General features: G+C 35.2%; 14 protein-coding genes, 2 long non-coding RNA genes and 3 other non-coding genes across 28 annotated transcripts; 10 read left to right on the top strand and 9 right to left on the bottom strand.

Moving 5' to 3' along the window:
* The first annotated feature begins 332 nt into the window (after positions 1-332).
* On the top strand, positions 333-1,561 carry LOC147491122 (myb-related protein 308-like). The gene is made up of 3 exons (XM_086565645.1): positions 333-610; positions 702-831; positions 1,030-1,561. The coding sequence occupies exons 1-3, from the start codon at positions 472-474 to the stop codon at positions 1,529-1,531; spliced, it is 771 nt and encodes a 256-aa protein (XP_086421771.1). The 5' UTR covers positions 333-471; the 3' UTR covers positions 1,532-1,561.
* An 814-nt stretch (positions 1,562-2,375) lies between these two features.
* On the bottom strand, positions 2,376-6,113 carry DNK (P-loop containing nucleoside triphosphate hydrolases superfamily protein). The gene is made up of 5 exons (XM_086565644.1): positions 5,386-6,113; positions 4,092-4,559; positions 3,571-3,948; positions 3,420-3,487; positions 2,376-2,801 (listed from the first exon to the last, which is right to left on the bottom strand). Exons 1-5 carry the CDS (start codon positions 5,980-5,982, stop codon positions 2,597-2,599), a joined length of 1,716 nt encoding a protein of 571 aa, XP_086421770.1. The 5' UTR covers positions 5,983-6,113; the 3' UTR covers positions 2,376-2,596.
* Positions 6,114-6,731: 618 nt separating this feature from the next.
* Positions 6,732-12,623, bottom strand: RANBPM (SPla/RYanodine receptor (SPRY) domain-containing protein). 2 transcript variants are annotated; one of them, XM_086565320.1, is made up of 10 exons: positions 12,083-12,623; positions 11,864-12,010; positions 11,664-11,750; positions 10,799-10,844; positions 10,456-10,532; positions 9,525-9,687; positions 9,171-9,239; positions 7,943-8,002; positions 7,554-7,640; positions 6,732-7,329 (listed from the first exon to the last, which is right to left on the bottom strand). In XM_086565320.1, exons 1-10 carry the CDS (start codon positions 12,439-12,441, stop codon positions 7,048-7,050), a joined length of 1,377 nt encoding a protein of 458 aa, XP_086421446.1. In that variant the 5' UTR covers positions 12,442-12,623; the 3' UTR covers positions 6,732-7,047. The 2 variants fall into 2 exon arrangements, with proteins under 2 accessions (XP_086421446.1, XP_086421445.1); XM_086565319.1 differs by having other exon boundaries at positions 11,864-11,995; positions 12,083-12,574.
* A 5,449-nt stretch (positions 12,624-18,072) lies between these two features.
* Positions 18,073-20,246, bottom strand: LOC147491119 (V-type proton ATPase subunit G1-like). The gene is made up of 5 exons (XM_086567183.1): positions 20,035-20,246; positions 19,841-19,942; positions 19,575-19,582; positions 18,648-18,800; positions 18,073-18,295 (listed from the first exon to the last, which is right to left on the bottom strand). Exons 1-4 carry the CDS (start codon positions 20,120-20,122, stop codon positions 18,657-18,659), a joined length of 342 nt encoding a protein of 113 aa, XP_086423309.1. The 5' UTR covers positions 20,123-20,246; the 3' UTR covers positions 18,073-18,295; positions 18,648-18,656.
* Positions 20,215-29,312, top strand: ATSAC1 (Phosphoinositide phosphatase family protein). Of its 2 annotated transcripts, none has more exons than XM_086565456.1 (17): positions 20,215-20,425; positions 20,500-20,704; positions 20,788-20,953; positions 21,038-21,260; positions 21,491-21,567; positions 22,233-22,420; positions 22,553-22,650; positions 23,026-23,159; positions 23,267-23,401; positions 24,089-24,473; positions 24,606-24,727; positions 24,977-25,087; positions 25,856-26,068; positions 26,165-26,356; positions 26,922-27,033; positions 28,356-28,607; positions 29,038-29,312. In XM_086565456.1, exons 1-16 carry the CDS (start codon positions 20,312-20,314, stop codon positions 28,605-28,607), a joined length of 2,727 nt encoding a protein of 908 aa, XP_086421582.1. In that variant the 5' UTR covers positions 20,215-20,311; the 3' UTR covers positions 29,038-29,312. The 2 variants fall into 2 exon arrangements, with proteins under 2 accessions (XP_086421582.1, XP_086421581.1); XM_086565455.1 differs by having other exon boundaries at positions 28,353-28,607.
* A 536-nt stretch (positions 29,313-29,848) lies between these two features.
* On the bottom strand, positions 29,849-29,930 carry TRNAS-GCU (transfer RNA serine (anticodon GCU)). The gene has a single exon. It is a non-coding gene; the product is annotated as a tRNA-Ser (tRNA).
* Positions 29,931-30,011: 81 nt separating this feature from the next.
* TRNAR-UCG (transfer RNA arginine (anticodon UCG)) lies at positions 30,012-30,085 on the bottom strand. The gene has a single exon. It is a non-coding gene; the product is annotated as a tRNA-Arg (tRNA).
* A 556-nt stretch (positions 30,086-30,641) lies between these two features.
* Positions 30,642-37,719, top strand: LOC147491115 (Methylthiotransferase). Of its 3 annotated transcripts, XM_086566288.1 has the most exons (11): positions 30,642-31,050; positions 31,140-31,178; positions 31,260-31,351; positions 31,445-31,694; positions 31,773-31,896; positions 31,974-32,045; positions 33,793-34,001; positions 34,161-34,269; positions 35,434-35,526; positions 36,663-36,823; positions 37,105-37,719. In XM_086566288.1, exons 1-11 carry the CDS (start codon positions 30,856-30,858, stop codon positions 37,645-37,647), a joined length of 1,887 nt encoding a protein of 628 aa, XP_086422414.1. In that variant the 5' UTR covers positions 30,642-30,855; the 3' UTR covers positions 37,648-37,719. The 3 variants fall into 3 exon arrangements, with proteins under 3 accessions (XP_086422414.1, XP_086422415.1, XP_086422416.1); XM_086566289.1 differs by lacking the exon at positions 35,434-35,526; XM_086566290.1 differs by lacking the exon at positions 30,642-31,050 and having other exon boundaries at positions 31,137-31,178; positions 31,435-31,694.
* A 13,120-nt stretch (positions 37,720-50,839) lies between these two features.
* On the top strand, positions 50,840-51,718 carry LOC147491114 (uncharacterized). The gene is made up of 2 exons (XR_015199880.1): positions 50,840-51,082; positions 51,448-51,718. It is a non-coding gene; the product is annotated as an uncharacterized LOC147491114 (long non-coding RNA).
* A 6,438-nt stretch (positions 51,719-58,156) lies between these two features.
* Positions 58,157-61,161, bottom strand: LOC147491113 (protein MITOFERRINLIKE 1, chloroplastic-like). The gene is made up of 5 exons (XM_086567182.1): positions 61,141-61,161; positions 58,832-59,491; positions 58,679-58,757; positions 58,461-58,591; positions 58,157-58,225 (listed from the first exon to the last, which is right to left on the bottom strand). The coding sequence occupies exons 1-5, from the start codon at positions 61,159-61,161 to the stop codon at positions 58,157-58,159; spliced, it is 960 nt and encodes a 319-aa protein (XP_086423308.1).
* A 12,621-nt stretch (positions 61,162-73,782) lies between these two features.
* LOC147491112 (uncharacterized) lies at positions 73,783-76,429 on the bottom strand. The gene is made up of 2 exons (XR_015199154.1): positions 76,264-76,429; positions 73,783-73,924 (listed from the first exon to the last, which is right to left on the bottom strand). It is a non-coding gene; the product is annotated as an uncharacterized LOC147491112 (long non-coding RNA).
* An 8,575-nt stretch (positions 76,430-85,004) lies between these two features.
* MORF1 (multiple organellar RNA editing factor) lies at positions 85,005-88,394 on the bottom strand. Its single transcript, XM_086565174.1, has 5 exons — positions 87,950-88,394; positions 87,395-87,492; positions 87,234-87,299; positions 86,319-87,040; positions 85,005-85,271 (listed from the first exon to the last, which is right to left on the bottom strand). The coding sequence occupies exons 1-5, from the start codon at positions 88,309-88,311 to the stop codon at positions 85,260-85,262; spliced, it is 1,260 nt and encodes a 419-aa protein (XP_086421300.1). The 5' UTR covers positions 88,312-88,394; the 3' UTR covers positions 85,005-85,259.
* Positions 88,395-89,910: 1,516 nt separating this feature from the next.
* ABCD1 (peroxisomal ABC transporter 1) lies at positions 89,911-104,454 on the top strand. 3 transcript variants are annotated; one of them, XM_086565551.1, is made up of 27 exons: positions 89,911-90,115; positions 90,765-90,849; positions 92,763-92,879; positions 93,452-93,737; positions 94,106-94,330; positions 94,990-95,187; positions 95,321-95,775; positions 96,638-96,776; positions 96,867-96,945; positions 97,032-97,270; positions 97,389-97,693; positions 97,785-97,890; positions 97,990-98,148; positions 99,147-99,246; positions 99,328-99,436; positions 99,688-99,778; positions 100,173-100,297; positions 100,436-100,585; positions 100,721-100,793; positions 101,962-102,142; positions 102,222-102,380; positions 102,641-102,790; positions 102,882-103,115; positions 103,265-103,425; positions 103,531-103,583; positions 103,677-103,755; positions 103,842-104,454. In XM_086565551.1, exons 3-27 carry the CDS (start codon positions 92,818-92,820, stop codon positions 103,926-103,928), a joined length of 4,005 nt encoding a protein of 1,334 aa, XP_086421677.1. In that variant the 5' UTR covers positions 89,911-90,115; positions 90,765-90,849; positions 92,763-92,817; the 3' UTR covers positions 103,929-104,454. The 3 variants fall into 3 exon arrangements, with proteins under 3 accessions (XP_086421677.1, XP_086421679.1, XP_086421678.1); XM_086565553.1 differs by having other exon boundaries at positions 89,957-90,115; positions 95,334-95,775; XM_086565552.1 differs by lacking the exon at positions 90,765-90,849 and having other exon boundaries at positions 89,976-90,115.
* Positions 104,455-104,631: 177 nt separating this feature from the next.
* On the top strand, positions 104,632-109,040 carry LOC147491109 (transmembrane 9 superfamily member 1-like). The gene is made up of 12 exons (XM_086565554.1): positions 104,632-104,868; positions 105,000-105,192; positions 105,282-105,386; positions 105,547-105,564; positions 105,655-105,752; positions 105,854-106,006; positions 106,578-106,712; positions 106,826-106,992; positions 107,092-107,186; positions 107,372-107,745; positions 108,123-108,396; positions 108,568-109,040. Exons 1-12 carry the CDS (start codon positions 104,791-104,793, stop codon positions 108,633-108,635), a joined length of 1,758 nt encoding a protein of 585 aa, XP_086421680.1. The 5' UTR covers positions 104,632-104,790; the 3' UTR covers positions 108,636-109,040.
* Positions 109,041-111,331: 2,291 nt separating this feature from the next.
* Positions 111,332-114,124, bottom strand: LOC147491108 (transcription factor bHLH81-like). 2 transcript variants are annotated; one of them, XR_015198396.1, is made up of 6 exons: positions 113,292-114,095; positions 112,816-112,938; positions 112,200-112,265; positions 111,954-112,022; positions 111,725-111,845; positions 111,332-111,602 (listed from the first exon to the last, which is right to left on the bottom strand). XR_015198396.1 is itself a non-coding variant. In XM_086565555.1 (5 exons), exons 1-5 carry the CDS (start codon positions 113,706-113,708, stop codon positions 111,798-111,800), a joined length of 723 nt encoding a protein of 240 aa, XP_086421681.1. In that variant the 5' UTR covers positions 113,709-114,124; the 3' UTR covers positions 111,332-111,797. The 2 variants fall into 2 exon arrangements, 1 of the variants encoding a protein (XP_086421681.1); XM_086565555.1 differs by having other exon boundaries at positions 111,332-111,845; positions 113,292-114,124.
* Positions 114,125-118,095: 3,971 nt separating this feature from the next.
* LOC147491107 (U6 spliceosomal RNA) lies at positions 118,096-118,197 on the top strand. Its single transcript, XR_015200561.1, has one exon. It is a non-coding gene; the product is annotated as a U6 spliceosomal RNA (small nuclear RNA).
* A 1,390-nt stretch (positions 118,198-119,587) lies between these two features.
* TH1 (thiamine biosynthesis protein) lies at positions 119,588-125,369 on the top strand. Of its 3 annotated transcripts, none has more exons than XR_015198901.1 (11): positions 119,588-119,740; positions 119,821-120,021; positions 120,099-120,173; positions 120,255-120,330; positions 120,404-120,479; positions 120,594-120,728; positions 121,307-121,371; positions 121,491-121,618; positions 123,017-123,273; positions 123,498-124,258; positions 124,923-125,369. XR_015198901.1 is itself a non-coding variant. In XM_086566324.1 (10 exons), exons 1-10 carry the CDS (start codon positions 119,699-119,701, stop codon positions 124,027-124,029), a joined length of 1,587 nt encoding a protein of 528 aa, XP_086422450.1. In that variant the 5' UTR covers positions 119,588-119,698; the 3' UTR covers positions 124,030-124,425. The 3 variants fall into 3 exon arrangements, 1 of the variants encoding a protein (XP_086422450.1); XR_015198902.1 differs by lacking the exon at positions 124,923-125,369 and adding an exon at positions 124,435-124,477; XM_086566324.1 differs by lacking the exon at positions 124,923-125,369 and having other exon boundaries at positions 123,498-124,425.
* Positions 125,370-128,979: 3,610 nt separating this feature from the next.
* Positions 128,980-133,844, top strand: LOC147491105 (serine/threonine-protein kinase SAPK7-like). Its single transcript, XM_086569072.1, has 9 exons — positions 128,980-129,626; positions 129,697-129,771; positions 129,858-129,959; positions 130,052-130,105; positions 130,196-130,288; positions 130,375-130,467; positions 132,001-132,105; positions 132,192-132,290; positions 133,308-133,844. Exons 1-9 carry the CDS (start codon positions 129,507-129,509, stop codon positions 133,629-133,631), a joined length of 1,065 nt encoding a protein of 354 aa, XP_086425198.1. The 5' UTR covers positions 128,980-129,506; the 3' UTR covers positions 133,632-133,844.
* Positions 133,845-134,072: 228 nt separating this feature from the next.
* XK-2 (xylulose kinase-2) lies at positions 134,073-138,797 on the top strand. Its single transcript, XM_086569071.1, has 11 exons — positions 134,073-134,428; positions 134,968-135,622; positions 135,714-135,802; positions 135,951-136,015; positions 136,130-136,185; positions 136,406-136,526; positions 136,611-136,685; positions 136,784-136,837; positions 137,280-137,374; positions 137,486-137,660; positions 138,503-138,797. The coding sequence occupies exons 1-11, from the start codon at positions 134,370-134,372 to the stop codon at positions 138,736-138,738; spliced, it is 1,680 nt and encodes a 559-aa protein (XP_086425197.1). The 5' UTR covers positions 134,073-134,369; the 3' UTR covers positions 138,739-138,797.
* Positions 138,798-140,955: the final 2,158 nt, after the last annotated feature.

Here is a 140,955-nt window from a genome sequence, read left to right as displayed (position 1 = left end):
ATGAATAATCTTCCAAAGTGTATTCTGGAACATAATCTGGTACCTATGGTTTTATAAATTAAGTAATATATGGGAGGTGATTATCGGAGAAAAAAAAACACCCCCTGCCTTGGGCATAAATATTTTTGTGCCCTGAGCTACGTGCCTAATTGTCTATGATATTCTACGGAACAACTGATCCCAAGTCCAATTTTTTAGAATATTTGCAATAGTTAGTGAAAAAAGTGGACCAACCTAAGCTTACCTACCAAACCAAATTCAATTCTCTCCCTTTTTTTTTCTAATTCTAACCACTCATTTTTTTCTTCTCCAACTGGTCAAAATCCTCCAAAGTAGGATACTCACTCACTTGGCCTTAACAATTTCCTCCTTTCTCTCTGTCTCATTTAAAAGACACTCTCTCCACTCTTTCTCATCACCTATACACATTCTTTCTCTATCACCCCTTATTTCACAACAAAAAACTAACACATGGGTCGTTCTCCTTCTTCTTTTGATCATAAACCCCACCTCAACAAAGGTGCATGGACAGAAGAAGAAGATCAGATCCTCATTAACTACATCAAAGTCCATGGTGAAGGAAGTTGGAGACAACTTCCAAAAGCTGCTGGTACTTAACGACCATATCTTTTATTTCATCAACTTCATTTGTTCTTGTTTTTTTTCATTCATTTGAACATCATTTCTGAGTTTTTTTGTAGGCTTGCTCCGCTGTGGAAAGAGTTGTAGACTTAGATGGACAAATTATCTTCGGCCTGATCTTAGAAGAGGAAATTTCACTGAAGAAGAAGATGAAATCATTGTTAAGCTACATAGTTTACATGGAAATAAGTATGGTTCTCATTCAACTTTGATTTATTTATTATTTTGCAGAAGATGAAATCATTATTAAATTCTATAGTGTACATGGAAAAAAGCATATGATTCTCATTCAACTTTGATTTTTTTTTTTTTTTTTTTTTTTTTTGAGCTTGTGATACATTATCTTATTTGGTTTCTTTTTGTTTTTCACGATTGATCTCAATTCAGATGGTCTCTTATTGCGGAACGCTTACCTGGAAGAACAGATAATGAAATCAAGAATTATTGGAACACTCACATTCGGCGAAAGCTTTTAAGCCAAGGAATAGACCCGAAGACTCATCGCCGGATCAATGCCATTGCCAGCGACAATGGTGGTGGAAATAACAGCATTTCTTGCATTCCAACAGTGGATTCATTTCAAATGGCTAAAGTTGGAAAATCTCGTGATGATTCTGCTCATAATGCAAGTGGAAACAGAGGCATTGGCGAGGAAGAGCAGCAACATCAGTTACTTGATCTAAACTTGGACCTGTCTTTAAGTGTTCAATCTCCAACTTCGACCAACTCAGAAGAATTCAAGCAAAAAGATTCATCATTCCAAACATTAGTTAAGCCACAACCGGTTTTGAGTCACAACATTTGCTTGTGTTGTAATTTAGGATTGTATGGTAAAGAAGGCTGTAAATGCCAAGATGCAAACAGTGACAATCTCCATAGATATTTGTGAAATACAAGTAAGTTAATTTTTTCGTTTAAATATGAAGTGATGTCTTTAATTGTATTAACAAATATTATACATTAATTATAGGTAGGCACCCTTTTTTTCCAAATAAAACAATCTAGAGTGTCGTAGATTGATAGATAGGTCATTCTAGACTTCTAGTTTAACCTGTCCACATGGGCAATCCAGAGTGAATTCCCATTGATGAAAGCAAACCGTACTTTAAAAGGAGAGAGAGTCTCTTCTTGATCCATTTTGTTTCTTAAATGCATTTTACAGTCATGGAAAACTTGTTAGATTGTCTCTAGGGCTAAGAACTTGGAGAGAAATGAGATACAAGGTTGTTGAATAAGTGATATGATGTTTCTTGATTGAAGATTAACAAGGGTGGTAGTTGGGGTTGTTGGTTGGTACTTGGTAGGTAGGTGGGCAAGGCAGAAGGACTACTTTTCAAATGGTTTTCTCTCATGAATACCCGGTTGGCTTTCTCTTTCCATGTCTCCCTTTACTTAACTGGTTGGCTTTCTTTTTCCACCCTTTACTTTAAAATGGATTCGGATTAAATTACATGATCACATTTATATTAAAATGCCGAACACCTAATTTTGTTCTAGAAGCTCATGCTACTCTACCTAATTCAATAAGTTCTAGAAGCTCATGCTACTCTACAGTTTACTCTACCTAATCCAACCCTCTGGCTTTCCGCTTTTGTAAACACATCTCCAGAAAGTTATCCAAGAAGTCTTGCACTACTTTCATAATTCAGGAGCTTACAACCTTGCATGACCAAAAGAAACAGAAGCAAGGCAAAATTACAAAAGGCATACAAACTGAATCTAAAAGCAAACTATTTTGTGAATGACTGAACATCAACATCAATAGATTAGTACTAGTTGAACAACATAAAAGTCAGAATAACTGATCTTGTTTCTCCTCTACAAACCAAACCATGCCCTGCTGTATAAAGAAAACAAATTTACATGAGCAAGCATCCGATTGCAGACACAAAGTCAGAAATTATCCCAGTGAGACTAGGGATCAATAAAATGGACTTCATGGGAAACACATAAGCTAGCCAGAGAGGTGCGACATTGCCCGTCTAAATTCCAATGGCATTGAAGCATCTGGAAATGGACTCCGACCAGGTACCCACAAACCTTTGTTAGGAAGTACCACGTGTTTGTTTGACTTGTTCATATCAGCCCCAACTTTCATCAATGGAACTTCCTGTTTTTTCTTCACGAACTCGAAGAACTTTGCAACTTGGCGAGCATACCTTCACAAAGACGGCAAAAGATATGAGTTAATGCTCCAGACAGCACGCACTACAAAGGTACAAAGGCAACTACATCCACCTTCCATTAGGCTTAGATTAGGATCAATAAGATTAAATGGACAAAACAAATAGCTATAATAGCAAAGGTGAAATTTCAATTACTTTCTTTCTATTGAAAAGAAAAATCAAATCAAATGAACCACTGCACGCAAATATAGAACTTTCAACACGCTATCCAATTTTCTGCAATCATATGTACTGAATCTTGGATCCAATAGCACAATGCAATTCTGTATATCAAATGAACCACTAGATGTGGACATTACTATTTCAGTCCTTCCAATGGATGATACAGAGAAATCAGAGAAACATAACCAATTGAGAGAGCACTGGACAACCACTATCACAATTGATGAGAAAGAATTTGACGGAAACATACAATTTTAAAACACCAACATCCAGGTACAATATGAAAAATCAATCTGCATAGGTGTTTGACTTCTATATCTGTATCCACTTCAGCAAAGGATGGAGAGAGAGAGAGAGAGAGATTCTTACAAGATACAAACACAACTATAAGATTCACTAAAATAATTTCAGAGAGTATTGTTATCTTACTGTTCCTTTGCTTCAATGTCTTTGCTAAAATCAATGTTCGGTTCGCAGTCCAGAACCAAAGCAGGAACCTGATCACAAGCAAAGAGAACTAAGATATAATATCATAGGAGAGTTTGATGGGGAAATTATTTGACAGGTAAAGAAAGATGACCTTCTGAATACTTGAATGCATATGATCACCCTCCAAATAGAACACACGATCCCGTATATCAGGATGCAAGGAATTATCCACTTGAAGAGGTAGCTGACTGATAGACAAAACACCATGATTACCACTTTCGAAAGGAAACAGCCAATTCTCATGCTTTTCATGCAAGTCTTGCAGATAATTCAGTGTTACACCACCCTCTTCTTCTCTCTTCCGTAACATCATCCGCTTATGGCATGTATCAGGGCTTGCTCTCAGATAGATGAATCCATCAGGAATCAGCCCAGGCAAAGTTGAAACAACTGGATCAAACCATGAATCGTATATGCTGATCTCCATCTCATTCATCCACTTTGCTTCATGAACAGCTCGTACAAAGACCTAAAGAACAATGAAGGGGGAAAGCAAAAGATCAGAACCCCAAATTAATTCTGACTGACCAAGTGGAGGAAATCTGGCAAAGTCTGTCAATAGGCAGAATGCTTCCAGCTTAATAAATTCAACTCAATCAAAAGAGTGCTTACCATTCTATCACTGAAAACACTCCTCTCCATCAGCCGTAGTGGTTTGATTCCACCAGCAGATTCTCGCTCCTGCATGACCCTCGTGACAAACACATAATTCTGGAAGGTATATGCATACCTCTGAGGTTCTGCATAGAAAGCATCTAATATATTGAAGTGATCGGGTCCAATATCCTGCCATTTCGCAATAGGTTCTGGAACCACTTCAACAAGGTCACGTAACTCAATAGTTTCATTAGCTATTCTTTGAAGAAAAGTGGTCTTTCCAACACTTATATTTCCCTCGACACAGAAAGTGAGTCGCTTCTTCTGGGAGGCCTTTGCATCTGAATTTGGACTTTCGTCCTTCAACTCTCCATCCACACTCTCTTTGATATATGAGGTTATACTCTCAGCATGGTTCTTGTGAATGATTCCTACAGAACTCTGTAAGAACTCAACCATTTTCTGACTGGACTTCCCAAAAAACTGCAGGAAACAAATACAATATCTTATTATTAAACTTGAGAAAGTAAAAGAGGTTGCGCTACAGCTTTAGCATGACAGCCAGCTTCCGGTACGGCATTAGATAAGATGAGTCCTAGGCAAACAATTCGTATACAATTGAAAATCCCAACAGAACGTGAAAGTGATAAAACTAAGATTTTTCTTTATTCATATTACGGCAAGTCCATCAGAAAACAGAGATATATATGAAATAAAGATAAGCACTCACTTAACTGATAGAAACTTTATGTTAATATCAATAGTAGGATGGTCTTATCTTTATCTGAAAAACAAGCTCTCTAAAGAAGAAAAAATACATAGGAAGAATCTCCCTATGATACTTCAGACATGGCAGTGCTGCTGCAGACTTCATGGCTTTGCAGAAAGGAACAGAGTCATACGCACCCAGGCCAGTTCCGCAGCCAGGAAATTTTCTATTCTAGCCTGGTCTCCCAAAAAATATACCTACTATCCAATTAAATTTTTGCTAAACCATTTTTTGTAAACATAAATGATAAACCACACAACTTTTCCCACAAACTGTTCAAAGAAATAAACAGTCACAATCATTCATCCACATCACTAAAAGAAAACTACCGAATGCAACACTCTTCTAATTTTTTCATATATTGCACAAAACATATCTCTCAACCCCAAAGATCTTATGACTACCATAACATAATCATTCCAAAAATGAGCTTATAAACCACATAAAAGACTACAAAGCTCATATCAAGTCAAATATACCCCCTCTAACTCTAATGCAATTTTACAGCCAACTCAAAAAAAAACTGTCAATAAATTATACCTTATCTTTATAAAGTTGCTTAAGCTCTGCAACTTCTTTATACCCCTTATCAACTAACTTCCTCAAATTCCTCGGCCCAACACCCGGTATCGCTAAAAGGTCAGGATTCCCAGGCAAACCAGCCCCACCACCAGCACTAGTAGTAGTAGTAGTAGTTCTACTTCTCCTGTGCAACCTCAATGGTTTCTCATTCTCATCATTCTCAACTCCTTCAGTCTCTAAATTCCTGGAACCTCCTTCACTAGAAACAGCGTTAAACCCAGTATCAGATTTTGTATGAAACCAAGCTGACCTTGAGGATAATGACCAATTTTCTTTAAAAACGACCCATGCTCTAACTGGGTTACTCACAGCTGAGTCTAGTGAGGAACAACGACAGCTTCTGCAATTAAACGAGGCAAAACGAGGGGAAGGATATTTTTTAGTGTGGAAATGGATTTTTGGGGTTATGCCTGAAATTAAGTTTTTGGTTTTGATGGCGGTGGGCATAGTTGGAAATAGTAAAAAATGGAACTTGTTAGTGTGAAGTTTGTGAGTGGGGCCAGAAGTACAGAGGAGTGGGCCAGGTGGAGGGCTTCTTCTTAACAGCTTTTGCATCCCTTAGCATTTCACAACTCGAGTGTGGGAGTATAATAAGAGTGTTTACTATTTAGGGTTTGAAATAGTGAAGTAGGAGAGTGAAGACATTTTTAGGGTTTTTGTTGTTTTTGAGGAGAAAGAGGGTTTTTGGGGTTTTGGAATTGGGTCAGCCAAGCAAATAAACTTTTGGACAAACGTACGTGCGTGCGTGCGTGACGGAAGGGTTTTATGTTAGACGCGCTGCTTTGCAGGCAAATAAATAGGCGGACATAAATTCCACAATTTTTAGGAAACAAATAATACACTTGGCAAACTTTATTTTGGGTTGGTAAGCATTTGGTAGTTTGGTACTCAACAAATGTGGGTATTGGGTTCGGGGCTTTCACAGTTTTATGCCCATTTAGCAACTAGCATTGCCGCCTCTTGGATTTGCAGTTGATCACTGCGTGTTTCGGGACACCAAGAGAGTAAAATTGATGACCAACGGTGATCGGAAGAAGCAAATTCAAGCTTTGCAATTTACATGCCTCAACTGTATGACTTTCAACTTTTTAAGTAATGGGGACCTGGAGACTGTTAGATTTGGTAGCCTAACTGAAGATCTCTTTAAAAATAAACAGCACAAGTGCACAACACCAATCTGCCAGTACAAAGCCTCATTAAGAAGAGACCTATATCTTAAAATTGCCTGGTATCAAAGGACGTTCATTATGTTGTTTATTATGTCCTGCGTTAACTAACACCCATGACACCCAACAAATCAAGTATGTAAGTACGGGAAAACATCCTCCTAAATCGAACATTGGTGGAGTCGGGCATTTTACAGACCCAAATCAACCTGGTTGTGATCAAATTCGCTAAGAATCATCAACATGGCTTTGCAAAAGCTTACAAATTCATAGAATAACACAGTCGTAAAAATTACTGTGAACATAAATCAGGTATTATTGTAAGAAAGAAAGCTAGAAATTACAACGGCCTGTACTTCTTTCCACCAGCTAAAAGTGATCTATACATATGTGCCTTGAGGAAGAGAATAAGCTGCCCCAAAGGATTTATCAGGATCCAAACATCAATTGCCAATTACCATTTCCTCCCCTTACTACTCTGTAACACTCTCTGCAGATTGAATGCTTCTCCTTGATCCCCACTTATGGCCCTCCTCTCCAAGCAACAAGCAGTGAGCTGCCTCAGCAACTTCTCCAGATGCGACTGCGTACAACTTTGTGGATCCTTTATGTCAGGATTCATTAACAAGATCATGATGTTAACTGCATCTGCTGCAACCTCCCTCTGTGCCATGTCAAGAAGATATCCAACAGGGGACTCTGAAGGTTCTTCATACGCCAGCAGAGCAATGCACTCCTAGGGATCAACAGTTAGAACATTTCAATTAGTAGCTGTCGTATTCCAAATCAAGCACCAAAGCATCCACCCGAATATTTATTATATATACCTTTGTTTGTTTGCGTGTGTGCCTAAATGTGTGAATATGAATTTAACCTTTTGTACTGGATTTATCTCATTCTTGTGGCGAGACCCTCTAGCACCTAGGTGTTATCTAATGATGCAAATAGTTGCAGCAATACCTGAACTAGACCTGCTAATGATGCAACCTCAAAAAATTTAGCCAGTTCAGCCCTTGCGTATTTCACGGCCTCCTCGAGTTCTCTAACCTGTATATACAAAGAAAATGCAAAGCGGCATTACAGAGTGCGAGCTGCACCATACTTTCTAATCAGTATCGGACACCACTAACGCTCAGTAAGCAAACGTTCAACAAGCAAATGCCACAAATAATTGCTGAACGGCATATCAGCCTTTTACATTTGATAAAGTGAAATATATATATATATATATATATATATATCTAAGATTCTTATCAGTCAATTCAAAACTGATATCATTTGCAATAAGTGAAAAGTGTCCTGCAGTAAATAAAGCTAGAGTACCCTAAAGAAAATAAAGGGTCAAGTACCTGAACAAGTTCAATAAACTTTTGGCAATGAAGCAGAAAGCAAATAGTTGACGTGTCATTCTGCAGAAAAAATGTTTCAGTCACTTGACACACAAAAAGGAGACTATTTAACAACAAGGAGATCTCATAATGAAACAGGGTACATAATAAATAGCCAAACAGGTAGTACAATACTTATATGATACATTTACTACAAAGAAAAGGTAGAAACACATAGTCAACTGTGAAACTGGGTTTTTAGTTTTACACCTTTATGTAGTTAAAGTGTTACGCATCGGAAACTAAAATCAAACAATTTAAAGACGAGAGAGTACCATCAATCTATGATGCACGGATATGGGTATAGGTACCGATACGGCGACACCAGTACGGGGTACGATACGGCTTTTTGAAATATTAGGATACGGGTACGGCCTATGGGTACGGCTAATTAATATGAATATTTTAAAATATGTGTATTCTGAAAATTATGTTAGTAGTTCTTTGAGTGAAGTTAGTCAAGAACATGTGAAAAACTATTATAACACATGTCAAAGTCAATACAACTTGAAGCCTCAAGAACAATTTACATTTTAATGGAGTAGAACTTTCGGATCAGGCCTATTTCAGGGATTCCAGTACCCTAGAAGTATCTAGTACCCGTATCGGTATCATACCCGACCGGTATGGGTGCAATGGCATTTTAGCGGTATCCGTGCATCATAGTCATCAATCAAATGAACTTTACACTTAAAAATAATAACAAAACCAGTATTTTATAAAGCAGACTTCAAGATCAGGAACGTTATAATAAACGAGTATTGTCGTTCAATATACTTGATAATTTAATTCCTCTCAATTTATTTTAGGGGAAAAACCAAAAACCCAGAAATCAAAAACTCATAACAAAAATTTAAAGAGTTACACATGTTGGTGTCATGCGGGTATTCTCACTAATGGAAATGCACAAATTCCAAATTTCCAATCAGCCTGTTTAGATGAGTTTCCCAAGAGTCTGCATTGCTTTTCAAGGTCTTTTTAAAGTTTTTATCAAGTTACCAACTACTTTCCAATGACATACCCTTGAATAAAGAAACAATAACTGAGGAATGTTCATTCAAGAAGCAAAAGAAGATTATATATAGCAAGGTCTTAACGTATATAAAAGAGGGTGACATTACCAAACCCATGAGGAAAGACGAGAAACTAAAAACGCACCATGTATATAAAAATATCAAAAGCAACTGACCTGTACAATCTGAGGATACCACTCCCGAAGTTTACTAAATGCTGAATCAATATCTCCCCTCCTTATGAGCTTCTCTAGCAGAGAAAAGAGGTCAGTAGAAGGAAAAGGAGAAGGAGAAAAGAAAAAGGATGCTCAACACAGAAAATAAAAAGTATTCATGAAATAGGATATCATAACTTCAAGACTTCTTCTATTTTAACCAATACAGGCCATCTTTACCAATTACAATAAATTAATTCACGTAACAGATTCTACTGATTCAAGATACATCTTAAATATTTCAAAACATCACTAATTGACCAACAAGAACAATCTTTTTAAAATTAAGCCCACACAATCCAGGGATCTTCCTACCTGACGCAGAACTTTTCTGTGGTTTAGCGCATACATATTTCCTTGCTCACTGAAACCATTTTCTTGAATGACAGCAACAGGAGGGAGAGTACTTTTACTTGCCATATCAAATGAATTGAGTGTGTCATGATACCCATAGTGTAGCAAGTAGGAACGAACTATCCTGGTGACCAAATAGTCGAGATTTCAGAGCAAGATAAAAAGAAAATTGTAATAAAAATAATTATGACCAGTGTAAGTAAATTTGGAGATGGTTCTTGGAGAAGCTTGAAGACATAGGTCAGATGGTCTCTGCAAAAATCTTTTTGACTAAAACTTCAACCTAATACAGTTAGAATGGCCTAGTAGTTGAGACTTAATGAGACTAATTTATGAGCACCCTTAACTATATTTAGATATTCTCTTTGAAAACAAAACACTTGCTGCAATGAAGATATGCTGATTTGCTTCTCTGGCTATCACAGAGAGTGTTGACATAAAACAAGAGACCATTTGAGTTTCTCTCACCTTGCTACAGTTTGATACAAATGGCATTACATATTTATCAGCTGAACCACAATTCCTCAAGTAATCTAATGTTACCTTCTTTAGGTTAAAACAACAGTTTTAATCTTTCTTAACATCATTCTCTTAAATTTCTACAGTAGTTTCAATTTTCAAACAAATATTGTATTTTAAGTGTATAGACAAGTGTGTGCATGTGTGAAATAAAACAAAAAATCCGATGTATCCAAAATACAGATACTGTTTATGGTTGTATTTTTTCAAACCTACATACAAGACATTGAGACGGGATCGAAGCATCATGTCACAAATCTGAGATGGTGAACCTAGTTCAATAACCTAACATCATGTCACAAATCTGAGATGGTGAACCTAACATCATGTCACAAATCACATCCTAAGAAGTTTCAATCCAAAAGGAACATACCCGTGACTAACATTAAGTGGCAGCAATACTTTTTCAATTGTCATCTGTTGCCTCAGTCTTTCCTCCAGTGCAAGCGCCTAGACAAAAGAATAACAATTGATATAGCTCAGGAAAATGCTATAAATTTAGAATCCGTATGCACACCAATACTTCATGATAAAAAAGGTATGTGCTCCTATGATTTTACCCTTGTTGAAGAAGAAATACTAAAGAGATATGGCATGAAGAAAAACTAGTATAGTTACTACAATAAAAAATGTGAAATCTGTAGCATGTCCTTATTCGACAATATATCCAACCATCCAATATCGCGATTATAAGTGTTTTGACAAGAATATCATACCTCAACATCAAAAACAAAGGGATGCTGCCCAAAGTTGATATTCACCCTAAAGATTTGACACAGAAGATCACATCAGAATATATTAATGTCTAAAACATGAAAATACAATACAAGGTTATTTCTAAGCCGAGAAAAGCAATTCAAGAATCTATCAATTTCAGTGAGCTGAGAGTTTGGGAAATGCAAAAGAACCTCTTTATTGATTCTTCCATGTTTAAGATATAACAAAATCATGTACCAACAAGACCAAATCCCTAAACAATTGCACCACAATCTGAGAATTTTCTAATGATCTAGTAAAAATAGAGCCCAAGACTATAACCAAGATATAGAGCAAACCTAAATTAGTCTTTAATTAGTTTGAATGGTGATGCCAAGTTCCAAGCAGGAAGACATCCCTAGTAGGTGTTTCAGATACTAAGTAATGCAAACACCATCTATTGCATTTAATCTTCAAAGTTGCGAACATCTAAAAAGAAAAAAGATTGGCATTATAATATCTAAATCTGAAAAATGATGGGTTACGCTTAGGAAGACCTTAACCTGTATTAATATTTCAAAATATCATGTCCTGCTTTATCGTCCTCAACATAAGAGTTCAATTGACTGTCTAAAGGAGCTATAAAGTACTTACAAGAATCATAAATGATAAAGCATTGTTAGTCTTCTTTTGATCATTTTTGTTGTTTGTTTTCTAACTTGGTTAGTCTGGTAGACCGTGGGTCCCCAAAATCCACTGTCGCAGGTTTGCATGAGTTTTTAGAACCATTTGAATCGAGTAAGGGCTTTTTAGCAATATCGGTAACCGGGACATGTGTTTAATACAGTAGTAGTGAGTGTGATTGCGAAAGGAAGCAGAACATACTCCTCGTTTTGGCTGTGAACAGCAATTGTTGGAAACAAAGGGCCCTTCACATCCTTGCACACGGGTCCAACCAGCTTTCCGTTTTTACTACACAAAACATCAACAGCACAACAGTAGACAACATCATCAACGCAATCATCTATAACATATGGAACATGAATTACATGATGCCATCAAGAATAGTACATAGATGCACTTACGTGAAAAAGAACTCTTGTGAGCCATAATTGATACCGCCCCCAACTGTATCACCAGACGTAAAGGTTGGACCAAAACTTTCACCCTTTCCCTGTCCACGGTATAGTAGTCCATCATCCCCATGGTACCCATAGCTATTTGGATCCCAACTGCAAACCAAAATATTATTATCATACTAACAATGATTACAAATCTACTAAACAAGAATCTTAAATGCTCACCCAGGTTGTCGGCGCATCTTGAAATGCTCATTAGTAAAACCAATAGCAATCTGTCCTTTAGTCCCAGCATCCTTAACAAAAATCTCGAAATAATAAACCAATCTCTTGGAAGGAGCCGGACAATTAGCTTGTACAACACCAACATCATGTCCATGTAAATGAACATTTGTATATTTAACAGACAATTTATCAGGTGACACAACAAGAAAACCACCAGAACTGTTTATTGTATTCAAATGTGTTGGCACTTCTTCTTTTTCTTCTTCTTCCATATCGTTAACTCCTCCGCTGCCACGTCTTCTGTTTAATCCTAGTGTTTCCATACTGAAATTTAACCTACTTTCTTGATTGTCAACCATTTAGAAAAATTTTGTTATCGGTGTTGGATTCATTTCTGATTGGAGATTTTGGGAGATCTAATTTTATTTTGTTTTGAAATTTGGTTGGAAAAAAAATATAAACCTAATAATTTGATTTCGTGTTGATGAGGAAATGAATACTACTGTGGTGGTACTTGAGATGTTGCAGTGGAATAAAATTCGAGTGGAACGTCTCTTACCGAATCCATATAAACGCTCAAGTGAAACGTCGACACGTGGTAACGGTAATGTTGTTGGATGATAATATTGAGAAAAAGGGAAGTGGGAAACTTGATTTCGATGGTAAATTTGAATTACATATTGCAAATTCCAAATATACAATTCAAAAGATTGCGCACTGAACACACACAAAAAATTGATATAAACCAAAAATTTACTAATGAAACTATTTTTTTTTGTCTACAGCTGATTTAAGTAGTTTTTTTTTGGCATAATCCTTCTTTCCGCTCCATTAGATCCCAACACAAATTTTACATTTTTTCTCTTCAACTCTTTTATATGCAAACATAGGGCTCACATGAATTTTGTCATTCCTCTTTAGTCGTTCTTACTGAAAAACTTTTGCTCTTTGTTCTCTTTAATGAGTTGGTAGAGGATAGATCATTATGACAACATTTTTCACTATCAACACTGCTTGCATACCACATTAGACAGTGGATCATTATAAATTTTGTAAAAAGTGAGAAGAAATTGGATGAGTTGTGAGATAGAAAAAGGTTTTCGAGAACCATTTTTAAGTCTCACTATTAAATGGTTGAAATTTCTTAGATTGTTGGGAGGAGTGCATTTATAAGTGAAGGACAAATAGTAAAGGTAGATACAAATAATTTTGTTTAGTTTTAACTCTAATAATATATAAAAAAAATTAACATAAAGTGAACATAAAATGGAAAAGATAACGAAGTGAGGTATGAACCAAATGTTTGAATAGTAGTATGATGGAGAATATGCTTGTAACTTATTTGTAAGTTTTAAGATGTTTTTATTTACAAAAAGAATAATTTTAAATAATAAAAATTACAAATTAAGATGTTTTTGCATTGTCATAGTGTCTCGTCATATATCTCAATTAGTATAGAGTACACCATAATTAATATGGACATTTAAATTGGACCAGCCTTTTTTCTACCACTAAATACCCTTGATAAAATATTCAAACAAATTATTCAATGCCTTTAAGAAGGACTACTTTGTAATTTTAAATTTTACTACCATTTATACCCTTAAGATGATATAGTATTCTTAAAGACGTATGTGTAAACTCAAGTAGGAAATCAACTACACACTACTATATCAATTGTTCGCGAGTTACTGAGGGCCATTAATACCGACTTTATTGTCAGGAAACCAGTCGTCTTCTATTCTTTGGGGCCATTAATCTTCGACGACTTTTATTGTCGTGAAACCTCTCTCATCTTCTCTCATTTTTCTTTTTCTCCTAAAAGGTAACAGCCAAACAAAATTTAAAAAAAAATATATATATATATAAATAAATAAAAAATGCGGCCCTAATAATATCTCTATTTCAAAATGTAAGATATTTCATTTAACCTATTCAAAAATTTCATAGATTGGAAATTACTCATTCGAGGATCTGCAACTATTTCGCTACTTTGGCAGGAAGGTTAGTTTCGTTCTACTGGCCTTTAATCATTATTTGAAGATTTATGATTTTTTTTTAAGAAGCATGAAATATCTTGATGACTTTTTGTTAGTTTCTAAAATTGGGTTTTGGGATAAAATTTTGCCCTAATATGATGAGTCTTGCCCTTTTAGAAAAAGTTGTATGGAGTTATCAGCTCGGCCTTTTCTGTGTTGACGGAAGATGAATTGTCTTGTTGACAACAACGTTTTCCACCCTTTGGTATGTCTGGAGAGGGGAAACATTTAGAGTAGATATTGGAGATCAAAGTAAATTATCTCGAAATGCCTGGTGGAGTATATACACAACTATTCTCACATCCAAACACATATAGCAAATTCTGGAAATCACTCAACTCGGGCCTTGCGCTGTGTAGATGGTTGAAATTTAATTGTGAGGGTTGTAGGGAGATGGGAAAGAAGATTCAGATAGTTCTTTTATGATGAATTGTGGTTATCATTACAGCTACAGTAGGTTCAATTGGCTAGGACTCTTACAAATGCAAAACAAAGATTCGAAATGGTTAGAGAGGCCATTAACTGGGAAAAGGTTCGAGAGGTACAAGTGTACAACCTATCGGATTAAATGCAATGCACCACATTAACCGACTTTTGAACCTCGGTCAAGTTCATTACACTTCCATGGCCATTGTTAAAGCTAGTTACGAGTTTTAGATAGGTTTATTGGTCTTAGAGTTATCTCCCCGTTAAAACCCTTAATGACATGCTCACATAGTGCATTGTGGTGAATAATGATAAGTCTTTTGTTTGGGTTAATAGCTGTTGTTGCTTTCTTTGCTTGGTGAGGTCTTTAGCAGACTCAAGGTTTGTGTTGGTTGTATTTTGAACTATGTAATGATGTTTTCCTTTTCCTACAACTGAAAAAGCAGTCTAGATGTATGCTTCACTTGCAGAAGAAATCATATGCTTATCACTTGCACAAATCCCATAAATTTTGTTATATAGTAAACTTGCAACTGAAGTGCTTGAAGTCAAATTGGATGCCTTTGTACTTGAACAATATATTGAAGGACCCAAAATGTTTCGATGCATTCTTTAGAAAAAAAAATCATAGTTAACGGATGTGCTTATCACACATAATTTCATTACTTTAGTGCTTTGTTGGTTTTGTTTGATTTTTGCTCAGCTGCATATTGCAACGTGTTCTTTTGTCCCGGAACACTCTACTCAACCAGTTGATTACAACCTGTTTGACGCCATCCAACTGTTTGTGGCCAAGAAGCCCAAGATGCCTGATTAGAGAAGCCTCAGATGTGCAGTATCATTGAGCCTCTTTACCTGCCAACCCGTTCTTAACGAATGTTGTAGTAATCGCCATGGAAGAATCATCTATACGATCTTATCGACATTATTGGATGAATCCTAGGAGCCCCGTAACAAGACACTTGATTGGCACCGCGTGAGTGAAGATACCAATGGAAGATGAGCATATCGAGGAAGATCTTTCAACATTTACTTCATGAAGATGGTCATGAGTACTGGCTTCACGACAAGAGATTTCAGTTTCGTGATCCCCAGTTGTGGTGACAAACTATAACCTGCTTTTACCAAAAAAATTCCTCGTCAAGCCTTGCCTGGTCTTGGAAAGCAGATCTCCATGTGGTAAAGGATTTGGCCCATCTCGGTCATTAGCCGAGTTAGGTAGAACGTGTGACTCGTGTCGCGAAAACCCATTGCTCTCACTTGGTGGGAGTGATGATAGGTTCTCTATTCTCATCTTTGCAGCCAACCAAGGACAAGGAATTAAGAAACTGGATCATCCAAAACTCCACCTGCCTCGGACTCCTCACGATGGAGGAGAGAAATTAGCTGCAATCATCAATAAGACTCACCATGTCGGTGGTGTATATCTCGAGATGCAAGGCAACCTTCCCATCGCCCCGACTCACTTCAACAAGCTCATCCGAAGATTGTATCCGTTCCTCTACAAAGTTCGGTTCCTAAAGAATTTGCATGTACCAATCGGTTCATTTATCCGAGATTGAAATGACGATCTACGATTACTAGCGGTTGTCAATACTGGGATTCTTATCAAGCAACAAAGAAACATAGTTATCTTTACATATAGAATAACCAATACAAATTGAACTCGAGAAAAGGCAATATAGTCTTATAGAAGGTTATGCTTATTGCTCCAACAACAAGGCCTTATACCTCATTACCAAACAAGTCAAATTGCCTCTCGGCCTATGTTACATAAATGCTCAACCGTAGGTAACATAGGTATAGTTGGTGGCTTCAATCTTTGAAAGGATGTAAGGGCTCTTTGGCGAAGTCATAGTCATGGTGGGCTCAATATGGGTAATCGGCCCTTATTTTTCTATTATATCTTTGGCTTTTGAAGTTAGAACGAGGTCCCTTTGAATATATAAGCCTCCGATTAAGTTCACAAGTACATCAAGAGAATTACATTTGCTATTGAGAATTGTCATGCATTTGGAAGCTCATTGTTGGATGTACTCAATTTTGGGAAGGCATACACACTTTTAGTCGTGTTTTATTTGATTCTTAATTTCTTATCTATCCAGACCTTCAAATATTTCTCATCTCATTCAATTATTGTTAAGGATATATTGTAAATCACTTGATTTTCACTGATCGATCGAACAATAATGACTTTTTCAGTGATGCAAGCGCAACAGGTGTGCCCAATTTACTTGAAAAAAACGTGTACAGAGTTATCAGAAATTGGCTTAAACATCCATATGCATGCTTTGGAAACGAACTCTTAACATTGTAAGGACTTTTCTCTATCTCAAATTGATGTGAGTAGGTACTCTTTTTATTTGCTCAATGTGTTTTTTGCTGATAAAACATATGTATGCAGGAATGCTCATAAGAACATATCTCAACGCTTTATCATATCTCAAACATTGAGAGTCTGTATTCCGTGCTTTTTGCTAGCATGATGTCCCTGAATAAAAACGATGCGGTATTTAATAGTTCTTCTTTTGTTGTATGGGATGTCTTATTAGTAGTATATTTTATTTATTTAATTATTTTTACCTGTCTTTTGCATTCTTTTTTGCTACCAGATATTGAGTTGGTAAATTTACATATATCAAAGACCATGGTGTTGTTTTAAAAATGGAATTTGATTCTACAGACAAATTTTGTTTAATATACATGTTAACATTGCACACAGAAGAAAAGTTATTCATCCAGACCACTTTTCTATCAGCAACATCACTTAAACGCCAAGCACCCTCAATTGAAGACTATACAAGAATGAGCTATTGATCAATGTTGAGTCTAAATTCAAAAGAATTACTTTTACATGCAACCATGCTAAGGAATGCACCAAGATAGAACGTGCTTGATTTGAATACTATACATGTCACCAAACATTTAAGTGTACAATGCAAATGGACAACATATATGAAGTGTTCAGGCTCAAGATGAAGATAGCCCGCATGCAGGTCCTCATTGTGACTCATGCTGATTTTTTATGCTTCAATTTACAATATGTTTGAGCGTTCACTTTTTTGCAAATTCAATGTTCCTGCAACTGATGTAAGAACTAAGAATTAGGCATTCTCGCTATCAATTTTGCTTATGTAATAACATTTGTTTGGTTTACATTTCGTTCCTTAGAGTTTTTAAGAACGTATTCTTCTTGCAATTGTTTCTAGACCTAACCTGTTACATTTTTGCTTTTATTAAAAAAAAAAAAAATTCTATAAATTTTAATTTCTGTATTCAGTTGGTTTTGTTCGGATATAATATTCCTTTTTCTCCCTAATTTGTGCGCGCTTTTAAAATTTCTATAATCATGTTAAAGTATATTGAAATATTTATTTTTGTTGTTGTACTTTGTTAGCTTCGCAAGCACAACGCGCGTGCCAATTTGCTAGTAGATATAGTGTACGGACTATTACAAAATGAAAGTTCTAACTATATCATTTACCGATAACAATCATAACATGATAGCTCCAATAAAAGGCCATAGGTCCAGCAATCATGCAAATAATTTTACCTTAACTACATGTAAGGATATAAAATCATATACTGTATTTATTTCGAGCCAACACTGCTCTTATAAGCAATACTAAAGTTTATTACTAAATATAATTTGACATCCCAAAGCCAAATAGAAAAATTGGATAAACGAAAGCAGTAGATTGTCATTCGAGAAGGTGTCTTGTTCTCTCCAATGTTTTTGCCATTATATCTGTAAATCAAGGACAAGTGAAAAACAAAATAAGTTTTGGTAAAATAAATAGGAATATTAACTCGCATATATAGTAATAATATTATTTTGTATCAAGCAGTGAGAAGGCGATATATGCATGTGCAACTCGAGTAATAAGATGGTACGGCTCATTAAAACCCCACGACTTTATCAAGCAATGGACTTTGGAATATGCAGTTAGTCGGTAGTTTAATCTGAGTTGAAATTTGACCTATATGTTGATTGTATGAGAGAGTAGAGAAGAGACTCACTTACATATGTGATGTGTACAAATGTGGGTACATATAATAGGAGAACGTTCATAACAAAATTAAATAATAATATTACTAACCACTATGCCTCAATTTTTCACAGTCGTCACTTGCTTCATGAGCATGGCAACGACACCATAAGAGATCTTTGAGCTGACATCCTTCAAGCTCTGTACTTTCCTTGCAGTTTCCTCATCCAGCCGTCGCACATTTGACCCTGAATTATCACTAGTCTATACAAATAAAAAACATTAAGAACTTACCTGAACCTAATAAGGATATCAAAATGAAATATACTACTTCATTAAAGCTCCCACAGCGAAGGCAGAGTGTCCATTACTATGTAATTTCAACCAGAGAGTTCAAGTGGTTCACCACAGCAATGTCCTAAACCAAGTCTAAAGACTAGGAAGACCTATAAATTTTATGCCACCCTAGTAGGTTCCGGTAACCTATATCTAGTCGTCATAAGAAAATTGGGTGAAGAACGGGTTAATTTTCTTATAGAAAAGTAACTGTTATCAGACAACCTAAACCTGTCACATGATCATAATGCATTATTCCGTGTGTTTGAATGTATTTGCTTATATCCAGTATTTATCGACACACGTTTGGAGCTACACATATAAGCACTATTCTGGAGCATGATAATAATGTCTTGGCGATTTATCTTGAATTCCATTATATTTTATTTGTGAGATCGATATCACTATAACTATGTTTAAGTCGTCTATAAAATTGTTGAAACTCAACCGGTTGAGTGGAGGCGATTACTTAGGATGTTTGAAATCACTTGGATGCTAGCCTGCTTGGTACTACCTATCGTTTTGTATTGCTCCAATTTATATCATAATACCAGTCCAGCACAATGGAAAAGAAAAGCATAGTAAAGATACACAACATTTTATTTTTTTGATCATTTAAAAACCTCCAGTTCTCAAATAAGAATACCTCGATATATTTTCTTTGGAATTTTTCCGCATCCCTCGCAGCTTCTAGTCTTTAACCTTGTCATCTAACAATTGAACAAAAATCACAAGGATATATTACCGATTTTAAGAAAAACCCACACCCACGGCCATCTACTAATCACCACAGTTATCCCACGAAAAAAAAATATACAATTGAACTAAGTAATGGTTGCAAGACAAAAATTACGATCTCATTTAAAATCATTGCCGGGAGGCCAATAAAAAAAAATGTGCGTTACTGTGAATGTTGTAAATAAGAATACCTCTCGAACTTCGATATTTTTTCTTTGGTATTCAGTTACTCCAATTGTCATCATGGGTTGATAAAGCGGGAAGATCACCGTTTTTAGAAAAACCATCCCTCGCAGCTTCATCTTTAGATTGCTTTAACCTTGTCATTTTCACTGCATAGGATAATTACATTACAAGTTCTTTCAAATTTTCAATAATGAAATTTACACAGCATTAAAATGTAAAACTCAAAATAAAGGCTTACAGTTTCTGGCACTCGCAACAATTTGTTGAGCCTCCTGCTCTGCAGTTATTAGCATTTGCACTCCACCCTGTCCTTTCAAAGATTCCATGTTTTAAACTAAATTTGATTACGGACAAAAAAAATGGTAAAACAATTTGGCTTTCTTTCTTAATTAAGAGCTGACTTGATTAACGGATCACGTTACACGTCAGCAAAAAAGAAAAAGAAAAAGAAAAGTAACCTCAAATCATGCCACGTGTACTCGAAAACAAAAAAGCTGGAGCAAGCGCAAACGAAGATGGGCATGGCGAAACCCGATATTCCGAAAAGCAAAATACCACCACCAACAGAAAAAGAGCTTGATCCTAGTTCATCATCTCTCGAGAAATTCAAACTATACGAAACAAGAGCAGTAAGTAACAAAAAAAAATAATAATATAATGTTATAATTTCAATAATTTCTCATATGAATTTTACGGTGTGCAGAGATTTTATTTAATTGGAAGTGATAGAAACAAGAGATTTTTCCGTGTATTAAAAATAGACCGTTCAGAAGCAAGTGATTTAAATATAAGTGAAGACCCAGTTGTTTATTCACAACAAGAAGTTAAAAACTTACTTCAAAGAATTAGTGAAGGCAATCGTTCCACTGGTGGTCTTGCTTTTGTTGCTAAAGTATACGGCATTGCTGGTTAGTATACACCATTTCTTGATTGAATACGTCTGTTTTATTGTTTGTGTAAAGTTTTTGATATATATAATTTTGTATTGTAGGATGTATAAAGTTTTTGGAATCTTATTATTTGATTCTGGTTACGAAGCGTCGACAAATTGGATGTATATGTGGTCATGCAATTTATTGTATAGATGATACTCAGTTTATTACTGTTCCACATGTATCTATTCAGACTGATGTGGCACACTCCAAAACCGAGCTAAGGTGTTTACTTATTTTTCTTTTTAGTTTTGAGTATTATATTTTTATGTATTTGTTTTCTCATTGGTTATTATGGGATAAATGCAGATATAAGAAGCTGTTATCGAGTGTTGATTTGACTAAGGATTTTTTCTATAGTTATACGTACCCTGTAATGCGGAGTTTACAGAGTAATGTATTGAAAATGGGTATGGAAGGGATGCCATATGCTAATTTATTTGTATGGAATGCATTTCTTACTGAAGCTATTCGATCCAGATGTAATAATACACTTTGGACGATTCCGTTGGTTCATGGAAATTTTAAGCAGGTAATATGAGTTTCAAATGTATTGGTTTTTCTTTCTTATTGTTAGTGTATACTCGTTAAGTGGTCTATCATCGCCGAATATTCCGGTACCCTGTTGTCAGTGTTTACTGGCTGGAAAATTTGCTATGAGATAATAGATAAGAATGAGTCTGCTTTTTATCAATCTTATGTCCTTACAAGATATTGCAACCTTTTGACTGCTTAAGGCTCTTGGTGTCTGGATGATGACAGGTCATGCTATCAATCTTTGGGCGCGAGTTCAGTGTATGTCTTATTTCTAGACGCTCTCGACATTTTGCAGGGACACGGTACAGTTTCTTCCCTAGTCGATGTTGTGCTCATATGATTGATTTTCAAGAATAAACTTTGATCTGCAATGACTAATAGACTCATGAATTTGGATTTATTTACCCATAATTTGGAACCCCTTAGTTTGTAATTAGTGGAAGAGGTTAATGTTTGTACTTTGCAGGCAGTAAATACACATATTTCCTTCCCGAGAAAGCATATTTTACTGTTGGGATAGTTGGATATGACCCAACTATTGCATACTTTCAAACTTCAAGCCTGATAGAAACTTGGCCTGCCTGCTCCTAATGCTATCAATAGAAAATCAGAAACCCAGATGGGAACGAAATTGAAGTTAGTAAAGTTGGTTGGATCCCCCTTCTCTTGAATAATGGTTCTTATTGTCAAGTCTTTGCACTATCAACCTATAATTACATTATTCTGGCCATTTGAAAGCATTTTCACCTAAATTTGTCAAGTTGTTTAGAGAACTACTTGATTATGATGTTTTATTGCTAATTTAAAACCTAACACAATTATCTCTTCACATTTCTATGTTGGATGTTTTTCTAAATCGATGTTGGTAATCAAGAGATAGAAGATATTTTGGGCTTTTTTCTCTTTATATATGCTAGTATAATATTTTCAAAATCTCGTTTCGTGTATTAATTTAGTCGTTCAACAGTTATCTGAAAAGAGGACTAAATGACCGGGGAAGAGTAGCAAACGATGTTGAAACAGAACAGATAGTTCTAGATGAAGAAGCTGGATCATGCAAGGGAAAAATGAGTTCTGTGGTGCAGATGCGAGGTTCAATTCCACTTTTCTGGTCTCAAGAAGCTTCTAGGTTTAGTCCTAAACCTGATATAATCTGTAAGATATCCATGTTGTGCTTTTCCCACAGGTTTTTGGTTGCTAAGTACCATTGACCCTGAATGTTGTCATTGTTCTTCCACACTATCTTTATCTAAATGATTGATGCTTTTTGCCTTCTGTTGTCTGCAGTACAGAGGTATGATCCTACATACCAGGCAACCAAGTTGCATTTTGAAGACTTGGCAAGTAGATATGGAAATCCAATCATTGTACTTAATCTGATTAAGGTTAATTTCTTTGTCCACCTAAAAGTCCTCTCTTTTACATTATATTAGAATCATATTGTCAACTAGATAATTGGATCTCTGTCAATTTTTGTGTTTTTATTTCGTGTTTAGTGTCTCAAGCTAATAAAATCGCCAATTTCATGTGTTCTAGAACTATTTTGGTCTCCTATCACCGCTTCTTATCTTGGTGCATTGCTCACACAGACACAGTAAAACATTATCATGTATCATATGATTCTAACAACTTGATTGCTCTAATCCCCATAATCTGTATGCACTGTCAATTGCATTTTTCTATTATTATCTGTAGAGAAGTGCATTCCAGTTTTTAATTTCATCCATTTACCTTAACTCATTGTTGGTTGAAAAATGTAGACCGTTGAGAAGAGGCCCAGAGAAATGATGCTGCGGCGTGAGTTCGCGAATGCAGTTGGGTATCTAAATCAGATTCTCTTAGAAGAAAACCATTTAAAATTTATTCATTGGGACTTTCACAAGTTTGCAAAGAGGTAAGGTGCATACTTTCATCTGTTCAGCACGCAGTGATCAACGAATTTTCTTGGATCTAATTATATTTCTTTTTCTCCCCCGCCCCTCTCCTCTTGTTTGATAAAAGCAAGTCTGCCAATGTTTTGGCAGTTTTGGGAGCTGTTGCTAGTGAAGCTCTTGATTTGACTGGTTTTTACTATAGCGGAAAGCCTATTGTTATAAAAAGGAGAGCCAGCCAGCTCAGTCGAACAAGCACCGGGAGGTATTTACATCTGCATCTAACTTTCCTTCATGTGTATCATAGATTTGTATGCACAGTTTCTTTGATGTTTTTCTTTTTAGAAGTTATTTAGTTAGCTCTATTGTGCTTCACTGATTTGAAGTCTTGGGTTATGGAAAGTAAAAGCATTTATGACAACTTTAGAGAATCTTTTTCATATATAAAGAGCTATGGAATTTTGTTCTGACTTCCAAATCTGCTTCATTTTTTGTTTTTATTATATGTAATCACACATCTATCAGTGATTACCACGTACTGTTTTGATGCACATAAGAATGTCAAGTTACAGACAGTGACATGAAAGTATCAGTTTTTTAATAATTTTTTTTCTTACCTTAACAAAATGAGATTGGGAGATAGGACCCTATTGGCCTATTCACCACTCCTCTAGCTTATGCCTTTTTGTGAAAATTGCTGTTCTGCACTGGCAGTTTCTATTATATGTAGCCATCATTCTAAAATGACATTCTATTTGAGAAACTTATATTATCTATACAAGAATTAAACTATTGTCGTCGTTAGTACTTGTCTCTCATTCATATATTTAATATTTGATTCTTCCCAACTGAAAGTGTGTAGTTAGTTGTTGTTCCCTGGTACAAATTATGTTCTTGTTAATCAGTTAATGTATGGGCTGAATATTCTACATATTGCTTTCAATCCATGCAGGGATACATCAATTGGAGATCTCAGAGCTAATTCCTCTGATATTGCAAGGACTGGAAGTCATAGTGACGTTCTAAATGCTTTGGGTAGCCGAGAAAAAGAATCTGAGTTTAATCAACAGTCTGGCAAGGGATATTACAGTGATAATACACCACATTTTCAAAGTGGGGTTCTGCGCACTAACTGCATTGATTGCCTGGACCGCACAAATGTTGCCCAATATGCTTATGGCTTAGCAGCTTTAGGGCGCCAACTCCATGCAATGGGTCTGACCGATATGCCAAAAGTAGATCCTGATAGCAGCATAGCTGCAGCTTTAATGGATATGTATCAGAGTATGGGTGATGCACTTGCTCAGCAATATGGTGGATCTGCAGCTCACAACACTGTAAACTTGGTTTACTCTTACTTCATTTCTTAATACCTATATGATCTATTTAGTGTCAAAGCCAAACTTTGGGTGTATTAGCTATTTTCATTCTTTCAATGCCATGCTAATCCGGTCAAACAACAAACATAGGTTTTCCCTGATAAGCAAGGAAAGTGGAAAGCTACCACCCAATCCAGGGAGTTTCTCAAGTCTATCAAGAGATATTACAGCAATGCTTACACAGATGGTGAAAAGCAAGATGCAATAAATCTGTAATTATCCATCCCTTCTTGTTTAGAGTGTTTCTTATTAGTTAGCAGCATGGCCTTGTTGAACTACCAGAATATACGCTAATACATCCTAATAACATCTTCATCTACAACATACTGCCTGACTTTACATCCCGACCATGCTATGTTGGCATTTAGTAAGCAAGTACTGCTAGACCCCCCCCTCCCCCTCTTTTTTTTTTAAATACTATTATTTGCATCTTAGGATCTTTTATTTTGTGGATGTACCAGATTTTTGGGCTACTTTCAGCCTCAGGAAGGGAAACCGGCACTCTGGGAATTAGATTGTGATTACTATCTCCATGTTTCTGGGATTGGAGATAAACTTGTTCCTGATATAAGGTAGATGATTCTTGGCTAACTTGTAAAACTTATGTGTTTATGGACTTTGAGTTTGTATCTAATTTCAAGTTTCTTCCACGAAAATTGATAGTTTCTTATTTCAATAATTTCAAAAGAAATCCCTGACTATAACATCAAATGTTTTGTAAACAGCAATCACTATATCTTGAACTAAGCCATTTGAAATTTCAAAAGCAAGAATTTTGGTATAAACTATAAAGTAACTAATTTTCAAAATATTTTCTTTTACCCAACACCTAACATAAAATACTTTTTTTATCCGACACCAAGATTATATTTTCTTTTGTGCGGGTGTGCGACGCCAATGTAGATGTCAATATGGCCAGACACAAGCTTCAATAATTTTTCTTCCTTATAAATATAAGGTGGTTCAAACCACAATTTTGTGCCAACCATCCCTATATTTAGGATGCGTAGGACTGAAAGATCTTGAAGTGTCTAAACTCTCTTCTTCTTAAATAGAAGATATGAAATAAACCTGTCTGATGGTAGGGTAGTGACAACTAGAATGGAGCCTAGAGTGCAGCAGAAGGTGGTTCAAAATCTGAAACTGTTTCTGTTGAAATGCCACAACGGCATCACCATTACCACCACCACCACCACCACCTACTGGGGGTTCCCTGCCTCATGCAGGAACATGCTCCATTATGTTCCCAAAATCATTGAATAAATTGTAATTTTCCTCTTTTGATGTTAGCTTATGCTTAGTGGTATGGTTTTAATGTTACTTTCTGTTCTGTTTTGCAGCCTCTTTGATGAACCTAAACCATTGGGAGGAACAGGAGTTAGTCTTGCACCAATTCCGGCCTGTAGGGAAGACTTCTCGCGAATGAAACTTACATCATTTGATAAACTGATTGAGAGAACATGCAGTTCAATAAGGAATGTGAGACTTTCCAGTGATTCCGATTTGAAAGCAGGGAGTACTGCAGGGAATTCTGGGATGGCACCTGATGCAGCGTAAGCTTCTTTAATGCCAAGTTGTAGGGTTCAGAAAGAAACATAGTGTGTTTTCTCCCTTTTCTTTTATCGAAATTATATAAAAATCCAATGCAGTGAAATACAGCTCAAAAGCCCAAATTGGTTATTTGGCCAAAGAAAGTTTGATGAAAGTGGTTCTGCCCCAAAAGTTACTGCACAGAAAAGTCGTAGTGGAGGGTCAAAAGATGTTACAAGTACTGATAGCATCTGCAACCTTAATTGGCTCTCTTCTATTGGTGACACCTATGAGGAGGATATCTTCCAGAGGTACTTAATTAAATTTTTGCAGAGTGGGTATCACAATTCCTTTGTGACTTGACAGATGTTAACTTTTATACTTTCTATAAATACTAGCTTTTTTTGCTTGTCGGGGACATATATCCTTTCCAGGATAAAAAAATTATTTCTAGATCTTTCAGTTGTAACTTAGATCTTTGCGATATGATGAGTCCAAAAGGAGACCCACCTTTTGCTTCATATAATCATATGGGTTATCGCCAGATCTATGTTATAGATGTAGGACAGGAATGATCTTCTGTCTCAAGAGTAGAGAAATATTACCCATTAATACTTGTTTTGGCTGTCTGTCATTTACGACTATACGCTTGGCCTTATTTGATCATACACTAGTTGTACGGTGATCGTCGCAATGTGTAAACTTTGTAAGTAAAAGAATAAATTATCTGAACTTCACAGAAAACTTTTCGTTCTTTGCCTGAATAAAGTGAAAAGTATATACTAAGTTATAGGATGGTCTTGAGTTCATTGTTGGTACTTTTAGTGTAAGAAAATTAAGTGATTTATTGTTAGTGATTTATTCTTTAATCTGCAGGTACCTTGAGATGACCGCAGTAGATGAACCCAATGGCTGGTATGGCGGAAGTCTATTGTCCGATCAAGATGAAAGCAGCGAGGTATACAAACATTATGCTGACTTGTGTCAGGTAAGACATAGACATTCATTTGCTGGTTTCAAATCTTTTGTTTAAGAATTTATCAAATTGCACTATAGTGGTGGAAATTTACTAATTGAAAGAACAAATGGCTCAAGAGGTGCCAAAGGCGTGTCAGAAGTTGTTGCAAGGCATGCTTGTGTAGAACTACAAGGAATGTGAGACGTGCCAAAATTTTGCATGGTTTAAATTAACTAAGAGTTAAGGATGGTCCACTTGTAATAGGCTCTGTTTGGCAGCATGGATTCGCCAACCTGTACAAGGAATAAGACCCTAGATAAGATATTTAGTTGTTTGGTCCAGTCCATTTTCAGTATATGGGCCACAATTTATGATTTGCGAAAACAGAAATGGCCCAATACCGGGTGTATCGTTATCATAGCAAATAGGTGTGATTCACTAACGTGTACAGTGGGAAGGATGAGAGAGAAAAAACAAAATAATAAATTTGATCGATAGAAACTCAAAAAGAACAAAGAAAAGAAAAACCTTCTTCATCTCCTCCATCTAAACTACACTGCCAGACTAGCTTCCATGGTATTAGCATCTCATTTGAAATGGAGAACTTCTTCCATACTATAATCCCAAATTCTCTCCACAACTAATTGAAAAATACCCTTTAATTTTAGTCGGTACGTAAGCAAAATCAATAATATCTTTTGATTTCTCAACGGATTTAAAGATGGAATTCCTCCAAATTCATAGATACAAGATTACACCCAATTTGGAGTTGCTCTAAAAGAAATTGATGTTATTTCTCTTTGTAAGTTTCTTTTAAATAATATAGAAATATGTATGGAGTTGTTACTTGTTAGTTGTGAATAAGTTGTGAAGCTTGATCCAATAATCTGATTTTGGTTGAATTGAAGGTTGGGATTTTAATTTGAAGCATTATGAATTATTTTTTTGTATGCTTTTCTTTTCTCATTAAATTGTGGTGGGATAATTTCTGAGGGAGGCTAAGAGAGAACCAAACACTTTCTACACTGATCATATGTAAGACATCAACTACAAGAATTGGATACTCCAAACATGATCAAATACCACGTTGTACTGCACTAGTTTTTGCTGCCAAACAGAGCCTATATAGCGCAAGTTCCTGATGACACCTTTTTCTTTGGCTAAATCTAGATGACTAAAGTTGTAAAGTATTTCTGGATATCGTCCTCACAAAAAACTCTATGAAATACATCAAACCCAAATTCCTATGTGGTTGGAACTTTCAAAATGGGCTAATATATTGTGAGGAATCATCTTCATGTCACTAATCAGTCATGACTTGTATTTAAACCTTTTCTCCATGATATCAGCAGGGCCTTGCAATAGAGTTTTTCCAAGATGATCCTGAGAAAGAGAAACACTACTCAGATGTTCTGTGCATTGATGGAATAGATGGCATGGATGATTCAGTAATTGCAGCAGAAATGGAAGCTGCCCTTAAAGAGTATGATCAAATTGGAGCAGATCTTGGTATTGTGTCTTCCACATGTAGATACTTGGCAGAGGACCCGAGTAGGTTAACGAGATGGATTATTGGCGAAGAGAAGATGCAAACAAGGGCTTAGGTATGTCTCATCTGTGTTTATTTCCTACTTTATGTGTGCCTTCCAATTTTCAGATTTTATAGATCACGTAAAATTAGATGATGTGAGGATAGGATGTAACATCGAAATTCTATCACTTTAAAAGCCTTTTCTTTGTAATCACGTTTGTCATCAGTTAATTGTTAGGATATCGGATAAGGAAGAAGCAAGACCTTTTGTTTTTGAAAAACTGATTTTTTTTTAGCCAGAAGTCTTATTAATGATTATAAAAGAATTGAGTGCAGTCTAGAGCAAAAGGTTTTTGTTCGACCAAGTGATACTTACAATTTCCATCGAGTTACTTGCTTCAGAAGGATGGATCTGAGCATATGATTATTGCTTGGTATAGTAGAAGTAGGAAGATTGATACTGTATTTGCATTGTTCAATGATAAGTTTAACTCATTGTGCAGGAGGACCAGGTGGCGGTGGAATTGCTGCATGGATTCTGAGAGTAATGAGAAACTGCCAAGGAGCTCAAACGTGAAAAATTATCTGTGTTGTTTTACTGTAACTCTATTGATGTAAGTTATTGTATTGTAATTGTATATACGTAAAAGCTGTAATAGGAATTGGACAAATCGTAAAATGTAAACTTCATCAAACGTTTGGACTTGGACGCATATATCGTGTAAGAGGAAGATGCCTTTTCTGATTGTTATGGAAAGAGATAAAAGATCATTCTTTATTACATGCGTAAAAAGGATTTTGTTCTTGCCAACTCCAATAATTAATTCCGACTTGTTTTTTTCTCAACATATATGAATATAAACACTTGTAGCTGATTCGCGTTCTACAATAGATTAGATTGATGCGTTTATTGAAGGTTAATTCCAGAGGTGAAGTTGTCACATGCAAAAACAAGTGTACTTCAGCATTTTATAAATGACGTATCCTATGATAGTTTTTTTTTTGGGTAACTATATCATATGATTGTCTCAAAGATTTTAATGGATAATGAAAAGATTATTATCCATCAAGGTGACCAGATACTGTAGAGTATATTTTTTTTATTGAGTTAGTACATCTGTACATGCTTGGATACCTCTGAGAGAGAGAGAAACAAGGAAGATGGATGTGGTTTGATATCCAAAATTTTGCTGACTTAATAAAATGAGGTTCGTAAAGACATGTGCAGTGCAGTGCAGTGCCAGCCAAGTCATTTGGGGCGAATTTTCGGAAATGGGGAGAAAAAATGTCAGGTGTGGAAGGAAAAATAAAATTCGTCGCCTGAGAGATTCGAACTCTCGCGGGGAAACCCCATGTACTTAGCAGGCACACGCCTTAACCACTCGGCCAAAGCGACGTTGTTGAAGGGTGAGTTGGATTATAGTTTATAATAAGATCTAAATTCAGCATATATTAGAATTTAGTAAAAAAAATTTATCGACCACAGTGGGAGTCGAACCCACGACCTTTTGATCCGAAGTCAAACGCGCTAATCCACTGCGCTATGCGGTCGTACTTGTTAGTGCGACACCAACTATATAATTGTAGCATGCGCTACCTGATAGTCTGATACAAATATACAACAAAGAAACTTGTTCATCTATTTTTCATTAAGGAAAAGGAGACCTATTTTATAAATCACAACATTGTGTCAAACTGTCAATTAAACAACAGCATGCTTACTTACATCAAAAATCACAATGCAACATCAAAATTGCACTAAACACGTTTCGAGGCAGCCAAAATTGAACAACAATTCTACACCTACACGCAAAAATGATTCTTTTTAAAGTACATAACACAACTTAAAATCTCTTATATCCTACAAACATTATTTTGTAGGAAATGACTATATGAACTCTACTACAATGAACTTCGTTACTAAAAATAGTGAATTAGAAACTGATTTTTGTTGCAGATGTTCTCTATACAATAGAAATTATCTTAACAAAAAAAAAAAAAAAAAAATACAACCTCGTTAAAAATCGAGTACAATGTTATAGAATTTGTTTTTTTGGATTGTTCCAGATTATGAGAAGTACATCCACCAAAAATCAGCCCTCAGTTCATCTTACAAGTGAACCCAGTATATGCATGGGCAATGCATCTCAGATTTTGTCAACAAATCAGTTTTAATAATAACAATTTTGCGACACATCCAAATGAGTTCCACACTTGTACCACAGAGTCACAAACCCGCCTTATGAACTACGGCTAAACCCACTCGGTCACACCACATAAAAAAGTGAAGTCACCCTAATTCGAGCAGTGAAGTGTGAAAAATGGAAGACATAGAAGATTTGTTAGCTGGTAACGACGAAGGAGCTCCACCTGGATTTCGTTTACCTTTAATGACCGTTGGATTAAACCCCAAATACCAAAACAAGAAAAAGAAACAAAAGAAGAATAATCTCACCACCCCTCAAATTCAGCAAAAACCACCCATTCTTCCTTCCCCTCTAATTCCGGGAACCCAGGTAATAATAATTACATTAATATTAATTACCCCTACACGTCATTTTTATTATTTTTAATGCACGTTTTTTTTTTTTTATTTTGGGTGCAGACTATATATATAAAAACCTTTGGTTGTTCACATAATCAGGCAAGTGATATTTTCTTTTAGTTATTTAATTTTACATAGTATTGTTTTAACATGGTGTAATGGTATATGGCATTATGACAGAGTGATAGTGAATATATGGCTGGTCAGCTTTCGGCATTTGGATATGCATTGAGTGATAAGCCAGAGGAGGCAGACCTTTGGTTAATAAATACGTAAGGCTTCTTCTTCTTCTTCTTCTTCGTGGGTTGTTGTGTGTTTAAATGTATTTCATGATCTTTGAGCTAATTGTTAGTAGTTTGAACCAGATGCACGGTAAAATCGCCTAGTCAATCTGCCATGGACACACTAATATTGAAATCTAAAAGTGCAAGGAAGCCACTTGTGGTGGCTGGATGCGTGCCTCAAGGAAGTCGGAATTTGAAGGAGTTAGAAGGGGTTAGTATAGTGGGAGTGCAACAGATTGACCGTGTTGTTGAAGTTGTGGAAGAGACTCTTAAAGGTCATGAAGTGCGTCTTTTGAATCGTAAGACGTTGCCAGCACTGGACCTTCCAAAGGTATGAGTTTTGGATTTCTATACTCATAGGCCCACATGGACCCCCTTATGGTTTTGTTTGACATGATACTTTTCACAGGTGAGAAAGAACAGTTTTATTGAGATTCTTCCAATCAATGTTGGTTGTTTAGGTGCTTGCACTTATTGCAAGACAAAGCATGCTCGTGGGCATCTAGGAAGCTATAGTATCGAAAGCCTGGTAGGTACCAGTTATATTAACATGTCACACCTGGTTTGGATTTTAAGCTTGTTATTTGATGCCTGAACATATTGCAGGTAGAGCGTGTAAGAACGGTGGTAGCTGATGGAGTTAGGGAAATATGGTTGAGTAGTGAAGATACAGGAGCATATGGTACCTCATGATCTCTCCTGACTGTTTAATTTGGTTTGATATATATTACATCATGGTCTCTCTTTCAATAATGCTACAAAAGCTAGATTACTTTTTAATGGCATACTGTTTTTGGCTTTTCTGATGTGTATATTTGTTTGACTCCGTGAGTTTATAAGCAACAACTTAATAACCTCTCTATATTGCTAGAATCTCCGGACACAACCTGTTCCTCGGAACTAATTACTTATATTTGGAATTTTGGTCCCATAGCTGGTTAATAAACTAGGAAAGTTTTAGAATATCTCAGAATAAGAAGCACAAATTCTATCTGTAAACATATTTAACATGATTTGAACTTGAACTTGATTTTCTTTGTAATAGTCTGTGAAACAAGGAGCTTGTTTAAGGCTGAGTAGTGGTGGATGCTGTCTTTATCATCAATATTCACAACTATTGACCTTGTCCTGAATCCTGGTGTAAAGTACCAGCAACAAGCATTTTCAACTATTGACCATGCCTATATGACTGCCACTCCTGATTTTGATTAGTACTCCAAAGTTAAAACTATCCTTTGGAAAGATCTAAAGTCATTCTCTGTGTCAGCAAAGTTTTTATTGATGCTGGTTGATGCCACCATAGTTGTCAAATCGTATGATTTGTATCATATATCGTTTTCCATTTTTTGCATATTGTATCATGTATCATATTGTGTATCATAAGATACTGTATTTTTAAAATTAATTATAAATAATATGTATATATGAGTTATTTGAATATATATACATGCAACTGGAAAGGGTATTAAGGATTGAAGAGTGAAAACTCATGGTTATAGTTTTATATGTGTTTGTGCATGTGTCTGTAAGTTTTGTACAAAAATAGTCTTATCACACACAATACTACTAGTGTATGGTACAAAATGTCATAATTTTCAACCACTAGGCTCAAATTAGTATTAGACATAAAGGGATATGCTAGCTGTTAGATGAGTAAGATAGCTGTTGTTTTTGCATTACAATTGTTAAAAACTCGTTTTCGGATCATTTTTTTTAATATTTTATGTGTTTGAAGCGTATCGCTCAATACAGAATGTATCGTGTATCGTATAATACGATACACTCCCTGTATCATGCGATACATAAAACTTTCGATTCACTAGTGTGATATGTATCGATTTGTTTTCGATATGATACGATACGTATCGTGTATCGTATGATATTGATAACTATGGATGCCACTATCATGTAGCCAATTGTTGAGTTATTGAATATTCCATTAGTTGCATTGGAACCGTTATTCACCTTACCAACTCCTGCTCTGCTAGTTGCCCCTTCAACAACGTTAACTAGAAAAGCTTAGAAAATGTCTCTCCTTTTGCATTTTGCATTGACTTGGTTTGGTATTTGTTGGATACTGTGTTTGGATTACACCTATTTAGGGTTTGGTAGACCACCAAGTTTTCTCTTCCAAGTGCCCCTCCTTTTCATATATTTGGGTTTAAGGAAAAGATTAGACTTTAGAGGTTTTCTTCACGTGGAAAGACACTTTACGAAATTACCATTGAGGTCAAATCATTCACCCCTGTCGGTAGATTTTGGAATAGAGAGGTGAATACGTGACAGATTAACAATTTTACTTTGATAGGTATCAGTTGTTTTGAAATGTTTATTTCGATGTAAATTAGCTTTGTTTGCTTCAAATTCACTTTGTTAGTAGAATTGTTCATTACATAGCGAATAATTTGTGCATTCTGGAAATTTTGCAGGTCGTGATATTAAAGTTAATCTTCCAATGTTACTGAACAGTATTGTCGCAGAACTTCCATCGGATAGAAGAACAATGCTTCGCATTGGAATGACTAATCCCCCTTTTATTCTTGAGCACTTGAATGAGATAGCTGAAGTGTTGTGCCACCCATGTGTGTATTCATTTCTTCATGTACCAGTCCAATCTGGCAGCGATTCTATTCTGACCGTAAGTGCAGAGTTATTAGTATGTTTTTAGCCTATGTTTTTTGTTAAATGTGACTCATTTGCAAATCTCACTTTCAATGTTAATCAATTAAATTACTTGAAGTTCAATATGGCAACTGTTTTATTTGAAATGCTTCCTGACACAGTGATTGCTCTTCAGGCAATGAATCGAGAATATACTGTGAGTGAATTCAGAACTGTGGTGGATACTCTGTATCGACTAGTACCTGGGATGCAGATCGCTACTGATATTATATGTGGATTTCCTGGTATGATATGTGCAGTATGAACTCTTGAGTTTTGATGCCTGATCACAGTATACACTTTTCACCATGTTTTTTGCACAAACCGTGTTTTTATTCATTTACGTCGGCTTTTATGGGGTTGAGATATCAAGTTGAAGGTGATGCATAAGTTTATAGACAAAAATCGAAGAATTAGGCATTCTATCTTTGGTTGAGATATCAAGATTTGTTATGGAATTGGTGTCAGATGGTTTTAACTCCTAGCACCTTGATATGGTAACCATATTGTGTATTTGTAACATTTCTGATGACGATATACATCTTATCGATACAAGAAATATACGTCATACTACATACGTCATTTTATATTTGTTCTTTAATTATTATATGCACCTGAGAAGTGGTGCCGTGGTGGTGGTTGGGAAAACATCGAGGGAGAAGATTTATTGCTAACATGATAAAGGAAGAAGATTTATAGTGTTGTTTGTGTCAAGTGCTTCATAATAGATACTGGTTCGTAGATACTGGACAAGAATCATCCCCCACCCTCACCATCTCCCTACTTAGGAATCGGGTTGTTTGTTCTACAGTTATTCCATTTAGGGAGTATATCAGGTTCTTGAAGGAAGACACTGATTTTCAATGAAGTGGTAAGCTTCCACCAAACAACAATTTGTGATAATAGTACATTCTTTTGTTAAAATTGGCAATCTAATAGGTCCTGCAGCTCTACCGTTTCAAATAAACCTTGATTTGGAGATTATCTAATAAATGTGCGACATTGACATCAGAAAAAAAGAAAGTTAAGAAGTACGAGAGTGCTTTCTCCATCCTGTGCATATGTCGGTGATGAATAGGCAACATTTTAGGGCATAGACAGAACATTTGAATATATTGTCATTTGACTTTAAATGGGCGATGGGACGAATTCAGAAAGAGACAGCAGTAGTGTTTCAAAATCGATATTCTAAATATTTGGTAGAGAATGATCAGAGAAACCTGCCCCAATCTCTGAAATTTTTATTTTTATATATTCAATCTGTTTCTCTTACTCTTTGTTTGTTTTGCAACATGCATGTTGTTTGTTGGTTAGTTTTTCTCTTTATTTAAATGGTTGATTTGGCTTCGGCCTATTGAAAGGAAGTTGTTGGGGTGGGTCTTAGAGTGAAAGTGACATTGCCTTCGCAGGTGAGACTGATGAAGATTTTACCGAAACAGTCACTCTTATTAAAGATTACAAGTTCCCTCAGGTTCATATTTCACAGTTCTATCCTAGGCCTGGTATGTATCTGTTGGACTTCATTAGCCATTCTAGTTTCACTCATTTCTTTCATTAATGATATAACACTTTTTGCCCTTTAAATTGGTAATTGTCTAGTTGCTCAAGGAGAATTATCTCTACTACTTATAAGTGGCGTGGCCTAGCTAGTCATATGAGCTGTCTATCGGTTTTAACAACCCCTTCTTTTACCTACACGTGTTCTCTTTAGCCGAATGAGCCGGTATCGGTACTAACACTTTCTATATTTGCTACACGTGTGCGCTAGCTGTATCTGTTCTAACATTTTGTTTTTTTGTTTGTTCTAAAATTTTGTTTTTATTCGGGGCCACAAGCCATAAAAGCGTGTTTGTTTCAAGAATTAAAAACTCAGAATTTATTTTCTTTTCTTTTCGTAGCTAAGATTCCCACGCATGTATAAATTTGTGCGTACCACGTGAACCATTCTAGTACTATTAAGTTCTTAAAATGAACCTTACTGAACTTGTTGCATGCTTGTCCCTATCAGATTATTGATTGTTATTGCAGTTCAGGCACTGTGAGAATGCATATCAGAAGCTTTACTGTAATATGTCTATGTATCATAATTTCTAGTTAGAAGCATAGAGCATGGTGTATGTAGGACATCCACCTCATTTTGACCAATACAGGGTATTTAGTTTAAATGCAAAACCATATCTTGAAGTAGATGTATAAAGGCTGCTTTATCCATAGAGGAAGGTTTCATTCTCTTGAGTCCTAACTATAGTACGAAATGCCATTTACCATGCCATGATGTTCCAATACAAATCCCGAATAAGCCGTTTTTTGGTCAACCTTAGTGTTGGAATTTCAGAATATGCACTTCTTGAACCATCTGAATTTCATAAGTAGAGGAAGTTTTCTTTTGTATGCTTTTCATAAGAATTTTGATACAAATGAATAATTTAAAATGAGCTTGCTTGTGCTTTTGGTATTAGATGTTGTGATTGTCAGAACTGGAATCAATTATTCTTTCTGGATTGGGTACAGTATGAACTCTGAATTAGATGCAGATTTACTCATTATGCATTGACATGCACCTTATTTCTTAACTAGTAAGTAGTAATTCACTCACTGATTTCAGCTTATACATCGTAACCTGTTTTGGTTAATCCAGGAACACCAGCTGCAAGGATGAAGAAAGTCCCAAGTAATGTTGTGAAGAATAGAAGTCGTGAACTAACTACTGTTTTCGAGTCATTTACACCTTATCAAGGAATGGAAAATCAAGTGGAGAGGATATGGATTACAGAATATGCTACTGATGGAATTCACTTGGTAAGATATGGAGTCATTTTTTTTGTAGTAATACCTATATAACTTCACTACTCTGATATTAAGCTGAGTGTCTTACATATCAGAGGAGTGAAGTTATATAGGCAGCTTACTGCAGACGAGTACTTACATAAATCTACATATCAAATTATGATTGTAACCTAGCAAAGATCTTGACCTAAAATTTCTCTATTAATTACCTCATATGTTCCAAAATTTGGATGCTATATGGCATTATGATTTCTTATTTCTCTACCTTTGCTTCCCCCCTTCTATGGCCAAAGGTGGGTCATACCAAGGGTTATGTGCAGGTTCTTGTAGTTGCACCAGAAACCATGCTGGGCACATCAACTGAAGTAAAGATAACGTCAGTGGGAAGGTGGTCTGTGTTTGGGGAAGTTATTGGAACAGCAAATTTAATAAAAAGACCTAGATCATATGAAAGCAATAATGTTCCTGAAGAACACCACGCCTGCTCCACCCAAAATGAGGCGTGCCCATGCTCGACAGAGCCAGAATCTTGCGCCTGTGCACTGCAAAAGTTTGGAGACCAAAGTGCTTTACTAGAGGTCACTCTTCCAAAAGATAAAGGAAACCAATATTTGCATGGCAGCCTCGTAAGTTGGCTGGGAAAGCGAAAGGGACAAGCGAAAGAGAATAGGAAGTATGAGAATGCAGAATCAAAAGAAAAGCTAGAAACGATAAAAAGAAACATGACCAAATTCAGTGTTATTGATTGGGTCCTTTTAGGTGGAATGCTTGTTAGCTTCATAACAATTGTAGTTCTGCTATTACCAATAGGTCTTAGGGTATTATCATCAGTATGAACGTCTGCAATTTGAGCAGTACTTGGAATTAGTTCTACTTTATACTGACAATAATTTTCTGTTTGTTATGTACATGGTGCGTGTATTTTTGTCAGTCTGCATTTCAATTCGTGCTTACATGCATTGGTGAAATTACTGAGTTTGCATCTTAGTTCTGCCGATTAGAATTACACATTCAAGTCCTTGATTTCAGTTCTGCCTCTAAAAGAAGCTTGTACTTCGAAAATTTAGAACTGACACTCTCCGGAAAATGGTGCATTTGCCGACGAACTTGCATTTTTTTTATCACAACTTAAATCAGTATTGTTGTCAGGACCCAATTTTTTATATATATTTATACCGAATTCCGGTGAATCACACTAATAACCTAATGTTTTCGTCTAGAGTCACATTGGAAAAGTTGATTTTTATGTTAAATGTTGAGATATATATCAAATATTGTTTGTTTTTTTTAAAGAAGAAAATTTTATTAATAATGATAACGAGTTTTACAAATAATTAAGACAACTCCTAAAGACCCGGCATCATAAGTTAGTTGTTGTCACAAATCTTTTTGAATGATAAATCTTATTCTCCTAAAATAACAAAATGTTTTACTAGAGTCACATTGGAAAAGTTGATTTTATATTAAATCCTAATATATATCAAATATTGTTTTTTTTTTAAAAGACTAAAAATTTTATTAATAATGAACGGAAAATAAAAACAATGCTTTGGTTAATAATAGCTTATTCCTAAAAGCATCCTCGTGTTTCTCAATTTTCATACCGCTACCCTATTAGCTATTTCTCCTACATCAAAGACTCCATTCTCAAGCCCTACTAACAAAAATGCTTCAGTTACATCAATACACAAATGCTTCCCTCAGACCAATTGGATTTTTTTTTTTCAGAATATCTTTTACTCATCCAAGGTAGCCCCCTCTCTCCTTATATCAATACACAAATGCTTGTTTTACTTTTATTTCTTTACAATGATGATTGTCCATGTTATTTTATTATTTTTTATGTTAACTTGAGCTCATATTATACTATTCATTGTTAAATGTTGATTTTTTTTTCTCCAAATGCGAGGAGACTCTGTCAAGGTCTCTTAAGTTTCAGATTTGTTAAGTTTCAATACTCTAGAAGAGTTGATAGGTCCACACTATTAACTAAGAGCACAATAGAACTTCTTTTAGATGATTCATCATGCCTTCATTCGGAGTGTATATTCCACGGTCTAGAAAGAGAAGACTAATCAACCTCCAAATTTGTTGAGTTTCTGATCACGTACATGAAGAATCATATTGTCAACCTTCTGATCTTTGAGTATAAAAGATAAATATCTTACACTGCTCATCTCCTCCATTAAAGAACTTGAATCCAATCTCAAGGAGTCAAAACTAGCAATATAATCGAGCAACAGATGAATTAATCAATTTAGTTGGAACTTTTCACAGTTCCAACTCATATCAGAGACCTCATCCATAGGAACAAAAAATAACCTCTCCATAGAATTGTTAAAATAAGTCTCTCCTAATCCCTTCCTTCTACTACAAAAGTTTCAGCTATTCACAACTTAATCAGCATACCCCTGTCAAAAGTGCTACCTCTAGAAATAATGAGTAGTAAGCCACACAACGTTTTACAGAAGTTGGCAACTTCCAAAAGGCAACTACAAGTGAAGAGACAATCTCATCACCCTCTTCAACTACTTCCAATATATTTTTCTTTAGGATAGACATAAGACTATTCCCAGAGTTTTTGAAAGTAATGGAATCCCAAAGGTAGTCCATAACACTTTTGTGAACCTTCTCCACATCGTAAAATGCTCCTCCATCTTGTAAGTTGTTGTCCTTAAACAAATACCAACACTCTTCTTCATTTAATGGGCTAGCATTAAGGTTGGTAGATGATTTAACAATAACAATAGATGAGGCGACCACATTATTTGTGGTCACAATCACTCTCCCATCAAGTCCATCAAAGACCGCTTCAAATGCATCCCAATAGCTAGGCTTAAGTTTAGTTAAACCATCAAGCACAACTAGAAACTTTCCATTATTTGTCGTCTTTGTATGCTCAAAGTTTGCTCAGTTTATTGTATGATAAACTCGGTATTGTTGTTAAAACCAAATTTTGATATACACATGTTAGATATCGAATTCCGATGAATTACATTAATAATCTAATGTATTTATCTCAAAGCATAATAGGAAAGGTTATTATAAATATCTTTTGTTATTTATTTATTTTTTGTTAGAAATGTTGATATATATGTTTTATTTAATATAACAAATATTGGGATATTTGTGGTTGTTGTTCACACGTAAGTTTTGGTTTACTCTCAAGGAAAATATATTGGAATTTAATTAGTTGAAAATTGCGATGAAACTGTATCTTCACATCTAGCTGTTTTTGGAAGTTATTTTCAATAGGGAGCATGTTGATTAAAATGTGGATGACAGCAACTTTTGTCCAATAACAAAGAGATTATGAGCTAATAAAGATGTTGGAAAGATTTATATTAGTAGTTCTATAAAGAAGTTATTTTTCCATTCTTTAGATGATGTCTTTGATAATAGTTATAACTTGGAACCATGAAAAGTTTCAACTAAATGCACTCATTCATCTTTTACTCGAGTATATTGCCACTTTGACTCCTCAATATTGATTTCAACTCCATTAATGGAAGAGATAAGTTATGCCAGATATTTGTCATTCATCCTCAAAGATAAGAACATTGATGATATGGTTTTTCACATATATACTGATAAATTCTAAAACAAACTTTTACCCTATCTTAGCTAATTTAACTAGGGAGAAGTAAAAACTACTTAATCTTTTGTTATCAAATTTCTACTCTCGATTATAATATAATAAAATTTGAGTCAGAATTTGTTCCACTCCTAATTGCTTAGAACATAACTAATTTTACTAGTGATTAACAATTCAACAAACATGAGAGTAATTATTGTGAATATAACTAATATGGTGAAAACTATGAATTAAGATATTCTAATTTAAACTATGACAATTGAATAATAAGATTTAATATAAAAAGGAATTAGGGAGATTTGATATCCACCTTGATTAATGGGGTATTTAGCTTTTGGGCCACTTTTATAATGGATAATTTGCAGTTAGTCACCAATTGATCGTTTATTAGCCTTTTCCAAAATTGACAAGATTCAACTTTTCGTGTGACCGTGTCTTTAATCGTTAGTCTCAAAAAGAGTTTTTTATAATGACTAAAACACCCTTGCACGCTAACTATCACGTGAGTTTTAAAGTGAACAAATAATGATCAAGTCTTAGATCAAATCCAACGGTCTAAATTAAACTTCCATAGATCTATGTAACTAAACAAGGCCGGAGCATCGGATCGTGTTTCCTGGGTCATCTTCTCCGCCAAAGATCTCTGTCTCCACCATCACCACTACTTAATCGACCACCATTCGGTTTTGCTTTCCACTCAAAACCCAACAACATTAATTAATCAAGTAACCCCAATTATCAAACCAAAAATCCCATCTCCAAACTCAATTCAATTCGCCAAAGGTAACTCACACTCTCTCTCTTTCATCGGGCTTGTTTTTTCATGTCGCCACTCAAGAAGAAGTAGTACTAGTTCCTCTCTCTCTCTACAAAACCACTCAATTGAAAGTCCCAAACCACTCTTCTCAACAAAAGAACACCGACTCTTTTTCGCTTCATCAACAAAACAAGAGCAAAAAGCCCATCAACAACCCATCAGGCATCACCAATGTCAAGTTTATTAAGAAGAAATAGAAAACAACATTATAATAATCATTACGCGGCACAACCGTAACCGCTGATAGCAAGATCTAGTAGTTTAAGACCGGTTCGGTGTCATGGGAAAGAAAGCTAGCTATGGTCACGATCTACGACCCTATTTTCACCAAATTTTAGGGCCTCCTCTTTCAAAGATATCTTTCTCGTTGGATGAAAGAGAGAGCTCAAACTTCTTTTCCTCAACAATCTTCCTGAATTGTGAAATTTGCCTTCTTGGTTCCGGGAGACGCACCTTTTTTTTCGTTGGGAAGGTCTTTCATTCAATGAAGAAATTCGCAATAGTTAACCAAATCAAAGCAAAGAGCTAAGAACAAAGAAAAAGCAATTTGCGGCGGAGCTTATCCGGTGATACCGCCAACAGCAAAGCGACCCATTTCAACTTAAACACCGACACCATTAATGGAAGGACCGGAAAATGGAGATAGTGTGGTGGTAATATTAATGGAACGCTAGCATGCTAAATTTTTTCATCAAAAAAGGTAACATATTAGAGTGTTAGGATTTTTATCGAGAGATTACGACACGCAGTTACGAATAAATGTTCGTGATCAATAGTCACGGTGGCCATTGATTTGAAATCGTAACATTGATCTTAGCCGTTTATTTCAATCACGTGTAATACACGTGCAAGGGTAAATGTGTCAATTTAGAAAATATGGACGGATCACAGTTAATTTTGGCCCAAAGGCTAATAAACGATTAATTGGTGACCAACTGCAAATTATCCATTATAAAAGTGGCCCAAAAGCTAAATAACCCTTGATTAATCCCTAACATGCTAGTATGGAGTTTGTTGCAACCCTAATATTTATGTTTTCATACAATATTCAACATAAATGTTAGGTCTTTTTATCCCTAATTATTTATGGCATCTCTAACCAACTAATAATTAGCATGAGAGGAAGTTGAAACCCATTCTCATGGTGAATAAATTGACCTTTAGAATTGAAGCTCTTTAATACAACTATTCTATACTAACACATCAAGTCTTCATCAAAGCTTCAATCAAATCCCTCTAATGGATGTATAGCTATGGTTCATTAGACTATCATGGAATACATAAGAAGAATAAGAATACATAATTAAAAGACTACTTGAATTGAAATTAACTTGAATTGTATTAATAGTGGCTAGGCTAATAAAACATAAAACTAGGTTTAGATTAAATCTACTATCTATATACTAAAGCAGAGACCTTTAAAAGAGGATTTTCTCTCTCCTATGTGGGCATGTGGCATTCTAATATGAGAGTTAGCCTTTTATTTATCCTATGTGACACTCTAATATGAAAGATAGTCTTTTCTAATAGTCTACAATCCCACGTACATAGAACCTCTTTAGAGAGTTTGAGCGTATTTCTAATTCTTATATTTAGAGAGTTTGAGTGTATTTCCAATTCTTATATATTTGATCAAATAAAAAAAAATTGCTAAAAAATAGGTGATTTGTAGAAGGTTAATTTCCTATTACGAATCAAACATTTTTAGTGTTCCAATTCTTATATATTTTATCAAATAAAAAAATTACTAAAAAATAGGTGATTTGTAGAAACTAATTCTCTATACAAATCATACAATTTTAGTGTATAGGATAAAACACCGACTTATTTCGAATATATCCTTAACACGGCCTCAAAACATAGTTAAAAACAATCATCACAAAATATATAATAGAAAATGAAAAAAAAAAAAATAACGGCAAATCAATAATGACAAATATTTTAAAATATATATAATACTAAATGAAACTAACGTCAAAAAAACAATTAATGGGGAATCGAAAACTGGATACAAATGCATCGAACTAACTTCAAATAATATTTAATGAAAAATCGAAAACTGGATGCAAATGCAAGCATTAAACTAATCTTAAAAAGTAATTAATAGAAAATCGGAATATAGATACAACTGCATTAAACTAACCTCAAATAATAATTAACAAGAAATCAAAACTTGGATGCAAATACATCAACTAACATAAAAAATAATTGTCTGAAAATTGGAAACTGGATGCAAATGCATTCAGCTAACCCTCAAAGATTAAATTAACGGGAAATCGGAAACTGGATGCAACTGCATTGAACTAATCTCAAAGAAAAATTAATTATAAATTGGAAATATGATGCAAATGCGTGAAACTAATCTTAAAAAATAATTAACGGGAAATCGGAACCCGGATGCAACTGCACTGAACTAATCTCAAAAAATACATTGGATGCAAAACCTCAAGAAATAATTAACGGGAAATCGGAAACTGGTTGCAAATTCATTGAACTAACCTCAAACAATAATTAACGGGAAATCGGAAACTAGATGCAAATGTAATTAACTTCATCAAATAATAAACGATAAATCGGAAACTGAATGCAAAATGCATTAAACTAATCTCACAAAATAATTAAGGATAAATCAGAAACTGATGCAAATGCATTGAACGTCCTCAAAGAACAATTAACAGGAAATTGGAAATTAGATGCAAATGTATTGAACTAACTGAAAATAATAATTAACGAGAAATCATAAATTAGATGCAACTACATTGAACTGATCTCAAAAAATAAATAACGGGAATTGAAAATTGGATGCAATTGCATTGAACTAACCTCAAAATATAAATAACATAACGGAAAATTAGAAACTGGATGCAAATGCATTGAAACTAACCTCAAAACATAGTTGGGTTATATGTTATGGGAATGTCTCGATAAGTATAGTTTTGCATTTAAAATGGTGTTTATCTTATCTTTTTATGTATGATTGAGAACTCCTTGCTATTCAAGTAGCTTCAATATATATGAACTTTACCTTATTAGGCAATCTCACAAAACTTTCAATCAAATTTCTATTATTAAACAACAAAATGAAGTTGAATGATTTTATCAAATGTGAGTTCTTTTTTTTTAATGGAGAGTGAGGTTTTCACGTTATAAGAAATTTGGTTGAGTGATCAATATAACATTAATATATAATAGTTATGCATATTTGCAAATATTTTTCAGAATAATTAATATAACAACACCCATTCGTAGATAATCTTTGAAGATTCCACATAGTGAATCATATCATAATTTAAATAATAATTAATGGAAATCGGAACTGGATAATCTTCGATAATCCCACATAGTAAATTAAGCATTACAAGGACACTACAGATGAATCAGTAGAAGTTGGTATTGTACACCACATTGGATAATTATAAGAAAATCGGAAATTGGATTCAAATACATAACTGAGCTTATAGAGTATTAACGGAAAATCGAAACTTTATGCAAATGCAATAAACTAAACTCAAAAAGTAATTAACTAGAAATCGAAAACTGGATGCAATTGCATTAAACTAACGTCATAAAATAACTAACAGGAAATTAGAAATTTGATGCAAATCCTTAAAAAATATTTAACAGGAAATCGGAAACGGTATGCAAATACATCAAACAAACTTCAAATAATAATTAATGAGAAACTGGAAACTTGATACAAATACATTGAACTTAACTAAAAAAATAATTAACACAAAATAAAAAGCCGAATGCAACTGCATCTACTATCTATATACTAAAGCAGATACTTTTAATGGAGGATTTTCTCTCTCATATGTGGTACTCTAATATGAGAGTTAATCTTTTCTCTCTCATATGTGGCACTATAATATAAAAGATAGTATTTTCTAATAGCCTATAATCCCACGTATATGAAATATCTTTGGAGAGTTTGAGGATATTTCTAATTCTTATATTTGGAGAGTTTAAGTGTATTTCCAATTATTATATATTTAATCAAATAAAAAAAAATGCTAAAAAATAGATGATTTGTAGAAGATAATTTTTTATTACGAATCAAACACTTTTAGTATTCCAATTCTTATATATTTGATAAAATAAAAAAAATTGCTAAAAAATAGGTGATTTGTAGAAACTAATTCCATAGTACAAATCATACAATTTTAGTGTCTATGATAAAGCGCCGACTTATTTCGAATATATTCTTAACACGACCTCAAAACATACTTAAAAATAATTATACAAAAAATAACATCACAAAATATATAATAGAAAATGAAAAAATAATAATGACAAAGCAATAATGACAAATATTTAAATATATATATATATATATATATATATATATATATATATATATATATATATATATATATATATAATATCTAATGAAACTAACGTCGTCAAAAAATAATTAATGGGGAACCCAAAACCTGGATACAAATGCATTGAACTAATCTCAAATAATATTTAACGGGAAATTGAAAACTGGATGCAAATAGGGGTGATAAAAGGGCCAGGCCGGGCTAGCCCGGCCCTCAAACCATAAAAGCCCTCATGATTGAGGGCCGGGTCAGCCCGCCCCTATTTGATATTGAGGGCCGGGTCGAGTAGGGTCAAGTATGAAAACTCAAGCCCTTAACCTCCCCTCGGCCTCATTTTTGAGGGCCAATGAGGGGTCGGGTCGGGTCCTGCCTAATTATACTTCACTAGTTTACTATTTTTTTTAATTTTTTTTTTTTTTTTTTTTTTTTTAATTGATTTAATGATATGTATATAAGTATACAAAACTAATTCTTATATCTTTAGAAAAAAATAGATAGAGATGGTGGAAGAGATGATATTCTTAAAATATCTACATTTTAATACTTAACTATGTTGTTAGGTTGGATTTGCTTTATGTATGACTTATATACATATCATTAAATCAATTACAAAAGTGCATGTATTATATTATGTTATAATTTATCCCCTATTAAAAACTAATTTAATAATTTTTTATACAATTTAGATAATTATAGTATAATACATAAATATAATGTAAAATAACAAGAAAATATGGTTTTCTTTTAGGGTTTACACAAATATATAATATAATACATAAATTATCACCTCTATTTTTGATTTTACACAAAATAATCATAATTCACTTTTCTTTTATATTTGAACTCTTTTACTCAAATTACAAAATACCTCATATGATATGTGGTAAACTACTATTATTAAAACATCATTTGTAGTGAAAATATTTAGTTCAAATAGGGATAATTGTGGTACCTTACATATATAATGTAAAAAATAAAATATATCTTATCGAAAAAAAAATAAGGCCAAGTGAGGGCTTGAAGGGGCCAAATCTTGGGGGCTACGCCCTCAACCTAGACCCTAGCCGCCCAACAATGATGGGGGGGCCAGCCGCCCTCAAATCTGTGAGGGCCAACTTTTGAGGTTTTGACGCCAAGATTTTGAGGGCGAGGTCGGGCGGGTTGAGGGCCTGAGGGCCAAATTATCACCCCTAGATGCAAATGCAAGTATTAAACTAATCTTAAAAATTAATTAATAGAAAATCAGAATATGGATACAACTGCATTAAACTAACCTCAAAGAATAATTAACGGAAAATCAAAACTTGGATGCAAATACATCAAACTAACATAAAAAAATAATTATCAGAAAATCAAAAACTGGATGCAAATGCATTGAGCTAACCCTCAAAAATTAAATTAATGGGAAATTGGAAACTAGATGCAAATGCATTGAACTAACCTTAAAGAAAAATTTATTATAAATTGGAAACATAATACAAATGCGTGGAACTAATCTTAAAAAATAATAAACGGAAAATCGGAAACCGGATGCAACTGCACTGAACTAATCTCAAAAAATAAACTAGATGCAAAACCTCAAAAAATAATTAACAGAAAATCAGAAACTGGATGTAATAAACTCATTGAACTAATCTCCAAAAATAATTAACGGAAAATCGGAAATTAGATGCAAATGCAACTTTATCAAATAATAAACGAGAAATAGAAAACTGGGTGCAAATACATAACTGAGCTAAAAAAATAATTAACGGGAAATCGGAAACTTTATGCAAATTGCATTAAACTAACGACAAAGAATAACTAACGTGAAATTAGAAATTGGATGTAAATCCTTGAAAAATATTTAACGGAAAATCGGAAACGGTATGCAAATACATCAAACAAACCTCAAATAATAATTAATGGGAAGCCAAAAACTGGATGCAAATACATTGAACTTAACTCAAAAAATAATTAATAGAAAATCAAAAACCAAATGCAACTGCATTGAACTAACCTCATAGAATAATTGGTGAGAAATCGAAAACTAAATGCAAATGCATTGAAATAACCTCAAAGAATAGTTAATGGAAAATTAGAAACCGAATATAATTGCATCGAATTAACCTCAAAGCATAAATAATCTTAAAGAGTTATTAAAGAGTTATTAACGAGAAATCAGAAACTGGATCCAAATGCAATGAACTAATCTCAAAGACTACTTAACAAAACATTAAAAAATAGATGAAACTGCACTGAACTAACCTAAATTAATAATTAACGAGAAATTATAAATTTGATGTAACTGCATTGAACTAACCTCAAAAAATAATTAACGGGAAATCGGAAACTTAATGCAAATGTAATGAACTAATATTAAAGAACAATTAACATAAAATCGGAAATTGGATGCAAGTGCATTCAATTAACCTCAAAGAATAATTAACGAAAAACCAAAAACTGGATGCAACTGCATTAAACTAAAATCATAGATTAACTAACGGGAAATTAGAAATTGGATGCAAATGCATTGAAATAACCTCAAAAAATAGTTAACTAGAAATCGAAGTCGGATGTAACTGCATCGCACTTGACCTCAAAGCATAAATGTCCACTTTTTTAGCCTTCTCACATGAGTAATTAAAAGTAATTAGGAACCCAAAACGAAAGCGAGTTTATAAAAACAGACTCTTATATATATGCAAACTGTATAGAAATTGTAAACTATCGAACTAACCTAGAAAACAATTAACGAGGAATCAGAAATTGGATGTAGATATATTTAACTAACCTCAAAGAATAATTAACGGGAGATTGGAACCTGGATGCAAATGGAATGAACTAATCTCGATCAAAGACTAATTAACGAAATATCGAAAACTGGATGCAACTGTACTGAATTAACCTTAATGAATAACTAACGGTAAATCATAAAGTGGATGTAATTGCACTGAACTAACCTCAAATAATAATTAACGGAAATCGAAAACTTGATGCAACTGCATTGAACTAACCTCGAGAATAATTAATGAGAAATTGGAAACTAGATGCAACGTACTACATTAAACTAATCTCAAAGAATAATTAATGGAAAATCAGAAACTTGATGCAAATGCATTGAACTAATAACTCTAAAACATATTTGTATTATATATAGGGGGAATAAATGTCTCGACAAATATAGTTTTACATTTTAAGTATTGTTTATTGTAATTCTATTATTGTGATTGGGAATGCCTTGCTATTCAAATAGCTTCAGTATTATCTTCGCCACATTGGGCATTCTCACAAAACTTCAATCAAACTTCTATTATTAAACCTAACAATAAAAAAAAGTCGATGAGTTTTATCAATATTTGGTGCTTTCTTTTTATAGAGAGTATATAGGTGCAAGAAATTTAAATGAGTAATTAATATAATTTCCATATCTCATAGATATGCATAGTTGCTAATATTTTTTAGAATAATTTAATATAACGGCACCCGTTTGTAGGACACGTTCATGTGATAAATCTTTTCAAGTGGGAGTAGAACAATCAATTTGTTTTAATGATTTATACATATTAGTACGTAAGCTGAACGGTTATGATTTACCGATAAATCACCATAAATCTAATAGAACTATTATACAAGCTTGATCGAGTTTAAGATAATTCCATTTGAAAATTACGGATTAATATTCTAAATCACAAAGTGAATAGACTCAATTTGATCTCTTAGTTTCCAAGTACATATGCATTATAATCGCTGCTCATTAACGTATTTCAGTTTATTTTCAATAAAAATATATGCTGATTTGAAATTTGCCGCTAAATCACAATAAATCTAAGAGAACTATTATACAAGCTAGATCGAGTTTAAGATAATTCTATTTGAAAATTACGGATTAATATACTAAACTACAAAGTGAATAGGCTATTTCAATTTGATCCCTTAGTTTTTAAGTACTTATGCACTATAATCGCTGCTCATTAACGTATTTCAGTTTATTTTCAATAAAAATATATTCTGATTCAAAAATTTATGTGAGACATTTTGTAAAGGTCTTTTCAGCATACACAATATTTAATAGATCCCGGGCATGGTCCAAAATCTAGTTAAATAACTAATGGAAGAGAGATAAATAAATTAACTAAGGGGTTCTTCTTTTGAGTTTTGCCTTAGTCCTCTTTATATAGTAGAGGGCTTGATTTTCAATTTTGTGCATGGACTTTGGAGCTATGCTTTGGGCCATTAAATCAAGCCCAAAACCTAATTACTTAAGTTTAAAGAGGGTTTCTCAGCTGAAAATTACTATAACAGAATTTTCATCCACTTTTACTCCTCTAATTAGATCAAGGCCTAAACCATTAGAAATCTCTTTCCGAGCGGTTGTTTTGACATATAGTAGGTCCCCAATTCCGAGGTATGAGTCCAAAGATACGGTTTGTGGAAGTTATATTGACTTTTATCGCTTATTTCTACCAAGTTGACTTTGACTTTTCGGTTTGGTGGGCTTTAAAAGGTTTTTCTCCTTTTAAACTTGGGTTTTAACTATAAACTTCTTAAGAACCAACCTTGCTCTTTTTTCTTGCAAAAGTGACATATTTCTTCACATATTTGACTCCAAAACCTGAAATATATAAAATTACATAAACAGTAGTAAATCTTATTTATTATAAACATAATTAGTCTAAATATAATATTATTAAGGGGTTTAAAACTACAGTTTTTGGCTCTTATCATATACTTGATCGGAAAATCAATAAATTTGAGAAGTTGACAACTTTTATCTTTATAGACCAAGAAACACACACGCTAGAGCTATGAGGAATCATTTGAAACAAGTCTTATTGTGTTATTATTTCTATAGTAGTTCTAGAGTGCGCCTGCTGTATGGCTGCGCTGGCATCTAGAGCCTTGAATAAAGACTCTGCCATGCAATACACACGAATCTCCTGCCTGATGGAGGGCCCAGATGAGACAGTACCGGTACAACATGCGTACCTTAGATTTTGTCTTATTTCTATTGTGTTCTTCCTCAATAATTGAAATTTTATCATTGCTACAACAAAAAAAACATTTTCACATCAATGAAAAAGTGACGTCAAAATATAACACCCCACATTTTTTAAGAAACTGTAATGACCATAATTTTACCTGAGAGTAATCTGGTCATTTTACATAAATGGTTTAGTGCTACTCAAGAAAATTATGGGTTGACTAATGTAGTGACTTGACTTGGAATTTCATCGAAGGGTATTCTAGTCATTTTAAGTGATATTTTAGCGGGGTTGGTTTTGTTTTTGGAGAGGGCGTAAAATGTGTCTTGGCACTGCTATAGTTTCTCTCTCACTCTCTGTCTCCCTCCTTCATTTTCTTCCTCCTCTCATTTCCTATCTTGCGCTCACTTTCCCACTGCTATGCAGTAATTCTAATAGTATTGGACTTGTCTTGTTGAAATGAAATAAGTGTTGTGAGCTTGCACATGTAATTATTAAGTTTAGTTCGATACCAATAGTCCACTAAATCTGATCTTCCTTATCTTGAGAAGGATGGAAAACAACATAAAGGTAGGCCCGATATTCCTGAATGAACTTGGATTGGCATTCTGGAAATTTTGCAGTTAATCTTCCAATGTTACTGAACAGTATTGTCGCAGAACTTCATTTGGAATGACTAATCCCCCTTTTATTCTTGAGCACTTGAATGAGATAACTGAAGTGTTGTGCCAGCCATTTGTGTATTCATTTCTTCCTGTACCAGTCCAATCTGGCAGCGAATCTGTTCTGACTGCAACTGCAGAGTTATTAGTATTTCTGTTAAATGTGTCTCAATTGCAAATCTTACTTTCAGTGTTAATCAATTAAATTACTTCAAGTTCAATATTGCAACTGTTTTATCTGAAATGCTTCCTGACAGAGTGATTGTTCTTCAGGCAATGAACCGGGAATATATACCGTGAGTGAATTCAGAACTGTGGTGGATACTCTGTATCGACTAGTACCTGGGATGCAGATCGCTACTGATATTATATGTGGATTTCCTGGTATGATATGTGCAGTATGAACTCTTGAGTTTTGATGCCTGATCACAGGATACACTTTTCACCATGTTTTTTATAGTGGTATGTATCTGTTGGACTTCATTAGCCATTCTAGTTTCACTCATTTCTTTCATTAATGATATAACACTTTTTTCCCTTTAAATTGGTAATTGTCTAGTTGCTCGAGGAGAATTATCACTACTACTTATAAGTGGGGTGGCCTAGCTAGCCATATGAGCTGTCTATCGGTTCTAACACCCCTTTCTTTTACCTACACCTCTTTAGCCGAATGAGCCGGTATCGGTTCTAAAATATTCTATATTTGCTACACGTGTGCGCTAGCTGTATCTGTTCTAACAATTTTTTTTTTGTTTGTTCTAAAATTTTGATTTTATTCAGTGCCACAAGCCATAAAAGCGTGTTTGTTTCAAGAATTAAAAACTCAGAATTTATTTTATTTTCTTTTCGTTGCTAAGGTCCCCACACATGTATAAATTCGTGCGTAGCACGTGAACCATTCTAGTACTATTAAGCTCTTAAGCATGAACCTTACTGAACTTGTTGCATGCTTATCCCAATCAGATTATTGATTGCCATTGCAGTTCAGGCACTGTGAGAATGCATATCAGAAGCTTTTACTGTAATATGTCTATGTATCATAATTTCTAGTTAGAAGCATAGAGCATGGTGTATGTAGGACATCCACCTCATTTTGACCAATACACGGTATTTAGTTTAAATGCAAAACCATATCTTGAAGTAGATGTATAAAGGCTACTTCTACTTTTCACTGCAACAATAACTGCTTTATCGATAAAGGAAGGTTTCATTCTCTTTAGTCCTAACTATAAGTACGAAATGCCATTTACCATCACTACTACAGAAAAGCTCATATACTACTGTTATTTACAGTGGTAAAAAGCCTTTAGCCACTGTTTTCATACCGTGGTAACAACCACCGTGACAAATACTTTTAACAAAACCGTGGGGAAAAGTGCCTTTTATATACCACGGTTTTGAGTAAAATAGTGGTATTAGGATTTACAAACCGTGGTTAATAGTCCGAAAAGTTTGCTCTTATATTTACAAACCGTGGGAAATAGTGATGATATGTACGACGGTTGGATACAAACCGTGGGTTATATAAACTGATTATACCTCGGTTCTTATCAAACTGTGGTGTATAGTCATTACAAACCGTGGGTTATATAAATTGCTTATACCTCGGCTCTTATCAAACCGTGGTTTATAGTTTTTTTTAAAAAATAAAATAAAAACCCCTAATTATTTGATTCTAATCATATTCATTCAACCTGCAACCTGCCCATTTTCACCATATATATCCACATTGGATTTAAAAACACATTGCTCAAATAAACAATTCATAGTGCAACACAAACAAAAGAAATAAATTTACACATCCAACACAAAGACATTGAATTGCAAAAAGAATTTTGAACTTTTTTGAATCATCAATAATGAAAGAAACATTCAAATTTACTTGTTATATCAAAATAATAATGACCTAACTTGTTGCATCAATAAAAAAAGCAATATATTTGTTCTATCTAAAATATCAAAAAAAAAAAAAATGGTGAGACCCAAGCACCACACCTTAACTGGAAAGGGTCAAAACCTAGCTAAGACTTGACGCTTGGCTCGAACGCTCCATTATGCTGGATGAATCTAAGAATTTCAAGTCGAACAACATCAAGTTCCTCTTGTGTATATGTATCTTTGAGGGATAGATTTGTTATCTGCACGATCAAAGATAAAAAAGTATATAATAACTTAATAATGAAGAGTAACACAAAATAGAGATAATAAACCAACTATGCGTAGGACCAAAGTCTAAAATACCCTAAAAAAAATTATCTAAACAAGCTTCCATTATTTCCATCGTCATAAACTTCATTACATAATACCCACTCTGTATCACCAGGTTGGTACGTACCCTATGTACTGACAAGTAATATAATGAAAAATAATGCAACTACCCCCCCAATATGCAACCTTGCACTAGTACTTCGCAATAGTCTACGCCATCTCAAGGTTGAAATGTATAAAGAAATATATTGTCCTATTTGGACTAAAATACAATGTTTGTAGTGCTTGGCATGGGTCACTAATACCTTTATAAGGGGAACATGTATATGGGGAGAGAGAGAGAGAGAGCACTTCGTTTGCGCAACCATCTATCCCATTTAATAAGTCCAATTAAGATATACATACAAGTGAATTAGTGAACCTTAGTTTAAACGCAAATGCAGTACAACTGATTGTCCACATATACAAAACATGATCCCATCAAAGGTAGTAACTGAAAAGTAAGAACGAAACAACTAAGGTGTAGTAGCTTATCAATCTTAAGGAGCTCTAAGTAACCATGCCCAGTACAAACCTCACCTTCAGTACATAATGGCCATATAGAATGTTTTTTTATGAAATTTCTCAAATATATATGCAAGAGAAAGAAAGACAAGTAATAAAAAAAACAATACTTGTCAAATATGATGGGGAACTTACTTGTAAAGGCACTTGTAAATTGTGGAAGTGCTGAAAAATGAAAACACAAAGAAAATGAATATCTCCTTGGTACAAAAAAACTGAACTAGAAATACCACCATAAATTAGGGAACTAACACACTACCAATGACCAATCAGCTATGAGTTAAATACTTAAGCGACTGAAGTAGTTATAAGCTTCTAGCAAAGTCATGGTCTTTGCATTGGGTAAGAATTATGAGCAACACTAGGACATGTATATATAAACTAATCTTTATGATGTAGGTTATCCAACACTTGACAACTGAAAGAGTATGCTCCAGTGAGTTGAACTTGAGCCACCTGAAAAACATACCAACCCAATGCAACATTAGTTTAAACAAAATAAAGTAAATAGGTCACCAAAATAGAAGTAAACAATAATTTGCCATAACCATTTTGTCCACATCCAAATGTTCACGAACAACCAACAAAACTGCCGACAAAAGAAATTAAAATACAAACGTATTCCTAAACAATATAAATCAACCAAAGTTATTAGTCCTAAGTTAGCAAGGTTTGTTACAAATCAGAGCACTTCGTTTTTCGACAATTGAATATTCGTAAAAGAGCTCAATCTGAATATTCAACAATCTAATAAACCAAGACGTGAGCGGGTTTGATTCACACGAGTCCAAACTATAACTAAAATATAAAATCCCCTCTGAACATCGCATTCTAAAAAAAATAAAATAAAATAAAAATTCGGCAGAGTCTCCTCTGTATTTCTAACCTTTCACTACAACCTGTCCTAACCTGAAAATTAAATAATACACTTCCATTTATTATATTAAAACCTCAACCATAAACCCAACTACTAAAGATATTGATTAAATGGCACCGCTACTTAACCATCTCGACAAATGCCGGTTAAATCAAGTAGGCTGCGGTGCTTGAAAACAAATCTCATACCCCAGATCGGTCTTTCCCAATTGACGCTAATCCATGTCATATTTTCTAATTAATGGATGCATCCTAATATGGATTCATTATTAAAGACAATAAAGAAATACTAAATTATTACAAAACAACTTAAATGAATAAATTTATAAACAAGAAAGAGCTAAAAGAACCACCTTAGCCAATCCGAGTGCGCTTCACGTTAAATTGTTCTTAATTTACCCGTACGCCTTTTCTTGTCTTATGGGAGCACCTGTGAAGATACTCCAACGCTCAGCGTTGGATACGTAGTCAATATATAATAATCCACTTAAAATGAAATTGAAACAAAAGACGAGGTTAACACATACCTTTAGCTGCTTAATACCACTTACCGTTTCCTTATTAAATCCTCGTAAGTGCATTGATTAACATACTCTCAAGAAAAACATTAGCATTCAATATAATTCATACTCACAAGATTTCTATCATGCTTAACACGTAGGCAAATGAATTGTACTAGAATTAACTAGAAATAAAATAACTTGAACAACCGATTTTCTTACTACAAGGGGTGAGGGTTTTCCTTTGGAAGCGGCTGAGCCGGGTGGCTGCCTACGTACCCATTTAGGGATCAAGCCAATCGTAGTTCCCCTATTCGGGTAAGGATCTATGGGGATGGATTAAGCCGTTTCCGATGAGGAAGGCAGTATAGGTTCCTCACTCTCGTTCTAACCATGTAACGTCCCCTCACCGATTCTCAACTTTGAATCGGTATTCTACCTAGTATGTCACTTCACTTCTACTTATTCAAGATTTTTTCCGAATTCTCGAGTAAACGCACCATATATATATATTATTATTCAACCTAGACAAAAGAAGTAGACAAAAGAAGTATTTAGCGCAAGAGAACCTATGATAATGGCATGTCATTAATATACTTATCTCACTACTATTCTAACAACCAATTAATTACGCGGGAAATAAAACAATAAGTTAATAAAATAGGCACGGATATATCAAAGCTCATTGCGGCTTGTGGTAGCCCGACGAAAGCCTGCAGTGACCTAACATGGCATGTAGCGGCCCGACAAATGGCTTGGTGATAGACTCCTTGTGGCCTGACAACGGCCTATTGCGGCCTTTCTGAGCACAACTCTCAATTCAGATATCAAAAACAGTTCTTGCTTGGTTCCAAAGAGTGGTCTAGCTATCCAATTATTAATTCAAGATACAAGGAATTGAAAATTAGAGGTGTAAACCCTATAGCCCATGAGACCACCACATGTAACTCCTCGTATATATTCTCTTCAATCCAGCATTTAAGGAAACCTAGAAGTCAGTTTCTCCATTCATGATAGCTAAACAAAAAATAACTAACCTTGAATAAAATCCTTTGAAGGAACATACACTATACTAGGTTTTTAACAATGGGTATCGGCAGTTCACTTAACGTTTCAGCTGCCATGTTTTCGGATAACCTTGTGCTCAATGATTACTATGTCGTCTTTGCGGGTGCTACTTGCTCTTGCTTTGCTTGTGTTCTCAGTGAAGAAGTCGCTAAGCGAGGGATTCTGGATCAGGTACTTTCTCTTTTCTCTTTATACAAGTGTTCAAATGTTCTTGAAGCGATTCCTTTAGTTGATTTGGAGTAAATGTAGGGAAACTATAGGTTAAATATGTTTTTATCAGCATCCACCAACCGATACCCATTGTTAAAAACCTAGTATAGTGTGTCCTAGAGGTTCTAGGATAACGATACAGAGTGGCGGTTGAAAAAAATTACATGTGGATCCATTCAGCTCCAAATTGATTAATTAGCTTTGTAAGAGTACGTCTGATTTCTAGGTGTTGGACTCTTGGTTCCCAAGAAATCCTAGATTATAAGTATGGGCTTGTAATTGAGATAAATCCGATAGTCTTTAATTTGTTTTTCAGAATTATGAATCAAACTAAGGAAACCTAGAATTATAAATCCGATATTCTCTTCAATCCAGCATTTAAGGAAACCTAGAAGTCAGTTTCTCCATTCATGATAGCTAAACAAAAAATAACTAACCTTGAATAAAATCCTTTGAAGGAACATACAAGAACTATTTTACCTTTACAGAAATCAAACGGTTCAAAGCAAGTGGCGACCAAACACATCTCAAAACGATAACGTCGCTGCTTTGATTCTGAACAAAACGAAATTGATAAAGTGGCATATTAAATAGAAGGAGCAAGAGACCTTTGGATTGAACATGCATTAAAATTTGTAGACGAGAGAGATGACGAGGGGGAGGCAGCTACACCACTGTTATAAAATAGGGCTAGAGAGAGATGTTGAAGCCCTAGTAAGAGAGATTTAAGGTCGCAGTTGAGAAGCAGAAGTGGGGTTTCGCTTATAGACTTTTTTTTTTTTTTTCAGAATTTTTTATCCACGGTGGGTGTAATATTGCCAAAAATATAAACCACTATTTTCAAGGAAACAATTAAATATACGATTACCAAAACATAAATATCGTTATATTTGAGAGTACCATGACAAATGTCAAAATATATACCACTGTTTTACGAAATTAGTGGTATTTGATTGTTTCAAAACTAGACAAGTGTTTTGTACCGTGGCAAATGACTATAAGCCACTGTTATTAGCAGAACAGTGGTATATACCAATTTACAAACCGTGGCTAATGTGCTTTTCTGTAGTAGTGACCCCCTTTGCGGAAGGTGATAGAAAACCACATTTATGGAACAAGCAGTACTCAGATGAATGAATTCAGAGAAAAAGAAACACCTTTCAATATCTTCATCTAAATCGCGGTAAGGGTCTAAGACCTTTATTGGTGCCAGCATTGTTTAGCTGTTGAAAATTAGCAAAACTAATTAATTAGAAGAAATATAGGAAGAGATGATAAATACATTGCAATAGATAGACAGATTGAAACTGCTATAGATAGACAGATAGACAGAAAGAAAAAGATGAATAAGCGAAAACAAAAGTTTTCAAAACAATCTTTGAGCTATAATATTCGAATGTAATTGCATAACCAAATGAATCATTCACAAGGATATAATTATAAGAACGCAGTTTCAAATCGGGTATAGCATCAAATCAAACATAATTAGTATTCAAGTCACAAAACAATGAAAAACAGTTGCATAACCAAAGGAATCATTCACAAGGATATAATTATCAAGAACTTGGCACCGATCTCCAATAAGCAAGTACTTTTATTGTTTTAAATTGAATCTGGTTGACAAACTGAAAAAGACCATGACAATTATCTTCAAGCATAATACTAGACAAGTACGACTTCAACTGTTTAACAAATTACCAAGAACATACTCCTTATTTCCTTCTTTTGGTTTATATTAAACATAAAACAGACTGAGAAGGGAACAACAAAAACAAGAAGAAGAAGAATAATCACAGTAAAATGAACATATCAGTTAAATTGAAAGTAATTAAAATTTCAAACTAATCTAAGAAATCTTACCTTCCAGTAATGACAATATTTCTTGGACCGGCCATATAATGTTCTTCCCATATTGGAACCAATCATCGTTCCGATTATAATTCCCCCAAGCCAACTATACCATATCAAAGTATCCAATTGATTGTTCCCACCTTCAAACAAAATTCACACAAAACTTTCTCAATCCAAAAATTCCAAATTATTGTAAAATGTCCCACCAAATTATGAAAAATTCAAACCTGACAATTGAAATCCAGTTGCAAGTATGACTCCAATACTCATCATAGTCACAAGATATCTTCCAACTTGAGTAGCACACTACAATTCAAACTTAACCAACAACAAGTTTATAAGCAAAATAACATAACAAGCATATTATCTACAAATCTTACCGAAGAAAAAGCCATTGCTATCTCCCCCCTAACTCCCCGACACACACTCTCAAATGGTTCCAAATGACCTTTCTTAGTTTTAGCCAACACTGCGGCTTTCAAATACTCAAACGACGAATAACTCAACACCCCAACAGGTAAATTCCTAAGCAAAGTCACAGTATAACCAACATATAAACCCAATATCCCGTCTTTCTGTAATATACTCAACAAAACTTGCCAAGACCTACCCACCACACTGGCTTGCATCCTTTGAGTAATAAGCTCTTTCGGCACCATTACAGCTGAAGACACAATATTCCCCATTGCACCAGCAGTTGGTGGAATTAAAACAGATGGGTATTTACTAAATTTTGATAAAAACAACTTTCCAAACTCACAAGTACCAAAATAAATTGCAGAAGAAACAATTGAACCAACAATTACAGCAGAAATGCCGCTATAGAAACCCAATATCCCCTTTGCTTGGAAAGTTTTCACAATGACATCTACACTTCCTTTGTAAATTTGAGTTGCCCCTTTGGTTTGTAACTTTGTTTTAATAGTGTCTAAAGGTAAAAGACAGACATAAGTAAAAGCGCCAGCCATACCTCCAGTTGATGAACCAATGAGTGCTTTCTCAAAAGTTGTCAAGTTTTTCATCAAAGTTTGAATCTTTAACTGCTACCTTCTCTTCCGTCAAAGGTATTGAGCGTTCATTCCCTACCTCTCTGAGATATAAGGTTCATGCCGTAAAGGTACGAGGACTAATTAAGAAATAACGGCTTATCATGACGCGAAGAAGGGGTAAGTGGGCAGAACTAAGATTGAGCTCTTCCTCTACGTTTGACTACATCCACAGGAGGAATCAAACTTTAGTTGAAAAGCCGGGAGAACAGAACCACAGGAAGGGAGCGGTCGGTAATCAATCTATGTCTTGGACTCCCTTTAGCAGTGGGGTTAATCCAATTTTTTGATTTGGGGGTAGAAATTTTTTGTTCCATTGAAATGGAAATTGAAGAGAATGTGATATTGTTGTTTGGAGGAGATAAGAGAGTGTCGTTGAAATGAGTGAAAAGGTTGTCGAAATTAGTGAGACTTTAAAGGTAGGCCTTGCGGGGGTTTGGAGGTGGAAGACCAAGTGATCTGAGAGCTTGTTCTTCATTTTGAAGGTAGGGTCTTGGGGTTTTGGTATGCCTTTGTCCACGGTATCTAGGCTATTTTGCAAAACATTAAGCCACCTTTTTTCGTTGAAACTGTGGGATATATGAATACCAAATCACAAATTAGCTGATTTTGAGTCGTTCCGTGGTATATGGCACTTTATATGCCACTGCTTTATGAGACTAGTGGTATTTGCTTGTGCCGAAATTAGAAAAGCTGTTCTTACCGTGACAAATGCCTATTAGTCACTGTTATTAGTGAAACCGTGGGATATACTCTTTGACCTACCGTGGGAAATGAGCCTTTATGTAGTAGTGCATGCCATGATGTTCCAATACAAATCCCGAATAAGCCGTTTAGTGTTGGAATTTCAAAATATGCACTTCTTGAACCATCTGAATTTCATAAGTAGAGGAAGTTTTCTTATGTGTGCTTTTCATAAGAATTTTGATACAAATGAATAATTTAAAATGAGCTTGCTTATGCTTTTGGTATTAGATGTTGTGATTGCCAGAACTGGAATCAGTTATTCTTTCTGGATTGGGTACAGTATGGACTCTGAATTCGATGCAGATTTACTCATTATGCATTGACATGCACCTTATTTCTTAACTAGTAAGTAGTAATTCACTCACTGATTTCATCTTATACATCGTAACCTGTTTTGGTTAATCCAGGAACACCAGCTGCAAGGATGAAGAAAGTCCCAAGTAATGTTGTGAAGAATAGAAGTCGTGAACTAACTACTGTTTTCCAGTCATTTACACCTTATCAAAAAATAAAAAATCAAGTGGAGAGGATATGGATTACAGAATATGCTACTGATGGAATTCACTTGGTAAGATATGGAGTACTTTTTTTTGTAGTAGTACTGTCACACCCAAATTTCCAGACAATATTTAAAACAATTATATTTAATTATCTAGAAACCCGGGGTGAAACAAAACCCACCATTTCAACTTGGAAGACAATATAGTTTCGTTTTCCAAAACGGCGTGTAGTTTCTTCCCAAGTAAGATTTCACCCCCAATATACAAATTCCAAAAAAATTCATATAACAGTACTCATAATTCCCACTTTTCAAAATAACTCACAACATAAATACCACTTACATTCCATTTATTAAATGCACATATGATAACCTAATTAAATCTGAGTTTGGATACCTTACCTTTAAGCCAACACATCGTCTTAGGGTAGGATATTTACGTCCCTGCAGAAAAGATTAATAGATCCCACCCTCCCCGCAAAAAAGTTAGACATCACAATAAAAGGATTTATCTCAGCCAGTCAAATCTCCATTCATAACCAAACCTCATTTAAGACATTTAAGTCTAATTGATATAACCTGGTTCGTCCCACATATTCGGGAAATACCATTTATTATAATACCTATAGCAAGGGTAGTCATTCATATGACATCATTACGTCATAAAGTTTCTGCGTGCATAACCGTAAATCTCAGACTATCACAAGTCATTGATATTTTCGTAATAACATATCAAGTTATAGTCATTTCGCAGTCACATAGAAATCACAATCATTTACTAAAATTATTCACAGTCACACCTCACATCCATAACATTACACAATTCATACACTTTTACTTAAAAATCACTCGTCTACTTATGAGAATGGGAAAATATCACACCCAAGGAGTACATTCATCCCTTGTGAGTATCAACTCATACAAACCACGTAAACATTTCTCATAAGAAATCATATACATCATATGCAATAACTCCAGCACACGTAAAATTAATATTTTACTTTGATTATTAATTATCTCGTTAACTCATTTATTAAAAGACACAGCCCAACATTTAGTTCCTACTCCACGATTTGCACTACACACATTTGCCAAATCACACATATCCGTGTGCCTCACTCACACCGAGTACCGCTACAAGACATATGTCCCAAGCGGGATATCGCCTCCAGGAAACATACTTTCAGCTTGTAAACTCGTAACTTGTGAGTCACAGCCATCTCTGGGCTTTCCATACATATAATCACAGAGCCTCTTTTGGGCATAACAAAATATCAGGTCATTCATGGCACATTCAATAAATACCTTGGGTCATTCCCGCCACATTCAAGGAATACCCATCATAACACTAACGGGTCATTCAATAAATGCCCTGAGTCATTCCCGCCACATTCAAGGAATACCCAAACCTACATTCCCGTACATTCAAGGAATACGACCAACCCGCAAGGCGAATACTTTAGTTCCTCTCTAGGGCAGTCCAAACTATTGGGTCATTCATGGCACATTCAATGAATACCCATCTATCACATGACATCACAAGTCATAATATCTCATTACCAAATCCTGAGGCGTGGAGAGTTCTAAAGATGTGGGCGACACATTAAAACATTATTATCACTTATAATTATACTAGCATTACTCATGTCAAAACATACCACACATGCAGAGAGTCATTTTCGCGCGTCAAGGCAAATCAAGCACTTAAATATCATTGAATGTAAACAGACTTATAATTAAACACATACAATTTACATAACCACACTCATATACACAATATCGTAAACAAATAGTTCATTAGCCCAAATTCAAGTCCACACACTAATGTGCAAAACAGATCCACATATACTAAAGTCTATATTCATATACAACTTCTATCTCACACATATATATTTATGTAGTCTCAAAACAACAGTAATTTCTAACACAATCACATAGTTATCACACAAACTAATATATAAATTATAGATACAGTGTAGTATAGTGGTTGTACTTTTGCTCAAAGCTGCCTACGTATCCAAATCTTTTAAGATTGGAATTAAGCCTTCGTAGTTCTTACCAGCCACATAGTCAATGCTATAGTTTTTCCTACATTCATCCAAAGGACATGTAACTTAATTATTTAGAAACTAGGGTATGTAGACATACTTTTTCATGTAGAACTCGAAGTCCCAACCTCAGCCTATCTAGAAGAAAACTTAAGTTGAAAACGGTAAAAATCCTAATTTTTAGCAAACTAGATTTCTGACGGACTATTTTCTGAATGACACAACACTTTCCACATGTGTCCAAATGCATCAAGACTTTTTGCGTTAAAAAGCTAACACACAGAACTTACTTTCTTATATTTTACAAAAATACTCAATCTCATTCTAAATATTCGATAACTAAGCTCGAACACAGTGCGTATAAACTGATTTCTGACGCACTATTTCTGCCAGTCAAACTTCCAAACACCATAATTAATTCCACGGGCCTCGGAAGGCGATGAGGCCAATTGGAATAGAAAGAAAAATTACAAATCTTTTTTTTTTTTTGTTTTATAAAAATTCTAACTCTCAGTCTAACTATTTTAAAACTGGACTTGAACACAGAGCGCATAAACTGAATTCTGCCACACTATTTTCTGTCAACCAAACGTCCAGACACCATAGCTGTCTCCACAGGACTCGGAATTGGACAAGGCCAATTGAGTTAGAAAGAAAACTCATAAAACTCACTTTTTCATGTTTTACAAAAACTATAACTCCCCTAGCTTTATGCAATTTGTGATCAAACCCTATACAGAAAACTGTTTTCTGACAAATAGAATTTCTGATGCATAAAATTTTCGAAGTCATATCTTTTCCGTCACTCATCCAAATTAAGTGAGGCTCACTACGTCGGATAAAAGACTAATGGGCATGCCATTAGTCATGTTAAGGACTGGTTCCACTGATCTAGTATACACTTATCCTTATTATACCATACCACCAATATAATTGGATAAGAAGCCTTATAAGATATGACCTTCCATGCATAGTCCATTTGAAATAGGTAAAACCTAAACTTTGTCACGATATAACCTCATTATATAGAGTACATTACCAAAACATAAACCAATATATACATAGGGGTAGGTTTACAAATGTTACCAAACTGTTTACAACAATTTTATACAACGTTTTATAAAATGGGATAAAGCATTGTTGGGAATATTCAACTAAGGTCCCCTTTTTTTTTTGAGAGAATTGCTAGCGTCCTGCCCTCTAAAGGGGTAGGACCATCCTAACCCATTACAGACAAAAGAATACTACTTGCTCACCTATTTAAAAGGTTCCACTTTATTTATTAGCAAAAAAAAGACATTTGCAAACAATAACCTAACCCAAGTCCCAACCAGCCCCAGCTAACCACTGCTCCGGCCGCCGGATTCCGACCAAACAATTTTTTTTTTTTTATATTTTTGATTTTTTTTAATCCATACAACATTATTCATTTGAAATTATAAGGAGAACATATAAGCATAACATCAAAATAAGATACCTACCAATTTGAGATAAAAATCATCCAAAACAAGAGTCAATATATTCTATATTCAAAAGTAAAAAACTCTATATATTTTCAAGTGAGTCTTAAATCCAAAAATAAAGCATAGTAAGAGTAAAACTAAAGAAACCCCCTTTATTAAGTTTAGAGCAATTAAACTACTATGAGGCTCCCATTTTCTTTTAATTTCGAAATTTGGTAAGTAGTGGTGGGGCTGTGGATAGTGAGAAGAGGGGTTGGAGAAATTAAACTACTATGACACTCCCATCTTCTTTCAATTTCAAAATTTGGTAAGTAGTGGTGGGGGTGTGGAGAGTGAGAAGAGGGATTGAGATTTAAGAGGGAAATAAGAGAAGAAAAATCAAACAAAAAAGATGAATAAGGAAATACCAAGAAAGAAGTGAAAAGAAAAAACAAGATGGACGGCAGCAGTGGTGGTGATGGACGGCGACAGGTGGTGATGGACTGTGGTGGTGGTGGTGCTTGAGAGAAGAGAGGAAGTGAAGAGACTTTGAGTTGATTAGTTTTAGAAAATTTTACAAGTACCTGGTCATTATGTTTTGTCTTTTTTTGGGTTAGGACGGTCCTACCCCTTTAAAGAGGCACGACACTAGCAATTCTCTTTTTTTGATAATCATTCGACTAAGGTCTTGAAGTATGGTCTTAAAGGGTGAATATCAGGTAGAAAAAAAAAACAAACATTAGAAACCGGAACCGATTTCACACAGCAGTTATGACAAAGTCAAACGTTAGATCTTAGATGGTCTCATGGGAATAGACTAATACAAATGGTATTACACAAATCACATGTAACTCCTATTGGTCCTGCTGATCCAGTTTCGACTTCACAAAATAAATAAGCAGCATTCGTGACATACCTTGAGGAACTGGCAAGTACGTGTCCTAACATAGCATTTTCTGAGCAACAATGATGTGACAGAAGAGATATATCAAAGTCGGCTTTAACACTGTCGATGAGTTTACTTACCACATTTCCACGACAGCATCTCGAAGACAGCCACAGCCCCTTCGTGTAAACACCATTAAACCCAACAAATCGTAGAAAACAGTTATACGCTCTCCGTATCTCCAGAAGCCTCTATTTTTTCTCTCTCTGTAAAACTCTCCTGTTTCTTTTCTTTTTTTTTTTTTTCAAAACCCCTCAAAAATAGGGAATGAGGTTTATCCTCTTTATCCTATCTCTTTCTAATCATTATTATTTTTATTTTATTTTTTTTATTTTTATTATTATTATTATTTAGTGTACTAGGAAAATATTAAATTAAAATACGGGGTGTTATAATATACACACCTTAAAGAAATCTCGTCCCGAGATTTAGGAAAGATAGTAGATTAACCAAACAAACATGTGCCAATCAATAATTCTTCTAAGTTAATTGATCATATCTCAACGACTGAAATTTATGTGATAATCTAAAACATGCCAGCAAGATTAATTACACTTCATTTACAGCTTGCACAAAATGGTCATGAAAATAAAATATCAGAAATGAGATATAAGTGTATACCCAAGTATACACACCTTAAAAGGAATACACGTATACAATATTGTATAATCTGACATGTAGACATACGTAGATACAAATTACATAATGAGATACACCACCCTTTAAAAACAATGTATAAAACCAAAATCCAAAATGAGAACAAAACAAACAGGAAAACAACAAGGAAAATTAACACCAATAAGAAACACTCTTACCACCCATTACCACAATCCGATGATCACCTAGACCTTCTCATTCTAGGCTAACATAGGCTCCGATACCAAAAATGTCACACCCCAAATTTCCAGACAATATTTAAAACAATTATATTTAATTATCTAGAAACCCGGGGTGAAACAAAACCCACCATTTCAACTTAGAAGACAATATAGTTCCGTTTTCCAAAACGGCGTGTAGTTTCTTCCCAAGTAAGATTTCAGCCCCAATATACAAATTCCAAAAAAAAATCATATAACAGTACTCATCATTCCCACTTTCCAAAATAACTCACAACATAAATACCACTTACATTCCATTTATTAAATGCACATATGATAACCTAATTAAATCTGAGTTTGGTATACCTTACCTTTAAGCCAACACATCGTCTTAGGGTAGGATATTTACGTCCCTGCAGAAAAGATTAATAGATCCCACCCTCCTGCAAAACAGAGTTAGACATCACAATAAAAGGATTTATCTCAGCCAGTCAAATCTTCATTCATAACCAAACCTCATTTAAGACATTTAAGTCTAATTGATATAACCTGGTTCGTCCCACATATTCGGGAAATACCACTTATCATAATACCTATAGCAAGGGTAGTCATTCATATGACATCATTACGTCATAAAGTTTCTGCGTGCATAACCGTAAATCTCAGACTATCACAAGTCATTGATATTTTCGTAATAACATATCAAGTTATAGTCATTTCAAGCAGTCACATAGAAATCACAATCATTTACTAAAATTATTCACAAATACACCTCACATCCATAACATCACACAATTCATATACTTTTACTTAAAACCACTTTCGCCTACTTATGAGAATAGGAAAATATCACACCCAAGGAGTACATTCATCCCTTTGTGAGTATCAACTCATACAAACCACGTAAACATTTCTCATAAGAAATCATATACATCATATGCAATAACTCCAAAGACACGTAAAATTAATATTTTACTTTGATTATTAATTATCTCGTTAACTCATTTATTAAAAAAGACACAGCCCAACATTTAGTTCCTACTCCACGATTTGCACTACACACATTTGCCAAATCACACATATCCGTGTGCCTCACTCACACCGAAAATACCGCTACAAGACATATGTCCCAAGCGGGATATCGCCTCGTGAAACATACTTTCAGCTTGTAAACTCGTAAATTTGTGAGTCACAGCCATCTCTCGGGCTTTCCATACACATAATCACAGAGCCTCTTTTGGGCATAACAAAATATCGGTCATTCATGGCACATTCAATAAATACCTTGGGTCATTCCCGCCACATTCAAGGAATACCCATCATAACACTAACGGGTCATTCAATAAATGCCCCGAGTCATTCCCCACATTCAAGGAATACCCAAACCTACATTCCCGCACATTCAAGGAATATACGACCAACCCAAGGCTTAATACTTTAGTTCCTCTCTAGGCAAATCAAACTATTGGGTCATTCATGGCACATTCAATGAATACCCATCTATCACATGACATCACAAGTCATAATATCTCATTACCAAATTCTGGCGTGGAGAGTTCTAAAGATGTGGGCTTACACATTAAAACATTATTATCACTTATAATTATACTAGCATTACTCATGTCAAAACATACCACACATGCAGAGAGTCATTTTCGCGCGTCAAGGCAAATCAAGCACTTAAATATCATTGAATGTAAACAGACTTATAATTAAACACATACAATTTACATAACCACACTCATATACACAATATCGTAAACAAATAGTTCATTAGCCCAAATTCAAGTCCACACACTAATGTGCAAAACAAATCCACATATACTAAAGTCTATATTCATATATAACTTCTATCTCACACATATATATTTATGTAGTCTCAAAACAACAGTAATTTCCAACACAATCACATAGTTATCACACAAACTAATATATAAATTATATATACAGTGTAGTATAGTGGTTGCACTTTTGCTCAAAGCTGCCTACGTATCCAAATCTTTTAAGATTGGAATCAAGCCATCGTAGTTCTTACCAGCCACATAGTCAATGCTATAGTTTTTCCTACATTCATCCAAAGGACATGTAACTTAATTATTTAGAAACTAGGGTATGTAGACATACTTTTTCATGTAGAACTCGAAGTCCCAACCTCAGCCTATCTAGAAGAAAACTTAAGTTGAAAACGGTAAAAATCCTAATTTTTAGCAAACTAGATTTCTGACGGACTATCTTCCGAATGACACAATGCTTTCCACATGTGTCCAAATGCATCAAGACTTTTTGCGTTAAAAAGCTAACACACAGAACTTACTTTCTTATATTTTACAAAAATACTCAATCTCATTCTAAATGTTCGATAACTAAGCTCGAACACAGTGCGTATAAACTGATTTCTGACGCACTATTTTCTGCCAGTCAAACTTCCAAACACCATAATTAATTCCACGGGCCTCGGAATGCGATGAGGCCAATTGGAATAGAAAGAAAACTTCCAAATATTTTTTTTTTATGTTTTATAAAAATTCTAACTCTCAGTCTAACTATTTTAAAACTGGACTTGAACACTGTGCGCATAAACTGAATTCTGCCACACTGTTTTCTGTCAACCAAACGTCCAGACACCATAGATGTCTCCACAGGACTCGGAATTGGACAAGGCCAATTGAGTTAGAAAGAAGACTCATAAAACTCACTTTTTCATGTTTTACAAAAACTCTAACTCTCCCCATAGCTTTATGCAATGTGTGATCAAACCCTATACAAAAAACTGTTTTCTGACAAATAGAATTTCTGATGCATAAAATTTTTGAAGTCATATCTTTTCCGTCACTCATCCAAATTAAGTGAGGCTCACTACGTCGGATAAAAGACTAATGGGCACGCCATTAGTCATGGTAAGGACTGGTTCCACTGATCTAGTATACACTTATCCTTATTATACCAGACCACCAATATAATTGGATAAGAAGCCTTATAAGATATGACCTTCCATGCATAGTCCATTTGAAATAGGTAAAACCTAAACTTTGTCACGATATAACCTCATTATATAGAGTACATTACCAAAACATAAACCAATATATACATAGGGGTAGGTTTACAAACGTTACCAAACTGTTTACAACAATTTTATACAACGTTTTATAAAATGGGATAAAGCATTGTTGGGAATATTCAACTAAGGTCCCCCTTTTTTTTTTGATAATCATTCGACTAAGGTCTTGAAGTATGGTCTTAAAGGGTGAATATCAGGTAGAAAAAAAAAACAAACATTAGAAACCGGAACCGATTTCACACAGCAGTTATGACAAAGTCAAACGTTAGTAGATCTTAGATGGTCTCATGGGAATACACTAATACAAATGGTATTACACAAATCACATGTAACTCCTATTGGTCCTGCTGATCCAGTTTCGATTTCACAAAATAAATAAGCAGCATTCGTGACATACCTTGAGGAACTGGCAAGTACGTGTCCTAACATAGCATTTTCTGAGCAACAATGATGTGACAGAAGAGATATATCAAAGTCGGCTTTAACACTGTCGATGAGTTTACTTACCACATTTCCACGACAGCATCTCGAAGACAGCCACAGCCCCTTCGTGTAAACACCCTTAAACCCAACAAATCGTAGAAAACGGTTATACGCTCTCCGTATTTCCAAAAGCCTCTATTTTTTCTCTCTCTGTAAAACTCTCCTTTTTCTTTTTCTTATTTTTTTCAAAACCCCTCAAAAATAGAGAATGAGGTTTATCCTCTTTATCCTATCTCTTTCTAATCATTATTATTTTTATTTTATTTTATTTATTATTATTATTATTTATTGTACTATGAAAATATTAAATTAAAATACGGGGTGTTATCCTTAAATATATATTATAGCTATACCCTTTTGGCTCTATTTTTCAAGGCTTCACAGAGTCTCCAACTTTTTCTAAACTCTAAAACTAATTACGAAAAAAAAAAATCAAATCTTTAGATATATATTATAGTTATACCCTCACCAATCTATTTTTTGGAGCAATCAAGAGACTCCAGTTTTTTCTAAACTCTATTACTAATTATAAAGAGTGTCCAACTTTTCATAACCAATATAGGTAATTACGGGAAAAAAAACTAAATTGCAAAAAACAATATTTTCAACCAAAAACGATTTTCCTAAAACCCTTACGTCACAAAGAATAGTTCCACATTAATCTCAGACGAAGTTTAACATAACAAAGTTTATTTCTAGAAAATGATAATGAAACTATAAAAGAACAAAGGAAAAGATGAATTGAGTTGCTTGAACATTTACTTTATGTATTTGTTAACCACACATGTGACTGGGAAAAAAGGAAAAAAAAAATAAACTAATAATAAAATAAGTAATAGTGTACACCAAAAACAAATAAAATTGTATTGTATGCACTATATATATGGGCCTAACAAATAAAGTTGAATCAATTTGAGAGGTGTAAAATTTAGTCATAGTTAAGGATTTCAAAAACCACAGGCCACAATAATTATGACATATTTTAATTAAATTTATAAATTTTATAATTTCCAATTTTAGCGGAATAACGAGATTCAGTTAAAACGGACGTTGGCTTAAATAAATTATATAACCATTGATTTAGTTAAAATAGACGTTGGGCGTAAATAAATTATATACCAAACCAAACCAAAACAAATTACATATGGAAAATTAAATTATACAAAAAATAACATCACAAAATATATAATAGCAACTGGAAACCCCCCCCCCCCAATAATAACAAATATTTTCAAATATATATAATACTGCATGAAACTAATGTCAAAGAACAATTAACGAGAAACAGAAAACTAGATGCAAATGCATCGAACTAACCTCAAATAATATTTAATGGGAAATCGAAAATTGGATGCACATACAGGCATTAAACTAATCTTAAAAATTAATTAATGAACAATCAGAATATTGATACAACTGCATTAAACTAACCTCAAAGAATAGTTATCAGGAAATCAAAACTTGAATGCAAATACATCAAACTAACACTAACAAATAATTATCGGGAAATCATAAACTGGATGCAAATGCATTGAATAACTAACCCTCAGAGATTAAATTACCGGAAAATCGGAAACTGGATGCAACTATATTGAACTAACCTAAAAAAATAACTATAAATTGGAAACAAGATGCAAATGCGTGAAACTAATATTTAGAAATAATTAACGGGAAATCATAAACCGGATGCAACTACACTGAACTAATTTCAAAAAAAAAAAATTGATGCAAATGCATTGAACTAACCTCAATAAATAATTAACAGAAAATCGGAAATTGGATGCAAATTCATTAAACTAACCTTAAACAATAATTAACAGGAAATCAGAAACTAGATGCAAATACAACCTCATAGAATAATAAACGAGAAATCAGAAACTGGCCGGATGCAAATGTATTAAACTAATCTCAAAAAATGATTAACGGGAAATCGGAAACTGGATGCAAATGCATTGAACTAAGCTCGAAGAATAATTAGTAGGAAATTGGAAATTGGATGAAAATGCATTAAACTACAGGAAAGAATAATTAACAAGAAATCAAAAACTTTATGCAACTGCATTGAACTAACCTCAAAAAATAAATAACAGAAAATCAGAAACTGGATGCAAATGCATTGAACTAACTTCAAAATATAGTTGTGTTATATATTGTGGGAATGTCTCGATAAATATGGTTTTACATTTAAAACAGTGTTTATCATATCTTTTTTCGTATAATTGGGAAAGCTTCAATATGGACTTCATCTTATTAGACAATTTCACAAAACTTCAATCAAACTTCTATTATTAAACAACAAATGAAGTTGAAGGGTTTTATCAATGGTGAGTTTTTTTTTTTTAAATAGAGAGTACGTGAGGTTTTCATGTTATAAGAAATTTGGATGAGTGAGCAATATAATATCTGTATATAATAGTTATGCATATATAGTTGAATATATTTTTTAGAATAATTAATATGACAGGACCCGTTCGTAGATAATCTTTGAAGATCCCACATAATGAGTCAGGTATATAATTTAAAAAATAATTAATGAAAAATCGGGAATTGGATAATCTTTGATGATCCAATATAGTAAATCAAACATAATTTATTTTTATGCCATGTTTGCAAGGAAACTACATATGGATAAGTATAAAGTTGGTATTACACACCACATTGGATAATTAAAAGGAAATCGAAAACTGGATTCAAATATATTGAACTGAGCTCAAAGAGTAATTAATGGAAAATCGAAAACTTTATGCAAATGCAATAAACTAAACTCAAAAAGTAATTAATTAGAAATCGGAAACTGAATGCAACTGTATTAAACTAACGTCAGAGAATAACTAATGGGAAATTAGAAATTGGATGCAAATACTTGAAAAATATTTAACAGTAAATCGGAAACGGTATGCAAAAATGCATCAAACAAACCTCAAATAATAATTAACGGTGAATCAGAAACTGGATGCACATGTATTGAACTAACCTCAAAATATAATTAACAGGAAATCAAAAACCAAATGCAACTGCATTGAACTAACCTCATAGAATAATTGATGGGAAATCAGAAACTACATGAAATTGCATCGAACTAATTAAAACCTCAAAGCATAAATAATCATAAATCATAAACTAGATGCAGATGTATTGAACTAACCTCAAAGAGTTATTAATGAAAAATCGAAAATTGTATGCAAATGTAATGAACTAATCTAAAGACTAATTAATGAATATAGAAACATAAAAAAATGGATGCAAATGCACTGAACTAACCTCAATGAATAATTAACGAGAAATCATAAATTTGATACAACTGCATTGAACAAACCTCAAAAAATAATTAACGGAAAATCGAAAACTTGCTGCAAATGCATTAAACTAACCTCGAAAAATAATCAATGGAAAATCAGAAATTGGATGCAACTGCATTGAATTAACCTCAAAGAATAATTAACGGAAAATCGAAAACTGGATGTAACTGCATTAAACTAAAATCATATATTAACTAACAGGCCGGGAAATCAGAAATTGGATGCAATATCCTTGATGAATATTTAACGGAAAATCAGAAACTGGATGCAAATGCATTGAAATAACCTTAAAGAATAGTTAACTAGAAATCGGAAACCGGATGTAACTACATCGAACTACCCTCAAAGCATAAATAACCGGAAATTGATTGGAAGCTAGATGCGAACTAACTTCGAAAAATAATTAACGGGACATCAAAAACTGGATGCAGATGTATTAAACTAACCTCAAAGAGTAATTAACGGAAAATTGGAACCTTAATGCAAATGCAATTAACTAATCTCAAAGAGTAATTAACGAAACATTGAAAACTAGATGGAACTGCACTGAATTAATTTTAATGAATAACTAACTGGAAATCGTAAACTTGGTGCAACTGCACTAAACTAACTTCAAATAATAATTAACGGGAAATCAAAAACTTGATACAACTACATTGAATTAACCTCAAAGAATAATTAATGGGAAATCGGAAATGTCACAGCCCGATTTTCTAAACAATTAAAAATAATGAATGTTTGAAATATAAATATCTCAAACATTATTATGTTCAATTGTCTAAAAACCCAGGCTATGACGGGGTGATACAACACATGTCAAAACCTAAAACCCACATCACAACAGGATCAACTTAACAACAAAAATCTCCAAATTCCTCAACTATCACTTTATTCAGAACTTTCTTCCATCCCAATACAAACATAAGCAAACTTTAAGAATAAAAATTTCCAACATCGTATTCTCATGTCATATAAAAATGTAACCTACGTTATTACATCATTCCAAAGATCAGACCTAATAAACTAAACTCCCAGACTGCTCCAGGCGAGAATCCAAATCACACGCCATGGTTCCACTGCCTTCCACCTATGTTCCCAAGAACACACCCACGTTGCCAAAACAAAGCAAACATGGGTCAGCAAAATGGAATTTGCTGGTATGAGTAGACTAACCACATATAAACATTATCATACTTTAATTTTCCAAACAATCACTTTATATTTTTCCCATAACTTAAGCATTCACAGCTTGGAAGACAGGTAGTTCCGTCATTTCAACCGGCATAGCTTCTTCCCAAGCAAGACTTCCATTTATTTTCACTCATTCAAATCACTCGTTTTAATAACTAAATCATTTAATTAAAACTTACCGATATCCACTGCTGTATAAGGGTAGGACCGCGTCCCTGCACAAAATGTTATTAAGTCCTACCCTCCTGCAAAAGAAAGTTATAACTTCTAACATTTGTCGATATCCTATAGGTATTCCAATGCAAGCCCAAATACACTCGCATAATCAAATTAATTTATCTTATTTATTTAATCAATTACTTTTCTTATACACATATTTCACAACCTATGTATCTTAGGTCATTCCCGCCACATTCAAGGAACACCCAACCTTACATTCCCGTACACTCAAGGAATACAACTAACCCGCAAGGCGAATACCTTAGTTCCTCTCTAGGGTAGTCCAAACAATCTGGTCATTCATGGCACATTCAATGAATACCCGGGTCATTCATGGCACATTCAATGAATACCCATATATAACGCTAACGGGCCATTTATGACACATTCAATAAATGCCCACCTAACATATGACATCAACAGTCATAAAACTCAATTCCAAAACTTGAGTCGTGGAGTTCTAAAAGAGTGCGGTAAATTTATTTACGCATTATTGAACTTTATTTTATATATCATTTCAGAGAACGAATGAGTATCTTGATAACTGTATTTTTTTTTTTGGTTTACGCGTTATTAATTTCTTGGATGTCTAAGTGTCATAACGTTGCATATCATAAAATACTGCAAAATCACATATAGTTAATACACATACACACGTATATATAGAGGTCTTAGCCTAAAGCCAAGCATGCTAATAGCCCTAGACCTACCTTAATAACCCAAATCATAATCCGAGTTAAAAGGTCAAATTGGGTCAACTGGTCAAAGTCAACCCTAGTCAACAGTCAACCCTGGTCAAAGTCAAACTGTCGTTGTCAAAGTCAAACTGTCGTTTCCAAGTTCAACAGGTTCAGGGTCATAACCATGGTTCATAGCTAAGGTCAATGTGCATGGCTCAAGGGCTCATGACTAAGGTAATGGTTCGGACCCAACTGGCCAAGCCCAAACCTTAGAACCCGGAAGTCTAAAACCAACTTATTTATTCTACCTGACTCAATTGGGATCTATATTAAGTCCTATGGACTGGCCCCAAGCAATATTATAAATTGGCCCAAAACAGTTAAGAGGTTTGGCCCAAAAATTAAACTGAAACCGGCCCAAAAACTTTAAATTAAACTGGCCCAAACTAAACAACCAAAATCGGGCCCAAAACTAAAACAAAAGAAATATAAAATGGCCCAAAGGACTTAAACCAAATTGGTCCAACTTAGTTGAACTGGTCCGGCCCAAGCCCCAGGCCCAATCCAAAATTTACTGTTCATCATCTCCTTCCAACAGTTCTCCACCACCACCAAATCCGGCCACCACAAATACCGATCGCCACTCCTCCCAATCTACCCGAAATTGCTCAGGGGAAAAACCCCCACAACATTAACAAAACCGAAACCCCCAACTCCTTAAATCCAATCTTTCCCCAAAACTAGATCTACAATTATTCCCACCGCCATTAATGGCCTCTCCAAGCTTTCCTAAGTTTTAATAGCACCTATTAGCAGCACCCATCCCAAATTCTAACATTCAACGATCAATTTTCATATAACCAAAACAACCACCCCATAAATTGGATCGACCCTTCCTCCACAGCGCTACCATTAGCGCCTGTCGAGCTTCAAGCTTCGACAGAACCCTTTCTCTAGCACCAAATCATCCCCAGTACAAAATAACCGTTCAACCTACAACATCAACACTACCACCGTACAGTATCGCAGGGTCGTCCCTGGATCCGATCGTCATTCTCGCGTCCATGAAGTTTCAATCAAAACAAAAAACAATAACCCATACAAGCCGACAAATTTAAAAACAAACCAAACGACAGTCGACGCCATTAACGTCTGTCGAAGCTTCAAGCTTCCAAAGCTTTAACAGTTCAATAAAAATTTCGATATTTAACAAAGTTTATTAAAGAAGTCGAATAAAACAGGATAATGAACAGTATCAATCAGCAGAACTCTTAGGCAGTATACACCGATACCCGAAAAATATAAATCCGGTGAAATAGCAAAAATAGCTACTCACCTTAACTAACAGCTCGACGAATTTTCCTAGCCCGAATCGTCGTGCTCCACCTCTCCAGCAAACCAGCTTCTTTCTCTGCCTCCATTTTTTATATTTTATTATCTTCAAAACCCTATTCTCTAGAACAATGTGTTTATATACTTGGGTCCGAAACCCAAGCCCAACACCGACTCAGGCCCAAAACCAAGCCCACGTATCCCGAGTCCAATCCGACGAATTTTTAAAATAAAAAATTAAATTAATTAATTAAATAGAAAAATACGTATTTAAAAAATACGGGCGTTACAGGACGCCTCCGTGCTCACGCCGCCATTAACGGCCTCCGAGCTTTGATAGTTCAACAGCACAGTATCACAGTAATACAGTTTGACAGTTCTATATCAAATCCGAGTTTCTCTAGAGTTTTAACAACTCGACGACACGACGTAGAATAAAAACAAGACAATGAGCAGTATAAAAATATTAGACAGTATACACCGATATACGTAAACTATAAATCCGGTGAAATAGCAAAATAGCTACTCACCTTTAGCGCGCTCCGATTAGCCACCAGCTACCAGGAAAAAAACTTCATTTCCTTCCTTCAGTCAAACTCCCATTTTTTTTTTTTCTAAAACCCTCGCTGTGTTTTTCCCCAAAAACTCTACGTGAGAAAACTCCCCAAAAAACAAGGACAACACTTATCCATTTATCTACGGGCTTTTATCCGTCCGAAACTGCTGGATATCCTATATCCTGCTTTTATCACATTATCTATTTTCATTATTATCTTTATCATTATTATTATTAGGAAAACAAAGAAATAAAACACGGGGTGTTATAGGAAACTAGATCAACTACATACATTGAACTAGCCTCAAAGAATAATTAACGTAAAATTGGAAACTTTATGCAAATGCATTGAACTAACCTCGAAACATAATTGTATTATATATAGGGAGAATATAATATCTCGACAAGTATAGTTTTGTATTTTAAGTAATGCTTATTATAATTATTTTATTATGATTAGAAATGTCTTGCTATTGAAGTAGCTTCAATATCATATTTGCCACATTGAGCATTCTCACAAAATTTCAATCAAAATTCTATTATTAAACATAACAACCAAAATAAATTGATGGGTTTTACCAAGATTTGGTGCTTTCGTTCGATAGAGAGTGGTGCAAGAAATTTAAACAAGTGATTAATATAATTTTCATATCTCGTAGCTATGAATAGTTGCTAATATTTTTTAGAATAATTTAATATAACGCCCGTTCGTAAGACGGATTCGAAAGCTAGTAAATACCTATATAACTTCACTACTCTGATATTAAGCTTAGTGTCTTACATATCAGAGGAGTGAAGTTATATAGGCAGCTACTGCAGACGAGTACTTACATAAATCTACATATCAAATTATGATTGTAACCTAGCAAAGATCTTGACCTAAAATTTCTTTATTAATTACCTCATATGTTCCAAAATTTGGATGCTATATGACATTATGATTTCTTATTTCTCTACCTTCGCTTCCCCGTGGGTCATACCAAGGGTTATGTGCAGGTTCTTGTAGTTGCACCAGAAACCATGCTGGGCACATCAACTGAAGTAAAGATAACGTCAATGGGAAGGTGGTTTGTGTTTGGGGAAGTTATTGGAACAGCAAATTTAATAAAAAGACCTAGATCATATGAAAGCAATAATGTTCCTGAAGAACACCACGCCCGCTCCACCCAAAATGAGGCTTGCCCATGCTCGACAGAGCCAGAATATTGCGCCTGTGCACTGCAAAAGTTTGGAGACCAAAGTGCTTTACTAGAGGTCACTCTCCCAAAAGATAAAGGAAACCAATATTTGCACGGCAGCCGCGTAAGTTGGCTGAGAAAGCGAAAGGGACAAGCGAAAGAGAATAGGAAGTATGAGAATGCAGAATCAAAAGAAAAGCTAGAAACGATAAAAAGAAACATGACCAAATTCAGTGTTATTGATTGGGTCCTTTTAGGTGGAATGCTTGTTAGCTTCATAACAATTGTAGTTCTGCTATTACCAATAGGTCTTAGGGTATTATCATCTGTATGAACGTCTGCAATTTGAGCAGTACTTGGAATTAGTTCTACTTTATACTGAATATGAAATGACAATAATTATCTGTTTGTTATGTACGTGGTGCGTGTATTTTTGTCAGTCTGCATCTCAATTCGTGCTTACATGAATTGGTGAAATTACTGAATTTGCATCTTAGTTCTGCCGAATAGAATTACACATTCAAGTCCTTGATTTCAGTTCTGCCTCTAGAAGAAGCTTGTACTTCCAAAATTTAGAACTGACACTCTACGGAAAATGCTTGTGCATTTGCCGATGAACTTGCATATTTTTTTCACAACTAAAATCAGTATTGTTGTCAGGGCCTAAATTTTGATATATATTTGAACACATGTTAGATGTCGAATTCCGGTGAATCACACTAATAACCTAATGTTTTCATCTCGAGTCACATTGTTAAAATTGATTTTAAATATCTTTTATGTTAAATGTTGAGATATATATCAAATATTGTTTTTTTAAGAGAATTTTTTTATTAATAATGATAACGAGTTTTACAAATAATTAAGACAAGCGTGCAACAAGTTGCGCCGCAAGTCCTTTATGAATGACAAATCTCATCCTCTTAAATACAAACTCGTTAACACTACCATAATTTTCTGAAACCTCTTAAGTAGTTCAACAGACTGTTGTGCCAAAAGACCAAAAGTGTCGAAACTGAAGAGAATGACACAATGTCAGTTAGCCCTTCAAGCATGTATCCTCAATCTTTTTTACCGTTGCTCTATTAGCTGTTTCTCCCACCTCAAAAACTTCATTCTCAAGCCCTACTAACAGAGATACTCCAGTTACATCATGCTTCCCCTCAGACCAACTGGATCTTTTTTTACAAAATATCTTTTACTCATCCAAGGTAGCCCCTCTCTCCTTATATCATTGCATCTATATCCAGCTTGTTTTGCTTTTATTTCTTTACAATGATGATTGTCTATGTTCTTTTATTATTTTTTATGTTAACTTGAGTTCATATTATACTATTCATTGTTAAATGTTGATTTTTTTTTCTCCTAATGCGAGGAGACTCTGTCAAGGTCTCTCAAGTTTCAGGTTTGTTAAGTTTCAATACTTTAGAAGAGTTGATAGGTTCACACCATTATAATGTCGTGAGAAATATTTTTAGATAATTGTTTGTCCGATACTCGAAATATAAGAGTAGAATATTTTTTCTAATCTACGTTTTCTATGTTGTATTGTTTATACTTCGCCTCATAAAATAAAAGAGACATTGGTGTTGTTGATCTTCTCATTATTTGTCGTATTAGTATGCTCAAAGTTTGCTCAGTTTATTGTATGCTCAACTCGTTATTATTGTTAAAGCCAAATTTTGATATACACATGTTAGATACCGAATTCCAATGAATTACATTAATAACCTAATTTATTCATCTCAAGGCGTGCAAAATAGAAAAGGTTGTTATAAATATCTTTTGTTATTTATTTATTTTTTGTTAGAAATGTTGATATATATATTTTATTTAATATAACAAACATTGGGATATTTGCGGCTGTTGTTAACACGTAAGGTTTGGTTTACTCTCAAGGAAAATATATTGAAATTTAATTAGTTGAAAATTGCAATGAAACTGTATCTTCACATCTAGCTACTTTTTGGAATTTATTTTCGATAGGAGCATGTTGATTAAAATGTGGATGGCAACAACTTTTGTCCAAGAACGAAGAGATCATGAGCTAATAAAGATGTTGGAGAGATTTATAAAGATGTTAGGCCACATGGGTTTAAAGAAAGTTGGTTTTCGTGTGTGGAGGAGAAAACGTGGTTCGACTATGTGGGCTCTGTGTTCCTAGAATGGGTGATTAGTTCTTCCTCAAGTCAGTAAGTGAAATGAGATTCCTCAAGAATCTTAGTATCTCTAATATGGAGGGATTGAACTTGATAGATAGAGAGACTTTGGGAAACTCGAATTATCCTAGACTTGAGTGTCTAACTCTCTCTAACTTGGGAGACTTGAGTGTATGGACTAGTGTTGAAGGCGACTTCCCAAAACTACAGAAGCTATTCGTGGGTCAATGCCCCCTATTAGCTTGCCTTGGATCTCTGCAATATATCCACTCTCTATCATATCTAGTTTTGGAAGGATGTGAAAATCTCACTGACCTTCCAAGGAATTGTCTACCTGCACTCCAAAAGCTTCAAGTCCACAACTGTTTCACTCTATCAAGAAGACTCTAGAGGTTTGGACGGTTTACCAGCATAGATGCATTATTGATTGGTTGATTGCCAATTCACTAGTGCGGTACTTGGATCTTCTTGGATGGCCCAAAGCTTTGTTTTCTTTTTGTGCATTCGATCAATTGCGCAGGTGGTTTTAATCTCTCCATTCTGCTTTTGATCTGGCAAAATTTCTAATGTGATGTTACCTGGAGGGGATGGAACTATTTTTTTGAATTATTTGTTATGTTTGCTTCGCTCCATAGACATGTATAACTTCTGATGATCCATTTGACAGTATTAGCTGTGTTGTTGTTATATGTTAAGGATACTTTTGATTTGATAATAAATTATGTCATCTCATTTGTTTTAACTACTAATTTTTTTTCTCAGAGTGTCAAAATTAATGTAGTCGTTGCAAAAGATTTATGACATATAGTAATTTCGTTACTTGCAAGCCAGGTACACTGATATGCTACACCACCACCACAGTACCACACCGATAATCTGTCAGAACTCATAAGGAAATGGTTGTTATAAATATCTTTTGTTATTTATTTATTTATTGTTAGAAATGTTGATGTGTGTGTGTGTATATATATATATATATATACAGCCCAGCTCCTAAAAGGACTTTAAATAAGTATCAAATCTAAAACACCCATAACTTCACCTACAAAATGATTTAAACCCTAATCTTTTGTGCATATGATCTACTAACTATAAATAACATCTCTACAAAAATTCAACTCGTTTGACAATTTTTAACACTGTCAAAAGATGATTGCAAAAACTAGACATTTCTATACCTTTATATATATATTCAAAAGTGGAAAACAATTTTATCTAAGTTAAAGGATATCAAACGAGTTGAATTTTTGTAGAGATGTTCTTTATGGTTAGTAGATCATATGCACAAAAGATTAGGGTTTAAATAATTTTGTAGGTGAAATTGTGGGTGTTTAGATTTTTAGATTTATTTAAGGTTTTAGATTTAAGGTATATATATATATATATATATATATATATATATATATATATATATATATATATATATATATATATATATATATATACTCTCAAGAAAAGTATATTGGAATTAGTTGAAAATTGCGATGAAACTGAATCTTCACGCCTAGCTGTTTTTTGGAAGTTATTTTCAATAGGAGCATGTTGATTAAAATGTGGATGACATCAACTTTTGTCCAATAACAAAGGGATCATAAGCTAATAAAGATGTTGGAAATATTTATTTTTCCATTCTTTAAATGATGTCTTTGATAATAATTGGAACTGTGAAAAATTCCAACTAAATGCACTCATTCATCTTTTACTCGAGTATATTGCCGCTTTGACGACTCTTCAAGATTGATTTCAAGACCATTAATGGAAGAGATAAGTTACGCTAGATATTTATTATTCATCCTCAAAGATCAGAACATAGATGATATGGTTTTTCACACACATATATATATACCTTATCAGAAAATTAACAAATTTGAGAAGTTGACAACTTTTCTATTTATAGACTAAGAAACACACACACCAACTGGAGCTATGAGGAATCATCTTAAACAAGTCTTATTGTGTTATTATTTCTATTGTGTTCTTCCTCAATAATAGAAATTTTATCCTCACTACAACAAAAAAAGTATTTTCACATCAATGAAAAAGTGATGTCAAAATTATATAACATCGCTTTTGAAAGTGATATGACTAGTGGTGACATAAAAGTTGGAGTTTTTAACATCACAGTTAAATTGATGTCAAGAAGTAATGCCATAACATTTTTAGATCACTTTTTAAAAGATATCATAAGGTAAAGCTTCAATATCACTTCTTAAAGTGATGACCAAATGTGATGTTAAAAAAAACAAACAATAAAACAAAACAAACACTCCCTTGCTATCAAACCCTATCATAGTCGATAAGAGTTAAAAATCCTAAAAATTTAATTTTAAAGCCTTAATTTGATAACTCAAACAACAAATCATAAAATATTAAAGAAAATTTGAAATGGAGAGAATATAGATAAATTTGATTTTGCTGCTTCTTTGCTCTCCACCACCGAGAAAGATTGTGCTTCCTCTTGTCAAATATATGAAAAATAAAACAAACTTTTTTTTTAGAGAGAGAGACCTACATTGGCTTTAGTTGCATGGCCATTCGGTTTAGGACAAACTAGTCAGAGTTGAGAAATTACTTAATTTTATGTATTTCATAACATGACAGATTTGAAGCCTGCTTGGTAAACCTTCGGATGTTAAACATCTTTAATCTTCAAGATTTAACTCACACTACTATTTGTTTGACAAAGTTGAGGAACAAGAAACATCTCCAAAAGTTGAAGTTGAATTGGGAGAGGTCAGCGGCTATAACTGAATTGGATATTGTTGTTCTTCACCACCTATAGCATGTTCAACACCTAGAGCCTGATATAATGTCTTGAGGAGTTGTGTATAGTATCATGGGCTACATGAGCTCGGTGTTTCCAGAATGAGTGGTTGGTTCTTCCTTTGAATATCTAGTCTCATTGAACCTGAATAATTGTGGTTCTATTGAAATTCTAAATTCAGTACTTAAAATGAGTCACATAAGTCATTCAGCTCCATTTCGATCTAATATTTTTTTATTTTTTTTAGAAGTATATATATATACAGTATGGATCCTAGAAGTACATAAAATAAGTACGTAATTAAAATTTCACATAGAAAATTAATCAAAACCTAATTTTTTGTAGATATCATCTACTCACCATAAACATCATTTCTACAAAATTTCAACTCATTTGTAAATCTCTAACCTAGGCAAAAGATGATTGCAAAAATACTATTTTCTGGACCGTTATTTTTTTTTTAAAGATCACAACAATTTTTGCCTAGATTAGAGATTTTCAGGATATGAGTCTAAAAAGAAAAATGATAAGAAAAATGATGGGTCAACACATTTTAAGCAATTTTTCGACTGTTGCTGGGTGTTTTTAGCTTCCATGCCTTCACCCAAGCGTGAAGCTCAAGAAATGAAGGACAAAGTTGTATGGATCTAATAAACTTATGTATTGCGTTGGAAAGATGTAATCCCTTAAGAATTAAGATATAATCTTGTAATGAGGAAAGATCGAATGCACAAGTCGTGGAGTTTGACTATATATTGTCCTGAATTCCAGACCTTGCTGAAAGGAGTGTCAGAGTCACTTCAGTCTCTATATTTACGGTATAATATTTGTCTCCCTTCTTATCTTTTTTAATTTTTATTTGGGGGCTCTTGGTTTATCGAAGTTGTTAGAATGATTTGTGTAGTTATGCACAATTGGTAACTCGGTGTAATAACGTTTCCATTGTACCTTTGAGCATAACCTTATAAACATACAAATGGGAAAGGATAAGGAAAAAAAGCTTGAATAAAAGAATGCAGGATTCCTTTCCCTAGTTTTAGGCATAGCAAACATAAGTGATGCCATCCCAAATTTTGATTTCCTTTCTCCAGATTACCAAATTTGCACATTCAAAAATCGTTTCCATTCCTTTCTCCTGAGGTGACAATCTCAGTGCTAGTAATAGGCTCTTTCCACACGCTAGTTTCTGAAATCAGTACGTGCTCTGGAAATTGTTTGTTGTCCTAAGCTTCGTCTCTTGCCAAAAGAAATACTATCATACTCACATCTGTCCTATACTCTTCGAAAGATACAAGGAGAAAGAAGGCCCCCAATCCCTGATTGCAAACGATTTGAGATGGCTAGTACTTTAATAAATATGAGCACTGGATATGAGTCTGGACTCTAGTAAGGATAAAAGCATTCTGTATGAGCACTGGATATAATTACTCTTTTATAAATTAATACATAAGTTATTATCCTATCTCGACCCTTAAGTTGTGATGCTAGCCATCGATTTTCTTTAGGCTAATCAACCAACTAATGCACTTATGTTAGAGACTTGCATCATTTATACCTAATATATTATCCACTTCCCTAGCCCGATTTGGTTACCATAATATAAGCAAAAAGCTGCTGCATAAATGGCAACTTTTAGACTACGGATATGCTGACAGAAGGACAGAAGCACAAAATATCGTGGAGGCTCACGGAATCAACTGCAAGTTTTCGCTACTGTCATAGAGGTTAAACTCCAGCATTCAAGACATGCAACAATACAGAGATCTATTTTCACATTGACTCACATGATTTTGCAGAAGTTCACAAAATCTATTTGCACATAGTCCTGTACCATTGCACAATATATCAAGCAAAAGACATTCTACAAGTGGTACTGTTCAATGACACAAGGATTAATGTAACTAACGAGCAAGGATAACTAACTGGGCAAGGTGCAACAGCTCTGTGCAGATCAACCAAATCTGTTCAGAATTTATATTATAACATTGTTTGATGCCATGATATTCCAGACGGTAAATCTAGTTTACGAAGTAGGCATCTTAGTACTGTCTGCTTAATTTATTAAACAATCCCACTACCCAATGAAAACAGATAAATGGGTGTACTCAAATATTATAATATCCATCAAACAGAAACTAATAACAGCAATAAAATTCCAGTACCATCTCTCCAGCCACAAAGGACCAACAACTAGTTACACTATTGAGTTCATATATCATATATTGAGATTTCAACAAGAATTTTTACAAGCTTGCCCACCAGTGAGACTATGAGACTCTAAACTAATAGAATATCAGTTGACCTTTGTTGAGATTCCCATCAAATGCATGAATAGAAAACTCTTCAGTATTGACCCTGCATCAATGAGCACAAAAATTTCAAAACCTGTGTTATCCAAGCATAAGAAGTTTCAAAAGTTGTCCAGTTACTGAAAACTTCAATCAACCAGTTAAATCCGCTTATCATCCATCTGCATAAGCTAACCATGTACCCACCTATAGTGGCTAAGATTTGAGAATGCATACATAAACTAAGTTGCAAATATTCAGAAAGTAATAATGCGACAGTGTAAGTGTGTAACTAAGCAAGTACCAACTAATTGCAGGTATCTAAAGAATGTAAATACCAACTTAACAATGTTTCACAATTTAAACCCTGGTGACTGAATGCATATTTATTATGATAAGAAAGCAGAAGGTATAATACATAGAACCCGAGACATACAGTGTACTAAGACCGCAAAGATAAAACCTACAAATGTACATTTCTTGGATACCCAAAAAAAAAAAAACTGAATCTATAGTGTGTTACAGAGACGAGAATATAGGTGTGTTATCTAACAAGGAAACTGGTCATATTCAACAAACCCCTATAAGTCCGAATGAACACTGCACTTATCCTTCCAGTAACAGGTCATATTCAACAAAGGTAAAAGTCACAAGCACAACAAGATAATGTTAAATAACACGCATATGCAATATTTTCTTTACCAAGTAACATAACTTGCAGCAGGGGGTATATTATTAATTCATTGCACTCAAGAACCAAAAATAGATAATTAGATATGTTAAACAAGTGTGGCTTCTGCAAGCATTGGACGTAATCCAAACCCCATGTTCCAAGGCTGAAAGCTCTAAATTGAGCATTGCTTGTCGGTAATTTTATTAACAATCAAATGAAAACAGGTAGCGCATAACTACCCCTTGGCCAGTAAAGACTGTTACAACAAACTATGAAAAGTTGAAAACTACAGTGATTCAACTCCAAAGCACTCCCAACAACAAATTCTTACCGGAAACGCCACAACAGAGAAGGTCAACAGTGCTATTATCAATCAGCAGAAAATAGGTAAAACATGTGTAACACGCTGTATGTAGCAAAAATTAAAAAGCAAAATCATACTTGGTCATTCCTCATTTGTCCCATAGGAGGATTGAAATTTTGTTGCTCTCCTCCTTGCATGCCATCCCTCTGCTCCGTCCGTGGGTATCTTTGTCCTTCGAGTAGCCCTGGACGACGATGACTATAGTTAAACCTGTAGTCATCCCTATTCTCTGGAGGCATGTTATCTCCTCTTCCCACCTGTGGGAAGTCCCTCTGATACGAAGGCATTGGTTCTCTCCGCTCTGCCTGATAAGTCTCTCTTCCTCCAGTCTGCTGTCCGACTGGAACTGGACCATAGTTCTGCTGCGGTATGTAGCTTTGTGGTACAGAGTTCAGTTGTACCCCAGTGCCCCTTCCATCTCCTGGTCCAGCTGGAGTTGAACTGAAGTTTTGCTGCGGTGGATAATTCTGTTGTGCCACATAGTTCCTTCCACCTCCTGGTGCAGCTGGACTTGGAACAAAATTTTGCTGCGGTGGGTAGTTTTGTTGTACCCCACTGTCCCTTCCTACTCCTGGTCCGGCTGGACCCGGACCTGGACCAAAGTTTTCCCTCGAACCGAAGTTCTGTTGTGGCGCATAGTTCCTTCTATCTCCTTGGGCAGAACCTTGGTGATCATACGACTGGTTTCTCGGTTGCATTGGTGGGCGGTCATTACTACGATTCCTATCACCATATCTACCAGGTCTATACTGTACTGGCGGAGGCCTGTAAGTAATTATCCCGTTTTCATATTTGTCTCCTGACAATCACAGATAATTCTTTAATGTCAAAAGAACAACATGAGATCATCATTACTTGGAATTGTGTTACAGTACATAAAACCACAATAGTTAGAAAGAAGCAGACATAATACACACACCCAACCTCTGTCAAACAAAACAAAACTAAAAATAGAGAGAGAGAGGGAGAGAGAGAGAGTCCTGTTAAAGTACCTCCATACTCCTTATTGGAGGGATCAATGTAAGAATCAGGCAAGATGAATACTACTCCTGGCAGACCTGAATAACACACAATTTCAAGTATAAGTATTGGTAATCAAATGATACAAGTAAAGAAGGGAGATTGAAACTGTAGAGATCAGTATGGGACTTGCCTCTGAACTTCTCAGACATTTCTTCCGACACCATAACCTGAAATCCTTGATAAGTCGTGGTGCTACACGCATAAATCAGTTTCTTTGCTTCTTCAACACTAAAACAATACACGATAACAAAATATAAGATAAATTAGTTGACCACTTTCAAGACTTTTCACTCAATCACTCCACATCAAACCACACGAGTAACAAGTTAATAACCATACCAAAAAAGAGGGGGAAAGGGTGATCAAGCCACACAAAAGTTATTAAGCACAAAAACTAAGAAACATTAAAATGGACCAAGACCAGCACTCATGAAAATCTTACATGTCACTGATTATTATAACGAAACTCATACAAGCAATTTTCAAGACCAATGTTGCCAAGTAAAGAGATCACTTGTGGGAAATACTAAATCGACGACTTTCCACATTATGCATAACGAATACATAATATGGAACTAGTATCCACTTGCTATAATAGACTCAAAAAACAACTTCATTTTCTCTGATTGATTATTCATTTTAACATAATACTATTATTCCAACATCTCAAATACAATACAATTACCTGCCGACGACTTTAGCACAAGTTTGAACATAAGTCTCAACCATCTCTTCAGGAGTAGGTTTAGGATCTTTAGGGAAATCCATAGTAATAAGCCAATGATTGTAATCACAACCTTCAAACAAAACTGCATTTGGGTCCATTGATTCCTCATCATTCTTATTATTATTACCATATCTTGATGACTGCAATGGTAAAGATGATTTAAAACACGCAATTTGTGTTTTCAGATAGTTTTGTGGATAAAACGATGACGTGGAAGATGAAACTTTGGGTGGTGATGAAAGTGAAGTGAAATTACGATTGAGTAGGGAGGATGTTAGAGTTAGGGTTCGTCGAAGGCGTAGTGAAATGAGCCCCGCCATCTTTGTTTATTTTTAGAGTGAGAATGGTTTAATGGTTTTCTAGGGTTTAACGAGTGAGAGAAGAGAGTGTTTTAATGAAGGGGTGTTGGGCTGGTCCATGGGCTTTAAGCCCAATATAGGCTGGTGGTCCATGGGCTTGTTGTAAGACAATGATTGCAATGAAGGATTCTTCCCAATCTTGTTACCAATTTGCGAGAATTATTTACGAATAATTCGTAAATCGGATTTTTTAAAGGCAAAACGTATAATCTTTTCGAATGTTTAAAAGATTCGCAATAATTCGTGATTTTTTGCTTTTAAACAAATAATACAGATTTTGCTGATGCCGAATTTTTCAAAATGGCTAAAAAATTCGGCTTAAAAAAAATAAAATAAATGAAAATTCGGTTGTGTTTTTGTTATTTTTTATGTCTTCACTCTTAAAGTCCCTCACTCTTACATTTTTAGTGATAAACAAATAAAAAAACTTTGTTTTTATACTTTTTGGACAATATTTAAATTGTCATGTCATGTGTGTGTATTTTGAAATTTGAACGGTAATTTCAATCCAATAACAAATAAATGAAGGTACCTATAAACCATTCAATTGGTTTCAAAGTTTTTGTAGCTAAACTAGGGTATGCCCGTGCCTACGGCACGCGAGACCTCGACGCGCCTGCGGCACTATCTCGACAACTCATCGCGTCTTCGTCGCAAAGCGTACATGCATCTTATGCGCAAAATATTCAGCGCAAGACCAGCGAAACAATTCAATTTATAAGTCCAGCCGCAAGGCCATCCCAATTATCCATTATCTATAAGCCTAAATCAATTGGAGGCCTAACAGTTTATGGGCTAGCCCAACAATTTATAAGCCCAGTCACAATTGTTGACTTTTTGACAGATCCCATGGTATTGATTACACTTAGCAAAATTACACAAACTCTCTAAACACTTGGATCTGCCATGTCACAACTTACTAAAAGACAATGACAACAACTAGATGGAGGCCCGACCCCACACTATTATTTTTTATTATATAACTAGTATATTGCTAAGCAGTGGGGGTGAACGGAGTGGGAGAGAAAGATGGAGGAGTGGAAATGGAGAAGGAGGAGTGGAGATTTAGAGTGTCTAGAGAGGGAGAGGAAAAAGGTGAGTGAGAGAGACGAAGAGAAAAAACATAAGGGAAGAGAATCAAGAGATGAGGACAGACAGACAAAAACCAACCAAGTTGGTTTTTGTCCGCATAACTCTCCTTCTCCCAAAATGTTCGCTCCTCTCACGGAATATAGATTGTTTAGATATGTTTGTTATGTTTTAAAAAATGACAATTATTATTAATATTTACTAACATAATATCACAAAATTTTGCAACTAAACGTTTAAAACATATATTAATTAAACACTGTATAATTATCGTATTGCAAATTTTTGACCAAATATTTGACCGTACTGTTTTTTTAATCACAACTAATTCCGGTTCCGAATTTTTGCCGTATCCCGAGGATTGCTTTTCCAAATCGAGATTCCAGAATCCCACACAAAAGGTCTTTTAAGACAGACAGTCCCAGACGCACTGTAACTATATCTATCAACAGGATTAGCGTTTAAATAGCCACGTGTCAAGAGGTTAAAATAAAATTTGATTACGTGAGGGACCACCACCTCACACAATCCCAAATCTCTCTGATTGTCTTCTTCCTTGTTTCTCTTTCCCTCTCTCTATTTAGGTCGCGTCTTAATTTTTTTTTTTTTTTTTTTTTTTTTTACTTGATAAAAAAACCGATATTTATTAAGCTTATTTCGTGGAGCTTCTCATCAGGTGAATTTATTTGACTAGAAGAATCTATTCTTACTAAATTGGAATAATTACTGTCAATCTTATTATATTAATTAACAAGAGAAAGTATGTAACTTTTTTTTAATATTGTTATTGTTATTGTTGTTGTTGTTGTTGTTGTTGTTGTTGTTGTTGTGATTTTTAAAGTTATGGTTTTAGTTAGCAATACCTTTGATATATTCACTGTCTTCAAACTTAAGTATGTATTTATCACTTTGGAACACTCTTATTCTATATACATATCATTGCTTCACTTGCTGTTCATGGTTTTGAGGAGATTGTTCTAGTCATTGACAACACGTTACTACTAGAGGTTTTATGTTAGGAAGGATTTGAGGTGATGTAATGCGATTGAGTCTGCTGCACTTCGATGTTGTAAAACGGTTCATAGGATTAGAGTGTGTTAGGAGCTTCCGTACTTTTTAAAATGTTTATTTTAGCCCAAGGCAATAGAGATCAATATTTCCAAGTTTTATTTCACTCCCCTCAGCTTAAATTTTGTTATATAGGCTGTTTTCTGGTTTTTCTATCGTTGGCCATGGACATGTTTTAGTCTATCTTTGTCCAGAACGATTACCCTTTTTATTGGTAACACTCTCACCAAAAGAATGTTGCTCTGTGTTGTATATAGAAATCAGAGCTGCAGTTCTCTAGCGAAATTTTGGTGGACCCGCTCCATATAATTGAGCATGGTTGACCTTTTTGGGTTTTGGAAGGTACATTACTGCTTTACTTGTCCTACTATACAGAGGCATATAATCTCTTTATGTCACTCACATATCACCAACGCATGCATGCATGCACATGCACAAGGGAATACACATGTCTTGTTTTTTCTTATGCGACTCCAGTATTTTTTGGATTAGTTTACCACCTCCTTACTGTTGCTTGATTAAAAAATCGTTTAGCTTCACAGGTTTTACTCTTCTTACAATGGATTTTTTAGTAGTCAAAGGCTCCCTAGGTCTATCACTGTGGCCCTAGGCTCAATGTTTGCGTCTCTAGCCTAGGAGTGCCAGTGTCGGCTAGGATGGCATTTAGCCCTTAGGCTCACCCTCAATGCCTAGACAGTGCCTTCACCTCTTACTACATAGATTATGTCTGCAAGACCGGAAGCTTGATGTACATACAATGATCACCACTTATATTCTGAAAGTGATTAGGAAAATTAAGTGATTTGATTTGATAGATTTATCAATTTTTGGATCTTCCAAATTCTCAAAATCATGGATTTGATAGTTTGTCACGACTGTTTAGTTGTCGTGTCATTGTGATTTAAGCGTGTAATTTTCTCCATCCTGCTCTTTGGCTAGTCTAAGGAGATTCCTATTTGCCAGAGTTATATAAGGTTTTAGTTTTTCAACATCTTCCATTGGCGTTTTCCCTTCAGTTCAGTTTCTGCTGCTTTGTAATTGTCATTGACCTTCGTTATGCAAAATGCCATCTTCACATTTTTCTTTCTGCTGGTGTATTATTGCCACCATCTTACATCGTGCCAGAGACAGTCTGTTGGTGCACATGTTTCCCCTTCTGTTGGACTTTTGTATTTGTCTTCTTCATGTTTGAGGACTACATTTCGTTACACAGAGCTCTTCTCCTAACAATCACACTCCAGACTCATAGAGCAGTTGTAGGCATTATTCGTATCCAAAAGTTGATCATCCTTCTACTAATTAGTAAATAACTAAATACCAGGTGCTCACTATCATCAGAAGATTTAAATTCAGCTTCCAGTCCTCCTCATTATTGTCGCTTTTATCCCACATGGATGACAGTGGCCACATGAATTCTCCTTTTCCAGTTGTTCCTATTATTAGCCATCTCACCTATTATATTTAAATTCATCCAACAGTAACTTCAGTCGGTCTCTTACGTTCTTGCCAACTAACTTTCCTATTTACTGAATAGTAAACACTAGAGCACTCACTATCATGGGAATATTCCGATTCAGCTCCCAGTCTCTGTGGTAACCGCTGCAAGGCAAATATCTTCTTTCATAACAGGCTTTCAACGCGGGTCTGGAAAGAGTTTTGATGTACTAGTCTGCAAATGAGCCTCAACTTTAGAAGCATCCTTTGTTACTCTTAGTTTGTTTTGCACTTTTGCATTGAAGATTTATAGAACCAAAAGTCAATTCTCATGGAGTGGGTGTGGGGTAAACTATGAATGTTCATGCTAGTGTTGTTTAGTTTGCGTGGATAGTCTGATGTCTTTTTGTAGTTAGAAAATATATCACAATTGCAAGACCTTATTTATGAATGTTAGGTCCTTATCCTAGTACATGTGATAAAATCATTTTTGTCGTGACAATACTTTTTCAAACGAGTCCTCTTGTACTGATATGTTTTATTATGGTCACAAGCAATCTATAGTGTTAACGAATCATGAATGTACGAAGTTATTTTGTTTTTTATTTAATGAGTAGTGATTCAGTATATACCGAGATGTATCCTTCAAACCGGCTATTATTTTTTTTTTTTTGATGTTCCCTTTCGTTTTCTATTGCTTTCTCATCTATTGGGAACTCAATTTCTGCATGTGCGTTTTCAGTTATCTATTCTGATTTTTCATTCCTTCCACCATGAACCATTAGGTTTTCAATTATTTACATTTCCATTTCTGCAATCAGGAAGAAGGCATTGTTCACTGACAGTTCCTCGTTGGAGAAGCTACATCTTTAAGCCATGCCTTCGCTACAGTTATTACAGTTAACGGAGCATGGTAGAAATCTTTTGGCTTCAAGGAGGTATTAAGAGTTCTATTTTGTGCTTTTCTTTGCCAGCATCAATCTGATTGCTCTGTATTGAAAAATCTCCATATATTATCAATTGATTTTGGTTGGTGCTTTGTTGGGTTCTTGCACGCAAAATTACATTTTTCACTACATTATTGTTAACTGATTCTGGTAAGGTAGCACATTATATGCTGTGCCTACCTAGTGGGGAGGCCTTAGCTCATATAGATGCTATTCCCCTCCCTCTCTTGTCACCTTGCTGCTTATATCATTAGAAGTTTTACCCGTTCATTTTTTTCTCCCGTCTTTGGTGTTCAAATCTTTAAACTTCGACCTCTGAGCGTGTGTGCCTATTGAACTTGTGATAGTATGACTGCTCAACAGTAGAAATTAATCTAAACAGTTGCAAGAACCTGGTACCGAAAAAAAAAATGTAACTAGAACCATACTTATGTGTATATTTCTCAGTATATGCCAATCTTAATTGCACGTCATTTTTTTTTTCCTTATTGGTCTTCTATCTGTTGCAAATTGCTGTTCTATGGTGATATTAAGTGGATAAAATATGCTTCACTGTCATACAGGAGGGCCCTAGCTGTGGCCGCGGGTTTACTGGTTGCAGGTGGAACTGCTACATACATGCAATCACGATTATGGACCAGAGGCAGGAGGCCTGATTCTTCTACTCGTGGTTCTGTAGCTCTTATTGATAAAGAAATATCCAATAAAGCGGATGAAAAGGATAGCTCTGTAAAGAAAACCAGATTAAAGAAAAGCGGATTGAGATCACTAAAGGTGTTAACAGCCATCCTTCTCTCCCAGATGGGTCAAATGGGAGCAAGGAACCTTCTAACTCTCGTTGGCGTTGTGGTGAGCCTTCAACTTTTCTTTATCAGTTGGCAAAGAGCCTCTTCTTTCGACACACTTTTATGTTGGTATATTTTATTCTTCTTTTGGGTGGACATTTTCTTCCTTGTACAGGTGATATGTACTCATATACAGTAAATTCTCAGCAAATGATTGAAATTGCTTAACCTTGGTTATATTCTTTTCTTTCCTCCTATTATTATGTTTGTTGGAAACTAGGGAAAGTGGACATCCATTTTGTGTGCTAATTATCTTCATTTTCTTGATACCTTAGTAGCAAATTCAAAATCACAGCACTAACATTTGGTACCAGCCTGCATGTCATTGTTATTCACTTAATCTTTATAGTAATGTCAGTTTACTTCTTGCAGGTATTGCGAACTGCTTTGAGCAATAGACTGGCAAAAGTGCAAGGATTCTTATTTCGGGCTGCTTTCCTTCGACGTGTACCTGCCTTCTTACGGTTGATCATTGAAAATCTGATTTTGTGTTTTCTTCAGTCAGCCTTGGTTTGCACTTCCAAATACATAACAGGAAGGTTAAGTTTGCGGTTTAGAAAAATATTGACAGATCTTATCCACTCGCATTATTTTGAGGTAATTGCATTTATAATTTCTTATTGTATGGTTTTCTTTTCAATATCTGGTAAAAGAGAATGATAAAAAAATAAATATTAAGATGAGCTGTCCTTTACAATACAATCATAAAAATAAAAATAAAACCGCCCTACAAAAGAGGGGAAATTCCATTAGCCAATATTGAGACAAGGTGTTCAAGGGTATGCTCTTGGGTTTCCTCAAGCACTTTACACCAATTTTGTTATCATCATGTATGTTAAACTAGTTAAGCCAGCTCAAACAATCCCATCTATGCACTGCAGGTGAATAGTTAATGGGGGATGGTTAGTGCCAATATATTCCTTTAAATTAATAATTTGATCTTAAAGTTACTGATTTTGAAAAAGGTAATCATTAAGTTACCCCCACAATAAAAATTCAGTTTTTTTGCTTCTGTGAACAGTTAAAAGTAAAAGTCCGTGAGAAAAAAAATTAATAAAAAAGAAAAAAAAAGATTAGCTTTTGTGTTTCTTTTTAGAAACATTTTTGTTCATATATCTACATCTTTGGGAAATTTTCTTTAAATTCAATTTATCATCTGTTGTTTCACCTGGTGGACATTATGTGTTATTGAAGCATTAGTCCCCATGTTGGGTTCTAGATTGCATTGCTTTATCCGTTGTGCGTTCTGATCGCAGAATATGGCATACTACAAAATGTCACATGTTGATGGTCGAATTACGAATCCTGAACAGAGGATAGCGAGTGATGTACCAAGGTTCTGTTCAGAATTGAGTGACCTTGTACAGGAGGATCTTATAGCAGTTACCGATGGTGTTCTGTATACCTGGCGTTTATGTTCTTATGCAAGCCCAAAATATGTTTTCTGGATTTTGGTACTTCTTCCACATGACTGCTTATTCTTTGCACATTTTTATGTTGGCATACGATTAAGATTCTATTATGTCGCCTTTAAGGTGGTTTTTCTGTAGTTGCTTGGCCATCTATCACTTATTGTTACTTCATCAGGCTTATGTTCTAGGGGCTGGAACTATGATCAGCAACTTTTCTCCTGCATTTGGAAAACTTATGTCGAAAGAGCAACAACTGGAAGGGGAGTATCGGCAGCTTCATTCACGGTTGAGGACCCATGCAGAAAGTATTGCATTTTATGGTGGAGAAAGAAGAGAAGAATCTCATATTCAGAAGAAGTTCAAGACTCTCATCAGGCACATGAAGCTTGTTCAGCATGATCACTGGTGGTTTGGAATGATTCAGGACTTCTTGTTGAAGTATCTCGGTGCTACAGTAGCTGTCGTTTTAATTATTGAGCCATTCTTTTCTGGCACTTTGAGACCCGAATCATCAACATTAGGGCGAGCGGAGATGCTAAGCAATCTAAGATACCATACGAGTGTCATAATTTCGTTGTTTCAGTCACTTGGGACTCTCTCTATAAGTTCAAGACGGCTAAATCGTCTCAGGTTATGGCTTAACCAACGTTATTAAAGTTCTCAATTATATGACGTATATGAATGCATAGATAGTGTGGCATATTAACCATATTTAGACACCCATGGTTCATGTTTTTTCGAAGTGGGAACTGGAAGAGCACTTAAAAATTTGAGCGACCCTCCTCATGTACCATGTCAGTCAGATTAAAGGAGACTTAATGGCCATCTCTGTGCTATAGACTGACATGGTTCAACAGGGGAAGGTTTTTAAGTGAACCCTCTTGACAATGGTGTCATGCATAAGATAAGCAAATGTCTCTATCTATTACTTGGTGTTGTTGCACAGAGTAGAACCGACCAGTGTGAGATGTTCTAATTTTGGTGTAAGCTCCAACAATGATGATAATGTGTTAATCTGTTATTTATATAGCTTCTTCTTAAATTGATGTTTTAGATGAACCTGTTAAATAATGACTTGGTTTTTTATTTGTTTTAGTAAAAAAATTCTTCTAGGCTAGAAAATAGTGTATCTTTTCAATTATGGATAGTATCCTAAATTGAAAGGTTGCACGTGAAAGTTAAATGTTCAGGTACATTACTATATTTGGTAACTGCAGTGTGTAAAGTTTATACAGAAATATTTAAAGAATGGAAGTTGAGAGTGTCTAATAATGGGCCAAGAAAGACTTACCTATGGCAGAGTTGGTGTATCAGAACACCAACTTGGTTTTGCTTATGGTTACTAGTAACAACTCAAGCATTTCCTGATCAAAACAGATGCCCATTTTCATGCTCTCTGGTGTTCAATTCTACGTATTATTCTCTCCTGGTGGGACTATATGCTTTCTTTTGTGGGACTTTTTGTTTAACTTTTGTAACTTTCTATCTGTAGTGGGTATGCTGACCGCATCCATGAGTTACTGGCCATTTCAAGAGAGCTGAGCTTTGTTCATGATAAAACTTCCCTTCAAAGAAATGGAAGTAGGAATTATGTTAGTGAAGCTAACTACATCGAGTTTGCTGGTGTCAAGGTACTTGAAAATCATGAGGTCCATTGACCTTACGTTTGTATTGTATATGATTGTTAATTAATTTTCTAATTGTGACATGGGTCATTTCAGGTAGTTACACCTACAGGTAATGTACTGGTGGACAATTTGACTCTCAGAGTTGAAACAGGATCTAATCTTTTGATTACAGGTATAACTTTAATTTCAGAGGTTATAACCATCACTCTTGTATCAGTATATTTTTAGTACTAATATCTTAATTAATATCTTCTGAAGGTCCGAATGGTAGCGGAAAAAGCTCTCTTTTTCGAGTTCTAGGAGGGCTTTGGCCTCTAGTCTCTGGCTATATTGTAAAACCTGGGATTGGCTCCGATCTCAATAAGGAGATTTTCTATGTACCTCAAAGACCATATACGGCTGTTGGAACACTTCGTGACCAGCTCATCTATCCTCTTACAGCGAATCAAGAAATAGAACCACTCACACATGGTGAAATGATTGAGCTGTTGAAAAATGTATACTTGCTCATTCTGTTCTTCTTATTGACTTATGTGTAGAAACTCCAATACTTTCTTTGAATCACTAACTTATTCTTTAGGGAAAGTAACTGAAGATGCTATCCCTCCTGTCCAGGTTGACTTGGAGTATCTATTGGATCGCTATCCACCTGAAAAGGAGATCAACTGGGGTGATGAGCTCTCTCTTGGAGAACAGCAGAGATTGGGGATGGCTAGATTGTTCTACCATAAGCCTAAGTTTGCTATTCTTGACGAGTGTACCAGTGCTGTCACTACTGACATGGAGGAACGTTTTTGTGCTAAAGTTCGGGCAATGGGGACTTCGTGTATTACTATATCACACCGTCCTGCACTTGTCGCATTTCATGACATGGTGTTGTCATTGGATGGCGAAGGGGGATGGAATGTTCACCACAAGAGGTTGTATTTGTGGGTTACTGAATTATCAGTATCCGTCTTATAAAGCTTGCGATTGTGGAAATCTGAATGTTGTAATTTTATGAAAATATAGGGATGATTCTTCAGAACAAAATGAAGTCGGACCCAATTCAACTGAGCCATCTGAAACGAACCGGCAAAGTGATGCAATGACTGTTCAACGAGCTTTTGCTCAGAAGGTGAGAGAATTTGCATACGTCTCTTATTGCCAGATGTATGCTAGTTAAATTATAACTATCGAGGTACTTATTTGGCATGTTGAATATCATATATACCAGGACACCACTTTTTCAGATTCCAAGGCACAATCCTATGCGACAGAGGTAATAGCGATGTCTCCTGCAATTGACCCTAAGGCTTCATTACCAGTTGTTCCCCGGTTGAATAAAACTCCAAGAATCTTTCCGTCTAGAGCAGCTGCGTTGTTTAAAGTTTTGGTAAGTGGTCTGTCATTGTATCAAGTGTTTTTTCTCAGTTAGACTTGTAGAACCAAATGCTGTGTCAGAACAGAATATCTGATGTCTCGAGGACCAAGATTTCAAAATTGTTGGTCAATATTGGTTGGGAAAATGAGGTTTTGGAGGAAAAGAAAAATAACTGATATCATTTTTTTCATTTCCTGATCTTTTACAAATATTTTCCTGATACATCAGCCAATTTCCGGTACGCTATATATTGTTATATTGTGCAATATTTGATATCAATTTTCTGATATTTCCCGACATTTCCTATGCTTTGAATATTTGCTGTTTGTGTCCTCATACTTTACCTATATGAGGAAATTCACTAGTCCACTCGCTGTGCTAAAATTGGCCAGATCTTGAAAAAGTGCTAGATATCACGAAGTATTTTAGACATTTTGTTATAAGGTTAGAATGCAATAAGGGGATTGGGGAATTAGGTTTGAAAGGTACATTCTAATAACATTTAAATCTCTGCTTATGTTCTTCTTTGTACTTTTTTTGCCATTAGAAATAGCTAGTAAGAAAGAAAAAGTCGAAACAAGTACCATGGTTTTTTTATCGCGAAGATGAAATCTCATTTAATGATGAAGCATAGTTGTCCCTTATCAGGATACTAAGGATAGCCATGCAATCCCGAGTACATCAAAGTAAGGAAAATCTTAAATTCCCTTGATGAAATCTCTTCTCTCACCAAATTAAGTACCCTTGGTTAAAACTATCTAAGTTTAGATTCTTAAAGTCTGCATGGCATTCAGTCCACAGAATTTTGCAAAAAATATATGTTTGCTTCTATCCCATCGTTTAGAAATGATTTATTGTCTCAATGCTGAGCTGTGTTTACTTGGAACCATAATTTTGGATTAGACACATTGTTTGATAAAAATTCTCGTTTGGTATATCTTTTTCACGGAACCATAGTTTCGGATGAGACGCATTGTTTAGTAAATTCTAATTTGGTATTTACTCTGTAGGTACCAACCCTGTTTGATAGACAAGGAGCACAACTATTTGCAGTAGCTTTACTTGTTGTATCAAGGACATGGATCTCAGATCGGATTGCTTCTTTAAATGGTAAATTTTGAAAAATTTATGGTATGGTACATGTGAAAGTCAATGAATCTTCTTGATAAACGATTTTCTTGGATGCTACAGGAACCACTGTTAAGTACGTTTTGGAACAGGATAAGACGGCCTTTGTTCGGTTAATTGGTATTAGTATTCTTCAAAGTGCTGCATCTTCAATTGTTGCGCCTTCTTTGAGGTAATTCTGTGAAATTTAGGAGCAACTGATTGGAAACGGCATGACAAACTTGACTTAATTTCAAACAGCTCTCCTTACGGAATGAATATTAATCGGACTGTATGTTTGAATAGGAATAAATGTTTACCACATTTTCATCGTATCCACCCGTCTTTAGTTTCAAGTTATTTCGTGCATCTCTATAAACTCTTGCTACTTTGTTCCCAGAAGAATTTTCTTAAACACCACATTGAACCATTTTACTGTTTCAGACACTTGACTGCAAAACTGGCCCTTGGATGGCGAATTCGATTGACACAGCATTTATTAAAGAACTACTTGAGAAAGAATTCTTTCTACCAGGTAATGAAATGTGGTCCTGTACTCCTGTGCATTACATAATTTTCTATGATTCCCACCTACTACAAACTATTGGAGAATGAAAACCGCATGGTACTATATATGATTGTCATGGATAATAAGCAGTTATGTGTGCATCTTCCTCTTGACTTGTTATTTGTTACTAAGTCTGATCAGACATTTGACTTTTATAGTTTACGGGTTTCTATCTTAAAATCTAGATCTGTTTATTGTATTTCCTTTGCTTCGCATGAACATATCTATTATGGTGTCTCTTGTTAGTATTGGGTTTTAGCTATAGCAATTTGGTTGGGCATTTATATTCTGTTTGACAGTTTCCTCTTGTAAAGTCCAGTGATGGTGCTAAATGCATGAAACATACTTGTTATCTTTGCAGATATTCCACATGTCTGGTCAGAGTATTGATGCTGATCAGCGAATAACACATGATGTGGAGAAGTTGACAGGTGATTTGTCGGGATTAGTCACAGGAATGGTGAAACCTTCTGTGGATATTATCTGGTTAGTCTGTAATGAGTATATCCTTAAAGGGAACTGGTTTTTGGTTGCTTTTACTAAAATCCCTTCACATTTAAGAAATGTTCCTATAGTTTCCATTTGTTTTTTACCTAGACTCAACTGGTACCTTATCATCTGTAGGTTCACTTGGAGAATGAAGCTATTGACTGGTCAAAGAGGAGTTGCTATCCTGTATACTTATATGTTGCTGGGATTAGGTTTTCTAAGGAGCGTCACACCTGATTTTGGTGGCTTAGCTAGTACAGAACAACAACTCGAAGGAACCTTTAGGTTAGTTGTGTATTTGTTTGGTTTCTGTATTTTATAATACCACCCCAGATTAGATCCAAGTGTTGAGCTTCTGAAACTTATACGCTGTCAGTTGTACTTTCTTGAGCTAATACCTCGATGTAACTTATTAATTAGGTTCATGCACGAGAGACTACGTACTCATGCTGAGTCTGTTGCTTTCTTCGGCGGTGGTGCTCGAGAAAAAGCTGTATGTTTCTTTAACTATACTTTACTTTTCACCATGATATAGTAGTTTAGGGATGTAGCTAGCTCTGCTCAGTTTTTGCTGTTGTATTTCATTTTATGTGTTTCTATGGTGTTGTATATTCTTGTGTGTGGCAGGGTATCTCGTTCTCAATTTACAAAACCTTTTGATTTATTGACAGAATATAACTCTACGTGTATCTGGTAAAAAACATTATGTAGTTCCCCTGCCGTTCTAGTTTACATAGTACGAAATCCTCCAAAAACAAATTCCGAAGTTTGAACAGGTCTGAAAGACCAAAGTTTGACAACATGCAAATTTCATGCATCTGTTTCCTTAAATTATATCGCAGTATTTCTCAAAACTTCAGGCCTTTTTGTTCTATGGATAAATCACATATTGAGGTGTGTGGTAAATATAATATGTTTATCTTCATTATATAGCTCTTTTCTGACTATATATTAGTGTTCTTATTATTCATATATGATTCTCCTATAAATTTTACTTGGTTATTATCTCTATGCTTATCATAGTCTAGGCACTAGCTGTACTTCCTTGGTTCTTAACAGTTTTGTAAGGGGGATGAGTATGATTCTCCACGTAATGAGGTTGGTTGGCAAATGACAAAGCTGGGGGTGCAAACCCAGATTCCCCTCAATAATTGTCTTGTACTTTTCGTGACATCTTGATGAATGAAATTGCTTAATTATCAAATTTATGTGCCTGTGCGTGTGTTTACATGCATTTCCACTCAATTTTGTGGCAATATAAAAATAAAATAAAAATTTAAATGATTTTTTCCTCATGAATGTGGTGTTAAATGAGTGCTATAGTTTATACTCTATCCCCAGCAACCTAGTCCTTACAAGCACTAATTTATTAATGTTGTACCAAGGAAAGAAACTTTCAATATATTAATCAATTATTCAGAGTTGTTATGATTTCCATACAGCTTGAAGTGTTTCCTTTTCCTAAACTTAGTGTAATAATCAGAATTTGGAATTACCCTTGGATTAGTTGGTACTTCTTGTATGGATTACAAACTATTCTTTTGGCGCCTTGCAATGATATTGGTATTTCCTTCAAATACATATTTACTAGTTAGAGTTGGACATCTTTATGTGTTCTTCACCAAAGGTTTTAATCATTTGATGATTCTGGTAATAAACAGATGGTTGATTTAAGATTTAGAGAATTGCTTGATCACTCAAAGATACTTTTGAAGAAGAAGTGGTTGTATGGCATAATGGATGATTTTGTCACAAAGCAACTCCCACACAATGTGACTTGGGGGCTGAGTTTGTTGTACGCTATGGATCACAAAGGCGATCGAGCTCTGACATCTACTCAAGGTGAATTGGTGTTAATTGGTCAATATTGAGTCACCTTCATTGCTATGGTATCTTGTTTTTACTTTCCAAACTTGTTCAGGTGAGTTGGCACATGCTTTGCGTTTTCTAGCATCTGTCGTATCTCAAAGCTTCTTAGCCTTTGGTGACATTCTTGAGTTGCATAAAAAGTTTGTTGAACTCTCTGGTGGTGTTAATCGGATTTTTGAGTTTGAAGAGCTTCTTGATGCGGCTCAAAATGGTATGTCCTATGAATTTTCTGGTGTTTCAGTAATGATTGTACTTTGATCTTTTTATTTGTTGGATTTTCTTTTCATGTTTTTATGAAGGTTCTCTGAACTCATTTATTGGTGTATAGGATATAGTCCTAATCCCATTGAAATCCTGATTGATTTTATGTTTTTCTTGGCACAGAGATTTACTCAAAGCCACATCTTTTTCCTTCTTTTACGTATCACTTGTTTTCCTCGTATAAATGCTAACCAAGTGTTGGTGATACAGATATTCCTATCCCTGATCCTTGTGAAAGTGATGTTTCCACTGAAGATATCATTTCCTTCTCTGAAGTGGATATTATCACCCCAGCACAGAAATTATTGGCTAGAAAGTTGACATGTGATGTATTGCCAGGGAAGAGCCTGCTTGTCACTGGTTAGTGAAGTGATCTCTTCACACTTCTTTTTGGTATCTAGGCTGCCGATTTGCATAACCTAACTGATTTTTTTATTATAAAATGTTCAAGGTCCCAATGGGAGTGGAAAAAGCTCTATTTTTAGAGTCCTTCGAGGTTTGTGGCCTATTGCAAGTGGAAGACTCACTAAACCATGCCAAACTCATAGTGAAGGGGCAGGATCAAGTTCAGTATTCTATGTTCCCCAGAGGCCATATACATGTTTGGGTACCCTAAGGGATCAAATTATTTATCCTCTTTCTCACGAGGAAGCGGAATTGAGGGCTGTAGAAAGGTCTGGCGAAGGTAATCATATCATCTTCAAGTGCATGTAGATCATTATCTCAAATTATTCACATCTTCTGCATATAGTTTTGTGAATTTTTTGTGGTGGTATAGATACTACTTAAATCTTTCTTTAAGTTTCTCTCTGAAGATTTTTCGTCATGTATTAGATGAAAAATCTGATGATGCTGCGCATATACTGGACATGCGTTTGATATCTATTCTTGAGAATGTTCGATTAGTCTATCTTCTTGAAAGGGAGGGAGGTTGGGATGCTAATATGAACTGGGAAGACGTTTTATCTCTTGGAGAACAGCAAAGACTTGGCATGGTGAGTTGGAGGCAACAGTGATTGCATTGAGTTGACTTTGTTGCTTAGTAGGAAACTTATCATTGACTTTCTCTGACTGTTTGCTGCAATACAAATTTTTACCAGGCTCGCCTTTTCTTTCATAGCCCTAAATATGGAATCCTCGATGAGTGCACCAAGTATGTCACGAAAACTGTTTTGTATATCTTTATTTTCTGGATTCAATAACCTACTCAGAAATGCCTACTTACTTCCTTTTCTATGATGGACAGTGCTACTAGCATTGATGTTGAAGAACACTTGTACCGTCTGGCAAATGAGAAGGGCATTACTTTTGTAACTTCTTCCCAAGTAAGTATTGCAAGTAAATTCTGTTTCTGAGACATGATTGACCATTTTTCGTTTTGGTATTTACTTGTGGTTTGGTTCCACCCCAGCGTCCTGCTCTTATTCCATTCCATTCTATGGAGTTGCGATTGATTGATGGAGAGGGCAAATGGGAGCTGCGCATGATTAAGCATTAAGTGGCCCAATAATAATTATAAGCTCTCTCTCTCTCTCTCTCTCTGTATTTGGTTTTCCTGTGGATGTGGGTATTGTTGGCTTCTCGATGCTCTTATTGATTGGCAAGTGCAGGAAAACTCTTGTATAATATAAGGGAGATGATTGTTTACGTGTTTATGATGATGATGATGATTAATTGTGTGTCCTCGGAGATGCATTCTGATTCAAAAACGCTGCAGCCAACAGAAACAGACATTGAGCAGCCGAAGCATTGAAGTCACAAGCAATTGATGATTTGAATTTACATTAGAGGAATGAAACCCCTATAGCGTGGCCAAAAGTTGTAAGTAGTATAGGAAAGACATTATTGTACAGGCATGCTTGTACCATTAGATAGTACTGAAATTTCTCATTTTTTCAGTAATTCACAAATAAAATTGATAAGAGTGATTTAAAACTTCACTCTCTCTGTAATTTTTTGGCGTCCAATCAACATTCATTGTATTTTGTAACAACATGAAAATTATTAAAACCCCATTCTGACCATCTATCTGTGCTTGTGTATCTCAACTTCAAATACGTGGACCATATGCTCCGTGAGTTGGTTTGTCACGTGATGATGATTGCTTAACTTTAATTCCGGCTTTCCCTTAATCACTTTTCTTAAACAGTAAAAAACATACAATTAATTAATAATTAGTTAGAAACAGTGTTCCTCGAGATTCACACTCATTTCTCATCAGAAAACAAAATCTAATAAGTACTGTTAACACTCCATTTTTTCCTCTCTCTTTATTTAGTTTCACACACCAGGAAAAAAAGAAGGAAGAAAGAAAGAAAGACCCTGGTTTTCAATCTGAACCGTTGATCGTTTTTACAGAAATGATTTCAACCGTTGGATCCATATCTCTCTTCTTCTTCTTAGTTTCTTCAATTTCAGCTTCGGAATCAGATCACAAGGTATATTAAATCTCAATCCCTAACCCTAATTTTGTTCATTTTTTCATATTAGAACGTAAATATGTTTTAATTTAGATAAAATTAGTATGTTATTAGATCTAATGTTAGGCCACGTCGATTTCAATTTGTAGTATAAACCAGATGAAGCGGTGTCTCTATGGGTAAACAAGGTTGGGCCATATAATAATCCTCAGGAAACATACAACTACTACAGCTTACCGTTTTGCCAGCCGTCTGGCGACCCAGCTCACAAGTGGATTGGACTTGGTGAGGTTTTGGGTGGAAATGAACTCATTGACAGCCAGATGGAAGTAAAGTTTCTAAGTATGTAAAACTCTTTATAGTGTTTTTTAGGATCATGAATTAGAAATGATGGATGTGTTAGTGTTAGTTGATCATGTGTGTTTGGGCAGGAAATTTCGACAAGAGATTGATTTGTCAGGTTAAGCTTGATGATGCAAAGGTTAAACAGTTCAAGGATGCTATTGATAATACATATTGGTTTGAATTCTTCATGGGTATGTTTTTTTTTTTCACTTTACTACTTATATCTTTGCTTGAACAATTACCACCCATGTTGAATACATTTTGCCTTCTAACATAGCGTGTTGATTCCTTTCCCTTTTTGCTTTTCTCCTCTGTATCTCTTGTCCTGCGGTGTGATGAATACAATTCCAGACGATCTTCCTTTATGGGGTATGCCTCATCTCCCTTGAAAATTGGATTTACGATTTATGGGCCGATGTTATCCGTTGTACCTGAGTTAATTGGTTTATTCTTAATCAGGCTTTGTAGGTGAAGTGCGTCTTGATAAGAATGGTGATAATAGCAGACATCTGATTCACACACATAAGAATATTAATGTTAAATACAACGGTGGTCAGGTTAGCATGGCTTCCAGTTCTTATTGAATATATGTTTTGGATCCTATGGAGTGGTGTTTCTTGTTTCAATCGTTTTTTTTTTCTTCTTCTACTTCTTGCAGATCATTCATGTTAATCTCACTCAAGACAACCTGAAACCCTTGGAAGTGGGGAAGACATTAGATATGACATATTCTGTTAAGTGGACACCAACAAATATCACTTTTGCACGGCGTTTTGATGTCTACCTGGATTATCCTTTCTTTGAGCACCAGGTGAATAAGTAAATGTGCTGCCTTTTCTCTTTATTGTTTCTGTAACTTTATTTACATTGCAAGCCTGAGGAGAGAAGTAGGCAGTTTTAAACATGCTGCAAAACTACTTCACTGATCGTAGTTTTGGATATTGTTGCAAGGCATCGATTTCAACTGAAATGATCAAATTCAATATCTTCTAATTTCCCTCACGCTTGACCAGGAACGTGAACCCCTTGATTATATAAGGCTGTATCATCAAAAGTCTTCTATTTCCCCTAGGCTGATACCCCATATGATGGCAAAAGGAATGATGCTTCGTAGTCTGATCACAACGAGGGAATAGAACTCTAAAGAACCAAGAGGCTAGTAGATCCTTTACCAAACCTGTACAAATCCACTCGACTCCTAACTGATGTAGAAAAAATGGACATAATTGAGTGGGAGTGTGATAAACTGCTATTCCAACCGAAATGCAGAGGACAGGAATATACGAGATTTTCTTTCTGATGAGGCTGTTGATTGTTAAAAAGGACAGTTCATTTCTTATACCTGTTTTTATGGTGTAGTATTGGCGGTTTTGTGTTTGCAGATTCATTGGTTCTCCATTTTCAATTCTTTCATGATGGTCATATTCCTCACTGGATTGGTATCGATGATATTGATGCGTACTCTTAGAAATGACTACGCAAAATATGCTCGAGAAGATGATGATCTTGAGACACTGGTGATTCTCTTTACTTTGTCAGGATATTTGTTTATTTTTTTCTACCGTGTAAAGACTTCATCCATCCTAAAATACCGCAGGTTCATAATTATTTGTTAACAATTGATTATCAGGAAAGGGATGTGAGTGAGGAATCTGGTTGGAAACTTGTCCATGGAGATGTTTTTCGGCCTCCTCGGAATTTAGTTATACTTTCAGCAGTTGTGGGGACAGGTGCTCAACTTGCATTACTTGTTCTCCTTGTCATCCTAGTAGCAATTGTTGCAATGCTATACATTGGGTATGCCCGGTTTCTCTCTCTGTCTCTCATCGTAGTTGCAATCGTTTTTATTCTGGTATCGTTATTTTTGTAAATCAATAACTGTTAATGGTTTTTCAGGCGAGGAGCAATTATCACTACTTTCATAGTGTGTTATGCTTTGACATCATTTATATCTGGTTATGTGAGTGGTGGGCTCTATTCACGCCATGGTGGTATGCCTTTATTAACATATTCTTCCGAATTCACTGTTTCTTTGTACCAGAAAAGTTGTTATATATAGATAGATAGATAGATAGATTTATTTTTTTTTCTTTTTCTTTTTCTTTTTTTTTTGAAATTTTGGATGATGGCTTAGTCTTACTTTTAACCGAGGCTAACTTCTGTGACTCCATTTTAGGCAAAAACTGGATAAAGTCGATGATCCTCACTGCTTCACTGTTCCCGTTTATGTGCTTTGGGATCGGATTTTTACTCAACACAATTGCTATATTCTATGGATCTTTAGCAGCAATCCCATTTGGCACAATGGTGGTTGTGTTTGTGATTTGGGCTTTCATCTCATTCCCTCTGGCACTTCTTGGTACGGTTGTTGGGCGAAACTGGAGTGGTGCCCCAAACAATCCTTGCCGCGTAAAAACCATTCCTCGTCTAATCCCTGAGAAGAAATGGTATCTCACGCCGTCAGTTGTCTCACTTATGGGAGGACTACTTCCCTTTGGAAGCATATTCATTGAGATGTATTTTGTCTTCACATCCTTCTGGAATTACAAGGTATGTACGATGGCTCAAATGACAGGATGAGTAAAATCTAAACTATTATTGTTATTCTTTTTGAGTTATTTCCTTTTGTGGTGCTGTACAATTGCATCTTGAATTTCATCTTTCTCAAGTTTTGCACAAGTTGTCTTGCAGTAAAAACGCATCATTCATTTATGATTATTTGTTGATTAGATCCTGAGGAAAATGAAAATGTTGCAGTTAACTTCCAAAAGATCTATCAGTGTCAACAAAACCTTTTAGACAGTAGATACGTTTGACTGTCTGATCAAGTTGAAACACTTGTTGCACTGCCTATGATAAATCTATGCCCATAAACAATAAATTGAACTATGTTACTCCTAACATCATGTGTTACTCATGCTTGGCAGGTGTACTACGTCTATGGATTTATGTTGCTGGTGTTCCTGATTCTTATTATTGTTACTGTTTGTGTTACAATCGTGGGCACATATTTCTTGCTAAATGCAGAGAACTATCACTGGCAGTGGACTTCATTTTTCTCTGCAGCATCAACTGCTATTTACGTGTATCTCTACTCCATATACTACTACCATGTGAAAACCAAGATGTCGGGCTTTTTTCAGACTAGCTTCTACTTTGGGTACACTATGATGTTCTGTCTTGGTTTAGGAATTCTCTGCGGTGAGTTCATAAGCATTCCAAATGCACAGTTTGTACAGTATTATTTTTTTGTACGGTTGTACTAGGATAGCTCCAGTTAATCATTTTTTCTTTCTTGCTTATTTTGTATTCTATTTTTTCGGTTTCCCGTTTCCTTCACACGCTTAGTATTTGATTTATGTGTGTTTTCAGGAGCTGTTGGTTATCTTGGCTCTACTTTATTTGTAAGGCGGATATACAGAAACATTAAATGTGACTAGTAAGGAGCCTGGGGCCAAGATGCTTGATGGTGCCTGCTGGAGTCTCTTTGATGAGGCAGAAGTTTTTTGAGAAGCATAGTCACCTGTTTGATGCAACCAATGTTTACACATGGAATCAGTGGGGTTGAGAAAATGTCTCTGGACTTGAGGGAATATTTTTTTCTCGGATGTAAGTGAAAGCCTTCTTTACTTATTTATAAGTGCAGAGACTGTTTTGGTATCTGAAAAGTCAGCAGATAGGACTCATCATTTTGCTTCTCTATTGTTGACCTAAGAAACCTTCTGCACACTGACCTTCCATGTATTTTTCTACTTTATGTTTACTCATCTTTGATCAGATTTTTTTAACTAGTGGATGGAAATTAATTGTAGAGTATGAGTATACACAGATAGTTTTCTCCTTCATTTCTCTCTCTTTTTTTTCTTTTTCTTTTTCTTTCCTGCAGCAGTACTTATACTAGGTAGCATTTTTACGTGCACTAGATTTTTTTTTATTTTTTATTTTTTTAAATTTTTATATCATATAAAGCCAGCGTTATATTTTTCGTCTTCCTGATATCATTCATGAAAGGTTTAGGGTTGAGGATGGCCTTGTTTCTGAAGCATGCTAGTAAACGCACTATTGAATAGTAGAATAGACATGATTGAATAATCTATGGTTCTTTAAGCGAATAAGCGCATTCAGATAATCAGACTGAAGAATACCTTTCAAATCAATTATTTTTGTGGAAATTTAATATTTCTTCTGCAAGCAACAAGTATGTCCTGTTAGTCTTTTCAAGTTGTTGATGTCAGTAAGTCATTTGTCGTCTCATTTCTTACCAAAGTTTCCCCTTAGTCTAATTGAATGGCTGGTCGAACAAAGACTGCTTACCAAAGTTTTATTTTGAATCACTCCCCAATCAAATTTATTGATCTATGATAACAAGTGCGAACCAACTCTCAAAATAGAGATTATGGTATTATGTTCTCTATCTGTATGTTTTTTGTCAAAATGGTTGCTTCCGTCATATTATATATGCCCCTTGAATTGTCGTTATCAAAGATCCGGACGGATATGTAGGTCAATCTCATTGAAATAGCACTCCAGTCGGTTTGGTCCACAACCATTAAAATTTTAGGAATTTTCCCACACAAGATCAATTCAATTGGCAAGGGACATAGCTACTACGCCCATGGGTTGGCGTCGGTGGAGTTATTTATAAGGTTGGTTGGCCGTCTGGGTGGGTTATCAAAGTAATGGGATTAACTGCGCCGACAACATTCGCAGATAGGATAATTTGTTTTTGGCATTTTCTAACAGAAAATCTATAGAAAAAACAAAGAAAAAAGGTGGTGGTATGTACTGGAGGCTAGTTTTTCGTTGGCAAGAGAATAAAGAGGACCAATAACAATGCTAAGCAATATGTTATGGGCGTGGGACTAGCTGCTGTAGAGTTCAATTTTCAGTATCCTTTTATAGTTTTATCTAGGAATTATCTCGCAAGCGGTTTAGTGGGTACCTATTGGAGTAGCGTTACTAAAGCCTTATAAATTTTCATGTACTCATCCATTGAAATAATAAAATTAGAGAAGAATATTATTGTAGTTTGCACTTTGCCTTAGGAGATCATTGGTTCATCCATCATCGTTGTTATCCTACAACAGACGATCGTTGTTATCCTACAAAAGACGGTAGGATCTGGGTATGCAGTATGCACTATGTATGCTATACTATCCATCACAAAGATAAAAGATGACTAGCTTGTTTATCACACGGTAAAGATATTATTAAAAATAAATAAATCAATAAATATAGATACTCATACACCGATACACATTGTCTGATCCAAATTACATAGAAAATTCTTTGATCCGGTCTTTGTTCGCCAGAATTTCATTCTCAAGCGGCGCTGGCCTGGTGAACATGGTCATACACATATTTTTGGTTCTCAGACCCGGCCTAAAATGAAATAATTAACAACCTCTTGCCTTTGGTCAGCTGACGATAGGACCAAATTCTTTTGGTTTCCATATGGGCGTAGTTGTAAACTTTAGATCTTTGTCTATTTTAGTAGTTCAATCCTTACAGATGAGATGTTAGGAAATCTTGACCGATCCAGAATTCAGCTGTTCAGTAATGCATAATGCCTCCACGTCAAAAAATAATTCTAACTTTCAAACTTGACCTCGTAGTCACAGGTATGATCTGAAACGAGGCTTTATATTCCCGATTAGGTGGACTGTCGACGGATTGAGATCTCTCTTCTTTTGACTAAGCTTGAATGGGCAACACGGTTACTTTAAAAGTCATTACCTTTGGTTCGAATAGACATAAGAGTTGGGTGTGATTTAGTTATCCGTAATTCCATCAAGCTTTCAAACGGGGTCAAGTGTCCTTTCAATCATGTTGGCTACAGTACATATTCGACTTAAAGTTCACCCATCCTGCGCAGAAAGTTCTCTGCCATGTGATTTGCAATTCATTCACTCGTCTTTTTATCTGAATGGACGAAGTACACTATTGCACATACCTCTAGCATTTAAGAGTTCTTTGGATGGTCAAGTTCAAAGATTGAGTATCCAGTTTGCTTGATAGAACTATAGAGATAACATATACATGCCATTACAATAGCCTCTCTGCCTTAGATAATAAAATGACAAAGTACAAAACAAAATTGAGAAATAGTTTTTATCAAGGAAAATAGTACAATAGATTAGAAACAGTAACACAGCAAGAACCTTGGGTCTCGTGGAGCTTTTATAAATCAGATGCATTGATCTTACAGACTGTCGAACCGATGACATCAAGCCTTACAGGTGTGTGATAGTGTGAGTTCCTTTCGAACAAGAGAAAACATGAAAGATATTCCAAGAAATTTGGGCTTAGCAACTATAGATTACATGGAAGTATCTCACATCCTTAATCATACAAATAGGGGAAGTTTTATAAGTGTAAACCCTCGAGAAGATGAAGCTGGGAACAATCTGCAACAAGTAGTCGATCTACATTTATAATGCATATGGACATATGGTAGAAGAATTTTGCAGCGAAGTCCCAAGACATGTCCCTATGATTAGATTAAAAGTAACTAGAAGAGAAGATATACCCTTTAGAAGACTGCAAGATAAAATGTCATGGAAGCACCCTACGAGTCTGCACTGTTATATATCTTCTTCCATTTATTCCCTACCTAAGCATTTGCAGTTCCTTTGGTGCTCATTAAGTTCCTGCCAAGTTGGTGGTTTAGATGTACTAAAATTCTGATCTGATTGCGTGCATCATATTTTTTCAAACTCATGTGGCCATACATATTTCAAGTTCTTATAACGAAGTACCTGGATTTGTTTCTGTAAGAACTTCACATATTCAACTGCCTCCTCTAGCATGTCTGCAGTATTGGTTTGCTGCAAGTAAGGAAGGTTTGTGCAATTGAGATCGTAAACTATGTGAAATTAAATAGCTATTACTACTAGAAGAACTGGAGATTCAGAAAATTTGCAGTGCAATAAATTGTTTCTAATGATATGTAGTTTGGGCGGCTTGGTTAATCCGGGTTTTCATTTATAGAGTTGCCTACTTACCTTGTCCATATTCGGTACAAGTTCTTGAAGCTTCCTTATCCGATCACTGATTCGAGTCCGCCGAACCTAATCCAAGTAAACACACTGAGGAACAAAGGATAATATCCACTCATTACACGAGTACCATTTTTGTAGCACATATTGATCACCTCATCCCAAATAGTAAACCAAAACATAAGTAAATGATAAATCAACCATATAAAGGCGTGTTAAGACTTCAGCACCAAACACTAAACAGAAAGAACACACCAAGGGGATAGTGATATCCTCAGTAGCCCACATTGCTGCACTTAATCCATAGGTTAGGCTTTCGGTATCCCAGTCTTGAACAAGGGCCATTGCTGCACTTAATCCTAAATTTGTGTTCAATAAAACAATTACACCACAAGGATCTGGTCTAACAACGTCATTTGCTAAGCCTACTTAGAGTTCTGTTGATTTAAGTTGTGTAACAAGTCCCATAGGCTATCTAAATGCGACAATCAGGTCTTAGTATGGGATACAATGAGTTTGAAGACCGAATTGGAGGCTAGGGTGGTTCTGCCATGTAAGGAAAATGACAAGGTCTTGACCAGGATATAAGTGCTGTTAACTAGGTAAAGGGAAATATTATTACCCTCTCAGCAATGCTTCGGGGATGGGTTGCACAGCCACGCTTTGCACGAACACGGCAAGGGACAGAATCCTGGAAGAGCTTGTCCATCTCCATATCAGAAAAATTACCACTTTGTTCCCCTTTCTGCAACCATACCACTCAGTTTTGTTATATTCAGTTTTAAAAAATATCAATATACATCCAACTATCCTAATAATAAATTTCACCCATCCAATCAAAAATCACAAAAAAAAAAAATAAATAAATCAAAAATAAAAATATAAAGTAATGTCAAAGGACATAGAGATTTCAGTATAAGAATTTCCGGACCTCAACTTTTTTTCCCCCTTTTCTTTTCTAATCAGTTATACGGGGAAAAAGATCAGTACCCAAGTACTTAAAATCAATACTTACTAAATAAAGAGTCATAAAAACTAAAAATAATAATAATAACTAACAATGCCAGAGACCTAGAGCTTTCAATAAAGAGAAAGTACCAATTGGATTTGAGAGTGTTCTGAGGAATCTGATTCTCTTGCAATCTTACTAGTAGTGGGGATATCAAGAAATGAAAGGATATCATAGTTTGAAGCAACAACCCCATCATCAGAAGCAAAATTTGAAGAAGAAGGTGAATTAAGATTAGCAAGAAGTTCAGGTGGTGAACTGTTGTGCCTTGTGAAACTAGAAGCATCAAATAAAGAAGTGGGGTCATAAATACTTGTACTGTTTCTAAAACTGGGTTGTTGTTGTTGTTGAGCAGGTGGTATTTCTAGTGCTACTTCATCACCACTTGGTATAAGTAAACTATCAAACCATGATACTGGTGCTGACTTAAACCTTGCTATTCCACCACTTCCACTTCCACCACCTTCATAACCCATCTGCTGCTGTTGCTGCTGTTGTTGTTGCATCAGATAGTGTTATACCAAAACAAGTAAAAAACACAACAAAAGGAGCAAAAAACCAAGAAACTATGGTCGGTGTTTTTTTTAGGAAACTGAGCAAATGTGAAGTTTCAGCTTTTTTTTTGCCCTTTTTAGGTGCTACAGAATTTCATTAGTAGGCTGTGTAGTGGATTGATATATCTCATAATAATCTCCACAGACAGAGGAGAGAGATAACTGTACGACAGCTGGTGCAGTGACTTTAATTACTACAATCAAAAAAAGTTCTGCTTCTGTTTGATTTTGACCTTTTTCCCCCAACTACTTAACCAATTAAAACTACATGATCACAAACTTAGATTCAAAAGTCACTTGTCACCCTTAGATTCTCTTAAATCCTCCATGTTAACGGTCAGAAACACATATGCTGCTGCACTGAATCTAATGGAGTCTGTGTTATCGAATCTAAATTTATAGCATATTGATTAACCTGCCACCTGTTGTTATAGTCATGGCTCAGAATCACTTTGGACAAATTCAGGAAACTGACAAAATAGGAACCAACTCAAGCTTCCTATAGTGAGACATGTGTGCAGCCCCACACCCCATAATACAATTGTTTCCTTTTCTTGGTACTGTTTTCTATTTGAATAAGAATAATATATTGAGCATCTTGGGTTATATATATGTTTTGTTGGTGAACTATAAGAATGCAACACCCTAGGAAAACAGATCTCCAGTTCTCCACAGTCCACATATCCTCCTCCAAACAAGGAGAGCCCTCGTCATTGACACCTGATAGTCTGGCGATACTCTGATACGACATATCCAACACATGCAACCCACGCAGAATCTCTATACGACCCAGGTTCTAGACGACATTTTCTTTACATATACATTTTGATTAGTGTATAACTGTATATATTAGAATGACTTTCTACTTAGCTTGGAAGACTAGCAAGTCTAGACTTCTAGACTCTTGAAATATATCATATAAACATAGTGCAGGTAAATCAAATTTGGATAACGCCCACCATATATGTCATTGGAGTAGACTGAAATGCAAAATTTGATATATATGTTATATCATTCTGCTGAACTTCCTAAAAGCAAGTCCAACGAAGAGCTGCTAAATTGAGTTGCTAAAAAATGCTACATTGACTTTTTAGCTTGCCCAATTAAATTTGGCACCCCAAAATCAAAAAACCAATCCAATTGCGTTTTCTATTTTGAAGTGCTAAATGATACGGACGACATAGTTTCTGCCGTTCGTCCATTATTTTGTAACTTATATTGAGTTTTTTTTTGGGCCAGTGCGATAGTTTATTGCATGCGAAATTTATACGCATCTGCGAAAACTATGCCGTCCGTTTTCCAAACTTATTATAGCAGCTGCTAGCGAAAGTCTTAATTTTTGTTGGGTTTTTTACTCTTTCTAAATTTAAAACCCTTTTAGCAGTCTCATTAGAATAACATTTTTGTAGTTGGGGTGCTATATTTGTCTTTAGCAATCCATATAGCCCTCCATTGGACTTGCTCTAATAAATGAAACTATATACTAACCTTGTTTACTAGTTGTTAAATTTTGGAGCATCCAATTTGAAATTAATTGGTAATTAGTGGAGCAGCGTCAGAAGCTTATGTATATTAATAGACTAAGTTTTAATCTCAACACAAAACAACTTATTTTATGGAAATCTTTTTCCATAATAAACTACAACTTCACCATGAACACCATAATAAGTCCAGGGCCAGCTCAATCCTATAGTAGAATAGGACCTGGTAGTCCAAAAGCCCCAACTCATCCCACACTTAAGGGTGGAATTCGAGCTAAACAAGCCGAGCTTTACCGTGCTCAAGCTCGGCTCGCTAATTACACGAGTTTTAAATTGAACTCGAGCTCGGCTCATATAGTAAATGAGCGAGCTCGAGCCGAGCCCAAGCCGCTCGGTTATTTTACACTATAAATATGCTATTTGAGCTAAACAAGCCGAGTTTCATCAAACTCATTTGTTACAAGAGCTTTAATTTGAGCTCGAGCTCGAGCTCAGCTCAGATAGCTCGAGCCGAGCTTAAACGAACCAAGCCCAAGCCGAGCTCCGAGCTCCGAGCCCTCGGCTCAAATTTCACCCTTACCCACACTAGTTTGGATTTCATTTTTCATTTTTATTATTTTTTTAATTATTTTTATAATAATTAAAAACTTATATATTATAATAACATTTGAAAAAACATTAATTGAATTGAGTACAAGAAAATACAATTACATTCTCAAGTAAACTCTTTTTCCACACTTCTACAACAAAAAACTTTTTATTTCTCCAAAAAAAAAAAAAAAGTAAACTCTTTTTTACACTTCTACAACAAAAAACTTTTAATTTCTCCAACAAAAAAATAAAAAGTGAGTGTAATCAATAATTGCTTTTTAAATTTCGATTAGGGCCCCAAATGGCTTGAGCCGCATATGTGCGACAGAAGCTCTGGTGTTTCACACTCTTATCGACCAAAATACTGAACCGTGAAACATCACATCAATTCAGAACGCGGGATGGTTCACAATGTTCCCCAGAATAAATAGTGTTGAGTGAGATCCAAGATTAAATGAGAAGAGTCAAATGAGAATGGTAGATATTTGTGTTGTCACACACTCACACTCATTTCTCATGTGTGAACCTCCGTTTTCAAATCTTTTGTCACTTTCCGAAATTTATGAAAACTAAAGAAAAAAATATCATCAATGTGTTGCTTTCCAGTGAGATTTTTGTATATAGCTTTTAGCGGACAAAGTGGAATCATGGGTGGATTGCCTTTTTAGTAGTTTTGGAATTCACATTGTTTGCTTTCTTTTTTTGGAGTTTAAGTAGAGCCACATACACAAGCTTAAACCAAGTTCTGTAGGCTTTTGACCTTTTGCATTTCTTTGACAGCTTTTATGGATCAATATGAGTTTTGCTAATGAATTAATTATAGGGTTGTAGACATATAGTCAGAAATCCAAATTCTATTCATATTCGAAAAATAAATATTTGTATTTGAAAAATATAAATTGAAAATTAGGAATTCGGATAAATTTTCATATTTGAAGAGATTTTGGATACGGATGCAGATGCGGATTATGGCTATTGGATAGTATCTAATCCGACTATTTTATAATATGAATACTATATACTATTATATACTACTTATATTACACTGGTCTCTTTACAGGTGTCTTTGTCACGTTAACATTCCCAAATTTTTATATTTTATTTTGTTAATTTATAGGTGTGAAATTACTATTATGCCCCTATGTGTACTTTTCTCTATACACAGAATCCCACTAATGCCCACATATTTGACAAAAACAAATTAAATAATGTCAAAATCTAGAGTATGCATGCTGTACCTGCCGCTATTACATCTGGGCCCTCTAATAAACAAGAGGTGAGAGTGTTATAACCAAGGGATAAGATGCTAGCGCACCCATATTGAAGGTGTACTCTAGAACGTATTGCTATTAAATAATAGTGAAATTACTAGTTTTGCCCTTTGAAAAGACAAACAAATTAAACAAAATAATATTTGGTGTTTGGCAAGGAGTATAAATGGGAAAAAAATGGGTGGGGACGTTTTCTTTAAAGAAGAAATATAGTTAATCAAATTAAGTCCATTGCTAATTAAACAGAGTCAAAATTATAATACAAGGCGTAAAATCCTAGGGTTTCATTCATTCTTTCATACCACAAACTCGTTCTCTAACTTCCTCATGTCCTCAGAGCACCAACACCACCACGGCTCACAAAGGCAAGTCATCTCTTTTCTCAATGACTCAATCTCTTATCTCCACCTCTTCTCTCACTCTCCCCATGGGCATCAAATACACCCTTCATTTTATTGGAATTGATTAAATTCCTTAACAAAAGTTTAAACTTTGATAATAATAAATTTCATCTACTAATATTCATTTCTGGTTCATTACAAATAGAATGTTATATTCGAGTTGATCAACATTTTTAAATGTTGCTACTAGAACTATTAATTGGAATCGATTTTTATCATAATATTAACCTATTATGCTAACTTAGTGATCGGATTGGATATCATCCTATATCCAAATCGGATATCAAATTCGAATACGAATAACATTTTATACATCTATTGGATTCATATTATGAGGTGTGCATAATTTTGGATTCGGATGCGCTAAAAGCGATATCCCATCCAAATCATATTGTTTCCACCCCTATTTAGTTCCATACCCATGGATTCATGAAGTCTATGATATCATTTCTAAATTGATATCATGTATACTAGTTCTTTTTTTGTATCTATTTTGATATTGTATCTCTTTCTTATTTATTAGAGTCAATAGAACTCCTCAAAAGATTACAAGAGTAGATGAGGGGTGCAACACGAGGACTTTCTAAGAGGTCTAGTCTCTTCGGGGACATCCGTTAAAATTGGAACGATACAAAAAAGATTAGCATGGGCCTACACAAGAATGACACGCACAAATCAAGAAATAGTCCAATTTTTTTTTTGCAGGTGCCGACTAGCAAAGTCGGTAAAATATTTGGGTGATGATACCAGAAGTTTGGGGCTCGAACCCCATGCCACCAACATCAAAAAGTTACTGATCTCATTTAAAACAGGTTTGCCAATAAAATATATATATATATATATATAAAAGTAATACATATTAACGTAATGATGACTGACCTACTTCCAATGATTTTGGTGCATTGGTTTCTCTATTTAGAAGAGACTCGTGGCGCATTTGACCCCCTTATACATTTGTATGGTATGATTTCTTTAGATGTCAAATAAAAATAAAAGTTAAAAATAGGTGATCTGCAGGAAGTAAAGTTTGTTCATGGCATTTATTTAAGTAGTAAACTAGATACAATCATATAGCACTATAAAGAAAACATTATAAGTGAGGGAGTTTGGCAAAAGCTACATTTCGCGGAACCCTTTCATCAAACGAACAACATGAAACATTTAACAAGTTTGCGATTTAAACATGAATAATTCCATTGTAATTCACCAAAAAAAAAAAAAAAAAATCCATACCAACAAATTTTTGTCACTTGATCGGGCGGGCAGTACGTAGAATTATTAGGCAGAAGAATTTTAGAAATTAAACTACAAAACTACTAATGTGACATTTGCTAATCGTAAATACAGTCAAACTAAACCAAGACAAAGAGTTGCTAAAGTGGAGGCTGGGATTTCAACGTCTCAAGTTACTCATGAATTAATGGGCCAAGGAATGGTGGCCATCTCTTGATGGGTCTTGCAGCCTCACGGATCCTATCATATAGGGATATGGGTTGAGATGTGTGTTTATGAAAAAGTAACCAGTTGCTCTCTAGCTTCACGCGCGCACTTACATATCTCTGGGCCAAAACCTACCTTCTGGACCACAAGGAAGAAGTTCCCATTATCATCTAGCACGTTCATCATTGCATTGATTGAATACACGTGAGAATAAAAGCTGCATCTCTCCCCTCACCTCCAACAAAAGGCATTACGAACTCGTGTGGAATTTCCGTTTGTTTTAGGCTAAGTCAATGGTGCGACAAAACGCCAAATATCACGGAAATTCTGATCTAATGGTGAGTCAAAACGTTAACGCGCCAACGCTATCGGTATAAATTTACCTATCTATAGCGCCAGTTTTAACGAGATAGCATCAAGTTTGCACGCTAGAGTGGCGGGTAGAAAAATCTAAGCCACACGCCACACTGTGTGGCGTTTTTCCACACGCCTTTGAAAATGGCAGCAGGAGAGTGGAGAGTCAAAAAAAAAAAAAATTTATATGCCATTGGTACTGGCGGCTGTCAAAAAAAACCCGGTAACACTATCCACTATACTATTGTGGTTTGGTGGACTTAGCATTAGAGACACAAATGCCATAAAAAAAGTTATCCTACAAGGCCCAATTTGTTGTACTTTGGACCGGGCTAATAATAAGGCGACGAGTCCATCATAAAACACTCCACTATTCCAGTGATCCAGTAAACAGGAATAAAGCCATGGTAACACAACTCTCTCATCCCTTCTCCTTCAACTTCCAGGTACGTAAAATAATTTTAACTTTCATAAAACGAGTTTTTTTTTGCAAATTATGACGAAAGAATTCATATTTTTGTTTTAGTCAACTGTGAATTTACGTACTAGTTGGGTGAAAGTAACCGCAATGGCCAATCATAAAGTGGCACACGTGTTAAGTGTAGCTGGGTCAGATTCTGGTGGGGGTGCTGGAATACAAGCTGATATTAAAGCTTGTGCTTCATTAGGTGTTTATTGTTCCACTGTTATTACTGCTGTTACTGCTCAAAACACCCTTGGCGTTCAGGTTCGTTTTATTACTATGCCTTAGAAATATAATTTTTATTCAGTTTTATTATTATTATATATATTGTTTGTTGATAGGGAGTTCATGGTGTTCCTGAGGACTTTGTTTACGAGCAATTGAAGTCGGTGCTGTCTGATATGCATGTTGATGTGGTAAGTTTAGATATGCAGTAGTGCACATTATACTTTCTAGAAATGGTAGTCAATAGTTCTGCATTTTGCGTAATGTGTTAGGTAAAAACAGGCATGCTTCCTTCTATTGGTGTGGTGAAGTTGTTATGTCACAGTCTAAAGGAGTTCCCGGTTCAAGGTTTGTGCTGTTAACAAGTTGGTTGGTTGTATTGGTTCTTATCTGTTCTGATATCGTCGTAATTTGAAGGCAGCTTTGGTGGTTGATCCTGTTATGGTATCTACAAGTGGACATATATTGGCTGATCCATCTATTCTAATGGCGTTTCGGTACGTTATTTAATTATATGAGTACGCTTTAGTTTGGCTCCTAAGTGTACCAGCTCATTTTGCTGATTTTGTTGCACTTACACGACTCTAATTTCGTAGATACCTGTACTGCAGGGAGGAGCTTCTCCCAATGGCTGATATAGTGACTCCAAACTTGAAGGAGGCGTCTGCTTTACTTGGTGGTATGAAATTGGTGACAGTAGCTGATATGTGCTCTGCGGCAAAATCGATACATGATTTGGGTCCACGGTTAGTCTGTGTGGATTGGTGTTAAATGTGTAGTCCATATTAAGTTTAGGCGTATCAAACAAAGTATCATCTCAGCAAAATGCCAACAAACAAAATAGCTACAAAACGAGAGCGTCTGCTCAAAACATAAAAGACTCCCATCTACAAACATAATGCTCAACTCGTATATCTTGAGATTTTATGTTTGCCAAGGGCTCTTGTACAGGTTTTATGCCAAATCTTTAAAGTGTATTGTACCTCATTGAACATCAGTGATCTATAACCTGGTATATGAAGACCCAATCTATCTTAGAATTTAGATGATCTGGGCTCATTAAACGTTCTTTAATAGTTGGTAGCCTTATCATATTAGTTTTTGGAAATAAGTTATCTGCTTGCTCAAAACGGATATGCTAAGATCCACCTTAAACCTTCAGCACTGAAGTCTTATATTTCTCTATGTTTGTTACCTGTTCTTTTCTTTTTGGTATAGCAATTATTCACCACCCCTAGGAATGAAAGAGAAAGAAACAACATAATATTCAGAAATGTTCACGGCTAAAGTTCAAGTATGTTGTTTAATTTTTTCACTCTTCTAGATATGTGCTTGTCAAGGGTGGTGACCTTCCCGCTCCGCTAGATGCTGTTGATATATTCTTTGATGGTATGACTTATAGTTCCTTCGAGCATTACATTTCCTTGTAGTTTTGTGCTCCTCAGTTTCAGTCATGGTTTTTACTTGTTTAGAGACCGTTCACTGGATTTTTTTACTTGTTTATGTAGGTGACCATTGCCATGAGCTGCGTGCATCACGCATACAAACTCACAATACTCATGGAACTGGATGCACTCTGGCATCATGCATAGCGGCTGAACTAGCTAAAGGGTCTCTCATGCTCCCAGCTGTTCAGGTGGTTCTACTTCTGGTTGATTTCTTTCATAATTTTCTAATGGATTTAGCATTACGCAGGAGTTGATTTATGTGCAAGTGTGCAACATATTGTCTAGTGTTAAAATCTGTTCATGACTTACACTTTTAACCTTGTATGAGGAGTTTCTGTTAGAATCTAATGGCTAGAGAGTTGTACACAATGCTTCTGAGAACATACAAATTTGGTTGAAGGCTATTAAATAACAAATGGTATGTGTATCATGGTAAAGAAAACATTTTGAGTTTGTTTAGGAAGAGATTGTTCGGTTGAAGGTCCTGATGACAAACCTCCGTGCCAGAGTGTTACAGGACAAAACAGGAGTAATGGTAGGGGCCAACCAGACACTTTTGAGATTAATATTTAGAAAATCTCTGCATCCTGCCAGTTAGTGAAGTAGACTTTCTTTACGGTAGGTTAAGGGACTAAGTTTCTTATACCCTAGTTTTACTGGAGTAAGAACTATATGACAAAACAAGTAAACGTGGAGATTTCAATCAATCATATAAGGGAAGGCACCTAGATCACAATGTCATCAAAGCATGTGATCCATAGAAGGGTGTGAAAATACAATTCAGAAGTGGGAAAACATTTTCTAACATCCCATGCCAGAATTGATGCACATAAAGAATTAAAGATTAGAAAGTATGCATTTAAGCCTATGTATAGTGAAGAAAGCATTGGCATTGTGGTCTGCCCACGTGGAATTGTAAACTAACATTGGGTATAGCCGTATAGGCTTGCTCCCTCTTCTCTCGTTTGTTTTTAGTCAAGTAAATTTATTCTGATGACAGTAAAGGCTTAGGAAGAAGACACTATTTTAGGACAGAGCTTTGACATTGGAGGAGGTGATCATTTTGATCTAATGGATTATAATCCTTTGTTCGAGAGGCTGGGAGGAAACCTCCTTTTGGGTTCAGATGTGATGCTCTGATGCATAGTGTGCAGCTTGATGTCTTGTGTCTTGCCATTTTGTTGTTTTCCATATATTTAGCATTTATTTTGTTCCTTTGTAATGTAGGATAGCTCGTCCCACAAGTGTCTTTTTGATTATCTGAATAATATATATGCTCTAGCGCATAAAAATAAAATGTAAAAATAAATTCCAGCCCTGTACTAACTGCCAAGGGTATATTAAATATTTAATACACCTTTCCCATAACATCTTGTTCAATACTCAAGTTCTTCAAAAAGACAAATACATGTGTGATTTGTTGTAATTATCTAATAGTCCTATTTGTAAATATACTTCCAATTTGTTTGGCTTTCAGTGTTTGAGAATTCCCCTCTCCTAAGATTTGTCCACTTAGTTCTATAATATAATTGTTTTTGGAGTTGGATATGTAGCCTTCTCATACTTATTTATTGTGATTTTACCAGGTAGCAAAACGTTTTGTTGAGACTGCGCTTGACTACAGTAAAGACATTGTAATTGGAAGTGGGCCTCAAGGTCCTTTTGATCATCTTTTCAAGCTTAAGCGTAGTACCTATAATTCTTCCAGAAGAAGGGGATTCAATCCAAATGATCTTCTTTTATATGCCATTACGGATTCAGGGATGAATAAGAAGTGGGCACGTTCCATTATTGATGCTGTTAAAGCTTCCATAGAAGGAGGTGCCACCATCATCCAGCTGAGGTTAGTTTACTCGACACCTCTTTCACAGTTACTCAGAATCATACCTTGCATTTCCAGCTTTAGAGTTTGATTTTACTAGTAAAATATTAGTGGATTACCCCTTACTTTACCTATTGGGGATGATTTTCTTTCTTTAGCATAGATAGCTAAGTGTGTGCGCCGTGTCATTAAAATTGAACATACTCACACCATGTAAATTAAAGCTTTCTTTTATAATTTTGTAGAGAGAAGGATGCTGAAACACAGGAGTTTGTGCGGTTAGCTGAGGCCTGTCTTGAAATTTGTCATTCTCATGGGGTAGCTCTCCTTATTAATGATCGAGTAGATATTGCCCTTGCTTGTGATGCTGATGGGGTACATCTTGGTCAGTCTGACATGCCACCACGTGTTGCCCGTACTCTTCTTGGCCCTGGGAAGATCATTGGGGTTTCATGCAAGACCCCAGAGCAAGCCTTACAAGCATGGGCTGATGGTGCAGATTATATTGGATGTGGTGGTGTCTTTCCAACTTCCACAAAGGCAAACAATTTAACTGTTGGCTTGTCTGGTCTAAAAACAGTCTGTTCAGCATCCAAGGTACCTGTAGTTGCCATTGGTGGAATTGGGCTCGCGAATGCACATTCTGTAATGGAAATTGGTGAACCAAATCTGCATGGTGTTGCTGTTGTGTCAGCATTGTTTGATCGTGAAAGTGTTTCCAGTGAAACCAGGAAGCTACATTCGGTGCTGATGGATGTGTTATCAGTGGCAAAATAAGAAGAAAGGGCCATTAATGAGTATATATTCTGGAGCAACATTTCCATACTTCCTGTGCAGTCATCATATCACTTACCTGCATCCCATTTTTCCATCGTGTTAGCTCATCTATATGTGGCACCGTTAACTAGGCAGTGTGGGGATCTTCTTTATGGATTGCATAAAAAAGCAGCCGAAGATGCTGGAGGATTCGGCATGATGGAACAGTGGAACACTTTACTCATGCATGGTAAGCAACCAACTTGAAGATTTTAGAAAGAATTATTTACATCTTAGCCGCTCCAAAATTATGATAGGTGCTGTTGAGTTTTCCAATTTTGTTACCAAAATATTTTACTGTCATATTTTACTTGTTTTCTTTGAACTTTGAAATCATTTCCATATGTTATTGGTGTCTGTATGAAGCGAGGGAAAAGTTATGGTGATGTACTTAGGAGTCTTGAGATTTTCCTTTTTGAGGTGGAGATCTGATTTCCTTTGGGGCTTCTTTTAGTATGTTTAGCAGTGTTGGTCTTGAGGGCAAAATGAGTGGTATGTGCACAAAAAGGGGTGGTTTGTGGTTCACTGTTGGAGATGGAATAGAAAGTGTATATGTTGGTTGACACAGGGACATAATGTCTGAACTCAGGAGAAGTGGCAAAGATTACAGACCACGAGAGGGAGAGCGTTGAGATATAATTAAAAAAACATGGATTAAGACTAAAGAGATGTTACTTAGTGTTTACGAGAGGACACCGGGCATGACTAAACCTCATAAAAAAGTCAAAGGAAAGCTTGATGTAACACCTTACCTAAACAGATATAAAAGTTTCATGTAAAATATGAGGAGTTTGCTTTCACATACGTCCTTTAAATTCTATACTTTTTAAGTAAAAATTGTTTGCATTATCCAGGCGTAGTCTACATGTTGATTATCTGAATCTCTAGTTAGATGCAAACTGAGTTCTGGGTGTAAAAACTGCCAAAGTCTGGGGACATCTGAAACAGAGCGTAATGGAAATGTGAGTTGCTGAATCACCTGTTCGAAGTGTAGTCTCTTTGGAAACTGATTTGGAAGTATGGGCTGCTTGAAAATTTATCCTCAATGGAACGCCCACGCTGTGTGACGTAATTGGCTAGATACTCTCGGCATCGTACGTAAAGGAAAATTAATCATGAAGACAAAGGAAAGAAATATAATTTCATTTTATGTCTTCAATCGATTAGACTACCAAATCAAAGTATCAAACTCACACACACAAATAAGTGCCCTCAACTCATCAGTAACAATGGTGGAGGTCCAACTTTTGGATTTTCAAGCCGACATATTTTTACCTACGGCGGACATTGAAGATATTGTTTTTGGCGTTGTTTACATTTGTTTAGACGTCTATTGTCCGAAGCATATTAGACATTTAGACCACAAGGGACAGTTGAACATATATTGGGACTTTGTGCAACTTGATCTCATCAAATGGCCCCAGCCCACGTGACTAATCTTAGTCCATCCAGGCTAAAGTTCCCAGAATCAGGAATATACTGAAAGCTCGAAGTGACACACAGTCACATGGATGATGTCCCAAACTACAAAATAACAATAATTCTAGGGAGACCGATTTCAGTGACCTGTTGACGTGTCCTTCCTCTTACGAAAACAAGCAAACAAAATAAAAATAAAACACAAAATCCATCCATTTTCCTTTCTTCGTCGTCTCTCTCACCTAAAACCCTCATGGCCTCATTTTTTAATTGAACATGTGTAACTTTTTTTTGCTTCTATCTCTTTTATTGTTTTTGTGTCTTTGTGAAGCCACCACACATTAGATTCTAAAACTCCAAATTAGTATTATTGTAGATGAATATAACACTAAAAAAATTAAAGTTTAAACCAATTAATCTATCATAATCAAGATATTTAAACCAATTATTTGTCCGAATGGTTTGTATTTTAGTGAGGCAAAATAGACAAATCTTTTGATTATTAGAATAAATTAAACAATCAAGTGATCATTTGAATTTGAATTTTACTTTTCTATTTAGTGATTTTTTGGTTTTCCACATCTTTACTTCTCACTGACACTATTAAAACACAAAGATTTGAGAAGATTGTGGGTGGGGATAAGAGGTTCAAGCGGGATTATAGAAGAATTGATGTTTTGGACATCTGGCGAGACTTGAAGACAAGAGGGAAATAACAAATTAAAATAGATGTGCAGTTTTGTTACACACGTGAGAGAGATGGACACATCAGCATGTCACTAGAAACGGGCTCCATTATCGGTCTCCCTAGAATTACTGACAAAATAATACCACAGGCATAAGTTTTAAGTATAAATTATAGGTTTTTTCGAGAGATGCATCTGATAAACTTTGTTACTGACTCAAAAGGTGCGTGATTTACATTTCTTGGAGAGTTGTTGTTTTTATTGATTGTTAAAAGAAGACGAGAAAACGAAGATGCAATCGTGCCGTCACTAAAAATCTGACAAATAGTTTGGTTGCGTACTTGTATCCAAGGCCCAAAATATCGAATTTGGTAAATATTTGGATGTATTCAAAAATCAATATATATCAAATATATTAAATATATCGAAAATATCATAAATATATATTTTTTTGTTTATTAGTCAAAATTTTGTTTTGTATGTCAATATATCATAAATATCATCGATTATATTAGAAATATTGTCAATATATCGACCAAAGTTAACGATATGGTCAAATCCAACAATTTATATCATATATACCGGTCAATATATATTATTATATCGGAAATTGTGATATATATCGAGAAAAAAATGATTCAATATTCGATTGAGATATATCGAATATATCCATATAGGTGTACCAAACAAATGATATATATTGGCGATATATAAGATATATCGACGATATTTTGGGCCTTGCTTGTATCAAGGAAGTTCGTTATAACAACAAAGACGACACCACCACTGTAAAACGGAAAGAAAACAAAGACGCAATCAAGCCGTCATGCGTCGATATATAGCGTACCAATTTTTTATATTCATTTTTCTATTAACCAGTTGGAACTAGGAAGTTATGAGTACTTGAGGGTCAAAATTGGTCTCGTATACATATATTTTGGGTCCTGTTATTGACAAACCCCATTTTGTGTTGGACAGACCCCGACCCAATTTGGGATATGTATTTATGTTGGGTGCAACAGATAGTTTTAGGCAGACCTCGTGATCGAACCCGAACAAAAAAAACACCCGACATAACTAGTTACCCTTTGTCTCTGCCAATTCATGTCAATCGCTTTTAAGAAAATAATGAATATTCGAATACTACCTATATATAATCCAAACCACTGAAATTGAATCACAACCCTCTTTCCACATCTCTATATAAAGTTCAAATTGATAACTATTAAGTGTGTACTATAGTTGTTCCATAGTATTATCTTTAAAACTCAAAAACCACTTTTAAGTCTGTATGAAGTTTGTTCCAGGAATGAAGCTACTTGATACCAAGAACTGTTGCATACAAGAATGACCTAAGCCAATTATTAGAGTTTTCAAACGGTATAGCCATGTCATGTATATTGGTCTCGAACAACACCACGAGGTCATTCCAATGTACAAGGTTTCAAACGGGTCTAGCCATGCCATAAATATTGTATTGGTCTCAAACGACACCATAAGGCCGTTCCAATGTGCAAGTTTTCAAACGGTCTAGCCATATTGTGTATATTGGTCCCGAATGACACCAAGAAATTGTTTGAAGCATTCATATTTAAAACGCTTGTTCTTCAAATTCACGTACAAAATTTGATCAAAATTACATTAAATGAAAAATACAAACAAAAAATTGATTTCACAGGATAATTATTACATTAACCCTAAATTTGATATAAGTGGAAGATTCCCAACACAGATTACAATTTTTTTTTTCAATGGCAAATTTATAAACTATTTTATTTTTCAGAGTCCGCCCAACATGTTGTCGCTGAGTACCTATATTTTTCTTTTTTAGTTTTATCATACTTTTGACTCCGCAAAATTAATATTCTGAGTTGAGACTTGAGACAGCGTCGGTTACTCTTTGCATGTGCTTCAGTATGTGCTTCAGTGATGTTGCAGATATTGTAAGGCATTCGTACATTAATGCGACATATTGACATCAACATCTTACAATAAGTGCAAACTTTTCGTCTCTCTTATTTAGGTGGAAAGCTGTGATAATTGATTGGCAAGTCTTACTTTCCATCATTTGTGATTGAGTACACATGAATGATAATGATTCATCGTGCTCCATTGTTTTCTGCAGTACCTTTAAGTACTACTGTACCAGTCCATTTCTAGGCTTCACGGGATAACATTCTTCTTTAGATTGCAATGGATATTTCTTTTCATCCGTGAATGGAAGATACCTATAGGCAAGGGAATGCCAGCATTGTTAAGAAATTTTGGTTAGTTGCAATGATTCCAGTGAGTTTGCCACTAAATTGATTGAGCTATGGCTTGCAATGCTAAATCAAATTGCACAATGTGTCCGATTCACAGCCATGTCGACCACAACTTGTGTGGTAAAATGATTCCATCTTTACTTTTGTTCTCTGAGACAAAAAATACTATTATTTAGGACTTTGAAAGATAAAGCAAATATGTCATCGTCCAAACCTCCACTCCATCTAGTAGGTAGTAACTATAGGCCTATAGTGTCAATGTGCCATTACACTAAAATGTGACTTTTTCACTATCAATTGGGTGCTACAAGGTCGACACCACGCTGGTCTTGGACTATTCTGTCTACTGTATATCAAATTATCAATGAGATTTTGAATTTGGTTTGTGATTTGAGTGTATATGAATTAGTCCTCACTATCATTTTATCCAATTTAAATTAGATTATCCCAGATTAAAACTAAGTTATTTTACAGTGTTATGCTAAGTGGATAAAATAAAATACACTTGTATATTCCCCAATAGAAATTTTAGCTCATGGAATATACAAAGGAAAAAAACTTGCCACGTAAACTAACACCAAAACTTTCCACTGCTAACGTGTAACAAATCCCATCGGTGAAATTCCGCCAGTATAGAAAACAGCCCTTGCCTAATTATAGCCTCCTCTCCTTCTTCTCCATTCCTTCCTTCCTTCATTTTCAGACATATCCTCATTTTTCTAATTTTCTTTCCTTCACTTTTACGAGCTTCACCCTTTTCTGCACCTGCCTCGATCACACTGTAAACTACTATATATAAAAAAGGGTACAATACAAACAAAATAACGCGTTTTTTTTTTCACCCCTTCATTAACGGCGAGTATTTATATGTATAAGTGAGAATGGGATCTAAGTTTGATTATTTAATGCAAGAATCCACGTGATTTTCTATAAAATTTGCAACTTTCGGTTCCTGTTTTGGTAATTTTTGAAGAAAAGAAGCTTGTATAAACGAAATAAAGAGACCCCTTTTGTTGGTTTGGTGAAGTTTTGATTGGAAAGTGAGAAAAGATTGAAACTTTGTGAAAAAATGGAGAAATATGAGCATGTGAAGGATATTGGGGCTGGGAATTTTGGTGTAGCTAGGCTTATGAGGAATAAAGAGACTAAAGAACTTATTGCTATGAAGTATATTGAGCGTGGTCTTAAGGTTTGTTTATTTATGTTTATATTTATTTTGATTTTTGAAGAATTTTTTTGATTGATTTTGTTGTGATTAGATTGATGAGAATGTTGCAAGGGAGATTATTAATCATCGATCGCTTCGACACCCAAACATTATTCGATTCAAAGAGGCTAGTGTTCTTTTTTATGTATAATTTATTTATGATTTTTATGGGGAAGAAAGGAATGAAGTTTTTAGGTGATGAATTGTTTGTAGGTTGTATTGACACCGACACATCTGGCTATTGTAATGGAGTATGCTGCAGGTGGTGAACTCTTTGAACGAATCTGTAACGCTGGCAGATTCAGTGAAGATGAGGTTTTCTTCCTTTCTAATTGGACTTTTTATTTATAATTAATGCATTTTGGACTAATTTTTAAATTGTAATTAGAATTTTTTAAAATTTTCAGGCAAGATATTTCTTCCAGCAGCTGATCTCAGGCGTCAGCTACTGTCATTCCATGGTAGATTTAATGTTGTAAATTATTTATTATCTTAAGTTTATTAGTTTGTTATTTTTTATTATTATTATTATTATTATTTTTTCCGTTTAGCAAATCTGTCATCGAGACTTGAAGCTCGAAAACACACTGTTGGATGGAAGTCCTGCACCGCGTCTGAAGATCTGCGATTTTGGTTACTCGAAGGTGAATTTTTTATGTTCTTTTGAGACAATTTATTTTATGATGTTGAATTTTATGCTAATCTATAATATTGTTCTTCCTTAATGCAGTCGTCGTTGTTGCATTCAAGACCAAAATCTACGGTTGGAACTCCAGCTTATATTGCACCGGAGGTGCTCTCACGGCGCGAATATGATGGAAAGGTGAGTTCATGAATTCTTATCTCATTATCTGTTTCTGGACAAACAAGTGACTGTACAATTTTGGATGTGCTCATTAGGGCATCTCCAATGGGGTGTGTAAAATTACACCTCCACCTAGGCTCCACGTAGGTGCCATTAGGATTTTACACCTCTTAATTGTATACTATTGTATAGTCTATAAATATCCACACTCTATACTCCCCAATGGAGAAGTGTAAAAAAAATTAGATTTTAAACTCGGACGTCACTCTTTAATTTAAATTGTGACGTTCGAGTTAAAAAATTACTCTAGAATTAGAAAGGGACGTTACTTAAAGTGACGTCCGAATTTTTTTTGTTCGGACGTTGGTTAAAGTGTCGCCCGAGCTATTTATCAACTAATAGCGAGATGGGGAATTCCCCACCTCCTCTATCAACTAATACTCTATTATCTACGGTATACCACCCCCATTGGAAAGAGTTTTTTGATATTTGGAGTGTAAACTTTATACTCTATACGGTTTACACCCTCCATTGGAGATGCCCTTAGTAGCTAGTGAGGCACTGTATTGTTTATCTATTCGCCACTTGAGCACTATAAGCAGTGGGGCCCAGTTTTCACTGGTTATTGCTTATCTTTCATTTGTTCAGTCCTAGAAGGAAATTAGTACTTTACATCTGGGCATGGTTTAAAACATCCAAAACATTGGCAATCAGCTGATTAGCCAGTAAATATTAGCCAACCAATCTTTTAGCAATTTAGAGTTTGGTGGTCAGTATTTTTATATTTTTGCCTGTAGAACATCATCTACTTGATCGATTTATGTTAGCCAATGTCATATTTGATCCTTTTTATATAAATGCTCTTTCTCCTTTTTTTGTTTAACCCCTACCTGGAATGAAACTGAAGACATTATAACTCACAAGAACTTTTAGGATTTTTTTTTCTTATATTTCATTATTCTGTTTTCCAATTTTGCTATGGCCAAAGAGGCCAATGAAAATGTTTCCCAAAATGTCACTATCTGATTGTGTTTCCTTGTTCTACAAGCAACAATTAGAAGGAACAAATTTTCTTTTGTGAGTAGGGAGATGAAATGGTTGACCCTGGTGGCCAAGTTGTTATTAAACCAGCTGATCCTAACGTACCAGAAATGTTTAACTGGTTTAAAAGAAGGTGGTCTTGAGTTAATTCATCAAATTCTAGATATGCAAAAAAGTTTTGTTCAGAACCAATATGGCCAAAGGGGTCCAATATGGTCAGGGATGGCAATGGGTCCAATTCAATTCGGATTAGATCCAAATATAATATATTTTTTTGTCAGCATCATTATTCATGCAAGAATTAATCTAATTTGAAATCCTCAGTCTTGAAGTTTATTCAATTTATCCATTCTTTTAATTTTAATCTGGAGAAGTATTTGAATGTTTACCAAAAAACAAAAGAAGATGAATATCATTATTCATGGAAGGGTTCATCCATGAATAATAATTTTCGTCATTCCAACAGGCTTACTTATTACTCACCATATTTTATATTTTCTCTTCTTTTAGATGGCGGATGTCTGGTCTTGTGGAGTGACTCTCTATGTTATGCTGGTGGGAGCATACCCTTTCGAAGACCAAGAAGACCCCAAGAATTTTAGGAAAACCATTGGAGTGAGGGTCTTACTTGATCTTTGCTCACTTGAACTATTTCTGCTATTCCTACTTCCTCCATTACATATAAATTTGTGTTCTTGCAGCGAATCATGGCTGTTCAATACAAGATCCCAGACTATGTTCATGTATCTCAGGATTGCAAGCACCTCCTTTCTCGCATATTTGTTGCTAATTCATCCAGGGTACGTGTTCTACTTAGTGCATTTATTTTATTTCAAATCTAGTTTATACTTACATTTTGGAAAGTTTGGAAATTAACTAGTGATGGTCATTCCAAGGGTTTTAGCTAACAAGGAATTGTTGTGATAAATTGAAGGTTTTAACGCACCCTTTCCAGCCCAACACAAAACCCTAGGTTTTAATGCGGTTCTCAATAGTTTAAAGATTGAGAATCACTCAAAACCGACGAACAATGCAAATCCCTGAGGATTTGTTCCCCCCTCGGTTGGAACTTGTATGAAAAGTTAAAATCCACTTGATCTTGTACTCTTTAATGACAGACCATGGAGTCATGGAAACTTTACCAGGAGTGTTTCAGCAACAACCTTTCTTTTGTCAGATAGAATAAGTTGAGAGACGCACTGCTGAGAAAACCACCCATCTTACTCTAATAGTCTAATATCAGCTGGGTGAATGCAGCAGAACATTTTTAAAACTTGGAAGTGCTAATATATGTGATTAGCTAGAGAAGAAATTAGTTCTTTCAAAACCCTTTCTGTGATTATCTATGCTCCAAAATCCTGAAGATATGGATGTTTATTTGAAATAACTAGGTTTGTTACATCAACTGGCATTTCCATTTGTCACTGCCGCAAATGACTGAAACATGGTAATAAAATGAATGTGCTTGTTATTCCTCTTAAGGCAGCTGAGCGTGGCAGGTGTCCATATCTGTGTGTCTTTGTTGAAGGGCAACCTTATAGCTTAATTATAAGTAGAGTAAGTAGAGTAATGAGCTTAGTAGTCTCTTCCTAGCTGCTTGTGCTCCAAGTTTAGTCGTAAAGCAGATGCACGTGCTAATAAGATTTATAGGTTAGTAGCAATAAAAGGTGTACTGCCAGGTTTACTAGTTGCTTTGGATGCGATAGGTTCAGGACAATGTTAGGTTTGTTGAGGATGATGAAATCCCGTGTCTGTTAAGTTGTTCTGATTAACTTTAAGAAATTGTTGTTTTGAAATTTTCTTTGATATAATTGCAGAGGATTACTATAAAAGAAATCAAAAGTCACCCATGGTTCTTGAAGAACTTACCAAGGGAGCTTACGGAGACTGCTCAAGCAATCTACTACAAGAGAGACGACCCAAGTTTCTCCCTCCAGACTGTTGACGACATAATGAAGATTGTGGGGGAGGCCAGAAACCCCCCACCTTCATCCAGGTCAGTTGGAGGCTTCGGCTGGGGAGGGGAAGAAGAGGAGGAGGAACTCAAAGAAGAGGACGTTGAGGAGGACTACGAAGACGAAGACGAGTATGAGAAGAGGGTCAAAGAAGTGCATGCAAGTGGAGAATTTCATTTGACTTGAGATTTATCTTCCTTCCGTTATTATTGTTAGGAATTTATGTAACTTAATTTTGAATGTTTCTAGCCTTTAGGATGCTTTGGTGTTTGTATAAAACTTTACCCCTTGTTTGAACTCAGGCTCAAGATTGTAAACTTGAGAAGGAGAGAGGTTTGGTTGAACATGTATTATTAACTCAAAAGTTCATTTGAAATTTGTGAATAACTTGTGAAATAATGCCTCTTATGATTAGTTATTAACTTATTATGCTTTGGACTTTGAAGCTCTCATTGGTAGGTGCAATGTGAATAACAGCAATTGTTACGGAAGCCCTTCAGAGTTGTATGGCTTGGCACTGTGGGTTTGTATCAACTTTCACTAATTTTCAAAAACTGATATTAATTTGGTTGTCGATCTCTAAAAGCTGAAAATTGGTGAAGACCTGGAAACTTGGGAGAAGATACGCAAATATTTTGTTGATATATTTCAGTTTCCGTACAATGTGGATGACATTAAATTTATTGTATTTTATCCAAAATAATTAATTAGTTGGTAATGACGTGAATTATTAGTGGATATACATACATAATGATCCACAAGAAGAAGAAGAAGAAGTGATTAGTTTGCATTTAAATAACATTTATCCTTTTTTGTAAGCCTTATCCAAAATTCCAAATGCCATTTTGTTCTGCTATTTAAATGATATATACTATTGAAACGGATCATAGCATAGGTTGGCGTAAGTTGTTGTGATCATATCAAATGGAAGATTACTCTCTACCTAAAGATGGTCTCTTTCTTGGATTTGACAGCTCCACTCAGTAAGTACCTTATATTTGCTTCAAATTAGGCAGTTTTTTTAGTTTAAACTTTGGTTTGATTCGCTTTATGTTTTGCTTTAAGATAGATAGTTTGTTGTGTTGTTTATTGAAATTTTAATTTAGGGGAAAAGACAATGCATGTGCTTCGAATGCACTCCGGTTTTATTCCTACAGTTTTGATACGTTGGATTTGCATTTTTAAGGATGTTTTTCTTTTGCTTATTTATGTTTGAAGAAAACATAAACTCGTGTCCCCATTTCAAAAAATATCTGAGTTTTACCTTTTTATTTCGATTGTTTCAACCTCATAATTGTATAGTTAAAATGGTAAGTAAATGGAATCATTTGATTTGTATTCACAAGCTTGTAGATTTTAACAAGAATTACTACTCTTTTCAAAACTGTATTCTCATCCCTTTGGCTGTGTAGGTTGAACAGTGTTTTTTTCCGTTCATATTCTGTATGGAAAACTGCTAATAAATAAACTCTACTGGGAATTGCCAACATAGAAATTAATTATATGGGTTTTGGCTGTTTAGGTCCTTGAAGGCGACTGTGTTAGATTCAAATCTCAATATCGTGACATCAGAGACTGTTCACTTTGATTCCGAACTTCCCCAGTACAAGACCAAAGATGGAGTTTACAGAGATACCTCCGTGAATGGCAGAATAGTGTCCCCAACTCTGATGTGGGTGGAGGCTTTCGATCTCTTACTTGAGAAACTCACGAAATCAAAATTTGATTTCAAAAGGGTTACTGCCGTGTCTGGCAGTGGGCAGCAACATGGTAGCGTCTACTGGAAGAATGGAAGTTTGGCCAAACTTGCTTCTCTGAATCCTAACAAACCATTGATGGAACAGCTTACCGATGCTTTCTCTATTAAGGAATCCCCAATATGGATGGATAGCAGCACTACTGCTCAGTGCAAGGAGATAGAAACTGCAGTTGGGGGTGCACTGGAGCTATCTCAACTAACTGGGTCCCGTGCGTATGAGCGGTTCACAGGTTCACAAATCCGGAAGATATTTCAGACACAGCCGGATGTATATCGTGAGACTGAGAGAATATCGCTTGTTAGTTCTTTCATGGCTTCACTTCTCATTGGGGCTTATGCAAGCATTGATGAGACAGATGGATCTGGGATGAACTTAATGGATATAAGAGAACGTACCTGGTCTAAGATCGCTTTAAAGGTTATCTCTAAAATTTTGATGATGCAGCTTACATTTGAGGTATCTCCTGTTATTTCATACACAGATTATGACATTGTAGTAATTCAATCAGGCTACTGCACCGGGTTTAGAAGAAAAGCTTGGAAAACTAGCACCTGCATATGCAGTTGCTGGTTCCATTGCTCCTTATTTTGTGGAGAGGTCAGTAGCTTGTTATGGTTCCATTTCTATCTTCATTACTTCATACATATATTTTATGATTGTCATCTTTGGGCTCATCCACTCATGTTTTACTGGTGCTGCTTATTCCGTTTTAAGAAAATGACAAGAGGCATTGAACTTCTTCCAGGTTTCACTTCAATAAGAACTGTCTGGTCGTTCAGTGGTCTGGAGACAACCCAAACAGTTTGGCAGGTAAATTTCGTTTTGTAAAGCTCTCCAGCCATAGTACATGTCTTTTCTAGACCGTATTCAGATCTGCTTCTCTTTGGTTTTCTCATATCTTCTATTATTATTGAATTTCTATAGGTTTGACCCTCAATACACCTGGGGACCTGGCAATCAGTCTTGGCACTAGTGATACTGTAAGCTACATGTGGTCTTTGTTTTCTGTTGTTAGTTTAAAATATGAGAGGTCTCAAACTTTCACCAAGGTTTCCATACCCTGCATTCTGCCCACAAGGGTTGTTTATTTTCACAAATCAAGCCGGTTTGTTACTTTTAAGGATGTTGTGAGATTTTTCACTATCTAATTACTGTTTATTATTTTAGTTCTTACCGCCTATGTACAAATGGATTTTCCAGGTGTTTGGGATCGCCAGTGAGCCTCAGCCTAGGCTAGAAGGTCATGTCTTACCTAATCCTGTTGACCCCAAAAGCTACATGGTAATGCTGGTATACAAGAATGGATCTCTAACTCGTGAAGGTATGCCTTAAAACAAAGTGTCTGGATTTTCGTGACGCAATTTAAGCAAACGTTGACTAAAATTGACTAAAACTTTGGTGGTAGATGTACGGAATCGTTGTGCCGAACGGTCATGGGATACTTTCAACAATATCCTGGAGCAAACACCTCCACTAAATGGTTTGTAGATCTTATGTGATCAATGTAGTTGGATTTTTACCTAGCACATGTTCGTATGTTCTTTATTTCATCTTTATTTCATCCATTTTGCGCAACAGGTGGGAAACTAGGCTTCTACTACAAGGAGCATGAAATTCTTCCTCCTCTTCCAGGTTGGTTTCTTTCCTTGAAATTGAGTTCCTATATACTTGAGTGAGTACGACTGATCATATTTATGGTCAAATTGGATCAGCGAGATACGTAAAAAAAATTGAGTTGGTGGCATTCCTTTTCCAGTTCAAACAAATTCATATAAATTAAAGTCAAGTAGGCTGTAGGCCGTTTATCATTGCTTATGAGGTCTGGTTAATATAGTTTTGCTTAGACGGTTGTTTCTACCTTTCCTTTAGTTGGCATAGTCAGGGCTGTTAACAGGTTGGTGTACACATCTTAATTAGATAATCGTATTGAAAGATTGTAAAAAGTCAAACACATGACCGAATAAACCCCTGCAAATCTACCCTTTTGAGGTCAAATCTGTATATCCCAACTGAAATCGAACATGTTTATCGCTGGGAAAATCCATATTCTAACTCTAATTTAAATGCACTTTAGTTGGTTACCATCGCTATGTCCTTGAAAACTTCACTGGTAGCACATTGGATGGAGTGGAAGAGCATGAAGTTGCAGAATTCGATGCTCCTTCTGAGGTGAGTTCAAATAAAATAAAACTAAGGGCAGCAGATAGTTGAACTGAGGTATTTTTTTACTTGTCATGAGGCAGCAGATAGTGAACTGAGGTATTTCTAACATTACTTCAGGTAAGGGGAATAATTGAAGGCCCCTTTCTCTCAATGCGAGCTCATGCAGAAAGGTTTGGGATGCCTGCTCCTCCCAACCGAATCATAGCAACTGGTGGTGCATCTGCAAATTCAAGCATTCTCAAGTCAGTGGCATCCATTTTTGGCTGTGATGTTTATACAGTCCAAAGATCAGGTGACTACCCATTAGACTGTCAAGTATATTTATTGTTTACTTACACAGGATTTTTTGTCTCAATCTTCCAACTTCACCTAAAAAACAAAAAAATTAATATAGGTAAATGAATACTTTTCTTGTTCCCATATATTAAAGAATTATTATCTGGATTCTAACCAAATTGACCTTGGACATTTTTGCTTTTTTCCCACTGTTGCTGATTGCCTTCCCAGTTTATGAACTTGTCGTAGATGATTGCTACTTTGTTATGCATGTTGATGCATATTCACAAAGTTGAGGTGCTGGCTTAAAATTACAATCTACAAATACTGGCAATTTGAGGAAATATTGAGAAATTCAGAAAAATATATAAGTATAATAAATAATACTTGTGAACAAAAGTAAATAAATAGATAAAATAACCTGTATAGTGTTATGAAGTATTTCAATCTTAAACCTGTGATATAATGATATTTCATATCTACACCATTGTAAAAATTCATTTTAAAGACAGAATTAACATTGTTCATTTGCTGATTCATATCATTATTATTATTATTATTATTACCTTCATGAATTGCTTATCAATCTAACACATTTCCCATCTGTAGAAGTGAATTTTGTATATGCCATTTAATTATAAAAGAGTTGAACAAAGCGTGCTTAGTTCATCTACGCGGTCTCTATACTCAGCTATTATGTATCAGCAAGGTTATTCCCTAGGAGTGAACGTAAATAATATACTAAATGGCATAGAATATGGTGAATTTATCTTTGCACATTATGACTTACTATAATAACTTATTTGGACTTAGGGTATTCTCAGTACTCAGTGCAGTTTTTTTTATTGTTTTTAACAGATTCCGCTTCACTGGGTGCTGCCCTAAGGGCAGCTCATGGGTGGCTCTGCAACAGAAAGGGAAGTTTTATTCCCTTCTCGGGCATATATGAGAACAAGTTGGAAAATTCCTCTGTTAGTTGCAAGCTTTCGATGCCTGCAGGAGATGCACAACTTCTCTCAAAGTACACCCTGTTGATGAAGAAAAGAATCGAAATTGAGGATTGCCTCGTTCAAAAGTTGGGACGCTGGCAATAATCTTTTTGGAAATGTTTGTTACAACCAAGTTAATAAATTTGTTTTCGGCCGTTAGAAAAGTCTCAACTAACACATTTTAACTTGAATTATTAGAGTGTAGTCTCAAGTCTCAACTAACACATTTTAACATGAATTATTGGAGTGTTTTCTTATATAAACTTTAAACCATGTAAGTGATTAAAACATGTACATTTTTCTAGTTTTACCACACACACACACACACACACACACCCCCCCCCCCCTATTTAGGCCAATTAGCTTTAAACTCCCAGTTCTTTCATCTAGAGGTTTACCCCAGCCCCCAAGACCACACCACATTTAAGTTAATCATGTTCGACTGTTATCTTTTTTGGTCAATTCATGTAAAAATACTCTTTTTAATAATTTTCTAGCTTTACCTCTCCGAATTTAGGCCAATTAGTTTTACCGAGGTTTACCCCCAAGACCACAAGTCAACTAAATTTGACTATGATGTTTTTGGTCAAGACAAATAAAAATACTATAATACCTTTTTATATGTATAATTATATAAATATCGTGTGACTTTGGCAAATACAAAATTGTAATTCAAATCATCTACACATGTTATGATTTTGTGAACTCTATTTGACGGCTACTACCAATCCTTATTAAATGACATCCACACTCTTAACATTATGAAATTACATAATTACTCTCACGGTTGTTAAAAACTACATGTATGCTAGGAGAAAACCAACCGTGAAAAGGCAACAAAGTCTTTTTATGTGGTAGTGGTGTATGGCTTGGAGTGAGAAGATAATGTTACAATGATGGTAGTGGTGTAATTTCATAATATTAAGGGTGTGAATGTCATTTGATAAGGATTGGTGATAGCCGTCGGATAGAGTTCACAAGATCATGACATGTGTCCTAGATGATTTGAATTATAATTTTGTCGTGTAAGTCACAGAATATTTATGTAATTATACCTAGAAAAGGGCATTAGAGTATTTTCATTTGTTTTGACTAAAAACATCACGGTAAAACTCAGTTGACTTGGATGTGTTGTGGTATGGGAGGTAAATTGGCCTAAGTTCTGGGGAGATAAAACTATTAAAATCAAAGACCATTAATACTGAGTAGTGGAGAATGCTCCTAGTATCAAAGACCATTAATACTTCGATGAGTGGAGAATGCTTTCTAGTGACCCACGTCGGCCCTTTTTTTCAAGACCACACATCGATTTTTCATAAAAAAAGAAATTGTACGCCCTTTTTTGCCAATTTCAATTGTTCGTGACCCAAAATAGATAAACTCTTTTTTCAATTCTACAAACTCCCAACTCTCCAAAAAAAAAATTCATCTCTTCAAACTCTTTCTCTTATTTTTCTCTTCTTCCAAAATTAACTAAGAATGATAGAGCACTTCCAAATCACTTGCAGTGAAAACAAAATACCTTTTTATTAAGATGTTACACAAAAATACTACACGGTCACCAGGCAAGAGAGAAGCAAGTACGTCACAAACAGCAACTTTCTTCATCTGCTCTCTTGAGACACCATTTTCATTGATCACACGACCAATGAGGCTTGGTTTATATTCTTTACACTCCAAAATTGTTTTCACCATGATCATGCATTGAATCTGGAACTGTTCAAAAGATTCTATTTCTTGCTCAGGATTTGTGATACGGGCCAAACAGAAGTCCATAACAGGTCGAAGAACACATTCATCTCCAAAAGAATAGGGATGCCTGCCCTGTACTGAAACTAAAACCTTCACCAACTTGGTACATAACTTCTTTGTGAAGTCACAAAATTTATGATGCCTCTCCAGAAAAGATGAATAGTATGGAAGAAATAATTGGATGGCATTCAAGAGCACTGGACAGACTTCCTTGACCGGACGGACCTCCTGCATAGATTTGGCATCACTCTGAAATCCTGAAATAATCAGTTGCCTTACTACCTTCAAACAAAACAGCCACCTCTCACATGTTAGATAGAGATCATCTTGATGTTCAACAGGAGCATTTGATGCAAAGCTCTGGGTAAGTGCAGAGAAAGCACTCAGTATTGCCTGCCAATCATTCTGGTGAAGTCCCTTGGCCTGATTTTTATCCCTTGGTATGATTGCATCCTTTGGTCTGCTTGCAGAAGGATTAGCTTTGAAGAGTTACATGGATGCCTTTTCAAAACGGATTTATAGAACTATATGTGATGACTGATGAAGGATTATGGCATAAAAGGATCTTGG

This window comes from Coptis chinensis, chromosome 6, assembly GCF_015680905.1.
Source record: "Coptis chinensis isolate HL-2020 chromosome 6, ASM1568090v1, whole genome shotgun sequence".
Lineage (NCBI taxonomy): Eukaryota > Viridiplantae > Streptophyta > Magnoliopsida > Ranunculales > Ranunculaceae > Coptis > Coptis chinensis.
The sequence above is the reverse complement of the archived record's forward strand: the minus strand, read 5'-3'. Positions and strand labels throughout refer to the sequence as shown.

Coding starts and splice junctions, on each gene's coding strand:
- MORF1 (XM_086565174.1), bottom strand. CDS start 88,311: ATGGCGGGGCTCATTTCACTACGCCTTCGACGAACCCTAACTCTAACA. Junction 87,493..87,949: donor TGTGCTAAAGTCGTCGGCAG/GTAATTGTATTG, acceptor GTATTGTTTTAG/TGTTGAAGAAGCAAAGAAAC. Junction 87,041..87,233: donor CTCCAATAAGGAGTATGGAG/GTACTTTAACAG, acceptor TGTGATTGTCAG/GAGACAAATATGAAAACGGG.
- XK-2 (XM_086569071.1), top strand. CDS start 134,370: ATGGAAGATTACTCTCTACCTAAAGATGGTCTCTTTCTTGGATTTGAC. Junction 135,623..135,713: donor GGTCTAAGATCGCTTTAAAG/GTTATCTCTAAA, acceptor TAATTCAATCAG/GCTACTGCACCGGGTTTAGA. Junction 137,375..137,485: donor AATTCGATGCTCCTTCTGAG/GTGAGTTCAAAT, acceptor ACATTACTTCAG/GTAAGGGGAATAATTGAAGG.
- RANBPM (XM_086565320.1), bottom strand. CDS start 12,441: ATGGTTGACAATCAAGAAAGTAGGTTAAATTTCAGTATGGAAACACTA. Junction 7,641..7,942: donor AGTTTATTGAACTTGTTCAG/GTACTTGACCCT, acceptor TTGTATATACAG/GTTAGAGAACTCGAGGAGGC. Junction 7,330..7,553: donor CATTAGCAGGTCTAGTTCAG/GTATTGCTGCAA, acceptor GTTGATCCCTAG/GAGTGCATTGCTCTGCTGGC.
- LOC147491119 (XM_086567183.1), bottom strand. CDS start 20,122: ATGGAATCTTTGAAAGGACAGGGTGGAGTGCAAATGCTAATAACTGCA. Junction 19,943..20,034: donor TGTTGCGAGTGCCAGAAACT/GTAAGCCTTTAT, acceptor TATCCTATGCAG/TGAAAATGACAAGGTTAAAG.
- DNK (XM_086565644.1), bottom strand. CDS start 5,982: ATGCAAAAGCTGTTAAGAAGAAGCCCTCCACCTGGCCCACTCCTCTGT. Junction 3,949..4,091: donor GTGTTTTCAGTGATAGAATG/GTAAGCACTCTT, acceptor ATTGTTCTTTAG/GTCTTTGTACGAGCTGTTCA. Junction 2,802..3,419: donor GACATTGAAGCAAAGGAACA/GTAAGATAACAA, acceptor GTCTTTGTGAAG/GTATGCTCGCCAAGTTGCAA.
- LOC147491113 (XM_086567182.1), bottom strand. CDS start 61,161: ATGTGTTGGCTTAAAGGTAAG. Junction 59,492..61,140: donor TGTGTTGGCTTAAAGGTAAG/GTATCCAAACTC, acceptor AGAAGGTAGCAG/TTAAAGATTCAAACTTTGAT. Junction 58,592..58,678: donor AACTGGATTTCAATTGTCAG/GTTTGAATTTTT, acceptor TTTTGTTTGAAG/GTGGGAACAATCAATTGGAT.
- ATSAC1 (XM_086565455.1), top strand. CDS start 20,312: ATGGGCATGGCGAAACCCGATATTCCGAAAAGCAAAATACCACCACCA. Junction 26,069..26,164: donor GGGATGGCACCTGATGCAGC/GTAAGCTTCTTT, acceptor AATCCAATGCAG/TGAAATACAGCTCAAAAGCC. Junction 26,357..26,921: donor GAGGAGGATATCTTCCAGAG/GTACTTAATTAA, acceptor TTTAATCTGCAG/GTACCTTGAGATGACCGCAG.
- LOC147491115 (XM_086566288.1), top strand. CDS start 30,856: ATGGAAGACATAGAAGATTTGTTAGCTGGTAACGACGAAGGAGCTCCA. Junction 31,352..31,444: donor GACCTTTGGTTAATAAATAC/GTAAGGCTTCTT, acceptor AGTTTGAACCAG/ATGCACGGTAAAATCGCCTA. Junction 34,270..35,433: donor TATTATATGTGGATTTCCTG/GTATGATATGTG, acceptor TTGCCTTCGCAG/GTGAGACTGATGAAGATTTT.
- LOC147491109 (XM_086565554.1), top strand. CDS start 104,791: ATGATTTCAACCGTTGGATCCATATCTCTCTTCTTCTTCTTAGTTTCT. Junction 106,007..106,577: donor ATCCTTTCTTTGAGCACCAG/GTGAATAAGTAA, acceptor TTGTGTTTGCAG/ATTCATTGGTTCTCCATTTT. Junction 107,746..108,122: donor CATCCTTCTGGAATTACAAG/GTATGTACGATG, acceptor CATGCTTGGCAG/GTGTACTACGTCTATGGATT.
- LOC147491108 (XM_086565555.1), bottom strand. CDS start 113,708: ATGCAACAACAACAGCAGCAACAGCAGCAGATGGGTTATGAAGGTGGT. Junction 112,939..113,291: donor AACACTCTCAAATCCAATTG/GTACTTTCTCTT, acceptor GTATGGTTGCAG/AAAGGGGAACAAAGTGGTAA. Junction 111,846..111,953: donor TCTTACAGAAACAAATCCAG/GTACTTCGTTAT, acceptor CCAACTTGGCAG/GAACTTAATGAGCACCAAAG.
- TH1 (XM_086566324.1), top strand. CDS start 119,699: ATGGTAACACAACTCTCTCATCCCTTCTCCTTCAACTTCCAG. Junction 120,174..120,254: donor CTGATATGCATGTTGATGTG/GTAAGTTTAGAT, acceptor GTAATGTGTTAG/GTAAAAACAGGCATGCTTCC. Junction 120,480..120,593: donor TCTATTCTAATGGCGTTTCG/GTACGTTATTTA, acceptor CCTGTACTGCAG/GGAGGAGCTTCTCCCAATGG.
- LOC147491122 (XM_086565645.1), top strand. CDS start 472: ATGGGTCGTTCTCCTTCTTCTTTTGATCATAAACCCCACCTCAACAAA. Junction 611..701: donor ACAACTTCCAAAAGCTGCTG/GTACTTAACGAC, acceptor GTTTTTTTGTAG/GCTTGCTCCGCTGTGGAAAG. Junction 832..1,029: donor CATAGTTTACATGGAAATAA/GTATGGTTCTCA, acceptor ATCTCAATTCAG/ATGGTCTCTTATTGCGGAAC.
- LOC147491105 (XM_086569072.1), top strand. CDS start 129,507: ATGGAGAAATATGAGCATGTGAAGGATATTGGGGCTGGGAATTTTGGT. Junction 129,960..130,051: donor GCAGATTCAGTGAAGATGAG/GTTTTCTTCCTT, acceptor TAAAATTTTCAG/GCAAGATATTTCTTCCAGCA. Junction 130,468..132,000: donor GGCGCGAATATGATGGAAAG/GTGAGTTCATGA, acceptor CTCTTCTTTTAG/ATGGCGGATGTCTGGTCTTG.
- ABCD1 (XM_086565551.1), top strand. CDS start 92,818: ATGCCTTCGCTACAGTTATTACAGTTAACGGAGCATGGTAGAAATCTT. Junction 93,738..94,105: donor TAACTCTCGTTGGCGTTGTG/GTGAGCCTTCAA, acceptor TACTTCTTGCAG/GTATTGCGAACTGCTTTGAG. Junction 100,298..100,435: donor CCTTCTGTGGATATTATCTG/GTTAGTCTGTAA, acceptor TATCATCTGTAG/GTTCACTTGGAGAATGAAGC.